This window comes from Rhipicephalus microplus, unplaced genomic scaffold (genome assembly GCF_043290135.1).
Source record: "Rhipicephalus microplus isolate Deutch F79 unplaced genomic scaffold, USDA_Rmic scaffold_15, whole genome shotgun sequence".
Taxonomy (NCBI): Eukaryota; Metazoa; Arthropoda; class Arachnida; order Ixodida; family Ixodidae; genus Rhipicephalus; species Rhipicephalus microplus.
Window position 1 is genome coordinate 17,502,219 of NW_027464588.1, and position 144,179 is coordinate 17,646,397.

Genomic DNA, 144,179 nt, shown 5'->3' on the forward strand with positions numbered 1-144,179 from the left:
TAAGATCTACCCCTGCGCGCATTCCCTCTGCATGCACCATCTTTACCAGGACAGCAGGACAGCGAACAAAGCTCACACCAGTCTTGCCAGTTCTCCTATCATAAAATTGGCGATGAAAATCTGCCTAAACCGTACACGTTTTGGGTCAATAAGAAATGTTACACGTCAGGGGTGGTAACCTGCAGCCCGGCGGCGGAATGCGGCCCGTGGAGCAGTAATATGTGGTCCTCAGCACGACGTCAAAACTTGCTATCTCCTTGTCACAGGCCGAAACCATTATCCACTTCATTTCTAACACGCTTGTTGGGCATGCCCCAGGAAATAAGCTGAGCAGATGAAGCCCTAGCAGTTCTGACATCAAGTGGGATTTTGATAAGTAACCTATCTTTGTAACCGACCCTTCTGAACGGTCGCAGCCAGAACGCCCTTCCTGTGTGCGTTTTTGCTTTCTCCTGAGTGCACGTGCGTTTTTTTTCTCTCCCTCTCTACACCCTCTTTCTTGGCCTTATTTCTCCAACCCCAGTACTGGGTAGCAAACCGGATGCCAATATCTGGTCAATCTCTCGGCCTTCCTTTTCTCTCTCCCTCTCTCTCTCTCTTCCTCTTTGAAACCTTTTGACATGTATCCTTAAAGTTAACATGATATCTGTTCCAGCTTAGATGCATAATTGTCTACTCCCAAAATTTTTCTCTTCAGCAATAAAGCCCCTTCTCTCACACCCCGGACCACACAATGTCACCGTGATTCGACCCGGCCTTACGCCTCAAAACGTTGTTGACTCCTGCTATAAGTTCCGTCGTCGGTGAAGTTCGACTATGCGAGTGGACGCAATGCCATTGGAGGGGGGAGTTCATGCATCATTTTATTAACTTAGAATTGGCCGAATCTTACCTCTGATCAGCATTATTTTTTTACCATGGCCTGTAGCTCCAGCCCGTGTGCTTCTCGGACAGTTAAAACAAGCATCGAGGAACTGAATGATTCCCCCTTCCGGCTGTTCATGCGTGAACTTTAGGCCTTTTGAACGAAAACTAAACAACTTTGAAATAATCCAGGCGCATTTATTTTACTCGTGAGGCTCTATGCCCCCTTAGCACCACCAGGCAATTGTTCACATATCTAAACGTTTTTTGCTCTAAAAGTCTGATTATTAGGCACTGCAATGCTTCTTTCATAGTTTGCTGAAATCATTGTGCTTAAAATGGGAGCTATGCTGCCAGTACACTTTGCATCTGTCTTAAGAACTGGTCTTTAAAAAAGTGTCTTGGCAAGATAAGAGTTACATAATGGTCACGTGATTGCGGAGGAAAATAAACAAGTAGTGGGGATAATTAATTACTTATTGGGGGCATTTGTACTCAGGAAAACTCCGAATACAGATAGGCTCTAAAAGACTTTCTAGAAAAAGCAATTTAAAAAAACTTCCAGTCAAATGCCCGGAAGAGCTGCGAAAGTTCGGCGAGTCTGACTCCTCGATAGCATGCTTTACGTTCCTGAGAATGTCAGGCTGAAGAATAAAACTTAGAACTTATACCAGAACAATTAGATGAAATACGCAATCACTTCAGGGCGATCCACAAGTTTCTACGTCAGTCACGCGTCCAAGGGCTTTGTAGGGAACAAGCGACGCTGCTTCACCGGTAAAGAATTGACTCCGCATACAGGCCGGCTTGGTCATTCAAGACTGTGTGAGGCGTCTCCCCGTTTTGTGTCTTTTGTGGTGACATTGGCGGCATCGAACATTCTATTTGACTGCGCTCGAAGTTTGACAGAGAAAGAACAAAGATGGTACACAACTTGCAGAAAGGTTCTCTCAAGCACAGGACCTATGAAGATGTCATTTTTCCCGGAAGGACCCATGGCGGCGAGGAGGAGTGTGTAATGGATCCTGATGTCGTTCCATCAGACACTGGGCTGAGTGACATTTGGTGATGAACCCCTATAATTCAAGAGATGTTCAGGCGGAACAATTGCCGGTCATTTATGCCAGGCTAACCTCGCCTTTGCAGCATATCACAGCCACCACCTCCTCCATTACATCGTACCGCTACCCGCGAGCACATCAGCCGAGCTCCCTTCAGGCCACAGGATACCCAACCCATGGCCGAAGAGATGGAGGTTGTACAAAACACCTATTTGTCACTACCTCGACACTAAAGACTGGAGTGACGGGTGTAACCTCCAACGCACCCAAAACCGACTAAAGAAGGAAGCGTGTCATACGCCCGAAAGCAACATACACGGAACATTAATGCACCACCTCTATCCAACGAAATATGGATAGATGTGCCCGCACTGCAACGTACCGGATGTCTCGCACTTGCTCTTGGAATCTCAATGTTATGCAAACAGCACAATGCGACCGAAGAGGAGGGTGAACTAAGCACCAAAAACGAATCACGACTACCTAACCGAAACATGTGGAAGGCCAAGCTCGTCCTCGAGGACCCAGAAGACCAGTGACAATTCGTCGCCAGTGCCAAGAGGGCAGTCGAAGCCAGAGGTTTCCGGGACTAGAGGGAACCCGTAGGGTGGCAGGCAACACTGCAGGTTAGTGCAACCATGTACTTCGTTCTGTCGAGCACTAGGCAAGACGTGCGACTGTACATGTTTAACCAGTGCCTGGTGGCCGAACTTCTCTGCCTGCCACAGCAGCGGCAGATGCTCAACTATTTCACCAAGGCTGTGGTGGATTAAGGTAAGCTTCGGGGCATTCGCAGAACCTTATGGGGCTACCCTTCCGGATGAGTAACCAGAAGCAACCGAAAGCCACGTTGGTGTACTCTTCTACCCATTGAGAAAAACGGGTGGGTTCTGCGGTCGGCACTGGGAATCGAGCACGGTACCTCCCGCATTGGTAGTGGACGCTCTAACCATGTAGCCACCGCTGAGGCGAATGACATCGGGCTCGGAACACTGTTTCGGCATTAGATGCTTATTTATCTCTGTCTTTCGGCATCAATGGAAAATGCAAAATCTGACTTCGAGGGATTTTCATTTTTCCGAAAAAATTCAAGCACTTCATCAGAGTTCCGAACCACAAAAGGATCAGTGACATTTAATGCCACACAAATGTCGCTGGAGTAATCCAGAAGTTTCATTGTGCCGCTTAACCTCCTCTGTGACATTGTGACAACTGAACGGTCGGGAACATGGTCTTTATGAATTTTTACCGTGAAAAAAAAAACTCATAGGAGTCTTTGTTAGCAGCAAATACTTTTTTTCAGACAACACAAATTGAACTCTTAGCACTATGCAGCGGTCTCGTGCCAGCAGCAACTTACATATTTATCAAGTTTTGTCCACATTTACATTACATTTACATCTAGTATCATCCCCTATACTTTCCCTGGCATCATTATCTGTTAGTTCTCATTATTAATATGTGTTTGACAGAGAAAGCGAGCCCTTAAATTTACACTTCTTTCTTACGATGCCAGCGCCTGCTTTTTATTCTTGGCTTAGGCAATGTTTGCAGCTTTGAAGTGCTTCGGAATCGCTTCTTTTGCTTTCTCACAGTATATTGACATATATATAACGAGAAATGCACCTTTTTAACGCTTAGCAGCCGGGAAAGCAAATATTTGCAACTGTAAAATTCGTTCCCACGCTCTAATGATGCATAAAAAAACCGTGATGTGCACTTAGCACAAATTTGACAAACTTTGACAGTACTGTGGCCTGGCGACCCTTTACGGAGTAGAAATGTCCAAAGAAATGCAGCAGAATTTGACATTGAGTGTTACCTTTTTTTCTATCACAAAACATGCTGAGTGAGCACTCTTTTTCCTGATGCAGGTGAAGGATCAGGAGAGAAAGAGGGAGAAAGAACTATTTATAGAAGAGCAGAGAGTTTAACCGCGATATGCGAATGGCTGACTCGGCGTGGGGAAGGGAATTGAATGTAGGGAGAGAGAGAAAATCACATAAGGTGTTGAAATAGAATAAAAGATGATAGAAGACGTCCTCGTCGCATGTGGACGCAGCTGTTGTTATCTTTTCAGGCCTCCCTGTGTGTTTCTTTTCTCAACTGCAACAGCAAGAGAAATGTATAAGCATATAATGAGGAGAGAAGGGCCTTATTGATGCCTTTTTTTTGCTGTCAAAACGGTACGTATGCAGACTTTTCGGGATACGACTAAGATAGGAAGTGTGCAAGCTTGGACGATGTATAAGCAGCCTTATTTCTTGCAGCAATGCACCCAAATGCATTGTGACATTCACTTCATGAAGGTAGTTTTTGTTTAAAGCGTCTTATGTAACCATTTTACTCAAAACCGAGTTTCGCTTTACACATTTGAATTTCGCGCGTAAGGAACACTGGTCTGGAGGGCATCATTGCATGAAAGACCGCGGTTTTCCCTTTGGCTTGCGACAAAGTAGACTCACTGCTTTATTTTAGTCATTGTATTACTTTATTGATACGCATTTTTGAATACGGCGTAGTGGGCGAAACAGGTGCTTAGATGACAGTTGATTGAAAGACAGGGCCTTTGAGATTTGTATTTTTATACAGGACAACGCAGAGAACACAGAGTTTCATACAATAATACCTAGAGGGGAATCTGGCGATAGTGTCTACGTGGGCCCCTTCAGCAGCGCTTGTACCCTCGTGGGAGTATAGTGTACTAGAATATTCTAGTACACTATAATGGGACTTATGGGAAGTACACGCTTCGGATCTGCTTCGAGTGGATCACGTTCTTGAATTTCCCGACACTTGTTTGCTGTATGTAAAACAAAGTAATTTGAATGCATGTCTAACCGAAACTCGCTAAATTTTTTCTACACAAACTTTATTGCAAAAGGTTCTTGTGACTAGGTGGCAAAAAGTAAAACCTGGACAAATTTAACCACTACGGTGCGCATTGCTCTGCCATAGCGTTCGAGATTTGGCATCAACAAGTGTAAATAATTATTCTTCAAAACATTTCAAAACGAACACTTTTGTTTTGCCTTCGAAAGTACGTAATAATTATTTATGTAAATAACAGTGCAGTATTAAGTGAGAAACACTTAACGTTTTTTCTGCTGCGATGTCAAGTGGTCTGCCCTCAACGCACCTCTCGTTTTGTTGTGAAGTCGAATCGAAAGAGAGTGCTGGTGCGTCGACTTCATGTCGCCATTGTTTTGCACTTAATTTCAACGACTTTTGACCAGACGCGCTAAAAACAAACGTGAACGCGATGTAATGCCCTGCATTAGCATGGGACGCTACATCTATGCACAGCAGTGAGTAGACGACGCTTCGCTCATACTGTCAATCCAGCGTTGCAGTAAATTGAGAGGCCTAGCAAGTTTCAGCTTCTTTTAACAACAAAGGCGCAGCTTCAGTCAATCGCACCCACACCACTACCAACTCCACACAAAGAACGAAACTGTAACTGTTGAAAAAGATTCGTAGACAGTTTGCTGGCTAGTATGATCCTATTCGAAGCCTGCAAATATTTCCTCTGAGGCACGCAGGAAGGAAAGGTTCCTTTCCTTCCTCCGTGCTCTGAGGGTACACGATTGCAGCGTCAGATTCCTCTCTAGGCATCATTGTATGAAACTATATAGCGGAGAACGCCGTCTCATTAAAAAAAATAGAAAAGAAAGTACAACTGTTGAAGTGTGCACCTTCTATTATAAAAATATTGGTATTGTAGGCACATACACATTGTCACTTTTTTTTAAACTAAGAGAAGTTTTGGTTTTAAAGATGACAGCTAGCGTCAACATAACGTCACGGTAAACAATTATAGAGGGTGACACCTGCGCCTCGTGGGCCACAGCGCGCGCGCGCTGCAAAAACAGAAGTGTGGTCGCCGGAAGTATCGCTGTTTGAACGAAATATGAATCAGCCGCTGGCTTCCGCGGGAGTTACCTCGGTGCCTCAGAAGTGACTAGGTAGCCCACAAACACCTCATTCTCGTTTAGGTGCTTCAGCATTCGATTCCGTTGTTGCGTTGCTCCTTGGGCCAATGAAACCAAAAAGCGAGCGCAAGTGGTAGTGTGTAGGTGTTCTGTGGCGAGCAGTGAGCGACCACTTTTCAGCGGCTACGGTGTAAGGTTTGTCAGCTTTCTTTTCTCTTTTAGTTCATTGTTTTTTCACCAATTGATTAATTGATTGATTGATATGTTGGGTTTGTTCTCCCAAAACCATCATGTGATTATAAGAGACGCCGTAGTGGAGGGCTCTGGAAATTTTGATTACCTGGGCTTTAACGTGCGCCCAAATCTGAGCACACGGGCCTAAAGCATTTCCGCCTCCATCGGCAATGCAGCCGCCGCAGCCGGCATTCGATCCAGTGACCTGCGGTGCTTTTTCACCAATTGGCAAGCGTTTTTCTGCGCGCGAAACCGCTCTCATTAGACATTGTTCGGAGTATAATGACCACAAAATTATCTTTGCCGGCCAAAGCCGAGTACGTACGGCAAAGCCCGTCTTTGCTGTACGTACTCGGCTCTCCAGAGCGGAGAGAGGGGCTAGTTGGGCTAGATCACTTCGTACTTTGCAGAGAGTGCTCTGCAAAGTGCTCTCTGGCACTGAGTCCCTGTCGAACTCGAAGGAGCGACCTCGACAATCTCGTAGCTCACTCGGCCGCTGTACTTAGTAACCTTGCCTGTGCTCATTGGTGCTTGTTTTCTTGGCGTCTGTTGGTGCAGTGACCTGGCTGTACTTGGACCATTTCGGGCTTGCAGCTTACCTTGGTCGCGACTTTATCTGCCAGTGATGCCAAGGACACACCAGGTGATCTGCTTGAAAATTCCAACTTTTCTTGCTTGGTTGTGGTAAGCATCGCCGGTTGGACCTCATGGCAAAATGTTTGCATAATAGTGGATCTCTTTGTTTTCGTTTTACTAACTCATCAGAAATGAAATCAGTATACGATTTCAACTGTGTTACTCATTCGACAGTAGTATGCAAAGCGTCCACCACATTAGGGCACCGAATGTGAGAGCGGAACAAAATTTGCTTTAGGAAATATGGTACGATACGAAGAATTGGTAATGACCATTACGTAAACATGAAATAGGAGGGTTGCACATGAGCGTGGCCCACGAGGTGGCGCCAGCGTCGAAGAGGCAACGTATCCATCTTTGTGGTCTCCCTCCCTGCCGCCGCGGGCAAGCAGTCGCAGAACTTACACTAGTACGTGGGTGTTATATGGTACACTCACGGCTGCGCGCCTGTGCAAGATTCCTGACCTGTGCTCATAATGGTGAACTGTGCCTTATTTGGTTGCTACAATCACTCGAGTAAGATGGCTGGTCATGACAACGCGTCTGATGTCGGCTTTTTTTTTTCACGCCTAAAATGATTATAGACCAATCGAAAAGGTTTGAATGGTTCAGCCACACACTATGCTGCGTGTGCGTTAAACATTTCATTTCATTTCCGGTAAGTGTTCAGAACCTATGCAACATCATAGAGGCTCGATTTTGTGGTGAAACACTTGGGTTTTCGCGACGTGCGCTATGAAGCTTTGTTTACGCAGCAAGAGAGACGAGCGCGCGGACTACGACCGCGATCGCTGCTTATCACCGGTATCATTCAGGTAGGTGTGGCGTGTTACTGATTTCGGAGTGTTAGTAAACAGTCAGTGACGCAGTGCGTTCTCGTTTACCCATGCTTTAAAGAGCCGAGCACATTAACGTGGATCAGTTACAATCGAGACCGTATGTGATTTCTGAGTGCGCAACTGCCCGACGCGCGTGATTGGACCGTGCAGCAAAGAGCATTTTTTATTGCAAGCGGCTTGGGCTCAACCATGAACAAACTATGCCAATTGTATCACCTCACATGCTCTTGCAAATGGTGAAGCCCTTCCACACAAAGAATTCGGGAAACGACACCACCGCGGTGAAAAAAAAAATTTGTCCGAACACTGAGCAAGAGGAACCAGTTTTGTTTCCGTCGACGACGTGGCGGCTGTCTCCGAGGTCTCTAACTCGATGCTGTTGGACCCATCCGCTAGAGACATAGTTGTGGAAGTCCATCAATTTACAGGCTTTAAGCTCGTCCCTTGTTGCAAAGCTTGGGCCGCCAACAAGGTGGTCCTTAATGTCCGTGAGCTTGATGCGGGATTAAGACTTCACATCCCACACAGCTTCATCGCTGCTGAAGTCGAACAGGTCAATATCCGCCGCAAATGTGAACCTTATGTTCGTAGCGAAGTTTCGCCGGACTTCGGAAGTCACGCGCGTAAGCACTCAGTGGAATTTCACCACGTTTGTACCGTACGTAGTGGCACGCACACAACCTCTCACTGCCGCTCGCCGCTTCAAAAAGGGTGTGCTTAGACCACTGACATGGCGGTAGAGGCAAACGCCGCTAGCGCCTCAAGCGGATGACGTCACGTGACACCCTCCTATAGATATGTTCCCATTCAACGTGAACTTGGTTTACAGCGCGACACCAGAAACACGGACACAAGGAAGCAGGCAGGCAAAAGAGAAAGAGACTCCAGAGCCCTCCACTATGCCGTCTCATAATCACATGGTGGTTTTTGGATGTTAAACCCGACATATCAATCAATCTATCGCGAAAGAAATGACAGCATTTTGCACTAACGAGCTCATACCAGTGCCGTCCTGTCTTTTCTTTTTTCTTTTTTCTCTTTTGCTCCTTCCTTGTGTCTGTGTTTTTGATGTTTCACTATAAACCAAGTTCACGATAATTCCCAGCCAAGTGGCCCAACTTTCTGTCTTGCCAAGATATGTCCCTAAATGGACTGATTTTCTGTGGCTGGTCTATCTTTGCTTATATGTTGCTTTGTTGCACTTGGTTCTGTGTACACTTTCTGTGTACTTTTTTCTTAACTATTAGCATTCTTAAATGCATCTTGAGATGCGCAACATTACTGCCTCCACGGTAAATGGTTTCTGCGGAAGCTCACAAGGCCAGAACAGGCTCAATGTAGGCTAAAATGAATTTTCTTAACACCGAAGCTGCTTAAGCCTGCCATAAAAAGCTTTGGACGGCACAAAAAGCTATCAACCTCGTTAACCATTGACTCACCCAAAGATAAATACCGTGGAGGCACGTTTCAACATTGCTGAAGCATCTGTGCGGAGCGCTTAAGCGGTGCATACGAGAAAATAACTAGGGAACTGGAAAGGCAGCGGCCACTGTGTGGAAACATCTCCCACTCCCCCCCGAAGTGACGGAAGCCCTGAGCAAACGACGACATGCCCATAGATTTATGGGAGGTGCGAACACTGTATTTCAGTGAGAGTTTCTGTCCCTGGAGCTAGGGCATCCGTTTTGTGTCTGCGACTCACTGTGGTTTAACTCGCTCAAGCCTCTCTTCGTGGAGAAGCAGCCAACAACACATAGCCTTGAAACTACCTACAAGGAAGCAGATCAAACTTAAAAGTCAGCCAGATTCACTGTTTCAGGCCTTGCATGACTTAGCGGTAGCTTTGCCACTTTTTTACACTTCACACTTTTATTTTTCTGATGGTGGTCATCGTAGCTTCATGCTGCGAGTGGTAGGTCACAATCTTATCCTTTCTGGTTGAAATGTTTCTAAGAACTTTAAACAGAGGAACTTCTGTACTCTGCCACCTGAGCCTTGGTTTAATTGAAAAGACCTGCTTGAGATGGTTTAAATACTGGTGGTGGCTAGTGATCTTCATATAGTCTGCTAGAACATGGTTCTCATGCGACAAACCTTTAGTAATGGCAATGCGAGATGGATTTGTTTAGTATGTGTAGCTTCTACACTTAAAATGTGGACAAATAATGATTTCTTGTAAATACTTACTTCATTCTCTCTGTGGTAGTTTTCTTTGTGATGTACATTAATTTTTTTTCTTTTTGACAGTGGAAAAAAATCTTTGTACTCGGCTGTGATTGGGGACAAGATTCTTAAAGTCAAGTTTAATTATCGTTCAGCCTGAGGATTTCTCGTAGCACCGATATTAGCATGTTCATCCATTAGGCTTGCCTCTCATGACGCCAAATATATGTGATGTATTAATGTAGTTTACTAGCAGCTTTGCAAGTTGAGAGTAAACTTTGCAAGTTGAGAACAAATCAAACACTCTACATCGACGAGCCACCGAGACAACCTTGTGACTTGGCCGCACTTTCACTGCAGTCTGAGAAGCTTAATACATTAAATTTGTTTAAGTCGTTATTGGTGCTAAATTCATAATTGGCCATCGTAAATACTCTGTAGAGTGTGGAAAAAAGGCTTCAAGGAGAGTAGAGCTTCCTATTCACAAGTAGAACAAGAGAGATAGCATGATGAGTCTCTCTTTGCTTAGTTTCCTCATTGGCCTTGGCTTTGCTTCTCATTTTACGCCACAGTTGTTGCTACTAGAAAAGGAACATATGGGTCCTTAACATTGACTGTAAATCATTAAATCGCAAACAAATTTAAGAAATTTCTGTGGGCTTTCGTAGGTACAAGCTAGACTGCTGACCCGAACGTGGCGGGATCGTAGCCTGGCCGCGGCCGCTGCATTTCTGATGGAGGCAAAATTGTTTGAGGCTTGTGTACTTCGATTTAGGTGCAGTTTAAAGAAACATAGGTGGTCGAAATTTGCGGAGCCTTCCACTACGACACCCCTCATAACCGTATAGATTAATATTCTATGCACAGATGCACTTCTAGCTGATTTAAGTGCATTGTCATCAACGACTGCTATAACGAGTGTCTAGCCACTCCGGGTTAGACCAGACACCCTCAGTTCTGAACTGATTCACCACCTTCTGAGGGCACGTTCCTGAACATTATGGACATACCATGCCCTCTCAATTGCTGCAGGCTCCCCAAGGTGCTGCTGCCTCCAGCTCTGCTTCAAAGACGGCCAACTGCCAGCACAGCCTCGCACATCGTGGTCGCCTGGCAAACGAGCCAGTTAATTTGTACGTCGCTTCAGCATGGCCACTGCCGAATGGCTCACCTCATGGCCTGGAAGACTCTGAAAAAGACAGGCTAGGTCACGTAAGTAAACGCAGTTTGCACTAACACCTTCTGTTCAGGTACTACCAGTTGGCTTTGCTTTATGAGGTTTCTCATGTCTGCATCTGCTAGTTGGCAGTGTCGACATGAGGACTTAGTTCATTTCTCTATTCATGAAGTCAAAGTTTTTCCTAAGGGAAACTCTTTAGTTTGTTTTAACTTTCAATGAGTGTGTAAAAAAACTCTCTCAGGCAGTAGAATTACAGTGGCAGAATTCTTGTTTAGATTGGTTGAGAGAATTTGCTACTGGGGGAGTGTTGCAGTATGTGAATGTGCAAAAGCTGCTAACCTACAGAGTAATGCATGAGACCCAGGTTATTGAGGGGTTCTTTTCATGGCAAGTTAGTTAATGTGTGATGTCTGTGATCCTACAAAGCAAATGGGTGTCCAATATGATGATCGTTTGAGAGTGCTTTTTTTATACCGCACAATACGTTTGAATGAACTAGCGGGGGTTTTCCTTTATGCTGTTCAATACTCTGATATTTGTGGTGCATTAAATTTTCTCTGCTCAGAACTAATGTATATTCATTTTATTTGAGGCATCTCTTTATTGTCCACTCTGCTGTATTCTAATAAAATCTGTATCTTGAGTTTTGTATTTATCATTAACCTTTCTTTGTTCAGTGGGCTTTAATACTCGGACGGTGTGCTACTATATTATGGGAATAATGCCCATAAATCTATCTTTTCCTTGCAAAGCAGTTCTCTTTGGTGTAAATGAAACGTTATTTTTAGGCGTGTGCAAATTTTCGAATGCTTCGAATATTCAAACGTATAGTAGAGCATTTGAATTCACTTCGATTCAAATTTAAGTATAGAATGTTTTGAAGTATTCGCCTTGCCGTTGACCTGCCTTACCAGAGAAGTCGCAATTGTATGGAATGAAGAACAGCGAAAATCGTTTGACGAGCTGCGGCAACACCTTCAGAAGCCACCAGTTCTCGCACACTCTGATGATGACGCCCCGACAACAGTGCACACTGACGCTGGCAATGTTGGCTTGGGAGCTGTACTCGTGCAGTGGCAGGATGGCGCTGAACGAGTAATTGCTTTCGCGAGCAGAACTTTTTCACTTGCGGAAGAAAACTATTCCACCACGGAAAAGAGTGACTTGTGGTAGTGTGGGCCGTTATGAAATTCCGCCCATATCTGTATGGCCGTCCTTTTAATGTTGTCAGCAGCCATCACTCCCTCTGCTGGCTGACAAATTTAAAGGACCATTTAGGACGGTTTGCGCGCTGGAGCCTGAAGCTTCAAGAAAATGACATGACGGTGGCCTACAGATCGGGGAAGCGACACTCCGACGCCGATTGCTTTTCTCGTGCGCCATACGAACCTGCAACAGCAGATGATGACGATACAGTCTTTGTCGGGTTGTAAACACTGCTACTATCACACAGCTGCAACGAGACGACCCGGAACAAGGACCCATATTTCGTTTTTTGGAAGGTCACGCTTCAGCTGTATTTAGACTGTTTGCGAGAGGGTTTCGTCGTTTTGCTTGCGCAACGACGTCCTGTATAAAATGAACTTCACGTCACACGAAAACGGCTACTTACTTGCCATGCCAACATCTCTAAGAAGTGAAGTATTACAGGCATGCCACGATGAACCAACATCCGGCCACTTGGGTTACACGCGTGCGCTGTGCTGAGTGAGGCAGAAATACTATTGGCCAAGACTGACGGTGACTGACCGTTCAACACTATGTTCGGACGTTCCTTGATTGCCAGCGCAGAAAAGTCCCGCCCGTGAAACCAGCAGGCCTCCTCCATCCTATTGACGTGCCTGTTACTCCATTCGCTCAAGTCGGAATGGATCTTTTGGGCCCATTTCCCGCCTCATCGGCAGGTCGCAGATGGATTATAGTAGCCACCAACTACCTCACTCGTTACGCCGAAACCAAGCCTCTGGAAAGGGGCACGACAAGTAAAGCAGCCCGATTTTTCATTGAGAATGTGGTGCTGAGGCATGGCGCTCTTTCAGTGGTAATAACTGACAAGGGAACTTCATTCGCAGCCGAACCATTACGGACGGTTTTAAGACTTAGTGGCACATCCCACCGGCGAACAACAGCGTATCATTCGCAAGCGAATGGTCTTACGGAGCGTCTCAACAAGACACTTGCGGATATGCTCTGCATGTACGTCGATGTCGAGCATAAAAACTGGGACGAGATCTGGCCGCATGTCACGTTCGCCTATAATGCGGCTTATCAAGAAACAAGAACGCCATTTCGCCTTCTTCATGGTCGTGAAGTCACCATTATGCTGGATGCTACGCTGCCGCACGAGCGCAAAAAGGTTGAGACGGATGCTGATTATATCACCCAGCTTGCCGAAGAAGCCAGACAACTTGCACGCCTACGTATTAGTCGCCAGCAGGACTACGATTCAAGATGGTACAACTTTCGTCACCGTCTAGTCTCATACAAGCCAAGAGAGAAAGTTTGGATAAGGACTCCTATTCGGCACCGTGGCCTCTCGGAAAAAAAATGTTAAGACGGTACTTTGGGCCCTATAAAGTTCTACGACGTCTCAGTGACGTTAATTATGAGGTTGTTTCTGATACTGCGCACTAATCCTTAAGGCGTCGAAGGTGTGCTCCAGAAGTTGTGCACGTTGTTCGGATTAAAGCCTATTTCTTTGAATGAACTCGTGCGTTTCCAATGAGTACAAACCACTTTGATCATAAAGCATTGGAACTATGCTTTTTTGAATGGGAGGCTAATGTCACGGCTAAAGGCCAGGCAAGAAGACGGAGGACTACGAAGTGATGAGCGTAGACAGCACCCACGGTTGCTCCAAGGAAGACGACGTCGAAGCGGCTGCTTTTTTGATCTGTTAATACAGACCTCGTTTCTCCTGGTTGCACCGTCCTGTATCCTATTATTTTCACGTCGCGACAATATGAACGAATAGATCTATACTTGTCCCCCTTGTAACCACCTGTAATGGTAGTTTCACTGCAATGTAGTAGTGTTAAGCCATGAAATCGCCTTGCTAGAAAAATTTAGCTTTGCCGCGAAGTCCTACTTTAAATTTTCAGGGGCCCTGCAACACTGGTTAAGCATGGCCAGCTGACGCTGCTAATCGGTAGTCGAGGCAACGGAGAACGTGTGAGCTTAATATTATTGCGCAGCACGCGACCTGGAATTCACAAATTCTCAGTCGGATAAAAATTGCTCTCTTATTATTATTTACAATGCTGCTAACCCGAATGATAGGGGCTCTAGCAGGGTGGTACAAAACATATAACAAGGTTTTTTTAACAAATACAACAAATTCAGACAATACAAAATTCAACTGACAATGCAGACAAGCATTTCGTAATACAAAATACATCAGGGTTACAATTGAAGGAGAGCCTGAACTGTATCGCAGTCAACTACCGTTACTACGTCTTTATCGAGTTCATTCCATTCTGTTACAGCTCGGGGAAAAAAGAATATTTAAAAACATTGTTCTTGCATTTAAATGGCACTAATGAGTATGGATGTCGTAGCCTTGTAGAGTAACCGCTGGAAAAAGAAATGTAGTCACACGTTCGGCTCTGTAAATTAAAGGATTGCTCTTTCAGAAATGACGCCACTATGTCAAAAATCACTCGTCACAGCCATTGTACCAGCCATTGGCTGATTTGAGCATGGTTGTTATTGGGGCCGCCTTGGGTAGCCACGTATTCAAAGAAAAAAAAAGAATGCCCAAGGTCACGACACACACCCAACATATTTTCTTTCCCTATGCCATCTCTCGCGGCTTTGCTTCAAGCGCTTTCGTCGAGACAAGAAGGGAGAATGAAGTTGTAGCATGTGGGAAATCGCTAAACTCCGTTCATACTGGACAGGCTCTAGAAGTTTTTGCAGCAGTTGATTCGCGAGGCAATAAGCTTCTTTAGTGAATCCATTCCATGGCTACTTGAAAAGTTGTTGAAAAACCCTTTAAATGAACACATGATCCTCAAATCGATTGAGCATTTTTTTAAGCTTAAAAGCTTGCTTTATTGACTTATAGATTCTAACTGTAATGAATAATGTTATGTATTTTACAGGTTATCACTTGCATCCTACTGAAAGTCAAATCCTGCTACTTCTCTAAGTTGTCTTGACTTCATTTGAACGGGAAAGAAAACAAAGCACTTTTACATAGAGGCCTTATTTATATTAAAAAAATGTGCAGGACAGTTAGGTCATGATAAATATGCCCATTTTTCTTTATACATCGTATATTTTATTTGATTCGAAATTATTCGACCAAAAACCCTATTCGCTTTGAACTTAAAATTCACTGTTCGTACAAGCTTAGTTATTTTTGTTGTAACACCTTCTACGGTGATACTCTTGGGCAAATTGTAGGCTACGAGTGAATGCACGACTCATGCGCTAATGAGTGCAAAGAAAATTAGATGCCTTGTCTCTAGGTCTTAATTGCTACCACCCCAATAATCCTCTGTTAAACAAGGCAACGAGAATCTCTTAGTGGTAGCTAACACTTCAAATAAGGAGGTGTGCATATCATTCTTATTAAAATTATGTACTTTATCCAACTTGTAGCAACACAGACCGAAGTTTTTCTAGACTCCGTTTGTAGTATGGAACGTGGAAACAAAAAAATTTATCTGTGAACGCTCATTTAACTGTGCTAAACGAGTGTACCGATTTATGTGTCGTGATATTAGAGAAAACAAAAATGTGCAATCCATTATTGTAACAGTTTCTTGGCACCGTCATGCAGTCGGACCTGGCCTGTTGAGTCGGACGCGTGCGGCCATCGGAATATTGGCATTTTGTCGCTGCCACTGTTAAGCAAGGTGGCTTACAGCTTGCGCATTGGAACAACCACATTGTCTGAGTGGATGTTGAGACTGATTTCTTCAGTGCTTTTAGCCGCCTAATGGAATTCACCACCTGCCCCGATGACCTGGCCAATAACGAGGGCTTATCATAACTACGTAGCTGAGCCAAAGCCAGTTTTAGTCCAAATTGCAGTTTTTAAATTTAAAATTGAGGTTGTCACGTGCTTGTGTCAGTGATAAAGGCAATACTCGAACTAGTGAATATGGAACTGCATATTTTAAAACCTGTGTCCAGAAAATGAGACGACCTGTGCAATGAAACGATAGTCAAGCATAGTTGTCAGTTTTTGTCCGTAATCTTATTATCGATGGAACATTTCTTCTATCCATGCATGGTCAACTATTGCAGTGTTATCGCTGGAATGTTCGATAATGTATGCATAATTGCTAAACTCTTGTTGCTTGCATACATTGGAACAGCATAAGCAATGAAAGGTTTCAGAATATTTTGGTGTGGCCTGTCCCCATAAGTGGTTAGAAACGTATGCTTTAATAATATAGGAATATCTGTGGTCTAACGTCCCAAAACGACGTTATGATTATGAAGAACAGTGTAGTGGGGGCAAGATGGCAAGATGGGCCAGTTGTATTACGTTCATAATTTAATACAGACCACTAAAGTATGGACGGGCAGAATACTGTACTTGTCAGCCTCTTCTGTCCGTCCGTTTTAGTGCGCTTCAACAAAATTTTCAAATATGAACGTAGTAGGGGCTTTGAAAATTTTGACCAGGTTCTTTAATGTGCTCCTAAAGCCAAGTACATGAGCCTCGCACATTTTTGCATTAATTGATAGTGCGGCCAATACCGCTGGTATTCGGTCCCGCGACCATAGGGTTAACATTCGAGCGTAATCGTCACTACACCACCATAGTGTGCATGTATTGATTTTGTGAAGGAATTTGACTAGGGCAGGAAAATACAGATGCACCTGTGACAATATTGGGCACTGTACATCAGTCAAAAATGCAGTTAAATGTACATACAGTTAAAGGCAGTTAAATGCACATACAGTGAAATGTATGTGCATGACACTTCAGTGAGGTTACTACAGTAATCCCTACAGTGAGGTTACTACAGTAATTTCGAGATAAGCAATATTTCTACTTAAGCAAAACATCGAAAATATTTGCCCAGGTCACTGCAAAAGAAAAGCCAGTGTTGTTGGGAAAAGCCGCACTGCACGAGAGAGCTACTGTAATAAAGGCACAAGAATTCGCAGGGAAAAAGAATTTATCACCGAGGACCAAAAACTGTGTAATTCTCGTCTGTTTCGCGTTCTTGCTCGGTCCGAGAAAGGCGTTTTACAGTTGCTCAACTCATCATATGAGCCGTTGTTCGCCACCACTGCATTCGGCCTTGTCGCGGAGCAAGTGTAGCATGTGTAGCATAACATAGAAGCACTGATGCAGTTTTAGATTTTTTTTCTTGAAGGCAGATTAACATAGACTTGCACCCTACACCAACATGTCAGTCACTGTGCTTTTGCATAGCATTTGTCAACGTGTACTTCAAGTGTTTAATCTTTCTAGTGCAACATGTAGATTTCGAAACATTAATCAGTTTGTCGTGTTAGGAGCAACATCTTTTTTTCAGAATTGGAAGTTGCAGCAAATTGACAGGCAGTGTTTCAACAATGTGTAATTGGTACTGACTGAAAAAAAAGAATGTTCAAAGTGCTCTTGAACAGAAGTTGTATTGCGAGCTCATCTTGATGTCAAACAGAGATCGGGTTTTTGTATCTAGCTCATGAGTGGGACTAAATCTACATTCTACTTTAATCGTGGAGGCGATCTCCAGTCGCTTCTATCATCTGGGTGGGGCCTCTCCGGCCTACCAAAGTTATTTCAAACTGTAATGTAGATTGTTTATGTGCCTGTTTCAATTAAAGTCCTTCCATTGCAAGCTTTGAAACTGGTTTGCATGTTTTGCTCGCAAAATTCCAGAACTTGAGGTAGCAGTGACTTTACTTGGGCTCGTCTCTTTGTAGCTCTGTTTAGCACATTGCTTGTGTGCTAGGCTTTGTTGGAATGTTCACTTGTTGTTATTTGAGTTTTGTTGACAGCGCTTATCTTTGCGAACCGTGAAAATGTTCTAGGCATGTGATTCATAGTGCCATACCTATAAGACCAGGGCACGCTATTATGTAAACATGCCCCGAGTACTCTTGTTGGGCTAGTTGGTAAAAACATGGCTGAAAATAAGGAATGCAAGGCAGAATACGGCTTGGGTTTTACTTGTATAGAGTCGAACCTGCATATATTGAGATCTCGAAGATATTGCAACTCTACTTTCTTTCAGAAGTTCCCTTCAGCACTGTGAAGGCTGCAGGGCCCCCTGCCAATAAGAAAGGCGATCAGCCCCTCTACATGTATTCATCCGCGCTGTGTCGGCTCATTGAATTGTCCTTCCACACTCATTGCATGTAACGTGGGTGGTTTATGAACTTTCAAAAATAAGTAATACTGTCAAACTGGCCATTAATCTTCCACTTCAGGAAGTTTGGCGTCTTAACTATATGATTTGTGGCTCGACGGAAGATCGGTAGACGCTCGTGCCAGCAGATATCTTCCCTTTGTGGCTCTCTGACGCTGTTCGTGGCTCTGGTATGACTGCTCTTCTTTCGACGTGTTCCTTCTAGTCTCTCGCTGCAATGTTTCTTGTCTATCTTTTTTTGTTTCACCGAAAGAGCATCTGACACGCGCTGAATGCTGTGCGAGGTCGCATATCTGATATTTGGCGATGCAGTGTTTTTCGCCTGGCGGCACAGCCCTGGCATCGGCACGTTAGGCTTATCAGATATGGCTACACAAGCAGCATATCTCACTAATAACGACAAAATGTACCTGATGCTTCATCCTCAGAGTAAGATCAAACAAATCTATGGCTCATTTGACCATTTATTTGTTGCTGTCAGTGCGGTGGGCATTTAGCAGGTGCAAGTTCAAATCAAGCGGGCGCTGCCATGTTGAATTGTAACCATAGTTACTGCCAGTAGCTGACACAAAAAATTAGATGTTCAGGAAATAAATGCGACGAAGAAACACATTGCACACACCAAGCAAATGTCACTTTTCGACAACCCTGCCAATTTGAAGGCACTTGTATGAGGGGCTACGTTTTGCTACACAAGCGTGTGGCTTTGTTACACCCCGTAGCTTTGGTAGTGCTCAAACAAAGTGGTGTAACAGAGTATAGTTCAATATATCGTATGATTCAATTTTCAGTGTGCAAGCTTATTTTACCGCACTGCTTTATGTTAATGCAAGAAAGGTAGCTTTACAGCAGTGTGTGAGGACTCTAAGCTCTTATTTTTCAGCGTTCAGTAGTTACATGTGCAGGTTATATATGAAAGCAAGGGTCATGTGCAAAAGTAATACAGCATCTATGTAAATAGCACCACTACCCACATGTGCAGCTATGTGAGCTCTTTCGGCGCCAAAAAGCCATTAGTCTGCCTCGGCCTGAATTTCGGCCTTGTTCTGTTGGCATCGCTGAATGTCACTCTTCGGCTTGCTACAATTTCGCATGTGGCATGTGTTGTCACATAGCATAACATGTGTTTAGTAACTCGGCCCTGCATTTTTTTTCGTGTGCCCTTTCAGTTCTGGGCACAGGTCTTGGAGAAACCTGACACAGCACTTCTCTTGTCACCCAGCCGGCAACGACCACAGGTGGGTTTCTGCTCCTTGTGCCGTTGCTCTAAGGTTTTGGAAACATTTTGCAGTACAGTATCGTCGGGAGAGTGCAACGCTGTTTGCATTATGCTTCCGTGTTTGGGGCTTACGCACCAGTGCCTTGAAGAACTGTTTATTTTTCACAGCAACCAGTTCTAGGTACAATAGAATGAAGTTTATTGGACCACATTTGAGAGTACTCAACGTTGTTGGCCAGGCAATAAAGAGCACGCTGCGTGAAGTCGTCATCGTACTTACTCAATCTCATTGTCGACTCTAATGTAGATCGACCTTTTACAATTACTCTGCATAACACACCCACAAAAGAAAATGGTGAGCGCATTCAATAAAGACATTTATGTACCATGTCGCCGAAGAAAAAGTGAGATTTCAGTTTAGAATGGTGGCTTCATGGCGGCACCTCAGACCTGTACAGACAAGCTAGCTTTAGTGCAATTGGCAGGGATTACCTGTAGAAAAGCTTCTGCGAATCATTGCCTAAAGTACTGCTTGCATGCAAGGAAATGTAATATATTTCACAGGCACGGCCGGAAGATAAACTTAATGTTGTAACCATGCGACAGCGTGCGCGATTTCTTGTTAATTTAGGTTTCGGTTGTAAGTCTACCATGGAAACTAAACAAATTTTGGTTTCGATTGAAGTCAACTGCCCACAATGAATTTCAGATTTAGATAAAATGGGTATATCTACAATGGTATAAATATGGTACTAGATAGGGGAAGAAGAAGAGATGCAGGTAAGGTGGGCATTGGGGCTTTTCGTGCCAATGCAAAGGAGGCAATCAAAAGCGAGCAGCTAAGCTAAAACTGAGCTCTCCACATGGCCGATAACAGAGGCAGCTGGCGCTCCCCTTATCTTGCAGATAACATGAAATGATTGCCAAAACTGGGCAAAATGACTGGCTACTAAATGTGTGTTGTCTCCACACACATGCTCAATATTGGAGGTGACACGACCGAAAGGTAGAGACATTGTGTATAGGCACTTGAGCTGCCTGTGCAGTCTATAAGCACTACGAAATTCTTTCAACAGCAAGTGTTTCACTTTTTGTTTCTGTATACGTTGCTCGGAACGGTGGCTTGACTGTAAAAGGAAAGTTTCGGGTGCCTACACCATAGGTCGGTAAAACAAAAGTGGAACTCACTCACTCGAAATACACATTTTGTGTTTTGCACTCGCTCGGACTCAGGCTCGCCAAAATATTGCGCCCCAATTCGTAGCTTGATCTGTGTCTGAGTGAGTCCAAGTGACTCGACTTATGAGTGAGTTCGCCGACCTATGGTCTACACCACTATGCGCTTCTTCACATCTGTGCCCACAATTTTTCTTTCCTCAGGTGGCTGATGGTGGTAGAGCTGATAAGAAGACAAGCAAGTGCTCGTCAACAAATATTAAAGGTAAGCTGCACACCTCTGTCAAAATATGCCGCTGTGAAGTGCAGGTTGAAAGGGAGTATGGTTTCGCTTAAATACTGTACGAAATTGTAGAAAATAAAGGTGTTAGATAAGGGAAGCAGCATGGAAGGCAACCCCGTGGCAGGCTCGCAAAAAAACAGAGCAACGGGAGAACGTGCAGAAGGCGAACACATAAACCGAGCTCCGGCGAGACTGCACTCCTGTGTTTATTGCAGGTAGTTTTATGGAGGGAAAAGAAGGGCGACTGGCGAGCGAGGCATGGGCAACATGACTGGCATGCCTTCACTGGGTTGGTAGCAGGAAAAGGGCATAGTGGAGGCCTCTCTCTACCCAGTGTCATGGACAGTGTACTTGCATGACACCAGGGGTCTCATGACACAACAAAAGGGATTTTTACAAACTAAAAGTATATCAACTACGATGCCACATGGTTGGGATGAACAAAAGGAAATGCAGTCGGTAAAGATGGCACATTTTGTTGGCCAATGAGAGAAACCAATGCTCAAAGCGCAATGAAAACAGCAGGGATAGACACCAGTCATATGAAATCTAAAAATCCGTCATTTTTTGCTCATCAGTGTAAAACTTTCTGCGTTTTTGCAGAGGAGTGGAAACATTCAGAGACATTCGCAACCTGAGCAGGCCAGTACCTACATGTGTAACAGGTCGTTGCATAAAAATGAAGGGCTTGTGGCTTTACACTCTCAGAAAACATAGTCTTGATGTTTGAAACTGAAAATAGAAGCGAACCTTTCTTGATGGTCTAGTGGCTAAGGCACTCTGCTGTTGACCTGCAGGTCACAGGAACGAATTCCGGCCACGGCCGCCGTATTTTCGATGAAAGCGAAAATGTTTCCAGCCTGTGTGCTTAGATTCAGGTGCACGTTGAGAACCTCTGGTGGTCGAAATTTCTGGAGCCCTTCACTAGGGCTTCTCTCATAATCATGCGGTGGTTTGTTTTGGGACATTAAATTCCTACAAGTGGGCAATAAAAAAAAATCGCCACCATATCCACAAAGTGAGTCACCTTACAGGAGCTTACTCGGTGGTGCAATGGGCGTTTCTTGGCGAGACCATTTCTGTAGGAACGCTTGTTAACGAGCCAGCGCGTGATGGGTACGCTGAAGGCAGCATTGTCGGGCACGTTAACCACCTGTCCCTTTATGCTATACTGGCCGCTTGCTAGAGTCGAATTCCTAACGCTCGTAAATAGCAGATGTGGAGCTATCTGGCGTTTTTCAATGGGGTTGAAAGCAGGCAAGTGTTTTTTTCTTTCCTTCCAGTTCGGAGGCGGCGCGAGTTTGCACGCGACCAGACCAAACACCACTGACACCCTCCTTTTTTCCTCTCTTTAACATTCCTTTCTCTCCTCCACTACTCATCTCCCGTGTGGTGTTGTTGAGGTAACCTCCTGAGAGAGAGACAGTTATGACGCACGCTTTTCTCTTCACTCTTCTTTCTTACAAAGCCACTTTGTGGGGAAGAGTGGGCAGGTTATTGAAAACCGAAGCCTTAGGTGGCAGCTTGCCGTCTAGTGAACATTTTGGAATCACCGGAGAGGCAACCTTAAGCGGCGACCGCAGAAGTGCACACACTGGCAACACTAGTGTACACGCCGGCAGCCGCCGTACATCAAGCCGTGAGCAAAAGGAGCAAGCTCCTAATAAAGCAAAATGTGTCCTCCAATACTCCAACGCCTACAACACTGCTCAAGGGTGGAGGCTACCACAGAAGGGTACCTTTTTTTTGTTGAAATCTCCCAATGAAGTTTCAGGGTAGTCTAATTATAAAGCCGTTTGAATAACCACAAAATTTCATGCATTTAGGTTTACTGGTTCCGAAGTTACAGCCATTTATTAGGGTAGTGCACATAGGTTTTTCAGTCAGGCGCTTGTGAATTTAATCAATGGGCTAGCACCGTGAAATTCACTGTGATGATTTTTGGGTGGATGCATTACACTACGACAGAGACCTTTTTTCAAATTCCTTGCAAAAAAATTTTAGCACAGCAACAAATTTGGTGTTCGCCATTGAGCTTTTATTAATGAAATTTTAATTATCACAACTTACAGATGCGACAAATTTAAAAAGCAGTTCTGTCACTGTTTGGGCTATTTATTAGAGTACATAATAAAACAAATCTGATAGAAATGAGATGAACGGTTGAAGAGATATCGCCAGACAAAACAGCCTCACTGGCCAAAACAAGTCATTTTGAGAAAACGGGCTTTGAAAGTTTCGAACTCGTATTTTGGTCTAAAATTACCCTACAATGTAGCTAGAAATGTTTTTTGGGACTCTTTTCCTTTCCCGCTTTTCCTGCTTGTGTTGCAGCCGTTCCTGAGCCTTTTTCACTAGAAAATGGTCTTTCTCCGCTGCCCATTGATTGCCGGCATAGCGCTGAGGTTTGGTTGCAAAGCAACACGTTCGCTTTCTTCCGCACCTAACTCCTCGCATGTCCAAGAACCTGTTGGCACAGTCGATGACGCCGTTGCACAGTTGACGACGCCGTTGCACTGTTCAAGGCCGTAATCGCTACAGTTAGAGAGCGCAACTCGTCAGGCACACTTGAGCACGAAACCCCAACACCAGCCTCACTTGTGACGAAGGAGCGTTGCGCGGATGGTGTAGCAACGTCGACGTCATGATAAGCATCAATGCAGTCATCGTCTTGAAAAGACGAAGAAGAAGCTGCTCAGCATCTATGCGACTGTCGCCCAGCATTGGCACGTGAACAAGCCTCACCATGCGTACGAACCTCATCGGACGCTTTCTTGAACAGAACGCGTGCAGTCTCAAACTTTGCCCTGCTCACTCTTAGCGACAGAACAACAATCAGCGTCCCGTGAACAAGGTGAAAGATCATCTCATAAAGGCGGTAAAAGATTGAAGAGCACGTGTGAGAACCGAGGGAAATGATGGCAAACGGGACACACAAAGCACGCCCAGAGAACAGTGGTGCTTGCAAGGCCGTGCCGAGCAAGCACCACTGTTCTCTGGGCGTGCTTTGTGTTGCAATTTATCGGTTTTCAAAGAGCGAGCCCCTCTTAAGGCATTCCTTGTGGACAACTTCAGGTCCTGCATGGTTGCACTGAGAGCTTGCACTGCCATCTGACATGCATAGCCGCGTAGTCTGAAGTGCCGAGGCACTCTAGTGCTTTGTGTGGAACTATCGCTGTAGAAGTTTTATGAGCCCACATCTGCATCCAGACACTCGTTGAGCTTCTATTTCTCGTGAAGTCATTGAAGGTGTTAACAACGGCAGTCAGTCGTTCACTGGTTCTTGATGTCCACGTGGGCTAGTTGTCTGGCTTTTCAGGCACGCTGAAGGTACATGGTGATGTCAAGGTTTTCTTCGTCAGTGATGTTGGGTGGTATGACATCGAGCATGATTGTGAGACTATTATCATGAGACATTTTGAAAGGCTCCATCTGGGTGATTTCTTATAGTGCCGTGTTGCAACCAAAAGTTTCACGGGTTGAGAGTGTCCCAATTGCTGTATTCGATGTTGACTTACATTACTACCGTCTTGACAGCTGTCTACAGCAATGCAAAAATTTGTGAGAGTTGGTAGAGCTTTGCCGTCGTTGAGTTTTTCTTTTTAGTCTGTGTGCATTGTTTTAAGACTTCAACCTTTCCTGTGAACCTGCGGCACGTTCTGTACAGGTCTGGCTTTTTTGGTGCAATTAACGCGAATTAAGTGCACTCAATTAGGGTTTCTTCTAGTATTACGTAGGTGGCACGAAAGAAAAAAGTAGCCCTTCATTCTTTTGTAGCACAAAGGTACAAGAAAAGCTGTCCGCATTTTCTCGAATATGCCTATATATTGAACTAGTTATTTCAGAGTGTCGTGCTCTAGCTAGGAGTGGTCAGATGTGCCTTGGACATAGTAGAACAACATAGTTCTCCTCACATAGTTACTGAGGCATCCTTTTTGACACGTCAGCTGGGGCTTGCATGGGGTGGGGAGTCCCATTTGTTTGCAGCTCAAGACGTGGTGACAGCTCTGCTCTTGCAGCTCTTGATTGCTCTGTCTAGTGACAGCATATGTGTCTCTGGCACGTGTTTTGCAGTGGGGATTGTGAGCAGGTTCTGTACGGTTTAAAATCGCTGTTATTGAAAGTTCTGCAGCAGAGGAAAAATTCATACTTGTCCCAGATTTGAACCCGGGACTACCTTTCGAGGACTATCGCTCTTAATATCTGAGCCCGCAAGGAATCTAGTAGATATCGGCCTTAGGGTAAATTAAAAGCCGTTAGCATTGAATGCAGACATTCTGATTTTGCATCCCAGAGTTATGAGTTGACTATTAATTTTTGCTGATGCAATCAGTACCACTGGTCAGCATAGATAACAGCATTTTCACTTTCGCTCGGTAGTGAAGTGTAAATTAGTAGAACAGAACTGCTTCATATTTGCTTCATATGTCCACTGTGTGTACGGAGGGCCAGAAGTTTAGCAGCTAATGGGTGCAATATGAGAATTTTCTTGTAAGCACATTGCCTGTAAGCATCTTGTGGTTTCTGTCAGCTGAGCCTGTTCATGATGGCCATCTGCAGGCCGTGCAGCTGCACTGACAAAAGACCAGTGTCGATCGCCGTTTACACTGGTCCAGCCTAAAAAAATCACCGGCTGCCAGGTTTCACGGTTAGCGCGTCTCGTCAAATCGTCTGTGCGGACAGGTGCCAGCAACGAGTCTGAGCAAGCGCGAGCGCTTCCACAGAGTAAGCAGTTATTGTCGTTGTCCCTAACACGTTGTGGTGGCTTAGTGGTGTAAGCACGACGGTGCCATTTTAACTCTTAAAAGGAACACTTGAATGAAACAGTGAAGTAGTCTGGATTAATAAAATTAGAGGACTCTGTAATGTCACGAGTATTGCGTTCGTAAGTTCATCATTAGGGGAAGAAAGCGAAGTAGAAGTGTCGTATGCAAATTTCTCGCTGAAGCCTCCGCCCGTAACTTCACCAATTTCAAAACGATTAACAGCTATGCAGGACCGAGTGATGGTGTTTGGTGTGGAAATGGCAAGGCGGTTCCTGCACCTTCACTTTCGTTTCATGCTTTTTCTCACTTGCGATGCGTGGCCTCATGATCAAGTGGTGTCTTCAGGAATGTGGAATTGTACTTTACTGATACAGTAAACTCTTTTTAAATGAAACCTGAAGGGACCAGGAAAATGTGTTTCCTTTAAGAGGAGTTTTGTTTATTGAGAGATGAACAAGGTTATAATATTGAAGTACAAAACCAAACATATTACGGGCAGTTGTTTCAATTAAGCAGCAATTTCATTTAAAAGAGTTTCGTGTGAAAAATAGTCTTTCTTTAGTGTCCCTCTAAGCTGGGGTGAAACCTTAAAAATGAGTAAGAAAATTTGGCTGTAATGTAGTAATATAAGCTATGGCTATGAAATTTGCAAGGAATCATAAAGACAGATGCAGCTTGGCACAGAGGCTCAAAATTATTTCATCTGTATTTTTTATTTTTATTTTTTCTACATAGCAAATTTTTAAAAAAATAAGCTATCTGCAGAGCGTTGCAAAGTTGCAACAGTGTAACTTAAACACTGCACAACAAAAGCTTGATTTATGTTTTGCATATCTTATTGCATGAAAACTGCCACTTAGACATGTCATTTTTTTATATACTAAAATTCAAATGCACGTATGCTACAGATTCTAGTTGCATCTATCTAAATGACTCAACACACATTAGAATTTTGTTTGCCTATGCTCTATATAGTTCCTGAAAAAAAGGTACACAAGCCTCTGAAATCTTTTTGAGAGAAATGCAGAGACCACACGAAAATACATGCTCATTTCTCATCAACATTTACAAGCCCAAAACTAAAAGTTATTTTTGAAAAAGTGAGTCCTAAGTGGGATAAATTTTTTGAAAGCTAAAGAAATTTTCCATCAGGTGATGGCAAAGTCAAATTTTTCTACTGAACAAAGTCTCTCTGCACCATCGAGTAGAAGACTGTTTTAGACACAAGTTGCTTTAGTTAGTATGGTATATTTCCGTGAATATGAATTTTCGTGGGCTTATATCGAGCCCAATTGTTATGTATAAGGTGGAACTTCGACTGTATGTCACCCGGTTTGACGACGACCCGCATTTTACATCGAATCTGTTTGGTCCCAGCAAAATTCTCATAGAAGCACTGTAAATAACCCTTGGTTATATAACAGTTTTATGCGGACCCCGCAGTTTTTGATGAATTTCAGATTCCATCCGAAAGAATACTAGAACCAAACGTCGTCCAAACATTCAAGAGTGCAAAACATAAGCTTGTGTTCCCTCTGGCTGGAGTAGTTACCTACAAGCTATAGCCACAAAGAGTAGCTTCAGCTGGCCGAAGAGCTGATATTTTTCTCGTTTTCAATCCGTAGAAACTTGCTTTGCTCGACATACAGCTGATCTCTTTGCTTTGTCGCAGTCACAGGCTCGCGCATGCATAAGGGGGTGACACAGCTGTTTTCACAGTGCAAAATTACTGTCACTTGATGTCCATCTTCGTGATAATAGCAAGAGATCACTAGTTGTATTGTACAAGCCAACAAATTGCAATGCGCACAGCTCAGTCGTGCACGAAGGCATTATACGCGAACTCATGGTCTGTCGCCATTATGTGATAGCGATGACACTGCGACTCTTCTGATGGGAGGCTGTTGACAACACTGTTTCAGTTTCGTTTTCTCGCACTGGCTTATACAAGTTTGATAATACGACGCCTGGATTATACAAGTATTGCATTTTCGCATGGTCCCCCGAAAGTTGTATAATGGTGGTTCCACTGCACCAGACTATTATTTTTAAATGATTCACTAGAATTTCATGGGATCATGTTTTGATAAACTGGCTACTGATAGGTGGTATAGTTTAGCATGTAACGCAAGATCATCTCTTATCTGACAACCACTTGCGATCATGATAGAAACTGATATTGCTAAAAGGGCTAGTATCTTCCAAGTGGTCTCGATCGTCAAAGTGGTCTCTGTGGTTTCTGTTGCTGGTTGTCGAGGTGTATAAATCGGCCAATTCCGCCTAATGCCGAGGCTAAGTTTAAAAAAACATTGCTGAAGAAAAAGGATATGTGCCCAGTCAAAGCACTCGTAACTGTAACACACAGAGTTTACTGCAAATTTTTTGCTGAGTGCATTGCTACAACAAGCTTTATATATCTGACCAAGTTTTTGGAGCAGCTTCGGTCGCCCATCGCTCGGCTACTAATGCCCAAAAATTCACAAGTTGATCATATTCCATGACAAAATTAACAAGTTGAGCAGTAAGGAGGGCGTGCAGCGATTAGAATGGAAAGGTGGGCTAGTTGGTAATTCATAATTGTTCAGCCAACTGGGAGTGTGGGAGGAACACACACACACAAAGCAAAGAGGAGGCACGCAGCATGAACGCTCGTGCTGTGTGCCTCCTCTTTGCTTCGTCTGTGTCTTCCTCCCACGCTCACAGTTCGCTGAACAATTATGAGCAGTGATTAGTTTGAAATTTGCCCTCTTTCAGCTGCGCAAAGTGATGCATTGCCATTGTCAGCTTGAAAAACTCGAACGTGGTAAGGTTCTCACAATGTTCTGGCATCAAGGGTGTAAATTGTAGATATCACACCCTTAGAGTATCCAGATTTATCTGCGATATCTAAACATTCGTCGCTCTCTACAGGTATTCCTGCCAGTCCTTTGTCTTTTTACTGCCGGCAACGAATTACCGACATTCAGGCTAAAGGAATCTCGAGCAAAAAGGGGTCAGAGCTGCCACAGCACATAAAGCCATCTATACCACTGGCAGAGCATAACGACTCAGAGTGGAAGCCAGCACGCCCATTGCCTGTAGATGCACTTCCAACAGGTACGCAGACGTTTTGTTCATGCTTCTTGACATCAATAATGCATGGTAGGTACCCTGTTTATAAGAGACACCTCGTATAAAAGGCGTAAATCGCTGTCTGGAGCATGCCTTATAAAGGTGTTCATCTGTATATTCAAATCATTGCAGCCACATAATGTCTCACTGAAGCACGCCCCACCAGATACGTTTGACAGAAAACAGTTTAAACTTTGTAGTTATACAAAAATAAAAATTAAGTGAAGATGGTATTTCTCACAGCAGCCTGTTTTTGGTCCCCAACTTTCCGGGAGAAAAAATGGTACATACCTGTTCTTTCAATGCAAGACCACTGTTTCTCTGCTGCCGTTACCAAAAAATGCACGGGCCTATTCCTGTGCTTTAAACAATGGTGGGACAAGCAAACCTCTTGGAGCATATGGGGCAGACATGGCACCCCCCCCCTCCTCTGACTCTTTCGTGCGTAGGCGGTTGTACTCTTTCCGAATTTCGTGGTAAAATTTTGTGTTTGTTTTCCTAATGAATATTATTGCATTTGAGTCCCAAGCTCACAGTAAATGATTTAATGATCAAGTACACACATTCTACTTAACCTTGCCCCTTCTGCCCACCATTTCACCAAACACTCAATCCCGCACTCACGTGCTTGGCACTTTTGCAAATGACCGAGAAGACAAACAGGCTGTGCTGTAGGTTTTTTGCCCTTCTTGTCCACAGGCAGTGCTATAAAGTTTCTTATCACTGTCTGCAAACACTTTGAAAGATGATAGTCTTTCTTGGGGACCTTCGACCGAAAAATTTTGGTCTGTCTGTCTGTACATTTGTCTGTTTTGCCCACCTATATTGGTCTGTTTGTCTGTACCTTTGTCTGTTTTGCCCACCAATATTGCTTAAAATTTAGCATTCATAGTTATGCGATTGTCAATTAAAAAGCAATTATTACGCATATCTGAGGCGCCATAACAACACATCGATGTTTTGTATCTGTGCCTTCATACTAGAAGAGGCACACACAAGTAACTATAAGGACTGTAGCGTTTATCGCGCTGCACTGACAGTGCAATGCGATGCTCAAAAAGTTAACTGTTTCCAGCACTTTGCCAAGACCAGGCGGTGGTGGCACCTGCCCGTAACTTTGCGTTCTACACCTTATCACCTCCGAGACCGGCGCGCATTTTTCTCTGCAAGCGCGCACGCCTTCGTTTTCGAAAATAACTGCTAGATGGTGCTCTGGTCTAATATGCCTCTATGCACTCGTTCGCCTCAGCTACACGCTTGAGGCATTCTAACGCAGCGCCTCCAGAATACGATTCACCGATTTTCTTGCGCAGAACATCAAATAAACGTTTTGTTCACTCTCTCCAGACACAAGACTATCGTCTTTCGACGACATTTGCAGTTAACATCCAGATTCGGGACCAATTTTTTTAGTCGTAAGCACCATCTTTGACATTTGACAGGGAAGTAGGTTCTCTCTACACTGCTCGCTCCCCTTCAGTAGAAAAGGTGAGATACCGCAGACGTCTCTGCTCCTCGTGGTTATGAATGTCTGCTCAGTTCAGAATAGGAGTAGCCTTTGCCACGGCAAGACGCACGCTTGTGATTCACACACACGAAACTACTGTGAATCCTCCTCGATGGTGGCTTCCTCCGCGTTGTTCTTGTGCTCTCTTATGACCCATTGCTTCTTGTTAGTGTTGCATATTTAGTTGCCTCATTCGTGTCTCGGACTCCCTGGCGCTTCTCTCGCACCCCTTGTCTTCGACAACCAGCCCGGGCACCTTCGGACGCTGCCCCGTCGCAGTTGTCTTGTGGATGAGGTTTTCGGCTGCTGACCCGCAGGTCACGGGATCGAATCCTGGCTGCGGGAGCTGCATTTTCGAAAATGCTGTATGCCCGTGTGCTGATTTGGGTGCACGTTAAAGAACCCCAGGTGGTTGAAATTTTTAGTCCTCCACTGCTGCCGCTCTCAAAATCATTTGGTCGTTTTTGGACATTAATCCCCACATATGAACAAAATCAACCTTCGGAAGATGCCAGATGTGACACCTAGCTGAAGGCATGTGTCGCGTCTGCCACCTTCCAGATAAGTCACCCTGGCTTGCCCTAGGTAAGTCGCCCTGGCTTGCTTTTTTTCAATTCCACCACTTTGTTTTTCTTCCTCCTGTGCTCTCTCACAAAGGTGCTGTGTTCATTTTGTTTTTCGGCCGGGCCACTTTGGTTGACGCTGCGAGCCTCTTTCTCACTGCTCGTTCCATTCTCTTCCTTCTCCTCCTCTTTCTTACCTCTATCCTTCCCGTTGTCTTCCTTCAAATACGGATCCAAATGTGCAGCTTTCTAGCCGCTGATGTCTGCATTCTGCGTGGTCTCACTTTACTTTTGCCCGACGTTGTTGTCGGCTGTACCTTCCCAGTTTTAAGTGCTGCTGTCGCCTCGTGTATTCTCATCTCCATTCTCTTCAACAACCACCTCTTCACCATCCAGGGACATTACAACCTCATCACCGTGCTGAGACTACTTGACCCAATTTTAGTAGTACTGAAACAACTCGAGCTCTTCACCTACTTGAAGTCATCCCCTTCACTCATTTCCATGCATTTCAGGCCACTCATGTTCGCTACACTCCCATCATCCCCTGACCCTGCCTCATAGCTGATATTCTTCATGTCAGTGGCGTCATGCAGGTTCGAAAACCAAGTTTTGGTAGGCATGGAATCCCTCTTGGCAGTGCTGCTGTATGTAACGTCATCTGACGATGCCTCATCGATTGTGGCCCGCTAGTTAAGACCCCTCTAGCCTCGAGCGATGTGTTGGTCCCTGTGTTGAGCCGTGAATGCCTCTAGCAGTCGTGCACACTCGAGATGTGTCTGTCACAAAAAGATCGCGCTGTGCGCCGGTGTGGGAGCTCCAAGCTCTGCCTGCCCACTGTTTCACAGGCTTTGAGTTCCATTGCGCCTCTCCCACAGGGACGCAACTTTACCATGCCGTCTGCGGTTAGAAGTAGCTTTCACGAAAGCGTACTCTTTTAGGGGCGAAGCTTCTCAAGGCGTGGGTCTGTCCATTCCTTATATGTGTGTATGTATTAGTAAGTAGCCACCGATGGCACATACCCACTCTAGAGCGGGTATGTGCCACAGGGGATGCAAGATGGGAGATGGCGGTACTTAAAGTGTTCACTAAATGGACAGACAGACAAACAGACTAGCAGACGGACGTGCCGACAGGTGGACCCATGAACAGACACAGATGGATGGACGGACTCGCAGACGGATGCATGAATGGATGCACGGATAGTCGCACAGACGAATGGAAGCAAGAACTGACAGCCTGAAGCACGGATGGGCAGATGGACGCTTCGCCCCACTCATCATCATTCACTCCGTGGATATGCTGCGATTTTTTTTGCATAGGAATGGCAGATGCGTCCAGGTGTGACTCGTGTGATAGTGATGACTCAACAGAACATCAACTGTGTTCCTGTGATTGTTTTGCGTGTGAACGCAATGTGCTGCATAAAACGCTGAACAACTTGATGATAGACCTTTTTCCAAAGGGCAGATACTCGGATCATAGCTCTACACGTCACAGGCCAGCAAAGCGAAGCGGGCGTTGCTAGGTTTTTTAATGTCAACTGAAGTAAATGAGCGCTTGTGAGCGTGCAATGGACAGGCGCACATGTACTCGCATGGAAAGCATGGTTCAACAACAAAGGCATGGTTCAACAACATGGAAGAGCTCACCAGCTGGGATGTCTGTGAGATGAAGTTGCGCGAGTTATTCGGTCAATCTGTCGGGAGCTAGCAGGCCGCTAAGAAAGAACTTGGTAACTGTGTCCAGACATCCACGGAGTCTTACCTGGCCTATATTCAAGATGTCTTGACCCTCTGCCGTAAGGCTGATACCACCATGACCGAAGCCGGCAAGGTTGCGCACCTACTCAAGGGCATCGCTGATGAGGCCTTTAGCCTCCTTGTATTTAAATTCAAGACGTCATTAAAGAGTGCCGACGCTTTCAAGAGGCTAAAAGCCGTCGCATTGCCCACCACTTCACCCGTCTTCCTAACATCACTGCAACGTCAACTTGTGAGGACCTCAGTTTTGAGACCCAGCCCAATCCACCCTCTGCTGACATTATGGGGGTCGCTCGACGTGAAATCGAAGCGATGTCACCAGCACCCTTGAGGGTCCCGACGCCGAACGATCCTCAGCCCACCATATCCCTCATACAGAGCGTTGTGCGCCAAGAATTTGCAAACACGGGCCTTCAAACGATTTGTTCTGTGCACCGATCTGATGTCTATCCGCCTATCTTGAACACCCGTCAGCACTACCGGCATCCCGCTCCACGTATCCAAGATCCAAACGCATAGAGGACGCCTGACTACAGGCCAATTTGCTTCCGGTGCGACAAGTGGGACACATTTCGCGTCTTTGCCGAAGCACGTGAACCTCGCCCTCGTGCACAAGCCCAAACTTCACGAACTTCGATGCATTAGCCCGCCCTTCTAGCCAAGAACTACCCTGCCGTGATGACTCTGCCCATTACGACATGACCGCCACGACCAATGCCCAATACAGCCGCTTGCCTTCACCGCGATGTAGATTCTCGCGGTCTCCTCCGCTGCCACCCGCTCCCCATCCCCGTCCTTCGCCGGAGGGTTTCCTTCGTAAAACTAACTGGCGCAGCTCCTGGAGGTGACGCTGCTGCTACGATTTGCCAATTTCTCTGTTGACCCTCCCGACCAAACAGAACTTGATTGATGTAAAAGTGGATGGTTTATCTGTTGAAGCTTTAGGCGACACTGGCATCCAAATTTCTCTTATGAGCTCGCACTTTCGTGACCGCTTAAAGAAAGTCTTGACTCCAGCCCCTTCACGCTGTGTTCGTGTTGCTGACGGCAGTGCAGCTGCCGTCGATGGTGTCTGCACAGCACAGGTTACTATAGCCGGCCATCAAACCTCCGTCCTTTTCACTGTTCTCATCAACTGCACCAATGATGTTATCTTTGGTCTACTTTTTGCCCGCCCATGCGGCCTTCATTGACTGTTCAGCTAGCTCGTTGCAACTTGACCTGCCCTGTACGACTGATACGCTCACTCCGCCCCAAATTCGTCTCTGCTCTCCTGAACATGTCCATTTGTCACCGCAAACAGTTACGTGCATTGCTGTAACAGCGACACCACCTGTACCTGATGGAGGCTACGTGCTCACGCCCATTGCATCCGTCCTTCTGATTCACAGTGTTACTTTTTCGCACACTATTATTCCGTTACTGAAAAAGCGTGCTTGCATTCCTTCGCTGAACTTTGCTCTGTGTCCGCAAGTGCTTCCGTGTCTAATAGCTGTCGCCACGCTGACACCCTCTGAGGATTGCACCATCTCAGCTTTGTACCCCAATAATGTGCATCGCCCCAACTGCACGCAAGTCTGTTCTTCGACATACTCCATCTTCTAATGTGGAAAAAATGATCGCGGTGGACCTTTTGCCGCATCAAACTGACGCGCTCCATCACGTCCTGGAATCGTACTTTGATGCATTAGACTTCTGTGACCGTCCGCTAGGTCAAACCAGCGTTGTGAAGCGCCGCATTAACACCGATGAATCTCAGATGCAAGCACCGATGCATCTCCGGTACATCGATGGCCGTACCGCATTTCTCCTGCGGAGCATCAGGTCATTAAAATGGAAGTCGACAAGATGCTCGCCAAAGACACAGTTGAGCCATCTTCGAGTCAACGGGCTTCCCCTGTTGTTCTTGTAAAGAAGGACAACAGTTGGCGATTCTGTGTCGACTACCGACATCTGAACCGGATCACTAAAAAAGATGCTTACCCGCTACCCCGCATTGACGATGCCCTGGATTGCCTTCATGGCGCTAAGCATTTTTTTTTCATCGACCTTCGCTCGGGGTACTGGCAAATTGCTGTCGACCACATGGACCGCGAGAAGACTGCTTTTGTGACCCCGGGTGGTCTTTACCAGTTTAAGGTCATGCTGTTCAGATTATGCAATGCTCCAGCCACCTTCGAACAAATCATGGACACTGAATGATGGAAACAGTGGTCAATTTGCCTATGTTACCTCGACGACATCATTGTATTTTCCCCGACCTTCGAAACACACCTCGACCGCCTTTTGTCCATTCTTTCCGTTTTTCGTAACACAGGACTGCAACTGAACTCATCGTAGTGCCATTTCGGATGCCAGCAAATAACCATCTTGGGCCATCTTGTCGACTCTGGCGTATGCCCTGATCCTGATAAAGTTCGAGCTGTGCAAAACTTCTCCGTCCTAACCAGCACTAAGGAAGTCCGCAGTACAATTTTGCGGACGTGGCAGGACCTCTTACGGACTTGCTGAAAAAAGATGTTTCACTCTCTTGGGGTGCTGCGCAGGCTTCGGCGTTCTCTAATCTCGTCGCGTTGCTCACAACACCACCCATTCCAGCCAATTTTGACATGTCTGCCCCAACTGAAGTCCGCACTGATGCCAGCGGCCACGGAATCGGTGCCGTTTTGGTCAAGCATCGAACGGGCTGCACCAGCGTTATCGCATATACCAGCCGTCTGCTCTCTGCGGCCGAGCGGAACTACTTGATTACTGAAAGGGAATGCCTTTCCCTAGTTTGGGTGGTTGGCAATATTCGGCCCTACTTACATAGTCGCCGTTTCACCGTCACAACTGATCATTACGGTCTCTGCTGGCTCTCGTCATTAAAGGATCCCACAGGGAGTCTTAGTTGCTGGGCACTACTGCTCCAAAAATACGACTACTCAGTGTCTTACAAATCTGGTCGTTTACACCATGACGCTGACTGCTTGTCCCGTCATTCAGTGGACCCCCCTGAGACTTTAGATGATAGATGAAGGGCCGCCGTGTGTGCTCTCTCTCTCTCTACTTTCAAGAACATGCGTGATGAACAGCGCCGAGATACCATCTTGCGTGACATTATTGAGAAGCGCAACTCTCCGACGCCCCATCAGTTTACTGGACTGTTTGTGCTTAAAGGCACCTTGTACAGCTACAATGTCAACACAAATGAGTGCGAACTGCTCCTCGTGGTGCCTTCCCACCTACGTTCGAGTGTTATTGCCCAGCCCCATGACACCTCCTCTGCCGGTCACCTTGGTCTGTCTGAGACTTACGACCACGTTCATTGCCGATTTTACTAGCCGAGGCTTTATCGCTCTGTCCGCCGCTATTTTGTCGCATGCGACCAGTGCCAACGTCGAAAAAAAATCCCTTACGAGTCCTGCCGGACTCCTCTAGTCTCTTGATCTTCCTATTGACCCCTTCTTTCCTGTTGATATTGACCTTGTGGAGATCTGAGGCACGCCCGCGACCATTTCGCGGGCATTCCGCCGCATGGCCACACCCTCTTCCTCTGGTAACGGCGCGTGGCGATAGATGGCACTACGCGCGGGCGCGGCACGTGGTGCACGCTGAGGGAGCTCTCTCTCTCTCTCCTCCGTGGTCGGCTTTGGGTAAGCACGCATTTCCTTCGTCCGCGTCCCCTTTGGGAATCACCGGACTATAGCCTGCCAGGGGTGGCCTTTGGCACCTCGGCAGGTGAGTTTACTTGAGTGCTAGCTTCAGTACCGTATGCTAAGCCCACAGCAGTGCCTAGTGCTTGAAGTGGTCGTACCACACCGAGCCCCACTTGCCGTAGGCCTACGCGTACGAGGTTTGCCCTAATACTCGCGACCATTGTGAGTGCGCAGCATAGCCGCAAGGGACCTTTTCCCGACCGGCGTGTCAAAGATCGCCATTGCCAGCTGCGACGTGCTCGGGGTTTCCTCTTTTTGTGAACGTCCGCGTGTGGGTGCCTTTGCTCCCCGCGTCCTGGGAGCGGACGTTGTACTCTTGTTCGGGATGCCGCCAAGGGCAATGAAGTATTGTGTATTTATGTATTGGAACATTGTCTGTTTTGCTGCGCCGCGCTAAATGCCTTATTAGTTGAGCGTTAATAAGGCGCTAATAAGGCGTAGTGCAGCTGGGACGCGTCGTCCCAGCTGCACTGACTGACATGGCGGCCAGGTGGCATTGGCTTTCAGGCCACCGAGCAGCAACCCTCGATGAGTTCCGCACGGCCTTCCTGCGCGAATTCTTACCCGCTGACTACGAGAGTAGGATGCGGCGCGAGCTCGAGCTCTGCACACAAGGGCCTAATGAGTCGCTTCAGTAGTACGTACGCGCGATGGAAGACCTTTTTTTTCTATCGCTGAGCCCAGAGCCTCGAACGAGGAGCCCGTCGAACAAGTGATCAGGCAGGCACACCCGACTTTTTTGGCATACCTGCGCAGCAGTCGCTTCCGTGATTTGGAGGAATTTGCCGTCGTGGCAAAGCGCATTCAAGGCGACGTTCTCGCCGCACATGCCTATCGCCCCCAGCCAGCGAGGCCATTGAACCGCGCTGCGCGTGGGGAGGGGCCATGACCCTTCCTCAGAGGCAACAGCCCGCCGGAGCTGCCTTTGCGGCTACCGCTACAGGTGGGCGCACGTGGGAAACAAGCGATCTGGCTTTAGATTCCTACACGTACGAGAGGCGTGCAGCCGGTGCTGCATCGCAACTCGACGCGCGCGAGCAGGGACGAAATTCGACCCAGCGCGTCACCGGTGGTGACGGTCGTCAGAGCGGTTCCTTTGATCACGCGGCGAACCGACCCCTGCAGCTCGAAGCTGCTCCGTCTCGGGAAAGGGACCGCGATGGAGTGCGCTGGTTCTGCTGCCGTCAACGAGGGCACATAGTGAGGGAGTGCTCCGTGTTTGTGCCTCCTGTGAGGCAGGGAAACGTGAGCGTGGGCCGTTCGTGAAGGGACGGGCGGCCGAACTCTCGCTTCTCCCCTCTGCGCACCTGGCAAGCAGTCTTGCTGGAGTGCACGCGCCGTTTATTTCGGTCACCATTGTCGGTCGCAAATTCTCGGCAATGCTGGACACGGGTGCAAGCGCTTCGTTGTTTGGCGCACAGGTGTTGTCCCACTTGCAGAAGCACTCGGTGCGCTTGCGGGAGAGCCGAACGACATTCACCCTCGCGAGAGGCGTGGCCCAGTCGGCGGGCGCCGTGAGGTTGACTGTCAGATGGGGAGGCCGAATGAGACCCAGGCATTTCGTTCATCTTCCAGGGCTCAGTGTTCCTGTAATTCTCGGTCGGGACTTTTCCTAAAAACCGGTATCGTAGTGGACATTGCGAATGGAGGCTATCGCGACGTACCTTTTTCTGAGCTAAAGCGGTTCATCAGCCCACCGGCGCTTTCTGTTGCCTGTGCAGTTAAGCGTCGAAACCGTGTCACGTGCAAACTTCGGGGGCAGGCCCCTGCGCCATGCACTCGTCGGCTCAAAATCTTCATCGGGATCTAGCAGTGTACACAAAGAGGCTCCGCATCCTTTGATCGCCGGTGCGACTCAATTGCATGATACTCAGAAGGCTCGTCTTGCGGCAATGTTATGCGAATACGATGAGCTCTTCACCGATCAACCAGGCTGTACCGATTTGGTGAGCCATTCGATCGAAACTGGCGATGCGCTTCGTTTGAAGTGTAACCCCAGGCCCGTCAGCCAGGCCAAGAGGCAGGTAATTGATGGCTTACTGGACGAGATGCTCTCAGCTGGCATTGTTCGCCGTTCGTCCAGCGCCTGGGCGTCTCCAATTGTGTTGGGGCCTAAGAAAGATCGCAGTCATCGCCTGTGTGTAGACTACCGCCGTCTGAACGGAGTGACTCGTAAGGATGCCTATCCGCTCCCCACGATTAGCTCCATCGTAGGAAACCTCACCACTGCGCGGTATTTTACATTACATGCCTCCAAAGGTTACCTACGGGTTCGGATGGATGAGTGTCACTGGTGCAAGACTGCGTTCACGTCCCACAGAGGGTTATTTGAGTTCACTCGTATGCTCTTTGGTCTTTGAAATGCTCCTGTGACTTTTCAGAGACTCATGGACCACGTCCTCGGGGAAGCAAAGTGGTCTTACTGCATGTGCTATCTCGACGACATCGTGATTTAATCACGAACATTCGAAGAGCACTTTGCCCACATTGCCGATGTGCCCGAAAGGGTGAGAGCTGCCGGGATGACGTTAAATCCCGCAAAGGCCCAGCTAGCGCAAACACGAGTTCAGTTACTTGGCTTCACGCTGAGCGAAGGTTCCATTGAGCCAGGTCGGGAGAAACTTCGAGCAATCCTCGATTTCCTTGCGCCCAAGGACGTACGCGGCCTGCGCCACTTTCTCGAAATGGCCAATTTTTACCAGTCGTTCATTTCGTCCTGTGCCCGAGTGCAGGCGCTTTTGACCAAGCTCTTGGGTAAGTCAGCTGAGTGGCGATGGGGACCTGAGCAACAAGAGGCGTTTTGCCGTCTGTCTAGCGCCATTGCAGAGACGGCGCAGCTCAAGCTTCCCGACCTGACCAGACCATTTGTTCTCCAGACTGACGCAAGCGATCTGGGATTAGGAGCAGTTCTCCTACAGGAATATGATGGTGTGTTGCAGCCGTTGGCCTCTGCCAGCCACTCGTTGATACCCGCGGAAAGTAATTATTCCCTGACCGAGAGGGAGTGTCTCGCCATCGTACTTGCACTGCGGAAGTTTGATGTCTACCTTGATGGGACAAAATTTGTGGTGTAAACAGATCACAGCGCGCTTAGCTGGCTGATGTGGCTCCGTGAGCCTGCAGGCAGGCTAGCGCGCTGGGCTCTCCTAATACAGCATTATGACTTTTCAGTGCAGTATCAGTAGGAAAGCAGTAACGTGGTAGCTGACGCGCTATCTCGTGCCCCAAGGTCCACCAGGAGGCGGGATCCCGGTGCGACAACCGCTAGCGGTGCCCTTGCGCAAGCGAGTGGCGCGGGCAAAACTGCAGCGGAGCCATTGAGTGGAGAAAAGGGTGAGTGAGCCGACGAGCAAACCCTTTCAACGGGTCAGGCAAGCAGCGCGCTGCGAAACGGGCGAGAGGAGGAGCGAAAGGGAAGCGAACCCATGACGGCAATGCGAGCAAAGGCGATGGCTGAAGTCCTTAGTGGGAACGATACCAGGCTTTCCTTTGGGAGAATGGAAATCGCTTTCAGCAGACGAGAGCTACTGAAGGCCCAGCAAGATGATCCGTTTTGTCGCGAGCTGAGCAACGGTCTCGAGGAGACTGAGCGCCGAGACGCTGCTGGTAGTGCGGTGGGCGCAGGGGGACGGGAACCGACGTGTGTCGCTGGGTCCCCCGCGGATACATACTTGCTGAACCATGATGGACTCCTGCTGAAATACATAGCCACCGATGAGGAGTCAGTGGACCCGTTTAAGGTGGTTGTGCCCAAAAGTCGGAGAGGTGCACTGTTGCGAGCCTCTCACGATGAGCCCACGGCCGGTCACCTCAGTGGCTGTAAAGTTCTTGCGAAACTGAGCAAGGTTGTGACTTGGCTTGGCATGAAGCGTGACATTTTTCGCTATTGCCGTTCCTGCCACGTCTGTCAAGCGGTGAAATCAAGGGTTGGCAAGCCGCCCGGCTTAATAAAACAGATTGTCAGTGAGCGTCCGTGGCAAGTAGCCACCTGCGATCTAATGGGGCCGTTCCCCAGGAGTAAGCAGGGGTTCATACATCTGATGGTAGTCGTTGATCATTTTTCCAAATGGGTGGAGTTATTTCCGCTGCGGAAAGTGACAGCGCGAGCGGTGCTAGAGAGGCTACAGGAAGTGTTTTGTAGGTTCGGCTTTCCGAAAAGATTGATCACGGACAACGCGTCGTATTTCATCGCTCGGGTGTTTGGTGATACGTGCCGTTCCCTAGGAATAGATCACTGCACCACTTCGCCCTACCATCCCCAGTCCAATTTGACGGAGCGAACCTATCGTACGCTCAAACCGATGTTGGCGGCCTTTGCCAGAAGTCAAAAGGACTGGGCAGACCATTTGAGTGAACTCGCGTTTGCAATCCGAACCTTTGAGAGTCGCTCTACTGGTTTCTTTCCCGCCTTCCTTAATTTCGGAAGGATGTTGGCAAATTCGGTGACCAGTGTCATGCATTGCCAGCTCAGGGACGAGGAAAAACCGGCAGACTGTTCTGCTTACGCTTCAACACTTCGGGACAGGCTTTGTCGAGCTCTCAGTAGAGCGAGGCAGAATTTGGTGTGGGCCAGGGCTGAGCAAAAGGCACAGTACAACCGAAAACGTCGCCACCTTTCATTTACGGTAGGTGACCTCGTCCTGAAGCGCAACCACGGTCTTAGCGACGCGAGCAAGGGTTTCTCGGCCTTCTCGCTCCAAAGTGGCTTGGTTCATACCGAGTGGAGAAAGCTTGGACTCCACTCGCGTACTTGCTGAAAGACCCGCTTTCAAGAAAACTCGGCCGTTCCCACATCGCAGACCTGAAAGCCTTTGTGCCAGCGCCCAGTGGCTCTTCGCGCAAGCAACGGCGCACACCCGTGTGCGGCGGACCGCATTCAAACACGCACGAGTATAATCTGAGGAAGTGGTCACCTGAGTGATTTTGCGCCGGACGGCGGGCTTATTTCCACAACCGAAGGCCCTGATTTTTACTGTCTAGTCTCAGCTAGCGAACTTCTTTACGGCCAGTACATGCAAGGAAGTCTACTCCGCCCAGTTGCTGCTGCTGATTTTCATTTGAGTGTTCTTGTTTACTTGATGTTTTTTCCGTGTTTTTTTATTCTTCTCGCTGGAGGAGGGGATCGTGAATTGGTGCTTTAGCATGGGGAGTGGGACGAAGGGCACTCTGCGCCTTCTTTTGCGGGGCGCATTTGGACAGACCCGGCTATCGGTGGTGTGTGTGGGTGTGTACGTGTGTGTGGCGACAACAACTTAAGAAGTCACCGACCCCTACACCACCTTGGACTCTGGAGGTGTTCGGAGACCTGCGGTCGTTAGGCAGCCCGGTTGCGCCCTGCTCCCGACCGTCGCTGATAAGCTCTGCTGGCCTTTCTTATCACGGCTCCTGCAAGAGGCCAGCTGTCGCAGACGCTGTGCACGACTTGACCGACGCCACAGGATGCCTCGCAGCCAGTGCATTTGGCGACCATGATTCAAGCAAAAGGGCCGGCTGTCGCAGCGAGGTCCATCCGAACCTCGACCGAGGCGGCGTTTGTCGGACTCGCAGGGCTGTCGTCAACATCAACGAGATGAAGGTGAGCCCGTTCCTCGCATGAGGGCCTCAACCAGAACTCTCGCCTTGCGCTCTCGCATTCACGTAGTCACCCAAGTCAAACTTTACGTGATGCTTCCCCTCCGAGCCGTGGACGCGCTCTTGCATGAGCATCATGAACTCCCGTTACACCTCTTTCGTGGCGCCATTGTATTTCTCAAGTGTATTCTTGTGTTCTTTTTTTTCTTCAGCAGCGGTTGCAGAGCGAGGCTGAGGCTAGCTGTTGCCCATTGCACGACGTCTTTGCATGCATGGGCGATGACTGGCTGCCTTTGCGGACTGGTATATGGTGTGAATTAAGGAGAGGAGGATGTGGGGATCTGAGACGCGCCTGCGACCATTTCGTGGGCATTCCGCCACATGGCCTTTTTGCTTTTCTGCTCTGGTAACGGCGCGTGGCGATAGATGGCACCACGTGCGGGCGCGGCACGTGTTACGTGCGCGTTGAAGAAGCTGTCTCTCCTCCGTGGTCGGCACCGGATAAGCACGTGTTTCCTTCGTCCGCGTTCCCCTTGGGAATCGCCGTACTGTAGCCTGCCTGGGGTGGCCTTTGGCACCTCGGCAGGTGTGTTTACTTAGTACTAGCTTCGGTACCGTACGCTAAGCCCACAGTGGTGCCTAGTGCTTGAATTGGTCGTACCACACCGAGCCGCACTTGCTACAGGCCCACGCGTATGAGGTTTGCCCTAACACTCGCGACCAGGCCTAGTGGCCATCGTGAGAGTGCTCTGCGAAGCCGCAAGGGACCTTTTCCCGACCGGCGTGTGAATGCTCGCCATTGCTAGCTGCGATGTGCTCGCGGTTTCCCCTTATAGTGAAAGCCCACGTGTGGGTGCCTTTGCTCTCCGCGTCCCGGGAGCGGACGTTGTACTGTTGCTCGGGGTGCCGCCAAGGGCAATAAAGTGTCAGTGTATTTCTGTACCCTGTCTGTTTGCCGCGGTGTGCTACACGCGAGTTGGTGACGGAGTCGCAGCCCTGTGGCTCGCTAAGCGTGAACCCGCTGTGATCATCCGCTACGGTGAGTAGCGGGGTCACCATAAGTTTCTAAGGATAAAGCAGACAGAATTATATTGGACTAGCTGAAGAGCAGAGGTTAGTACAACTGTGGACTGGTCCCAAATAAATGCAGCATATTTGTGTTTACTTTCTACTAAAGTTTTGTAAAAAAGTTTTAAAGGGACAGGGGTTAGCATTACTAATGGTTTCGTTAATGTTAACAGACTAGGTAAGAGTACTAGTTACACCCAGGTAGTGATGGGATGGTATGAGCTCGAGAGCGGAGTTGTCAAGCAGATAAGCAGTGGAGAAAGGTGTTCGGGAAATGTTTAAGACTTTCCATTCAGTAGTGTTTAGGGTGTGGCTGTACTAATAGAGTAGCAGTCAAAAGCACTGCATCATGTAGCATACTTCTGGAGGTGAAAAGGACACGTGCGATAGACGGGATGGATCTTGAAATCGAGTGAACTCGGTATGCTCCGTTTCTGATTCCATGTGCAGGGAACCACATGCGTGAAACCTCAGAAGCTCCGACGGCTGGTATAGAGGCAAAAATGCACACGCCGATGAGGTGAGTTTTCAAAGCCATTTTTTACAGTGTGACGGAATACTTTAGCCTTTACAGTGATGTAGAATAAAATATACTTGGTTCTGTGCTGAGAGGGATGAAAACTGGCATAGTATACTGCTGAATGCTTTAATCGGTGGTTCTGAACTCCGAAGTAGTAAACTGCATTAGACCTCTTAGAGGTGTTTATAATATCGTTTGTGTTCGCATGGTTAGTGTGTATGTACACGCACTAACCAATCATGTAAAATCAATGTATCAATGTAAAAAGTCTGTGAGGAGATGGCTGTGAGCTGTGTCATTTGATTAAGCTATTCATGTGTGAACTTTTTCTTTGTAAGAATAAAAAATGAAATTATTGTGAGTCATTTCACTTTGCGAAGCTGGCTTGTCATGCAGCAAGGTGGTTACATGGTGGAGGCCAGACTGGTATGAAAGGCTAGGTTGCGAACGTGCCCATTAAAGTTAAAACCACTGTGACAAGTCTACCATGACACATCAACGATGAATTTGCCGTGGTTATGAATACACTCAAACCTCGATATAATGAACCCGGATATAATGTAATATCGGTTATAACGAAGCAAATGAAAAAAATGTCTTGCAATAAAGTGTTTACAATATATACCTTTATAACGAATTTTCGAATATAGTGAGCTTTTTTATGCAAGAATATAACTTCATTATAATGCTGTTTGAATGTAGGCTTCATTGCAACGCGTAACATATGAAAGCCAGCTTACAAAAATAAAGACTATGCCCATCCTTTTAAAGCGGCCTTCGCCTGTAAACACAAACGCTTACTGGGAAGAAATGGCTTCCGGACAATATTGGCACGTTCCATTTCCCAAGTTTTGTTATCGTTCCAAAACACTACACAATTCTCAGCGCGAACCGCGCCTGCAGTTTTCCGAAAGCTTCCGGACTGTAGTAGATCATTTCGATAAGATCACGCCCACTCTGCGAACTGTACAGATTATTCTGGAACCTACGCCACCGCCAGCGATAACGCTAGAGCATTCGACGGCAAGAGTAGAAATGCCGACGCGCTTCGCCGCTTGTCAGTAGTTGATCGACGGCCGACGTTCTGTTCGCCGCTATCAGTCCAAGACTGCTACTGTAAATGGGCTTTCCGTTTACTGGGCACAGGTTCGCCCAAACCAACAGTTAAATTCCAACAGTCTCCTGTCTTCGGCCACGTCACGATCCCGTGACAATATAACCCCTTCAGCAATGGTGTGTGCAGCTGTACACGTCAACTACGCGAGCACATCGCGCACCGCGTGTTTCCCCCACAGGGGCACCTGCGCAGGTATGCGTTTGGTGTGTAGCGACGCCACGGGCCCGAGCTAACGGGGGTGTTTTCACTCCCTCCCACGCCTAGCCGTGCGTGGCTTTGCCGTGTCCGGGGAAAAGGGGATCCTGGGGGTTGAGCTGACGCTGGGTGATTGGACCTTTAAGGCCCCTCGGCAGAGGCAACACACCTCTTTGGCCCCGGCTTCACGTAGACGGCACCCCTGGGCTGACCCACCCAGGGGAAATCGGTAGTCGCCTTTTCTTGTCTCTGTCTCTCTCTCTCCCCTGATCTTCGTCTTTTTATCTCTTTCAATCTTTCCTGTCATCTCCTCACTCCTGTTTTCTTCCATCCTCCAGGCGGCAAGGGTTAACCTTGGGTAGTTATATTCGGTTATAGCAGCAATGCATGGATGGTGTCTCCAAGTGTTTACTATTCAACCTTGTAGCGTCCCCTTGTTGGGCTCGGTAGTGGGTGGCCACCATTGCCGCCGAACTTTAAACAATCTGTATGGCTAACTTTTCCCCCCCTCTTCCTGATCGCCGCCCGAAAAGGTGGCGCACCGAAGACCCGATCTTCCTTTCAAAACCAAAGCAGTCTTTCCCCAAGTTTCATGTCATACATAGCCAGAAAGAAAACAAAACAGTCCGAACAATCTCGCCCTTTCTTGTCTCAAAAACACTCACAGAAGCGATCGAGCCAGGATATCGTGTAACCAAGTTGGGGAGCGGCGACCTCCTTTTGGAGGTTCGCGACAAGCTGCAATATGACAATTTACCTAAACTTGTAGCATTTGGGTATGTCCCAGTTTCCGTAGATCCCCACAGGTCCTTGAACACAGTCCGTGGTGTCATCTCTGATGACGACCTTCTTGGATTATCAGAGAGTGAATTATTGGAAGGCTGGCAAGACCAGAATGTAGTGAAGGTTCAAAGAATAGTAATACGATGAGACAAAAAAAGAAACACCAACGAAACATATAATTATCACCTTTGGTACTAGCGATTTACCCGATTCAATCGAAACTGGCTACTGCAAGCTTCGAGTCGGGCCCTACATACCAAATTCTCGTAGGTGTTTCAAATGTCAGTGCTTTGGACACGGTTCACAAAGCTGCAGAGGGCGCGTGACTTGCGCTAACTGTAGCTCCAACGAACGCCCATCGGACAATTGTACTGCTGCAGCCCGCTGTGCGAATTGTGAAGGAGACCATTCCGCCTACTCACGAACGTGCCCATCCTGGAAAAAGGAAAAACAAATTCTTCAACTCAAAGTTAAATTCAATCTGTCTTTTCAAGAGGCGCACCAGCGCTCCTCCCTCCATAACAAGCACTCTCCTTCTTTTGCAGATGTGACGCGACAGGGCGCCGTGCAACATCTTTCCGCGTCTGCGAATGTCACACGAAGTGCGACTACAATCCCGGCATCTGCGCCCAAGGCTGGAGTAGCCTGTGCTGCTCCGCCTCCTGCCAAACAGGTTCAGCAGACTTTAGAGTCTGCCGGACCCCGGACCACTGCACCTGCAGTTGCGTCCGAAACTTCTGTGAATGTGCCTGCTCATCAGGCACCATTCGCCACCTCGCAGGAGGTGATGGATACAAGTCCCATTTCTCCGGCGCCTCATACGCCGAAGGATAGGCGCAACTCTTTGGAGCGTGCCCAGAAAGAAAAACGTCGAATTACGGGGCCCCAAAAGGCCTTGTAACCTGAAGTGACACTTCTTGTACACACAGCACCACACATCTTTAAAATGACACATATAATACAGTGGATTGTGAGAGGCCTACTGAGGAACATCGACGATATCCAAGAACTTCTACACAAACGTACACCAAAAGTGCCGTGTGTGCAAGGAACACACTTAAAATCAAGACACACTTTGTTCAAAATTACGTTATCCTTCGAAAAAAAACGAGATGATACTGTCGCCTCGTCCGGTGGTGTTGCCATAATTGTTAATCAAGGAACAGCCTGTACGCGTTTACTCCTTCAGACATCCCTGGAAGCAGTAGCTGTCCGAGCTGTCATCTTCAACAAATTCGTAACATTTTGCAGTATATACATACCACCACACCATCAACTGACTAAACACGAGTTTTAGTCGCTGATAGCAGAACTTCCATTACCGTATCTCGTCCTAGGGGACTTTAATGCTCACAGTAGCTTGTAGGGTGACTCTCGCTGCGATGCGCGAGGTCGCCTCATTTAACAGTTTTTTTTTCTTCCGGTGCGTGCCTTCTGAATCGGAAAGAGCCAACATATTACAACATCGCTAACAATACGTACTCAGCCATAGACCTCAGCATAACATCTCCATCACTCTTGCCTCTACTTAAATGGAAGGTCATTATTAATCCATACGGCAGCGACCATTTTCCTGTCGTTATCTGCACATCAATAACAAATATATGTCCTGCACACATTCCCAAATGACTCACCAACAAAGCCGATTGGGAACAATATCAAAAAATGACTCTCCTAACTTAGACTGACATGGAGGGGTTAAGCGTAGAAGCTGCTGTGAGCTTCCTGACAGCATTTTTGATCGATGCTGCAACGAAATGTATACCAGAAACATGTGGACAGTCAGGCAAACGACGAGTCCCATGGTGGAATAATGAGTGTCGTAATGCGCGAAAGGAGCAGAACAGGGCATGCAGGTTGCTTCGGAATTCACTGACAGCCGAAAATCTTGACAGCTTCAAGAAACTAAAGTCTCAAGGCAGGAGAACGCGTGGGCAGGCCAGAAGAGAAAGCTGGCACCAGTTTTTATCAGGGATAAATTCATATACAGAAGAGGCTAAAGTCTGGAACATGCTTGGTAGGGTAGCAGGAAGACAAGTACACTCCCTCCCACTCGTAAACACACAGGGTGACAGCCTGGAAGATCAGGCGAACTTCCTCGGTGCCCACTACGAGCAGGTGTCTAGCTCATCGCACTATACTCAAGCTTTTCAAAGATATAAAGCAAGGATAGAAAAGCAGAAACTAGAACACAAGTGTACAAACTACGAGGCATACAACCAGCCTTTCAACTTAGCTGAGCTACAAACGTCGCTAAACTCCTGCACTAATTCTGCCCCAGGCTACGATCGTGTAGTGTATGAATTGTTGAAAAACCTGCCGCTCAAACGCGAAAGACATTACTCTCCCTATACAATGCTATCTGGTTTTCTGGCGTCATCCCTGCTTCCTGGAAAGAGGCTATAATTATTCCAATTTCAAAAGAAGGCAAGGACCCCTCCTCAGTTTCAAGTTATAGGCCCATTGCACTTACAAGCTGTCTTTGTAAACTTTTTGAAAAGATCATAAACCGCCGACTTTTACATCTCCTTGAAACACAGTCTGCTCGACCAGTTCCAGTGTGGATTTCGAGAGGGTAGATGCACCACCGACCATGTGGTGCGTATCGAGGCATAGATCCGAGACGCTTTCGCCCACAAACAATACTTCCTCTCTGTGTTCCTCAATATCGAGAAGGCTTACGAAACAACATGGCGTTTTGGCATATTAAGAGACTTGTCTCACCTGGGTGTGCGCGGTAGAATGTTTTTCATAATCGAGAGTTACTTGTCCAATCGAACATTCAGTGTCCGTGTAGGCAGTGTTCTCTCTCAAACATTTGTCCAGGAGACGGGAGTACCGCAAGGTGGTGTACTTAGTTGTACACTTTTTATTATCAAAATGAATTCCTTGCACCTGTCCATCCCCCACAACATGTTCTATGTACATATGTCGACGATGTTCAGCTTGGATTCAAGTCATGCAACTTGGCAATATGTGAGCGGGAAGTTCAGCTGAGTTTAAACAAGGTCTCCAAATGGGCAGATGAAAACGGATTTCGACTTGACCCACAAAAAAGCACGTGTGTCTTGTTCTCCCGAAAGAGAGGCATGCACTCGGAACCTGACATTCGACTGAACGGGCAACGTCTGTCTGTCACAGCCGAGCATAAATTCTTAGGCTTAATTTTGGACAAATTTACCTTCGTACCACACATGAAGTATTTAAAAACAAAATGTTTAAAAGCCATGAATGTTATAAAAGTGTTGTCACGTACTACTTGGGGTAGTGATAGGCAATGTCTCATGAACATGTATAGAAGCCTCATTCGCACCCGCTTAGATTATGGGACCGTTGTTTATCAGTCTGCCACTCAAAGTGCTTTGAAGATGCTGGATCTCGTGCACCATTTGGGCATCTGCCTTTCTACAAGTGCTTTTCGCAACAGCCCCGTGGAAAGCCTTTACGTTGAGTCAAATGAGTGTTCGCTTCATCTGCAGAGAACTTGCATGTCCTTTGTATATTTCCTTAAGGTGAAAGCAGACAAGAAGCACCCCTCATACTCTACTACTAATGATTTGTCGAGCTTCAATCTATTTCAAAACAGGCCTTTAATGAGGCAGCCCTTCTCAGTTCGCCTGAAGCGTCTAGCTGAAGAAACTGGAGTGTCACTTGAACACAGTTTAATGGCTCCTGTAGCATACCCGCCACTGTGGCAGTGGAAGACTATAGACTGCGATGTGTCTTTCCTAGAAATTACTAAACATGCGCCTATTGCTCATATCCGAACATACTTCCTGGAACTTCAACACAAATACACACGTCCTGAGTTCTTCTAAGTCTAGCTCCTCTGTGTCCTACGCTGCTGTCGGGCCATCCTTTTCGGATGCTGGCCCTCTACATCCAGGCACAAGTATCTTCACAGCGCAAGCTTACGCAATATTTGCGGCTGCTAAACACATCAAACAACTACAAATACAAAAAGCAGTAATTTATACGGACTCCCTCAGTGTGCTAACAGCTCTGCACAATTTTAAAAACAAAAAAAAACCCTGTCCTCATCTCGCTTTACTCCACTTTATGCGCACTCTACACACTCAAACAACAACACACTCAAACAACATGAATCTCACGGTGCCAGGGCACCGTGAGATCCAAGGCAACATGATGGCGGATCAGCTTGCTGCATCCGTCCACGAAAGCGCTGTCACTACACCCATATCAATCCCAGCCCTTGATCTTAAGCCGTTTCTCAAACGAAAGCTCAGGAACTACTGGCAAAGCAAGTGGGATCGATACACACAAAACAAACTGCATGTTATTAAGGCACGCCTTGGCCATTGGCCGCCAGTATCAAAATCGCCTCGCACAGAGGTAACACTAACGAGGCTCAGGATAGGACACACATACACGACACACACACATCTTTTGTTCGGTGGTGATCCATCATTGTGTGACAGATGTGGTGAAGCACTAACAGTTCTTCACGTTTTAATCCAGTGCAAACAACTAGGCACTCTAAGAAAACACTTTTCATTACCCTACCGACAACATATACCTTTACTTCCTGCAATGTTCGTCGGTAGGGAACCACTGTTCACTCATGCTAGCTTTTTTTAAGAGATGTTCACTTTTATGATGTCATATACCCAGGCAATGCGTAGCGCGACCTCTTAAGAGAGGTTTTCGCTGCAATGGCTACACAACAAAGCACTTGCCTCGCAGCCCTTGGACACAAGGTTGCTGATGAGGCACTTCGGCTAGTGCCAAATATTTTTACACATTTTTATTATCAAAACCTTTGTCACCCTTTTTTACTATGCATATCACGTTACTGTCACGATTTTAATACTTATGTTTTTACCCGCATTATCGCGAGGAATTTTAAGGCCCCTATACAGCCACGCAACATATCATTGTCCACATCTCTACTCATCGAAATGGCACTTTGGCCATGAATTGGCCCTTGCGCCATAAAGCGCCACACATCAATCAATCAATCAAACCGCGTGTTTCTTCAAACTGCTTAAAACGTAGTGTGTGCATTTGCACAGGCTTTGTTATGGACAGCTAGTTAAATGTCGTTCTTCTGCGTGTTGTCGAACAGGATCACTGTGCCGACGTTTCCATGTCTAGTGATTGTTTGACATGCCTCATTCCGCGACCAATGTACACAGCTGCAAAGCAAACTGAGCGTACGTATATTTTGAGCCTAAAGTTTAGTTCTTCTTGTGCAGCAATGAAACATAGCTAATTGTTTTTTAATTAGATATACAATGATATGCCAACAATGAATAATTACAGAAATGCACACATAACTGCAGGTTACCTCGTTTCCTCTACTAAAATGCGATATAGTGCATTGAAGTTGAGTGTGTCTAGTTGAGACACATTTTCAGTCTATCATAATTGTCGTCTGAAGGGGATCAAGTCGCATGGAAATGGGACGGCACTAGAGTGTTTTTGTTTTACTGTTTGATGTTTTCTTGGGGCACTGTTTGACAAAACAACACTTCGAATACCAATGACGCCATTGCTTTGCAGGAGGGCGAGCCATGGCGGTGGAAGACTCAAGGCATTTGTATAGTTATGCTGTATTCACATTTTGTAAGCGTGGGTGTGCATTCTAGTCGATGGTAGTTGCCAGGGGTTCCTTGTCTGCTTCAAAATGTTTTAATTAGTTTTTCCTTCTGAGCACAAACTTGCTCTCAATGCATATAAGGCTTTACTGTAAAGCAAAATGTGCCCATTAGTGGTGGTGGCAGTGGCTTGATTTCCAACATATGGCTGCGCCAGTGCTTCGAAGTACCTTTCTTGGAAGCCTATATAAAAGCCTTTCACTTCACTTTTTTCACTGAATCTGTGGCAAAATCCTTTCTTCAATGAGCTACACAGTGTGCATTGATGAGTACGTAAGTTTATGGATTTATGCGCATTGTGCCTTGATGAGTACTCAAGTTGATAGAATTATCTGGTCTTCAAATGTGTGATTATTTTGCTCATTTGTGTGATACAGGTCAACGCTATATCAAGCGTAGAGCCAAAGACTCTTCAGGCAGTCATACACACAATGCTTCATCCTCTGTCAGATCCAAAACCGCTGCGGCATCGCAGTAATTGCCAACAAGCCCAGCACGTAGCATAGTCATGCCATCATGTCATTTCTTGCCATGGCAGCTTTTAACGCTAAGCATGAATGCATGGGTCCAATTTCGGGCCACGGAATCTGCACTGCAGTCGAAGTTAAATGCGAAAACAGCCATGTGTTTAAATTTAGGTGTGTATTGAAGGACCAAGAATAGCGAACAGTGATCCGAGATGTCCTGCTATGTCATGCTTCGGAATAGTTTTTTTTTCAAATGGCACCACAGGTTACCACGTGCTTGTGATGGCCCAGTAATGCTAGTGACCACTCTCAAGTGATCCTTATTCGCGTGAGCTAGGATTGGGCTGCACGTTTGGTTAGGTGAACTTCAGCTGTTAAAGCTGGGGATTTCTCCTTGACGTAGCAACTGTGTAGATGCACAGCTCAGTTTTAGTGTGCATTAGCTGTGCCTGGGTGTCATACAGTAAAACATTGGCGATACGAATGTTGCGGTGTCACCAAAAATATTCGAATCATGTGAACTTTGTATCGCCAGACAATATAGAATATGAGCATCAAAAAAAAATCTGGCATACATTTCTATTACTGCGTCTTGGGGCCACAATGCCGCGAACTGCTTTGAATACTTTCCAGTGAAGTTTTTAGGCAGGGAAATGCATGGTACCCTGCATGTAAAAGACACCTCGTGTAAAAGACAAAAATTGCTGTCCATTGCACGTCCCTCATAAAGGGGCTGAACAGTATTTTCTTACCGCGGTGGTGTTGATGTTTTTTTTTGGAAGATGGGCAATGCGAGCACCATGGGAGAGTTTTCAGGTCTGCATGTTCCCAACAGTCGTGCATGTTGACGTTCCGAGGCCTAGCTCTTTTGCAGAGACCGTCTTCTTCATCTTTCCGGCCTCGTCCACCATTCATAGCATGTCTCGATGCTCGAGGGCACGGCCCCCATTTTTATCCGCACGTGGCTGCCACATCGACAGCACAGCATTCCTTGATGTGTAAAAAAAAAGAGTGCGACGTCAATGTTATCTGTAATCTACACATGAAGGCATACGAAAGTGCATTAAGGCTTTCAAAATTGGTGCATGCAATCTTGGAGGCTACGACATGTCACTGAAGGCATATTTACTGAAATGGACGAGAGAGGACTCTGGCACTGCGATTGTTCAACCCCCATGGTAATGATGGATACTACACGAATTTCCTAGGCTTTTTGCTTGCGGGCTTCGAACCCACTTGTGGATTTTATCGGGGTTTCGGTTTTGTTTTGAATGAAAAAAAAATGAAGGGACCCTTGTGGGCTTCTTGAACAGATTTGAATTGGTGAGCCTGAAAAGTCGGAAAGGTGTAGCGCAACAGCTTGACCTTTGCTAAATTTTTTGCGGCAAAGTGGATTGAGGCCACATGAAGCCAAATTGTGCTGAGATAAATTAGATTAGACAAATTTATGGACTACCCATCATTTAAACTCTGACTAAAGCGCCATATGTTACATCTCCCATGCACGCTAGCGCCAGAGTCACCTTTAGTATAATAGGACACTCCGTGACTGAAGGTATATTCTGACGAACTGGCGGTGTGGCACTCTAGCCCGCACTTGGGGTTTCCGCACCCGTGCATTCTTGTTGCGCATTCTGTGACAGCAGGAGCAGCTCCATGTCATACGTATTTCGTAGCGGAGGTTCATATCAAACGCCCCAGGGCGACAATTGGTACACAACCATCCTAGAATACATTGTGGGCTAGTAAACCTCTGCCGGACCAAAAAACAATTCCCATCACCCCAAAATTTGTACAAGCACTGTTCCTACCACCACAGTTTTACCGTACAATGGGTTTTCTGTGGGAGGCCTCAGAATTTAGTTTTGCTTCTTAATGATATGAACTTACTCACCCCTCACCTCTTTGCTTGTCACTGCTACTGTGAACCTTCAGGTCAAAGACCAGCCTGCCTCCAACCGACCGTAAAGGCAGTGACACGAGCCTTTCAAGTAGCTGCTCCTACAGCCCGTTGCCCCCATCTGTAGTGCCAGACTTCAAGACTACTGACTTTGAGCAGTTCCGCAGCCCTTTCAAGGACTGCACCATACACAGGAATCCCAGCAAAGGTCTTGCCATGCGATACGGTAAGTACCTGCTGCATACTTCGATGTCAATGCCTAAGCACAAAAACTGCCAAAAGTTACTCAGAAAAATGTGGTTGCAAAAATTTAAGCATATTTCTGATGACCTTGGAAGCTCTGAGTGGTCTGGTGAGGGACAATCTTGGGGTGACAAAAAATTCAAGTTCGAGTGCTACATATCGAGTTTTAGACAGTGTCAAATTAACGGAAAAATCAAGGTAGCAATAGCCTTCTGTAACTTGAGTGTGCTTTAAGGGAGGATGGGGGATAAAATTTAGAAACTTTCTGAACAAAAAATCGCTTTTAGATTTGAGTTGCTTTGGATTGGTGGTACATTAACGATGCTGAGGATGCTTGGTTGTTTGTGCGGCAGAAGACAATAAAAAAATAATTTTTTCTCGAGATGTTGGCGTGGAGGTCTCTTACAAAGTCACGGCTACAAAGTGGGAAAGATGCCAATTGTGAAAGGAACATGAAAGAGCAAACTGTTTTTTCACGTATTAGCAAAGCACAGTTTTGCTGTCCTGAAAACACTACACTTGCCGCGACATGAGGCCTGTTATGCGAGAAAGTGTGCGAAAAGAAAATGCGGGTGAAGACGCCATAGTGTGAAATTTTAAAAATGGCACTACAAGCTTAATTTTCACTGCTAATAATAATAATGAACTTATGACAGTCAAACTTAAGGCAACACAGTTCTTAGAGTGCAGTTTGTCAATCTAAATGAAGTCATCAAATTTACTCATGTCAAGATTTTTGCATCAACGAGTAGCTATCGACCCCCTAGTAGCGATTTGCGACCGAAAACGCATCTGAGTGATGAATGAGTGTCTCTAATAATAATATATTCACTATCGTAAGTGGTTCAAAATAGGTGGAAAACCTGCCAAATTGTAGTGCTGGCAGCGCTACCTCGCAGCCACGTCGAGGCCGCTGCACAGCCAAGGAGGATTAAAAAAAAATGCTGGAGTGGAAATGATTGCGCAGAAGTGAAGCCGTTCCTCTGGCAAGATGGCGATTAAAAACGAAGCGTTTCCCTCGAACGCCCAACGAGTTTAATGTGGAAACTTTTCTGGGTCACATAAAGCTCCAAGTGCGTCTTACAGTTACTAGTTTTCCTTAGTGAGCCTCTAATTGGAGGCAAAGTTCTTTAAAGATTCAGTCATCCATACTCGTTTCTGTGTGTAATTTCGTCGGGAACAACCATCTTTTATTATAGAACTGACGTAGCATATACATAACATATCAAAACCACTTGATCTTTAAGTAAGCACTATGAGAAAAAAAGCATGTTTCCGCCATCTTGGCAGAGGCAAAAGCTGGCTTCACTTCTGCCGGCAAGGCGTTGCGGGAGCTTCCACTCCAGCAATTTTTTTTTAATCCTCCTTGTGCACAGCTGATGCTGCTTTCACAAAAAATGGGGACGTCACACTGGCGTTTCGTCTGCTAGGAGCGCACGTACAGTCGGTCCAGCAGTGTCACTGAATGCTTAGACATGCCTCTGTCGCCAACATCGTCATCCTCGCCGTCCTCGCGGTCAACATCGCAAGTGATGATGACAGCGACCTGAAATTGGGTATCGCCGTGATTTGCGACGATCCTTGCTTGACAAGCTCCGCGTTAAATGCTATGTATTTATCAGTCTCGGCCATTCTGTCGGAGCTCAGGAACACCAACTACACACCTCATGTCGCGGATGTTTGGCGAGTGAATGGCTGCTTTCAGCTACAGCAGGGCACACGGTAAAAATAGCCTCGGTTGGAGAAAAAGCCTCATACTGCCAGTGAAACCCAACTGGTTCATCAACACACGATTTACCCTGTAGCAACGTGAAGGGAGCAAACGCGGCTGTTCTTCACAGGCGTCTAGCCCCTCTGTCCAACGGCGCATATGAAGTCAACACACTGGCTGCATTGAGGTTCGTGTCTTGGAAAGGCATGGAACGCCATGCACTTTCCGCTTTTTCCGCGCCTCGACTCGGGTTCTCAATACGCAGTGGTTCGCTGACATTCTGGCACGTATTGTCGCTCTGAATGATCGTACTCACACGCAGTGGAGCACAACGCAAATCAGTCAATGTGACACGATGAATCGCACGCATGCTTCAACACAGCAAAGATAGTGACTAGTGAGAATATGGCTGGGAGTCTGCTCCAAACACACTCGGAGATCGTCGACGTCATCATTACTAGCGTATTGTCACTCAGGGTGGTATTTGTGGAACGTATCACACCGAACACGTAGCAGTAGTGTCTATGTCGCAGGGCAGTCTATTTTTCGTTTTTTCTCCTTAGCTTTTCTACGCTGTTTGACCTCGAAGCAAAATAACTTTTATGTGGTGGACGCCATTCAAATTTGGCCAAGAAGACCTGTGCATACCAAGTGATCGAATGATGGGCACATCTGAATCTTGAAATTTGATGTCAGTGCTGCTTTAAGTGAATGTGTCTGCGGGGGAAAACTTGTTTCCAGTGATTTTAATTTATGGGGCACTTTCTGTTCGGGTTGAACCAGAGGACAATCAAATTAAAAGGACAGAAATTTAGCCTCGCTAACGGAAGAGTCACTTGCTCATTGGTAACGAGGCTCGAGTGGTTGGGAGTGTATCAAGTGATTACCCACCGCTGCTTTAATGCCAATTCTGAGGAGCTCCTGGTGTTTTTGTGTGCTGCTTGGCTGATATATTACTCCATAGAGTTCATTGCAATTAGCGGGGAATCTCTTTTGTGACCAACACTTCTAGTGAGCAACATTCACACCTCGAAAACTGCGAAAAATTGAAGATGATTGGATGTGATTGTCACCGAGTAGCAGCCCTGACTACGCAGCAGGTCACTTCGATTTTTTATTTTTTTGATAATCGACAAAGAATGTTGTAAAATCATCGAACTCTTGCTTCACAGTTCAAAGTACGTTAGGAAAACTATGATTTCCTAATTGTTTTGCCAATAGCTGCATACATACAAAGTTCGATTCTATACAAACTTTACAGGATCAAGGTAGGGTACTTTTCTGATCACAAAGTACTTTCAAACACATTAAAAAACTTAGATGTCTGACATCCAGTAACAAGGAACAAAAATCTTCACTCTTTGGATTACACCTTTACAAAAATGTCATAAGAGGCGTGTGACTCTCCTTAGCCTGTACTACAAATCGCTTGAAATGGACATAGTTAAAAAAGTTGGATATTTTTATTATTTTTCAAATGACAGTTCTCCTAAGCTGATATACCTGATCAATCACTATAACAGCTGTTTTTTTTTCTAATAATGCTAGGTTGTTAAAATTCAGAGGTAATCTATCTCTGCAATTTTCATGAATGTTTGTAAAGCAGTTCAATAATTGACTTCAGCTCTGCAGAGCCCGTTAATTATGTACTCAAACCTTATTACAACAAAGTGTCATGCTACACAAAAAGTAAGTTTGTGATATATGAAAATTCGTTATGAAGGTGCATTCTTTACACTCTTTATATTGCAAGTTTACTCTTAATTATTTTCATCATAACTGATACTTCATGATGCCAGTGTTCGAGTTTTGAGTGTAGTTGACCTCTATCGACTTTCCATTGGTGACAGAGCCATATTGCTAAGACTTTAAGGCAGTCTTTATTAAAGACTATCGATAACTGGGTATGAAACGAGACTCCTTTGTGGTCTTCATTCCTCCATTCAGATGACAGCTCTTCAGAGCTCGATTCTCCGGTAAACGCTACGATCGACGTCAAGAAAACGGTGGCCTTCCCGATCCCCGACACGCCAGCACGTTACAGTGAGGAATCCCTTATAAGGACCTCGTAGTGTCAGTTTTTCATGTGCTGTTCTTTCTGGCTGTTGCAAATCAAGGCGTGAGCATGGCCAGGCGATTAAATTTATTTTTGGGACACGAAGTTCTTGATAATAAAAAAAAGCCACAAGAAATAAGGGCGAGGTGCAAGTGTTAGTCTCGATAATGCCAGTACTTGAGAGCGATAAAACTGTCCTGTGCGATCAAGACATTCTTCAAAACAGTACCGCTCTGATGTCTCCTGTGTAACTCCGCCAAAAAATAGTTTTGGACTGAAAACATAAAGTTGACTGACTCCTGGTTTGACTTGTGTGGTTTTACTCTGGCACAACTATACGAGCAACGAGCAGTGTATACTTTTTCATATTATGGCGTTTCACAGACAAAGCCATAACGGTTTAGGACATCTTACTGCTTTTATTCATGTCGCTATAGTTATCTCTCATGGAAATAAATGTATAGGCATGCATCATGTGCAGGTATGTTGTTAGTTTTCTGCCATGACTGCGGATAATCTCAGTAATGTTCAGCACTATTGCAAAAGTGTAAAAACTGTGATTGGCTCCGAACCTTTCGAATGAGATTTTTAATTTAGGTACAAGAGTATTAACAAAGGAGAGAGCCACTGTGAAGGGAACTCGGATGACCTACACAGCATTTTCTTCAACCACATCATGTTCAACACCATAAAGTCAGTACCCCCCTCCCCCCTAATTGAGCTGTTTTCACGTCAAGTTTTTCCTCCACACCCTCAAACTCTTGCGATAGCCTACGAATTTTGAATAAATTTAATGCACATTATTTCGAATGACAAAAAATGCGGGTATAATGAGCACTATAGGTGTTGCTAGCAGGTGGCACGGTGGGGCTGGAGCTTTTCCAGTGGTGCAGCTGTTACCCAGTCTCGGTGTCTTGTGGCGAAAGCTATTGACCCGAGGGCATTTTATGACTAGACTGCTTCAGTAGTTTCATTCCTAGCAGGCAGTGTTGCTTCGCTTCAGCAGCAGTTAGCAACTTTGATTGTAAGAGCGCAGGTTAAGCGGTGTTGTGCACACACCTTTTCGACGGGCGTAGCAAGTGGCTAGTATACCCTTTTACATGCTGTACTCTGCCATTTATGTACTTCATGTTGAGATGATGCACCACAAAAACTTCTTTGTGCCCTGGTGCAGCCGTGTTCCCTTAAACGATTGCTTTGTGGAAATAAAACAATCAATTCAAAATAAGTTCACTGCCAAGTCTTAATTCTTATAACGTCATGATTTGTTGCGACCGCATTCATTGGTTCACCCTTGTGGTGAAACTTTTTTTTTTATTGGCGGGTTTTCATCAGAGGTGTTGTTTATATGCAAGAAAAATATAGCAGTTACTTAACTAGGTTATACTATGTTCACTTGCAGCTGGCACACCTGAACCGAGTGGCAGCACTGAGGTGTTCACACTTCCCGTCAATGTGAACATGAGGCGGAAGCGTGCAACAAGGAATGTGTCTCCTCTTGTTCTACCGGAATCATTGCCGGAACACCTTACGGAGTATGTCTAAAATTTTTTGCTTCGGTATCCAATGATTATATATATATATATATATATATATATATATATATATATATATATATATATATATACATATATATATATATATAGGAAAGAAGTGTATACTTAAGGGCTCGTTTTTCAGTGTTTTACACAATTTTAATGACATATATAACAGACAATAATGCCAAGGAAAGTATAGGGAAAGATATTAGACCGAATTTTAATGTAAATGTGAAGAAAAGTGGGTGAAAAAAAAAAAAATATATATATATATATATATATATATATATATATATATATATATATATATATAAGACGCTGGCAGCGCGTCTTACCTATACCCAGTAACAATGCCAGAATTACCCGCTCGTTTCCGGCGGCTTTCCGTCGCTCCTTTCTAGTTCCTCTCCTTCTTCTGCTTCTTGTTGTCTGTTGCTACCTCGTTCTCCCGTTTGTCTCTGTTTTTTTTGGAAGGTCTTCAAACTGTGAGGGTGACCGTCTGCTACGGGAACTTGTACCATTTCACTCAGAACCTCCGAAGAAGGCTGGTCCGCCAGCCGAAACTGTTAGGAATAAATAAATATTTTATTGTTTTGTTTTCTATACTGCACGATTCTCGAAGTCTGTAACATTTCTTACGGTAGCGCGAAGAAACTCTGATTATCTATTTCATCTATTTTATACTCATGGCTACTGCAAGTGCTGCAAGGAAACGGTTAACATGGGAGTTCCCCCACCATCCCTCAACGACAGCCATCATCGGTGACTCTCAAGCAAAGTAGCTCTACAACCATTTTGACCCCCGTCGAACAAACGCGCCCGTCTTCGTGACTCAATCTGGACTGTTTATGCTGGAAGCACTCTCACTGCTGGACTTTATTCCACGCACAGTGACCACTCAGGTGTTACACGTGGGTACGAATGACATAGCCTCCTTCCAGCCACTGTAGTGTTTCAAAAATACAAGGACATGGTGAGCCGAATCGTGGAGCAGCGGCCGGAGATTAAAAAAGATCTTCACCACATTGGTGCTACCGAGGGCCCCAGACCGCAGGCGCGCGTGCCTCAACCGGCCCTTCGTACGGTTCAACAGAGAAGCGGGCCACTTTAACCACCTCCTTCGATTGCACTGTCGGCGAAGCGGGACAGTCTTCTACATCGATCACGCCTTGGAATGGCTTCCGCCTGGCCGGATTCTGGCGGCCGATGGTATACACCCAAGTTTTGATGGTGTTGCCCTCATCGCCAGCCACCTGAGATCGCTGCTTCTGCGAAATATGGTGAGGTCGCCGTCAACCTGGCTTGACCATGCACCATTAGGTCTGCCGGGCCCACCGAGAGAACATTGTCATTCCCAGATTGAGAACCCCAGCATCCGCGAAGCAAGCGGAATCCCGTGCCGACGATCATCACCACGAGCGCCGAGGGGTGCTCCTCATAGATCAAGACGCAAAAGCCCCTACAACACGACTCGGGGCCACCCAAAGGCTTCCGGTGACAGTGCTTCTCCCCCATGCAGGGACTGACTCAACAACCCGTCAGGTACGGCCCGCTCCAGCACATGTTGGTCTCGTGATTTCATGGCTTTAAGAAAGAATATTGATAAGCGCGTGAGGTTTGAAATGCATGCTTCAAACCTTAAAACATATATTTCATCGGGATTCGCACCAAAGGGTCTCACTGTTCAACTGCAACCCGCAATGAATAACTTCAACAAAAATGAGCAGCGGCAGTGGAGCAATATCTTAAAAGATGCATCTATTAGGCTTACACAGGTCGTAATACAACACAGTACACGTAAGGCCGCCGAACTTAAAGAGGAAGAAAAGGCGCGACTGAAACAGTCAAGCTTGACGCAGTCAGAAACAGAAGAGCTGGCCAAATACGAAGGAAAAAAAGAGATTGACAATTCAGGGCAAGAAGGACAAGAAATTGAGGCGAGACGGTGCGTGCCCGACTTTAAAATACACTCCGCCAGCAATCCTCCCACAACGTATACAGATCAACCTGTTACCTCTCGTCAATCTCCACGAAAGAGCACCGATGTGACCAATGTGGTTAACCTTTCCAGCAAATCTTTGACACCTGCGCAAACAAAGCTGCTATCGGAAGGTCTAACCTTCTGCCCCGCCTCTGGCAAAATTGACGAGTTTAAACTTTACCAAGCTTTGGACAACTTTGCCAGAACCATGCGTCTAAAAGCATATTTTCATGATCGAAGCAGCACGCAACAAAAACAATTTTCAGATAAATCTTGGACTCCAGGTGAACAACGAGACAAATATCTAGACATGTACATTTCAGCCGTCCAAGGTGATATAATCGGGGAATATGAAAAGCACCGACCCATTCGCAACAATCTGTCCAAAGAGGAGCGGGAGGCTTTGCGCAGTTTAAGTGACAGCCAGAGCATCGTTATTAAACCAGCTGATAAGGGTGGTGCTGTGGTTGTACTCGACAGGACTGACTACATCAAAGAAGGGCTTCGCCAACTGGCAGATAAAAATTTCTATAAACAACTCCCTTGTGATCCGACAGAGGAGTATGAAAGTACTATTAAGGCCTCACTAATATCATTACTTAAAAGTGGTAAGATAACCTACCCTATGCTTAAAATGATGTCACCTGGCGAACCGTCTCCCGGGCGTTTCTATTTACTACCCGAAATTCACAAGATTACGGTAACAATCGCGGCCGACCCGTAGTTTCCAGCAATGGTACTGCTACTGAAAAAATTTCTAGTTTCATTGACTCTCTGATTAGGCACATCCCACAATCATTCCCATCATACATCAAAGATACCAGCCACTTCCTTTGAGAAGTCTCAAAATTTGTGGTACCTCTAGAGTGCTATTTGTTCACCATGGATGTCTCATCACTGTACGCAAACATTCCCCACACTGAAGGAATCGCCGCCACAGTCGACGCCTATGGAAAAAGTAAATCGAGGAGTGAATTCGACGAAAGCGCTTTAGTGGTGCTCCTAAATCTTGTACTTAAACATAATAACTTTGAATTTGACCGAAAACATTCTCTGCAAGTAAACGGAACTGCCACGGGAACCAAAATTGCCCCAAATTACGCTAATATTTCCATGGCCTCTTTGGAGATTCCTTTCCTCGAAAATTCTCCATTCAAACCTATATTTTACAGACACTTCCTCGATGATATATTCTTCGTGTGGGCCGATAGTGAACATAATCTTTCCAAATTAATTTCCGGTTTCAACTCCCTGCATCCTTCGATAACATTCACGCACATGTATTCGCAGAAGAGTGTTCACTTTCTGGATGTCACTGTATCACTCAGTGGCACCACCATATCTACTTCTCTGTATAAAAAACCAACTGACCGCCAACGGTATCTGCGTTTCCATAGCAGTCGCCCCCATCACTGCGAAACAGGTGTTCCTTACTCTCAAGCCCACAGATACAGAATTCGCTCTGAAATCACTCAATTTGACACCCACGCACAGGAATTGAGAGCAGCCTTCTTGCGTCAAAAGTACCCCGAAAAAATAATTGACAATGCAATTGAGCGCGCTCGCTCTTTGGACTGAGAATCAACAATGGGAGAAAAAGGCGAGATCAAAGATGATATACCTTCAGATGATATAACTTCAAAGATGATATAACTTAATCCTCAAATACTGTGCCGCCGCCCCTCGGGTGAATTCGATACTAACCCGCCACTTCGACATACCTAAACAGAGTAGTCGCCTCTCTGCCGTTTTTCAGACTCCGCCCAAGGTGGTTTACCGAAGAAATAAAAACTTGAGACTTACTGGTCAGGGCGAAAACACACAAATCCGACCACCATCAGGGCTGTAGACCGTGCGGGAAACCTCGCTGCAGGGTGTGCACACACATGGTGACCACAGATACGACCGAAGCCTCCTGTTCAGACTATGTGTACAAAAATAAAGGCGACCTTAATTTTGACTCAGCCAATGTGGTATACAAAATTCGCTGTGAGGTGTGCAAGCAGGAATATATTGGACACACGGAAACCGCGTTCCGTTTGCGTTTCAACAACCACAGGGCACACGTAAAGGGCCTCCCCAATTTGCCGTTCTCCAAACATATCAATCTTCCTGGTCACTCTTTCGAATGCGTAAGTGGCGTCCTCCTACAATCCGGCTTCCATAACACACGGCAGTGCGAACAGCGGGAGTCATACTTCATAAAGAAATTCAGATCACTTACCCACGGATTCATGAGAGCCCTGGGCGACTGACGTGTCTCCGCAACGTTTCGTGAAACACTGAAATTGAATTACTCAAATAATTTATTTATACATACGTGAAGTCGCACACGTAAGTTGGTCAATATAGCGCGTGAAACTAAACGAATTCGATGTTACGTGAACCAAACGGCGTATGTCAGTACTATTAGACTTTATTTTCATTTCTGAGTACTTTTTTGGTATTATTTATTTTTATTTTTTTGTTTACGTTTTTGTTTGTTCATCCTTTACAAGAATACCCATTCATTTATTTTCAGTATGACTGGTTGTACAGTTTTCTGTAAGAGAGGGCAAGTGGAGGGAGGGGGAGAGGGCACATTAGCTTTCCAACGTGGCCATTATTTTCCGAAAGCTGGAGCGGGTCGTATGCTTCTTGTTTGTGTGTGTGTGTGTGTGTGTGTGTGTGTGTGTGTGTGTGTGTGTGTGTGTGTGTGTGTGTGTGTGTGTGTGTGTGTGTGTGTGTGTGTGTGTGGCCCGATGCCGCGGGCCAGCTGCCGAACCACGTGAACTTAAACTCTATCCATGTGTGGAATGCGAGTAAGCGGCAACATGCTCCACATTTTTTCGTTTTTCTTGGTCGCCTCTGCTGGCGGCGCGTCTTACTTATACCCAGTAACAATGCCAGAATTACCAGCTCGTTTCCGGCGGCTCTCCGTCGCTCCTTTCTAGTTCCTCTTCTTCTTCTGCTTCTTGTTGTCTGTTGCTACCTCATTCGCCCGTTTGTCTCTTTTTTTTTGGAGGGTCTTCAAACTGTGAGGGTGACCCTCTGCTACAGGAACTTGTACCATTTCACTCAGATCCTCCGAAGAAGGCTGGTCCACCAGCCGAAACTGTTAGGAATAAATAAATATTTTATTGTTTTGTTTCCTATGCTGCACTATTCTCGAACTTTATAACTTTTATTACGGTAGCCGGAAGAAACTCTGATCATCTATTTCATCTATATATATGTATATATATATGCAGGCACGGTGGTTGAGTGGCCGTAGCGTTGCATATAGTCTAGTAGATCCTCCGTGAGCGGTCACAACTTGGTTTATTTCGACGTTTCGGCCTAGAGTCTGGCCTTCATCAGGAATAAAGATACAGTTTGTCGGTGCTCAGCTATATACCATCTCAAATCAGAGGGCAAGAAAAGAGGGAAAAAAGGAAAGAAAAGAAAAAGAAGAAAAGAAAAGAAAAAAAGAAAAAAGAGAAAAATATTATACGCTGGACGCCCCTCGGGTGCCCCCCTTCCACTTTTCCCTCCACTTCCCCCCCCATACCTCTCCCCCTCTCCCCTTCACCTTTCTGATGTCAGCGGTCTGTGTATGTTTCCGTTCACTAGCGCATTCCTCCCGATCAGACGGCCCCTCCTGGCACTGGCGGTTCGGTGTGGGGCAAAAAAAGAGCTTTTCAGGAAGTCCTAAGCCTTTAACTACTCGGGGTCCCGTAAACAATTCGTCGTAGAAGGACGGGGGCCGCGTATTGTGGCAGAGGCTGGTCAGCGGTCATTTTAGGAAGTTCTAAGCCTTTAACTACTCCGCGCCCTGTCAACATTTCGTCGTAAAAATAGGGGTGCCCCGTATTGCGGTAGGCTGTGCAAGCGCGTGCAATGCGAATTCCTGGCCCGCTTCTAAATTACGCGTGTCGTGGGGGGCCTCCCGGCTGTGCACATGGTTGCTGTTGGGCATGTCGTGCATGGCACAATTGATTGGGTAGTAAAATAAAACAGAAAACAGACGACAGCTGCACTTAGGAATAGTTACACTTCGAATTGTTTTAGGTTGTCCAGTGCCCTTCGCAGCTGCAGTGCCGTGAACTCAGTTACTATTTTCATTGTTGCCGTTATTGTTTTCTAATGCACTGGACAACCTAAAACAATTCGAAGTGTAACTATTCCTAAGTGCAGCTGTCGTCTGTTTTCTGTTTTATTTTACTACCCAATCAATTGTGCCATGCACGACATGCTCAACAGCAACCATGTGCACAGCCGGGAGGCCCCCCACGACACGCGTAATTTAGAAGCGGGCCAGGAATTCGCATTGCACGCGCTTGCACAGCCTACCGCAATACGGGGCACCCCTATTTTTACGACGAAATGTTGACAGGGCGCGGAGTAGTTAAAGGCTTAGAACTTCCTAAAATGCCCGCTGACCAGCCTTTGCCACAATACGCGGCCCCCGTCCTTCTACGACGAATTGTTTACGGGACCCCGAGTAGTTAAAGGCTTAGGACTTCCAGAAAGCTCTTTTTTTGCCCCACACCGAACCGCCAGTGCCAGGAGGGGCCGTCTGATCGGGAGGAATGCGCTAGTGAACGGAAACATACACAGACCGCTGACATCAGAAAGGTGAAGGGGAGAGGAGGGAGAGGTATGGGGGGGAAGTGGAGGGAAAAGTGGAAGGGGGGCACCCGAGGGGCGTCCAGTGTATATTATTTTTCTCTTTTTTCTTTTTTTCTTTTCTTTTCTTCTTTTTCTTTTCTTTCCTTTTTTTCCCTCTTTCCTTGCCCTCTGATTTGAGATTGTATAAAGCTGAGCACGGACAAACTGTATCTTTATTCCTGATGAAGGCCAGACTCTAGGCCGAAACGTCGAAATAAACCACGTTGTGACCGCTCACGGAGGATCTACTAGACTATGTATATATATATATATATATATATATATATATATGATGTGTGTGTGTGTGTGTTATATGAATATTGCGTGCGTTAGTAAGTTTTAGTTGGTTAGGGAAGTTTTTTTCTGTGACAGCCGAGAAAATGACTAGTTGCAAAATGAGTGTGCAATGCCTTTGCATGCTATGAAGTATTTCGAGAGCTTGAGGGGATTTGAGAGTGCAGTTGCAAACATTCTAAAATCCAAATGGTTAGCACGCGTACACACACACACACTTTGTTCAACATTTGAGAGAAGAGATGTAGTTAAGACATTATTCTGTAAAGATAAACTGCTTTATTGTGGCTGGGACAAGACGTCAGAGCATAAGTGGACAGGATGAACACAGATCGATTTGGAAAGCAAGAGAAGACAGTTACCTGTTTGTAGCAGGAAGCCACAAGGAAATCCCTGTGTCCATATGCTTCGAGTTGTCGATGAATTAGTTCTCACGGTGCCAATTGCTAGCTTCCTGGAAGAGCGATCGCCCCGTAAAGGCGTTGGTCCCGAGTGCGAATCTCGCACCAGGACGAAGTTTTTAGGAACTAAAAAACTTTTCTTTCTGACAAATCCTTACGGATTTTCTTATAGCTTCATGCTGCAAATGGGTGATTGTCTTTTTCCCCTTTTTTAATCCCTCCGCCACCTTGCGGGTTTCTGCAGAACTCATCTGTAACGGACTGATTTATTGAAATCACACCAACTTGCCTCCTGTAACAGTGCACGTGCTCATTAAGTCATGACCTCGTGCTGACAGAATGCTCCGTGAAGGCCCCCTGTGTACTTTTAAAACCAGCAGGTGTTCAGTGTACAAATAGCTTCTTAGAAATAGGACTCAAACGACTATGTACCTGCCGCTCTCTCTGCTGGCTTTCTAGAAAATGGTAAGGTCGCGAGCGGTGATGCGGCGGGGACATTCGACGGTGTACATGAAAGGGATCGCATGTGCACGAGAGAGATCCAGTGCGAGATTAGCCTTTCCTCGATGAGATTCAGCCTCGGCAATTATTGCGGTTTTGACGAGTAGCAGAATCCGTTTGTTACTCCAAAAGCCGGCACGTTGCCGAGCATGTATCTCTTGAACGTCCCGCGCAATTCAAACTCGGCGTGGTCGTCGGCACTGGGAAATGCTTTTTTGAACACTCGGACTGCGTGTTCTGTTTGTGTTTTGCCTCATTGCAAGAAGCCATCGATTCGAGACAGATTGTTCTTGAATCGAAGTATATCGCGTACACGGCCACTGTGTCCGGAAGTGCACTCGATAAAGTTTCGTTCGTAACTGCAGTCAGCACCGATGTTGAGGTGCTGTGGCCCATTTTGTTATTTTACAGTATGTTGACGTGCTCGGTGTGCCTGCATTCTTGGATAATGGCCTGCATCTCTTTTGTCTGAAACAAGCGTGTCACAATCTGCGCACGTTTGCACAGGTCTTGAGCCCGATGACAAAGGCTTTTTTGTGCGATTTCGGGGAAGTGCCCTGCAGACTTGCGCTTTTTTCGCGTACAATGGCATTAGAGCACTGAAGTTCACGTAAAGAGAGTGTCTGCTGCGCATGGTGGTGGGAACCATTGAATAAGTGAGTGCATGCGCCATCTGACGCTACGCCCGCGCAGCAGCTGTTTTACTTGGCACGCTTGCCTGGTCTTAAGAGCTTCGCTTGGTGGTGACGTTGAAGTGCTGGGTTAAGGGGCTTCGTGCCTAAAAATGATCAAGCTCTTTCTTTGCATAAAACACTCCTTTCTTCCCTGCAGAATGGGAGTGGTGTGTGTGGCCGAACGACCTATGTGTGGCAGACCGGGTTATCTATTAAGCATTTAATAGAGCATTCCAGCTCACTAGGAGGTGAGTGGGAAGCACCTGCTGTTTAATTGTAGGACATGTGCCAAAAAGTAGAAGTCAGTTTTAATGTGATAACTTTGGAGTGCTCATTTTGCAAAAATCGGGACATCGGAGTCATTTGTTGAGAGTGAAAAATAACTTTATCCGTGACCGAAAGAATAAGATGCAAATAAAATAAATATTTCAGGGTCCAAGTGGCGAGCTATGCTGTCTGCATGGCAAGCAAGTGTCACACTACCGCAGAGTCGCAATATTTGTCAGAATAGCCTCGGAAAAAAAAGCACTATATCAGTGTCATGTAGTGGAAAGAGCTTACGCTTCATATATTGCGTGGCAGAAGCATACAGTCTCGCCAGGCATCAAAATATGTGAATTTAGCAAAAAGTGGGTGCTCTAAAAGGCCACCCATTATAAGGTCCTCGCACATATTTAACCATAATCAGCAGCAGAACCATCAACAAACTGAACAGCTGGGTAGGTTCGCGTGTTGCCCTACGCACACGTAGTGGGCCCTCCGCTGATTCACAAAGTAAATATGGCCTAGGGGCACTTAACAGTGGGGCTTGTAACAGGCATTCATCGATGCTTTGAAACGACCAATGTTACACACACAGCCATTTGGGAAAGGGAAGGAGGTCTCGGATTTCTCGTTACAATTCACTGTCGCTCCACCTAAACCATTCTGACACTCTGGGCTTGACATATTCTGTGTTCAGAAGACTACTTAAAAAGAGTGGCATGTCTGCTGTGCTTGCTATTCTCTTTCTGGATCGATCTGTGTCAATACACTAGCAAATAGTTATGTTTCATCTCGTTTTACATCACAGTATCGTAGTTCGTTGGCGTAAAACCACAAGTAATAACTGAATGGTGGCAGAAATCCATCCTTATTTGTGGTGTGGTGTACATTGGTGTGCAAGAGTCTTCTTCAAGTTTCACTTTGCAGTCCACACTTTCGTTTTTCTCGTTGCAGGAGATTAGAACAGGAGCCTGAAAGTGACAAAGGTGATGAATCGAACGACAAAGATGATGAATCAGGCGAGTCTGACTATGGCGAGGACACGGGGGGCGCCACAGAAATCCCCAGTGCTCGAGCACCGGCAGTGCCGCTTTTCCCAAGCCCGGACTTGGCAGCCTACAGGCGCATCATCCACGAGGAGATGGCCAGGTGTTACGGTGCACACATAGTGTCACCAGTCTCAACAGCCGATTCTCCGGCAAGCACGGGTGAGCATACTAGTAAATATAGACTGTGATGGACACTGGGGAACAATTTAACCTCCACTATAACGGAATTGTCTGTATAACAAACTACAGAAGGCTTTCAGTATACGGGAAATCTGTTGAATGGAACTGCTGCTTATTAAATGAAACTGCCTCCGGTATCATTGTTCTCGTACTTGAATTCTACACGCTTTTTTGTCGCTTGGTAAATGGAACTCTTGTTAAACGGAATATCCTGGTACCTTTAGGTCTGTTTGATAAGCTTCCTGTAACATGCTGCCCATATGAAAGACTGTTTTCGAGTAGTGGAGTTCGCAGGCCTTGCTGCCAGAGGAATACATAGAACAGTGTTTTTTTTTCAGCTGCACTATAGCAAGCATATGCACAACTGAAAAGGAAAGCAACTGCGCATTTTGCTATAGAAGTTTAACTCGGTGAGGGTCAAATTTTTTGTGACATAGCCTCCAAAGATGTTTATTTTTTTATTCCTGAACTAAATTTTTGGGCTATTCTATCTTTTAAAATAATTCTCATTGTTTTGAGGGACCATAGAGCATCAAGCAAAATCCTAAAAAAGAAACTCGTATGATTTTTTTAGAACTACCGTAATTACTCGAATCTAACACGCACCTTTTTTTCCAATTAAGCGAGTTCATAAATCGCATGCACGTTAGAATCGAGTACGAAAAAAAAATGAATACGGTCATGCTATTGCCATCGACATTTCCAAAATGGCCGCCCCCTTCGTGCGTTGGCATGGCGCGTCGGCCATTTCTGCCTATGTGTTTCCCATGTGCAGCACTTCGTACGTGTGCTGAGAAGTTCGTCATCTTGTAGTGCATTAGCATCCACGGCATGGAAGGGCCGACTCCAAAAACTCGAGTGCACTACGATGCCGCTTTTAAAAGAAACGTCATTGCGGGTGCAGAAACGGACGGAAATCGGGCCGCATCGCGGTCGTTCGGAGTTCCCGGAACGTACGTGCGGGACTGGCGGAAACAAAAGCAGAAGATTGTCGACAGCAAAGCATCACGCAAAGGCTCCAGTGGACCACTGCAGGGTCGGTTTCCGCAAATTGAAAAACTGCTCGGCGAGTATGTGCTTGAGCAGCGAGCTGCACAGTGGCCCGTGACAACAGAACTGCTCCAAGTGCGGGCTATGCAATTAGCCTTAGAAAAAGGACCAACGCGGAGCTAGTTTAAAGTGAGCGGGTGCTGGCTAACTAACTTTATGAAGAGGAAAGGCTTTTACCTCCGAACGTGAACGGGCATATGCGAAAAGTTTTGCGGAGGAGTACGATGAAAAGCTTCACAGTTTTCAGAGGTTCGTCCTAAACTTGCAGCACAACAACGGCTACCTGCTTGGGCAAATCGGGAATGTCGATCAGACGCCTCTTTACTTCGACATGCCTGGCACCACAATCGTCGAGAAGAAGAGACGAAGGAAGTTCGCGTGCTGACATCGGTCCACGGTAAAACTACAGTGACGGCAATGCTCTGTTACACGTCAGATGGGCACAAGCTTGCCCCGTACCTCATATTTAAATGGAAGACGCTCCCGAAAGGAGTTGTTTTTTCGAGTGGTGTGATCGTTCGGGCCAGCGAGAAAAATGGGTGCGCTTTGCAATTGATGTCCTACTTTTTTTTTCGTTGTGCAAATCGGGTGCGCGTTACAATCGAGGGCACGGTAGAATCTAGTAAGTACGGTAAGTTACTTTCGATAAACATAGCTTGCAAACATACAAAAATAGGCACACCAGAGTACTATTTTGCTGGACTCGCAAGCAGCAAATAAACTGGCGCACACTTTAATAGCGTAAGTGAAGTGAGTAAAAGTGCGGAAAAAAATCCTTATGGTCGTGCACCTATAAAAAAAAAGGAGAACAAGTGAAAAAGGTAAAATAATTATTCGTCTTAATGGCAAAAAGAGAAAGTTAGCATTTCAGAGTCACCAAAACAGGAAACGCAACCAGGGCGGCATTGTTTGTGTAATGTAGCGCCTCATAAAAACAGATGTAATTGTGCTCTGGGGAGCAATAAAGGAGAAAGTAACAAGCGGTCACTCTTTAAGAGATTATAAACCACACAGCCATCAGTTTTGCGGGCGCAAGAAGCGAAAAGCACCCGAACGATGAAACCAAACCAGCTGCACTGCTAGAGGCACGCTCGGATGCGCAAGCAAAAGTCGATGCAATGCCATACACTTACGGCGTAAACCCTGAAAGAATAAATGTATTAGTTGCAGAACTTGCTACTCTCCTCATTAGCCGTCAAGACAGCTCTTAGTCATGAAACGTTAGTTCGGAGGCTCTAGTGGGAAAAAAATAGAAGCCAGTGTGCTGTGTGATGTCGGTGCGTGTTAAGAAACATCATATGGTCAAAATTTTTGAAGCCCTTTACAACGACATGTCTCGTAACCATGTCGTGGTTTTCGGACGTAAAACCACAGGTATACTTTATTGCTGGCCCCAGTGACATTGAAACATCTTTGGTGTTCCTGCTCCCAAGCTCGTGTGATCTGCTCACAAGTTCTTGTGATATTTTGTATATTACTGTCACTGATCCTGTTTATAAGGAGGCAATCGCCAGACAGGTACCAAGGGCCAACAAACCGGCCCCTTCTACATGCACTACAAAAGCACAGACAATTTAGGGTAGGCTCTTTTTGTGCAGCAACGAATGATAATTGTTGTCCAAAGACATTCAGAGCAGTTAGTTCCTAACGCAAAGTATAATCTGGCTTAAGGCTGCAAGCATCACACGAACCTACACACTTGGTTATCAAAAACAGTTACTCGTAACTCGCAGTGTAACTCGGATGGTGTTTAAAACAACGGAAACAAACTGATCGCTCTACATATGCAATCTCCTGCATTGAAGAACACTGTTTTGACCATTTGCATAATGTATCCAGCCCACAATTCTTGAGACGTATCTCGAATGTTTCTCTTTCACGAAACATTCTCACAAACTCCAGCGCTGATAGTCGTTGTTCTCTTCCGCTATCGGCCTGTTGGCAACGCTTCTCAATTTTTCACTGTTTTCTCAGAGTCATCATTCTATTCTTTCAGATCAATTGACCACCCCACCAGGATCGCTTGATCAACATAACTTCTTCATTGGTGTCGCTATCCTGCTCACCTACTCCCTCCGCCACCGCTCGCTTTTATCCTCTCGCTTCTGGATTTGCAAATACACTCAAACCTGGATACAATGAAATATCGGTTATAGCGAAGTAAATGAAGGATATTCTTGCAATAGAAATAGTGCTAAGAATGTACCTTTATAACAAATTTTAGGTTATAACTAACCTGTTTTCAAGTAAGATGCCTCTTTGTTATAATGAGGTTGGAGTGTATTTTCCGTGATTTGTCTGTACGTAGCACAGCCAAAGCGAAGGAAAGGGCAAGATTTTACAACGAAAGGTGTTACAAGATCACAACAAGGGTAGCGTGCGCCGGCACCGCTTGTGTCCATAACCACTAATGTGCTGAAGAAGGAAAAACACTCTTTAAATTAAAAGACAAGGACATAATAGAATTCGAACCAGGGTACCCTGCGTGCCAGCCCAGTATTCTACCACAGAGCCACGCTGCTGCTTGGAACTTTGTTGCAAACTAGCTTTAGGCAGGCTTGATGTCGGGAAAGGAATGGCGTTAATATGAATAATAAAGTGCTTCAGAACCAGGTGTCGCACAATGTGAATTGCGTAACAAGTGAGATGTCGGTTGCTTCAACCCATTACTCAAGCTTCAGGCATAATTCTTTATCATAGTCAGTCACAGCATCAGAAAATTGAACAAAATTTTTCGCAAGTTCGTAGAGGGTACCACTCTTCTTCGATGAAACATAAGAATCTTTGTTTTCTTTTTTTTGAATATACTGTCTTCATTTTACAACTTTTTTCCCCTTTTTTTGTTGTAAGCATTAGTGCAGTTATAGCCCACATAAGACTATATGTTCTCTTGGCCGATCCCCCAGAGTAGGTATCAGCCATGGATTCTAGGCTACAAACAAATTCCTGACCACTTTTTCACAGTGGGTATGAGCTGCAAGAGAAAGTGAACAAGAATGCCGGCCTACTACACACTTTATAGGGTGGTGGGTATTCTGTAAGTGGTTTTGCAGCAGCTACTCAAGGATTGTTTATAAAAGGCTCTAAATGGCCACTCCTCGAGCTTTCGGTGTGACTGTGCTGCGCATTTCGCACAGGCCTGGTGTTTTTTTTTTTCTCGCTGGTTTCATTTATTATCGCAAAGCTCGGCTTTGTATCGGGCTTCCTTTCACAGTGCTTCGAGACTTTGCCCGCGGTTTGATCAGAGACTGCTTTTGGTCACCTGCCGTTACGAGGGGCAGAGAAGGCGTACTCATGGCATCCTTTGATGGTTATTTTTTTAATGTGTCACGATGAACCGATGAACCGTCAGCGCCTGGAATTCACTCGGCCGTCTGAAGTCGGCAATGCGTGCCTAATTGAGCACCCGTTTGTAAGTTTCCAGTTGACAGATCGCATAGTTTGGTCATGTATGGTGGAAGGTCTCGGCTGCGAAAAGCATCCAGACTCCTGGACATGAAAGCCTCATCCTTTGGCATGACTTGCGATGATTTGCCGCTCCAGCCATTACTGAACAGTGCTGCACCAGCCATTACAAAACTCCAAACTTGCGTCGTGCTGTGCAGTACTTGCTTCTTCGGCGCAGAGAATGGCAGCCTTCTTGAGCACTGTTGTGAACAAGTGCAGTTTTTTGAGGCGAGGATGGCACTCATGATGGTCAAGCTCGACTGTTCAGAACATCGGTAGCACACAACAGCTGCATGAAAACATGCGAGAGCCAGTGGCGCTTCCGACAATTATTACCAGTACCCCTCAAACAAATGGCCACTGCCTATTAGTACAGTGGCTCTTCAATCAACGGTTGCATTAATTACGACATCTGTGATCGTCATTTATCAATCTCATGGTGTCTGTATGAACTCAGTGGCATGTAAAAATTTATTGAGACATTTTAAAAGAGCTGCAGAACAGAATCCAATGAGTAACCAGAAAGCAAATTTTATGTTAAAAGCACACTGCAGTATCCAATGGCGCGTTTTACTGGTAGATCCAGAGCAGGTTTTCTTGCTTCGTTGCGACTCTGGATTTTGCAGGTAGATTTGGAGTGGGTTCGCTCTTTTTAATGGCAGTTTCAGAGCAACTCGCCCGGAGGCGGTCTTGCTCTCGCTGCTCCCCCGCCAAGTTAGATTTGGGCGGAAGTTCGAGGAGCAGCGTACGTCACTTCCGCCATTGTGCATGGGCTGAGCATTGCAAAATGGCTGCGTTCACTGCTGTGAAGCAACTGCGGTCTAGCGATAAGCACGCCCAGCAGCAGCAAGCGCACAGCCACAGAGATCTCCGTGTGCTCTTTTACATTTTTCAGTGCAGCACAAGAAAACGATACCCCTGCTTTCCGTGAACAGTGTGGTCGAAATGCATGCTCTGCAGAGGCGATAAGTTTGCCATGGAAACATAGAAAGCTGAAAAGGGAATCATTACCAGAACTGGTTTAGTGACCTGTACGTAAACAACTTGCGAAACGACCTACGCAGTGCATTCACATATTTCACTGGCAGATTCGGCTTGGTGCAATCCAAGGGCTCGCTCCAGAACTTCTGTGGCTATTCCAGGTCTCCTAGTGAAAAACGCTTTTAAGTTTGTGATTAGTCTTGCTGGCGTTCGATGTTTAGAGTTCCAAAAATTGACTCTGCCTCTTCTTATGTAAAGTTTAAATCTCGTAAGTCAACAACATGCAGTCGCATAAACGTGGTAAATACAGTTTATTTGAGACTTCACTTCAAGTTTCAACTGTATGGGCCCTTTTCATATTTTAATGCTTGCCAGCTGGATTGGGCTCAAATGGCCAAATGTCGTTAAGTTACAGTTCAACATAATGGCTATGCAGACGCTGCTTGTGCAGTGAGAAGATTTTTTGTTTTTTTTTGTCTGCCATTTTTTCTAAATACATTTTCACAGTGCCTCTGGCAAATAACAGCTGCACTGTTGTCCCCTTTTTTACTACTCTTTTCAGTGTCAGGAGTGTCGACTGGAGGCCACGTTGCCTCATCTCCAGCTGTGGAGACTAGCCCTGCGTCCTCGCCGTCGACACTGGCCACTGCCTTCGCGGGATTGTCGGCACAGCCAAGGCTGAGCCCGATTCTGAAGTTGTCGTCGCAACAAAAGGGCTGCCTGAGTACTGTCTTGGAGTGCACGGAGACAAGCGACAAAGGGAGTGGGACAACTGCACTCGTGAGTCGTGTTTTTTGTGTGCCACAGTTGTATCCTTTTTGATGATCTCTTTTGAAATAGTCTGCATGCATCAAGTGCTTATCAAAAGTAGTTGCTCAGAGGAGCCCGACAGCCTGCCAAACACGCAGTACCAGTGCGTCTTTACAGCTTTTATACACATCCTAGCATGATGGCGAACCCGAGCACTTTCTTTGCAGCCTGTTCATTGGTAGGCGTCTAGCAATGTCCACAATACACTAGTATTGCAATGTCCACAATAGTCGTAGTATTGGACTTGCGGTAGAATGCAAGTGATGACCTGATATATATGTTATGTTTTATTAAAACTTCCTGTACTTTGAGTGCATCAGTTGGTATAAGAAGCTCTTACGCTTGGAAAATGATGAATCGACGCCAAAGCAATATGTTCATTTATCGTTAAAGTGGGGCTTTGCGGCAGTGTGGATTTTTTCTGGATAAGTGTTTCACGGCTTAGCCTTCTTTTTTTATTGCAGAAGAACCATCTTTTCAGGGAGTTACATGCAGTCAATACTAAGGCTGGGCAGAGATGCCCGAAAAAGTGTTCCGGAATACAGATATTGAAATACACAGTGTGGAAGCCTAAAATACAGATACTGAGATACATTTGTAATTGACGTAATGGGATATTTCAGAGATAGTTTTGCAAAAACTGAAATACTTTTCTCTATGTCGGGGATAGTCATACTTCGTACAGAGATTAGTCATGTGCAGCAGAGTATTTTAAATGCGCAGTGCATTGAAACTTGCTATTATTTTTACTCATTATTTTATCACCGTAGTCAGAGTTCCGTTAACGCATTACGAAGAGGCCTACACTGCACATAATTGTTAAGAATGATATGTTTACAGATATCAGTTGCAATAAAGAACTACGTATGCTGTATGAAAGCAAGTCAAATGCATTGTACACCAAAATCCAGATACTTGGTGGCAACACTATTAGCTATGCTAAAAGTAGCATAGTTCAAGCGAAGGGCTGGAACCATTAACAAACGAATCGAGGAAAGCTATGCTTTTATTTAACACAAGTCTGTTTAGTTTACACATTTGGCGCGTCAATTTCACTTCAGCAGTAGTAGCTTCTCAGATAGGCCGTGATCTAGACATCGTCAATTCGGCCTCAACACAAGACTCACAAACGAGAAGTCACTCTACTGCTGCAGAGGAGCACAAACTTGTGTTATAGTGGATACAATTCACATCGATACTCTGACCACAGTAAGCGTGGTGCGTCAGCAAACAGTGCCCAAAATGCAGAGCCAGTGTCGTCAGAGTAGGACCGCCACCTTAACGTATTTTGCCCGTTAGAGTTTTGAAATTGTAACGCGTACATTACTGAGTTACCTAAAAAAGCAATGTACTACCATTAATGCCGTTACTTGTCTACGGCTAATCCTGCACGAATACAGCGGTCAACATGTGTCTCTAACTAAAAAAAGAAATTAAGGCTCGTGAATTCCTTGCTGCCACTGTAATGTCGGGGCTTACTACTCAGTAGACTAGCAGTTCAGGCTAGTTGGTTCTCATTTTTGCTAAAGTGGGCCAGCGCAAAGCAAGTGAGAAACACATAAACAATGAAGACGAGCACTTACTTCCAGTTGAAGGTTTAGTATTTTCTAGAAACACAGAAAAAGCAGAAAGAAGAACGAACAAAACAAGGAATGTAAAAAGAAATGCAAAAAGACCTTCTTCCGATCGCCGTGTGGCTACCTCGGCGTCTTCCGGGAATGCTTTGGAGAAAGAAGTATTGTTGATGGCACCTGGCACCACACACCAAATTTTTTGGGTGGTTTTGTGGCTTCCCCGATAAGCTCTTTCAATTGGCATGAGGGAACACATTTTAAAAATGACACTGGTGGTTGGCGCTCATTGTGCAGTATACAATGCTGCTCATAATGAAAATACCGCTGCTGGAATTCGAAATCACAGTATAACAGTGTTGGGAAGCTCAAGCAGGCATTCAAACACATTCCAGTTCTGCCTGAAGGTGCACAATGAGATGCAGGTAGCAAAGCGACTAGCTCACTTTTAGGAATGTAGGAGTCTGTCTCACCCTCAGCAGAAATCTAGATATGGTGAGTGCATATCTCGCCACGGACTGCCAAGGTCACAGCAGAAAAAAGATATTTTCCCATTGTAAACATGTCCTGGATAGTATCGAGATAAGGACAATACATCCTAAAGTATTTTGCTACTGAGATACAAATACATTTTTTAAAAGTATCTCGATACAGTAACACAGATACTCAAAAGTATCTCTGAAACACTATCCCTATACTGCCCAGCTCTGGTTAATACATACACTTGGGTAGGTGCTTTCAAGGCTTAGAACCTTTATCTTGCAGTAAAACAACTTTTACAGGAGGTTACATGTGGACCAATATTATATAGATGTAGTCATTAACTTCTAATATGTCGCAATTTCCAATTGATGCAAATTGGAATTAGGAATATTTGCACAAGCCTTCACATGGAAGGTTAGAGATTTATATCTGAAAATGGACAGTTTTTTCTTCCTCTTTTCTTTTTTGCTCTTTCAGGGGGCTCATCCAGAAGAGTCTCTGATAACGAATGCCAGGCAGCCGTCATTGATTGATGGGAATTTCAGCTGTATATCACCATCGGTGGCATTTGGCCATGAAGAGCTGGTAAGTTGCATTGTTTTGTGAGTACTACTTGAAACTGTGCGCTCTTACCAGGTTGAAATTACACTTGCGCTAATTTGTTGAACTTACCCATAAATGTCCTCGGGCTGCAGTTGAAACGCAGTGCACACTGCTTCTGCTTTTTTTTTGCCCTCGTCTTTTTGCACAGAGTGCAGTGCTAGGTCAGTGAATGGTGAGGTGCAGACGCAAGTGTTTCGCGGTGTTCAGGAGTGCAACACCTGCGCCAATTTGATTCAATTGCCTTTTTTTGCGCTGAGCTGAATCAAAACCATGAAATTCGCCGGAATTGTGCCACACTGCACCAAAATGCCCGACCAGCCTTGAAACTTTCTCAGTTGCGCTACTTTCAGCGAGATGTGGAGGCCACGTTGGCCATCTATAGTTTGCGTCGTCAATCAACCCAGAGATCCAGGTGCACACACTCCAACCTTAAATTGGTTTACTAAGATAGGGGAGTGCCCGGAATGACTATAGCACTAATGCACAGAAAGTGCAGGCCAAACAGAGTCAATCTGCATGCGGAACTTCGGTTGGTAGTCTGTGATTTGTCATTGCTTTAAGAGATGCGTGCGGCTTTGCTGAGGTAGTAGAGGGGCAGAATTCCCGCTTCCCACTCAAAAGACCCAGGAGCTGTAGGTAGTAGATTTGTATTCTTAGCGTCACTTGTACTGCTATGTTGGTTTTCTTTTTTGAGCTTCAGTTGCTACATATTTCTACCGAAAATTCCATGAAATATGAATTTAAAAAAATGTTTGACAGCAAGTGTCACTGCATGGAATTCGGGAAAAACTTCATATTTCGTGTAACTTTTCGTAGCAATGCATAGCAACTGAAGCTAGATTTAGAAAGAAAAAAAGCAAGCCAATACAGCTGTACAAGTTACACAAACAAAAAAAATCGACCGTCTACTGCTGCGATTCGAACTTGCATCTTTCGAGTGGGAAGTGTGGGCAACTACCCCTGGACCATTTTGCTGAAAACCACAGTAGATAATTTTCAAAAGCGAAACCTCAAAGTATGTCGCTTTATCGCACTACTCATGTAAAGTATGTACTACGTAGATAGACTCTCCCGGTACAGCGGTCTAGCAGTGAGCACCTCATCCAAACTTTATTGTTAGCAGCAATTTCGTAATGCTTTTCTAACTTTTGCTCACAAATCTTGTGTAAAAATTGAATATTTAATATAAAGACAATATCCGAGCTTCAGAGAGTCAAACGGGCTTCACTGTAATCACCGTGAAACCCGCTTGTATTCTAGGGAACTTGGCCACACACTAAAACGCTGGATAACTGGCAGGCATTAAAGCAACTATTTCGCAATGAGCTGTGCTGATTTTACTGCTTGAGCAGGATATAAACGCATGCATTCATCGTTTAATACCCCTGTCACACGGGCACTTAAAGGTCTTTTAAGTAAGCGGTCTTTTTCCGGAAAGGAGTTCCTGACAGCTGACACACGGCACAGAGCGAACTCCTTTTCAAAAGCGGTCTTTTTCGTAAACGGCGTTCGTCGATCTCTTTTACGGCTCCGAATGAGTAGCCTCGAAATCAGTGGGCGCCAGCACTTTTCGAGTGGTGGGAAAAAAAGAGCGAATGCTTATTTTTCTGTCACCAAAACTCTTTGTAAAAACAAATTTCATATCCTGCAGAAGGTGTAATGAACTCTTTTAATGGTTATTCGCTTTTCTACTCTCGTAAGCAGCTACAACGCGTCGGCAATATCACGTGGTGACGCTCGGTCTTGCGCTGCTTTATCCTCTCCTTGGCGGCTTTTGCAGCGTCTGCCTCGCTTTCCAGAGCGAGAAGCACGCCGTGAGGCTTGCGATCCTCGCTTTTTCTCCCGTACGGTCGCCCGTAACGTGTCGAGAGCAGTCGAGAGCAGCGAAAAACAAATACGGTAAATGAAAGCACCGTGGTGCCAGACGGACATGTGCACGTCGCTAGTTATGGGAATGCTTCCTTATCTAGTGCAAAAAACTTTCACATTGGTGTTTCTTCATCTCTTATTCTTAAATTTATTTGAAGAAACGAGCAGTGCAACAAGTCTTTAATTTGTACATCGTGATACATCGTTTAATTTTCATTGCTTCTCTTTTAACTGCTAGCGCCACGCTTTCGCTAGCGTCTTCGAACGAAAACACTAAAAGGAGATCGTTGCTGCCGTGTGTCTGCGCCGCAAACACCTCTTTGTTAAGAGTCTTCCAACTTCGTAAAAGACCGCTTACTTAAAAGACTTTTTGCGCGCCTGTGTGACACAGGTATAAGAGTGTGCAACTTTTCAGAACAGTCTGAAAAATCGCACGTAGGCTGTTGATTCACAATGCAGAAATTCTTATAGTAAAATTCCTGTGCAAATCAAAATGTTTGGAAGTTTGAATGTTCACATATTTCTAGTTTCACGTTAGTGACAACATTCAAATGTTCTAACTGGTTTTGTGCGACAAGTCCTAACTCTTTCCTTACTGCACGAAAATGGTTGCTTTTCATAAGTCTCGGGGAATTGTTTTTACCAGTTATAAAAGTGCTCCAGCATGCATTGCAGCATACCAAACTTCGCACAGTGAAATGCTGTTTTCGAAAAATATATGTTGTAGAACAACAAAATACTTTAGAATGAATAAAAATGTGAGAAGTGTGTAATTTTTGGTCATTACATGGTAAATAGTGCAAAAAAAAAACACTATGTATGCAAAAATATTCAAAACAAAGGAAATTCTGAATATAGGTTTTGTAGATAAAATGGCCCAGGAAAAATAGTCAATGTTGTACAATATGTTTCTCTTCACATAAACAAAGAAAACCAGAACCAAGGGTTTGCTCCATCGCTCACTCGTGCAATGCAGTGAAATATTGCATGGTTTTTTTGAGACACAAGTGCACTCGTACACTTTTCTCTGTAAATTTTCGTTGTCTTGTGATAAGAGTCTCCAGGTGTTCCAATATATAGATGGATACCCGTGATGTGAATAATCCCTCTGTAAATGAGGTGTCCAATGAACTTCATCATTTCATCGAGCGTCACCTCTCTTCATGAGCCACCTTACTCCGCATAGGTTGGCGTTTCAATATATGCTTCCAAGCATATTTATTTACATTTTCGCGCATATTGTGCTAAAAAAAAGACAATATCGCACGCAGTTTTAAAACTTTTCACACTGCTTCATAGTCGGGGCCAAGATGTGCTCCGGGGGCCTTCTTGTCATTAGGAAAAGCTCTGCAGCCAGCGCCAGCACGCTGCCCTCCAGCAAAAGGTGGACCACACACGTAACCAGAGTAGCTATAAGATTGCGCACAAAGCTCAGAAGCTCTACGCAGTTGCCGCAGAGGAGACAACTTGAGGATGTAAACAAAAAATCGATGAACGGCTGCGGATGTCTCATGCTGATGCAATATATCGTGATCATAAAACTTGAAGCTGAGGTGCTGTTATCCTTGAACTCTAAGGTCGTCCTGACTCAATTCAGGTGGGGTTGCTAGACAGTTTCAAACAGCGCATGTGTTTTGTAGCGCGGGTGCGCACCCATGCGCGTGTCGTCATGACAACATTATAGGAACTCCTAGTGACACTAGATGCAACCCTGTGTCTAATATAACGATCCAAGCAAAGCTGAAGCTGCTGGAAACTGTCGGAGAAGGCCACCAGGACACTTTAAACATGCGGCAGACCTTCGTAACAATTTTTTGTAGAACAAATTTTCTCTGACTTCCAAGAACAGCTCTCTATTGAATATCTGACATATATTTCTGGCAATATTACTGCTTAACATAGTCAAGTTGAGAAGCTGACACTTTAATTCAAAATTTGGCTCGCAAAGGTTCTTTTCATTACAGAACTTCTATGTTACTGAAGCCAACCTTTTTAGAGCTAGGTAAGTTGCAAAACTAAGCCATGTTGCATGGCGCCGCCACTGCCAGAGACAAACATGACGCTGCTATCGCATCCGGATTCACTCGCAGCATGCTCGCTCGTGTCACTCCCATACTAACCTCCGTCCGCTGTGGATGTTGCAGTGCGTTGCTACCATGGAGGCTTCTTTCTGTGTGAACAGTCTTGTGCTTCAGCGTGCCCTGTTCTGCTTTGTATTTTTGGCGTGTTTTCATCATGCCCACACGTTGCGTTCCCGGTTGTACAAGTGGCTACAGGAAATGAGACATGTACCATAACATTTTTTTGTGCCCCGTGTGTTCCTGAGCAGCGAAAGGCATGGAACCACGCTGTTTCTCGTGTGGATAAGAAGCTGTGCAGCACATCAGGTGTGTGTGATATGCACGTCCATTAGGAGGACATCCTGGAGACTTTCACTCACGTCATCAATGGTAGAAAGGTACAAATCGTCAGAGGAAAGTGGGACCTTGTCAAAGGATGCGTTCCACAGATATTCCCGAATTTGCCCGCTTACCTTTCAAATACTCCCAGCAAAGAAGCAAAAGCGGCCTGATAGAAGTGGGGTACTTTCCAGAATATCATCGGCGAAAAAGAATGGACTCTCTTCGATCACTGAACTCGAAGACAGTGAAATCCAAGTCCCGACATGCCTTCAACGACTGGCGTCAGTTCGCTTCAAGACATAGAAAACGTCTGTCCGCTTTGTGCTGGTGGAACGTTGTTGAAAATGGTAAGACAAGACGTTTCGTGGTGTTTATAGTGTTCAAAGAAGAAAAACGAGCGCCATTTGAGGAGAAATGCGTAGTCCTCGCAGAAGACATGACAGCCACTATTATCAGCCGTCGCCATCGCTTAGCCAAGTCGGCTGGCTATGCAGATACCATCAACCGTTTGGCCGAACTTCTGGAGGACATAAAAAATCTGAAAGTGTGTTTATGCTGTCCTAGTGCGTCAGCAAGCAGCCTCGTGAGTAATGACTATGAAGTGCTCACGAGGCTGCCAATGTGCATTCCCTGCTTGAAGCTTTGACTTCAACTGTGTTAACAAGTTTCATTAGAAGAAATAAAGAAGTTGCAGCGGGAGACATGCTCAAGAAAAGGGTCGTACGCGCACATTTTCGACAGTCTAAGTTGCTAAAGAATGTGACTGACATAAAGAAAGAAAAAAATTAGCAGATCCCACTTACAGTGGGAATCGATGATAAGCGAAGCATGAATGAGAAATGTTGATGTGTCACTTTAAAATCAGCACAACGGTATGAGGTGGGGGTAAATGATGCCGTACATGACTTCGGTGTCATGATTATCATGTTTGGATTTGTCGTTTACTTTTGTCATATATTCAAGTCACGTGATACTACATTTAATAAATGTGGAGCGCATCATGAAGGGCTCAATATACTCCAATGTACCGTTGATGCACGCGCACGCTGCACACAGCGACGGTACCTTAGCAAAACGCGAGCACTCTATAGTCTAACGCCTAGCGCGACCAGCGTCCGTCAGCGTGGCCCAATGGCAACCTGCGCGAAATGCGATATGCTGCATTTCGCACCAAAGGCATAGAGTAACATTACTCTATGCCGATGTGTTACCCAGACAACACTGCATCTCCCTGCGGCACGCACCTGCGAGTATATGACAAGACCAGGGCCTGGCGTAGGAACGCTGGGGTGACGTAACGTAATCAACGCCAGCGAAATAATTGGGGCCTTGACTGTGGCATATAGTCATGTTCTCACATGGCAGGCATCTTATGATTAGTATGTTTGCACCAGTCACATTTTCCTCATTCATTGGCGTCACGTAACACCAAATTTGGCATATGTGAAGCTAGCGAAACGGCCGTGAGCGCATCATGAGTGTGGCATGTAGTACGCGACCCGCATGTCGTGATCATCATGTTTGGATTTCTCATTTACCTATGTCGTCCACTCGCGTCGTGTATTACCGAGTTTGGTACATGTGAAGCTAGCGAAACGGCCACCAGCGTATCATGAGCAAGGAATGTAGTCATGTTGTTACATAACACGCATCTCATGACTGTCATGTTTGCACTAGTCGGATACCTTCGTCATTCACTCACGTATTGTAATACCAAATTTAGTATATGTGATGCTAGCGAAATGGCCGTAAGCGCATCATGAGCCTGGCATGTAGTCATGTCGTTACATGACAGACATCATCATCATCATCAGCCCGACTACGTCCACTGCAGGACAAAGGTCCATGTTCTGCTAGTAAACCAATTCTGTGCTTGCTGCTGCCAATTTATACCCGCAAACTTCTTAATCTCATCTGCCTACCTAACCTTCTGTCTCCCCCTAACCCGCTTGCCTTCTCTGGGAATCCAGTTGGTTATCCTTAATGACCAGCGGTTATCCTGTCTACGTGCTACATGCCCGGCCCATGTCCATTTCTTCTTCTTGATTTCAGCTATGATATCCTTAACCCCCGTTTGTTCCCTAATTCACTCTGCTCTCTTCTTGTCTCTTAAGGTTACATCTACCATTTTCGTTTCCATTGCTAGCTGCGTTGTCCTCAATATAAGCTGAACCCTCTTTGTAAGTCTCCAGGTTTCTGCTCCGTGGCTAAGTACAGGCAAGATACAGCTGTTATATACCTTCCTCTTGAGGGATAGTGGCAATCTACCTGTCATAATTCGAGAGTGTTTGCCAAATGTGCTCAACCCAATTCTTATTCTTCTAGTTACTTCAGTCTCGTGGTTAGGCTCCGCGGTTATTACCTGCCCTAAGTAGACATAGTCTTTTACAACTTGAAGTTCACTATTACCTATCTCGAAGCGCTGCTCTTTTCCGAGGTTGTTGTACATTACTTTCGTTTTCTGCAGATTAATTTTAAGACCCACCTTTCTGCTCTCCTTGTCTACTCCGTAATCATGAGTTACAATTCGTCCCCTGAATTACTCAGCAATGCAATGTCATCGGCAAAGCGCAGGTTACTAAAGTACTTTCCATTAACTCTTATCCCTAACTGTTCCCATTCTAGGCTTCTAAAAACCTCCTGTAAGCATGCGGTAAATAGCATTGGAGAGATTGTGTCCCCCTGCCTTACACCCTTCTTGATTGGTATTTTGTTGCTTTCTTTACGAAGCACTATGGTAGCAGTTGATCCCCTGTAGATTTCTTCCAGGATATTTATATATGCTTCATCGACACCGTGATTTTGCAGTGTCTGCATGACGGCTGATATTTCTACTGAATCAAACGCCTTCTCGTAATCTATGAAGGCTATGTATAGTGGTTGGTTATATTCTGACCATTTCTCTAATACCTGATTGATAGTATGAATGTGGTCGATTGGTGAGTAGCCTGTTCGAAATCCTGTTTGTTCCTTTGGTTGATTGAATTCTAATGTTTTCTTTACTCTGTTAGCAATTACCTTTGTAAATAGCTTGTATACTACAGAGAGCAAGCTGATCGGCCTGTAATTCTTCAAGTCCTTGTCATCGCCTTTATTATGTATTAAGATGATGTTAGCGTTCTTCCAAAACTCTGGCACTCTTCCTCTCAGGAGACATCTCGTAAACAGGGTGGCTAGTTTTTCTAACACAATCTGTCCTCCATCTTTCAGCAGATCTGATGTTACCTGATTCACACCAGCAGCTTTTCCTCTTTGCATGCTTTCCAAAGCTTTTCTAACTTCTATCATTACTGGTGGGGTGTTATCTGGGTTACTGCTAGTTCTTATAGTATTAAAGTCGTGGTTGTCCCGGCTGCTGAACAGGTCTCTGTAAAACTCCTCCGCTATTTTAACTATCTTATCCATATTGGTAGTTATTTTGCCTTCTTTGTCCCTTAGTGCATACATCCGACTTTTGCCTATCCCCAGTTTCCTCTTCAATGCTTTGACACTTCCTCAGTTTTTCAGAGCGTGTTCAATTCTCTCCATGTTATACCTTCTTACATCGCATACCTTACGTCTATTAATCAACTTCGAAAGCTCTGCCAGTTCTATTTTGTCTGTTGTATTTGAGACTTTCATGATTTGATGCTTCTTAATGAGATTCTTCGTTTCCTGGGAAAACTTGCCAGTGTCCTGTCTAACTACCCTGCCTCCAACTTCCACTGCACACTCTGTAATGATACTCGTAAGATTATCATTCATTGTAACTACGCTAAGGTTGGTTTCCTTACTAGGAGCCGAGTGGCTGTTCTAAAGCGAGACTCTGAATTTCTGTACTTTCCCTCTCGGTGCTAGCTCATTGATTGGTTCATGCGTAACATTTTCTGCCCTTCCTTCCTCAAGTCTAGGCGAATTCGAGACCGTAGCATTCTATGGTCACTGCATCGTACCTTGCCAACCACTTCCACATCCTGCATGATGCCCGGGTGTGCACTCATTATAAAGTCTATTTCGTTCTTATTTTCGCCAATAGGGCTCCTCCATGTCCACTTGCAGTTTCCTCTTTTTCGGTAGAAGGTATTCAAAATCCATAAATTATTGCGTTCTGTGAATTCTACTAGTAGCTCTCCTCTGGCGTTTCTAGTACCGATACCATAATCTCCTACTGCCTGGTCTCCAGCCTGCTTCTTCCCTACCTTTGCATTAAAGTCTCCCATCAGTGTAGTATACTGTGTTTTTACCTTACTCATTGCCGATTCCACGTCTTCATAGAAGCTTTCAACTGAAGCGTCATCATGACTGGATGTAGGCGCGTAAGCCTGTACCACCTTCATCTTGTATCTTTTATTCAGTTTAATTACGATACCTACCACCCTTTCATTAGTGCTATAGTATTCTTCTATGTTGCCAGCTATGTTTCTGTCAATTAGGAACCCCACTCCCAGTTCTCTTCTGTCAGCCAAGCCCCTATAGCAAAGGACGTGCCCATTGCGTAGCACAGTATAGGCTCATCTGTCCTCCTAACCTCACTAAGCCCTATTATGTCCCATTTAATGCCCTCTAGCTCCTCGAATAGTACAGCTAGACTTCCCTCACTAGATAAGGTTGTAGCGCTAAGCGTTGCCAAGTTCAGGTTCCAATGGCGGCCTGTCCGGATCCAGAGATTCTTAGCACCCTCTGCCGCGTTGCAGATCTGACCGCCGCCGTGGTCAGTAGCTTCACAGCTGCTGGGGACTGAGGCCGTGGTTTATTTCACGTGTGCATGTCGGAGGTAGTAGCCTGATACTGCACCAGGGTGGCCAATGCTTCTCTGGTGAGGGGGTGCGTTCCCGGTGGTGTTTTGCCGGTGAGGCCGCACCCCAGGCCTCTTAATGCAGTTCCATCACCACGCGGATTTTTTTTTATTCGACTGGGAACTGCGCGGCACCGGGATTTGAACCACGGACCATTTGCATGCGAGGCGGATGCTCTAACCACTACGCCATCGCCATCATATACATGTCATGATTTTCATGGTAGGGTCTGTCGCTTGTATTCGCCATGCAATCATGTCATACCATAGTAGTTTTGCAACATGCCTTGTGAACAAAACTACCGCAAGAGCTGCAGGACCATGCAATGTAAATCATGACATCGATGACGTACATGTCATGATTTTCATGTTATGACTAGTCAATTATGTCCTTCATACAGTCATGTTATGCCATACCAAGTTTGGTATCGATACCATTATTGAAAAGGCCAAGAGAGCTAAAAAGTCATAGGCGGCTAAATAGATGGGTGGGTGGGTGGATGGGTGCGTGGGTGGGTGGGTGGCACACAGGGACGATGCACACAGAAGTATAAGAAGTATCACGCTATAAGAAGTATCGCGCTATAAGATGTATCACGCTGGCTCTGATAGTGTAAAAAGAAACGTAATTCATACAACGAACGTTTCAGCACACATTAGACGAACGTTTTGGTCGTTGGACCGGCCATCCCTAGACGAAGGCCGGTCCCACGGCCGAAACGTTCGTCTAATGTGTGCTGAAACGTTCTTTGTGTGGATTACGCTTCTTTTTATATATATTTATATATACACACACATATATCGTTACGAGTATTGAAAGAGCGAGAGAGAAAAAAAGGTAGGGCGCTCTCGAGCGATGGTGATTCGGCAGTGACGGTTGAGCGCTGGCATTTTCAGTCTAAATAAACCCACCACATCCGTAACACCTTTGGTGGAGGTGCTGGGTCCTGCACCCCGCAGCAGAAGTTCTTCGAAGGAGCAGACAGTTAGCTGTCCTACTCCCGGACAACATCAGTATGAATTACGACACAGCAATCCCGTTGACGTACTACGCTGCTGCATCCACCAGTGCCACCAACATGGCTCAAGGTGGCCGTAGACCTTGAAGACCAGACTACTGGGCACTTGAACCACGGATATTCTCAGGTAAAACTGACGAAGACTTGGATGCTTGGCAAAAACTCTACGACAGAGTGAGCTGCTACTACGGATGGGGCGCGCCGGCGAAGCTTGTGAACGTAGTATTCTTCCTTGCTGGGACTGCTTTGCTTTTGTTTGAGAACCATGAACATGTCCTCACCACTTGGAATATATTTGTTGAGGAACTGAAGGCCTGCTTTGGGGACACGAGTTCTATGAAAAATAAGGCTCAGCAAACGCTGTAACGTAGGGCTCAGTTGCCCGGTGAAACGTGCACAACCTACATTGCAGAGGTATGGAAGCTTTGCGGGATGGTCAACGCAAATATGTCTGACGAAGGCAAAGTCGGTCATTTGTTAAAAGGCATCACCGAGGACATGTACAATTTTCTCATAACGAAAGAAAACTTGAACACTCCTATTTTCAAGCAGCAGTGTCGCGCTTTCGAGGCGTTGAAGAGCCGGAGAGTTTTACCCTAGTTCAGGCACTTGGACAATGTTCCCACTGTTGCAAGTATGGACGTTGCTGCCTGCGAAGACATTCCCTTCCTCGTACGTTGGGTAGTTCGCGAAGAGCTCGTACGGCTTCGAACAGGTGATGCTCACCACCAATGCTCGTTCGCCGCGTGCCCCGAGCCACCTTCCTACTAGATGCGAGAGCGCCACGTCGAAAACCATTCGCGCACAGAAACTGCAGATTTCGCCCTGCAGCTTCCATTTTCCCCGACAGGTCACGGCCACCACCGGATGTCATCACCTCGACGTGCCGTTGCAGACCTCCGAACGTCGTCAACCAGGCCTCTACCAGAAGACTACTATGCGTCATCACGAAATGTTTCTACAGAGCATGTTGAAATATATATGAAGCATCGTTTATCGTGGGCAGTTCAGAAAGCCATAATTATAATGTATTTGCCTTATGCTGCTAAATATAGTGCAGTATTAAGTTTCTGCGGCAGCACAACAGTAAATCCCAATATTATACTGTTAGCAAAGCTCTTTAAGGATGGCCGCCACGGCATCTTGCCACGACGACTACGCGTTTTCGTATGCTAGCGGGAGCTTGTTGCGCCGCCAGCGCCACCAAAACGGAAGCTGTCCTTGCGCCGTGTGACGGGTAGTCTGACTTGGGTAGTTTGACTCTTAGAACTTGCCTGGTTGTAGAAACGTTGACTGTAGCATAATCACGAGGAGCACGCACTTCCATCAAGTTCCCCAGCCTAGTGCACTTTTTTAACAATACACGCGCATTGGTTCGTGCAAAGGTCTGTCAAAAATCACTACGTTGCCAAAACAGGAATTCTAATTGATTCTGAAAGTTAAGTGGCTGGACTAACTACTAGAAAGCGCTGGGTGCATGAGAAACAAATTTTACATGCCGAAATCGATGACCCAAAAGTGTCGATCACTAGTGATAGATTTGAATAGGCGTGGTAACGAAACAGTTGAGTAATATTCATACAAACCTAGCTAGGCCACACTTTTTGTGTGTTAAAACTTTAAAAAGCATTCCTTATATTACCTCAGAATACAGAAGACTTCTGATTGTTAAATACAGTCGAACCCCCTTATAGGAGACACTGATACAAGAGACAAATGGGTATAAGAGACACCAGTGTGCCTACAGTTGAAACCTGCCTTCGACGTCAATGGGCACGTTTTTTTCTTGTCGTCTGCAAGGGTTTTGAAGTTTTAAGGTCAATAACTTCTGTCACCTTGCTCCAACTTCTGTATTTCTTGTTGTGTTCATCTCTGTATTCGGCACAACACACAGCCCAGTGCTTCAGAATGCAGGCAGAACAAGGAACAGTGCAGAGCCCCTTTAAATCCAGAGTGATGTTGATAATAGAGGTGTTCAAGTTATTTACTGATGACTCTTTGTACTATATCTAGATGTTTAGCAGTACTCTTATCTCCTTGGCTTTTCTCTCGCAGGATCGACAGTCCGAACAGCCGCTTTCAGACTCTCTGCTTTCGTTCATGAAACACGAGCGAAGCATTCTGCAGGCTTCCTTGGACGAGGGTGCCGTCTTTCCCAATAGCTGAGCAAGACAACTGTCGAGTCTGAAGGCAGTCTCTGTGTCTTCACTTTTGACAATCGACACTGTTTTTGACAACCTTTTTAAATAGTGCGAACCATTTTACTTTGACCAGCCAACAAAAGGCAGCAGGAGAGGGCCGGCAACAACTCTGGCAATGTGAAAACCTATTAACCTGCTCTTTCAGTTGGCAGAGGTTGTCAGTTTTAGTGCTCTTTTTTTCCTTTATACAAGAGCTGCTGCATGCATGTAGGCTCGTACTTATGACCGTGCAGTAAATTATTGCACCGAAATTTTTTATTGTGGACAAATGGGCTGGCACAATGTATATACTACTCTTTGTCAACTCTGTTTTCATTGTATAGAGTTTCACGCTGTATAGATCTAGTTTTGTCATCCTGGTACCCTGGGAGGCGTCAAACATGACCAGCTTGATGTGTTTTTAAAATTTTGGTACATTAACGAGGCTGTCAGACTTCTTATCAATCCTTCAGATGTTGCATGTAAAAACAACCTGTTTATAGTCAAATGTGTGCATAATTTCGAGGCTTTCAACATTTCATTGCTACGAAAATATTATTTATATGTCTTGTAACAATAAATATTAAATATATTATATTTATTGTCCGGTCCTGCTGTTTTAGATAAATATAAGAAATTGTAAGCTAGGAATGCAATGCCTATTCTTTTTCAGCTTCTGTGTTCATTTTGAGAATGAGAAATTTTACTTCAGACGCTGCTTGTCAGAAATAGTAGGGCCTTCAGCAAAGCCTTTACATTGTAACTGGAACACTGCAAAATGGTGTTTAATGATGCATATATGTGTTCTTAGCCATTTGTCAACATACCTAGCAAGAACAAGTGTACATAATTTTGTATGAAGTGTCTCAAAGAGCTAAGCCACCACAACTGAACTGTTTAACTATAAATGAATAAATGATAAAGTTGTCTACATTATTGCTATACAAAAAAGGGGGAAAAGGACCACCGGCCACAAGCTAAGCTACAAAACTAGCTTGATTGTGCTTGAGGCCCAACTGATTACACTGATATGGTATACATGGCTAGAAAACTGCACCTAACAAGCAAAATTAATTACTTCATGCTTCACAATAAAAACTAATTTTTTAAGTTGGAACTCGAATGAAATACTCAACCGGTACAATATACATTTAAAAAGCATACGAACTGCACATTACACAATATGTGTTATTTATTTGTTGGTGTGTGTAACAGTCATGTTCAGTGTGTCACCGTCCATAAAGTAATGGCATCCAGAGGGATGCACACAGACGCACTTCACTTTAACTATTTACTTTCAATAAAACATGAAAATGAAATACACATGAAAAGGTACTGACAACAATGTTATAACTGTAGTGGCTGCTTCGAATTCAACATTGCTAATTAGGAGTCCAAATAGTAACCTAACTTCGCTGCACGTTAAAAAACATAGTCTGAATATAGTACTTTTCTTGGTGGAAGTTCGGGTCCGCAGTAGCAATTGACACCAGGCCCTAGAGCGTAGCCGATGTGGGTTCTGTCCAGGAGTCCGTGCACATCTCGCCTTCGCCCGAACCAAGTCTCGACTGCCTTGAGCTCTAGGTCAGCTTCGTCGAAATATCGCGGCTTCTCTCGAGATTTTTTCGGGGTCAATTGCAAGAGAGGAGCCTTTGTTCCTGCTGCGCCGGGGTGCGTGGTGTTTACACTGAACTTTGCCTGGCGCCGGGACTGCAGGGCCCACGTAGGGGGTGACTTCATGTTTTCTGGTGTGCGATATGGGACGCCCACTCCAAGTTTGCACTGTCTGGTGATGTATTTACTGGGCATATTTACACTTGAGTTCGATTATTCAACGAAAGCCTTTTGTATATGCATGCCAGTGACATTGTGTAGATTGAAACCTGGATATAACAAAGCCAGATATAAAGAAATATTGGTTATAACGAAGTAAACGAAAGTCTTGCAATAGTCGGGAATATACCTTTATAACGAATTTTTCGATATAACGAACCTATTTTCGTGTGAGATCGAACTTTGCTGTTATGAGGTTTGAGTTCAGTTCTCAGTACAATGATGTTCGTTTTATGTTGTTAAACTAGCTAATAATTAACTGACTTCTCCGCATGCCATGATGCCAGGTATGCTGTGTGAGCGCAGGTTGATTGATATGTGAGGTTTAGCATCCCGAAACCAGCATATGTATATTGCCACCTACTTGTAGTAGTGGCTCGTATGCCAAAGCAAAGGCTCACGCCACAAAAGAGAAAGAAGTGTGCGTGAGGGCCCCGCTCTAGCAAACAAGCCCAACCAACAACTCCACCTCACAAATGAGGCACCATCTGTTTCATGGCCGATCCCCCGTGGTGGGTTGCGCCAGGACTTCAAGGAACAACCAACCAAGCTCAACCGACGCGCTTGGTTAGAGCAGTGTTGCGCAGACGTCGGTAAACCGTCGGTTGGTCGACTTCGAGCGCGTGGCTGCTTTGAACGAATGGATTGACGCGGCCAAACTATGGCGTGTGTACTTCTATTTGGAGGAGGGAGCACGTACCTGGTACATGAATCATGAGGAACAGATGACATCGTGGCCCGAATTCCGCCACAGCCGAAGTGCTGATCGCAACGAACGAGCGGAGCGAGCGCTCCAGGCCCGCATCCAGATGCCCAATGAAACTGTCATGACCTATGTGGAAGATATGACGCGCCTGCTCCGACGGGCTGATCCGAGTATGACAGAGGAAAAGAAGTTGCGTCACCTGATGCGGGGAGTTAAGGAGCAGCTTTTCGCTGGCCTTGTACGGAGCCCCCCCAAACACGGTCGCCGAGTTTTTGTCGGAAGCCGTCACGATAAAAAAGATGCTTCAGCATCGATCCACCCTGTATGAGCGGCAAGTGAACACGTCCACTGCTCAAGTCCTCACGACTATTGGGAGCAACACCGAGTGTCTGCGCGACCTCCGCTCTATAGTACGCGAGGAGCTGCAAAAGGCTGCCGCACCACCACTACCTACGGTGAGTTCCATTGCAAGCATCGTCAAGGACGAGCTGCATCGTGCCCTTCGTGACCCTGTGAGTCTGGATAACGCCACACCCGCCCCGGCTGACTACCACCGTGCGACCTATGCGGAAGCCTTGAAGCGCCCAGCTTCCTCTTCCCCGCTGTTTGTTCAGGCACCTCCTACGGTTTCACTTCAGTCGGCGCAGCCTCTACGGTACCACGAGAACACACTCACGCCCCCACCCGAGTTTTTGATAGAGTTTGAACCCCGTATTGTTCCTAATCGGCAGTGTTGCCGGTAACACGAACAATAGTATCAAACTGCACTCTAATATGAAAATGGAGGTTAGATTGTGCTCACGTAGGCACCCATTTAAAAAAAAGAGACATTTGTAGGCACCTATAAGCGTTTTGGCACGAACGCCATAAGTAGGCATATATAGGCACCTAACAACACTATAAAAGCTTTCCTTGACCTCTCATTTCTGCTCATAAAAGCTTAGAATTCTGCTCATTCGCTTAGAATTTGATCGCTTGTCGTGACAAGTGGGCTAATTTTTATATGTGGTATCTCCTCTTCGAATTCGATTTAAAATCATTGGAATCGAATCGCTATACATTTTGAACTTAAAATTCATTACTCGCAGAAGCCTAGATACAGGAGGTGGTTGAATATCTAAAGGAATACAATAGCGGATGTCCAAAAGAGTGGTAACGCAGGTAGTATACTTAACAATGAACTATCGACTGTGTATGTTCTCTCACTTGACAAATCAAAAGCTAGTGACCGATAGGAAGTCTCATATGTCTAAGTCTTTAGTATATGCTGTTTTAAAAATTGCCACCATACGCACTAAGTGAGGCATATTAGAGGCGCTTGCTCGGCGATGATCGGGTAATGCTCAAATATTTTGTACACACTCCTCTACAATCATAAGAACACCAACAAATAAAGACGTGACAAGTTTGCTGGTGTCCGGTCCCTTGCACTGCGTCCTGCCCCTTGCGCAGTGCAATTGACAGGACGCAGGGTATCGAGTAAATTAGTGCTTGGTGGCGCTCTGTTCCCTGTTTTTACAGCGAAAGCTGTTATAAGATCACAACTCGGACTTGTTGGCAAACTTGCCTTAGGCAGGCTTGATGTCAGGAATTCAATCGCGGTAATACGACTTGTAAAACGTTTTAAAACAGCGAAAGAACAAGCTTGCAGTCGTCGCGTAATGCGAACAGCGTAACGGGTGGGTTGTTTAATGCTCCAACACATTACAAAAGCTTGTTTTTGTTCATCTATTAGCTGTTTCACATACCCACTTCAGGCATAATTCATCATTGTTGTCAGCCACTGCATAAGCTATTGGCACGAAATTCTTCGCAATAGTTTAGTGGACACCATGCTTCTCAGAAGAATGACAAAAAATAGTATAGCGAATGTCGGCCAACCACCCTAAAATATCTTATTAAGGCCGTAGTGGGCATCAAGCAAGTTTGTTTTCAGCACTCACCCAATGAGTGTTTAGAAAAGGCTCTGAAAGGCCGCTCTGCTTTCACTGTGACTGTGCGGCACCTTCCGCGCAGGCCCAGCAGCTTTTCTTGTGAATGTGTTGTTTAGCATGCTAAAAAGTTATGAACGAACGCCGACTTGAGGCCAACAACAACAATAAAAAAGGCCATCCCGCCGAAGGTAACCCTGATGGGGTGCGAAGCAGCAGCGTTCCGCACGAGTTGTACGGCGCTAATGCGGTTGCTGTGGTGAGCACTGCGAGTTTTGTTTGAAGCCATGGCTGGCATAGGTCTTGTAGGTGACACGTACAGACATATTTCAACGCGTACGTTAGGCGCGCGTCAGGTTTATTGCTCGTGAACCGACAATTTGGGGGTGTAGTGAGCATTGGTCGCTGCATGTGTTATGGGCGAACAGATGTGGCAAGCAAGAGAGTGACGTCAGCGAGGGGAGCGTGACGCCAACGCGTAGCAGTGCTCTGACCTACTTGGCACCGCACCAACACCTGCGGTGCATTGTACGGAGGGACAGCGTTACACAGGCTAGTCAGAGTTGCTTCACTGTGGATGCTGTCGCAACAGCGAAGTTCTCACCTTAAAACTACCACTGGTGCTCGCGACGAGTGACCTAATTCTTCCTCGGACGTACGAGACGTCTCGCCCATCCTTGGAAAAGAAGTGGTGGACATCAACCCCCGCGGCTGCCTAGGGTTTCCACCGCGCCTCTGGCGCCAAGTGTGGCCTTGCATTAGTTCGGGCCGTTCCGGCCGACGCCACTTAGAAATACCGCTTCGTCCGTCATTGAGACAGTTGCGCCATCTACGTGTGTGTCTAGAAAAGTTTGTCCTTCGTGCTTATGCACAATGCGGTGCCTCCTTCTTACCATTTAAGCCGATGAGAATATCCACTACCCCCAACGCGATGCAACAGGTTTGCACATGCACCCCTCCACCCCCACCTCGGAAAGACTTAATCCTGCCGACGCCCTGTTATCATTACACGTAACTGTAATTCATCCTTTGTCGAAAGCCTACTCATGTTTGTGATTTTCAGTTCCAGTTCATTTTGTTTATTTTTTTAGTCTTCTTTGGTCGCCTATTTTAATCGTAATAAAATGAGCCATCTATCAATAAACACATTGTGCTTACATTGAAGTTACCTATGTCTAATTATCATTATCAGTGGATACCTTGGTACGTTCCAAGCGTTTGCCGACTTGAGGCCACATCAACGGCTACAGAGGTCCCCATTCTTTGCTTGTCAAAAACTATGCAGAAATCGCACAACAGCGAAAACCACTCGAATTTTCTTTTCTTGCGATTAACGAAAACTTGGCACGTTGTGAAGATATATTTGTTACAAATTTATTGTAATGGCAAAGGAACTCTTGAATTCATTGTGTGATAACATAACATTTTTTGCTGGGTATTTTAATTCACAACACAAGAAATACGGGAGGGACGGTTACGGAGATATACACCATAGGGGGTGTAAAAGCGCGTAATCATGAGCTGTGCATGCACATTTTGACGCAGTCGTCCTTCGTTCGGAATTGGTTATCGCCAGTAGGGCAGCGGTGGTGTGCGAGGACGGCTCCCGATGCCTTGACGCAGCGGAAGGTGCCGCTTCCCGCAGTGGGAACTCCGATAGCGAAGTACGGAAACCTAGCATTTGGAATAAGGCAAAAAGAGACATCATATGCGCCACGAAACTTTCGTCATGATTCATGACACTAATGCGTTAGTTATAATATTTCTTATAATAGGTACATTACATTGCCATCGAACGTAAGCCAAGACTTGGTCATTGTTATCTATTTCCGGGCTTGTGTTGAATTTACTGTGGGCTTTGCGCAAACTGCAAACATCTTGACACAGGGCAACTCTTCAATGCGAACGCGTAAGCAACACTATAGCCTCACGTTGGCTAGCGCCAGATATGCGAAAATTTGATTTCACAAGTTCTAGTTCACCACAGCTGCTGAAAAATACGCCGGCATTATAACAGTGGGTAAGTGATTTATCTCTTAGGAAAAGCAAAAGAATTGTACTTCGTGTGGGGCTGTGAGGAACTTTAACACGGGGAGGTCTCTTATGCATTCTTTTGACTCTCGGTCCAAAGCCATCGTTTGTTTTCCCAGTGGATGTATTGATACTGTGATATGCTGCCTTAAGAAAGCCTTCTGAAGCTCGCTCGGTTTTGCGCAGCCTCCGTATTTGGCTCACCTTTGGCCAAGCGATAACGTCATGCCGAACGTCATAGTGACGTCATCACGTTGTTACTTATGCATCACTCGTGTTGCAGCCGATGGTCAATTATTGTATTTGACGAGGTATACCTAAGGCTTTCACCTCCAAGGACTTCACGTTATTTCCACATATTGCAACTTTCCTCCAGAGCAATTCGCCTTTGTACGGGCTTTCAAACGCGGAAACATGAAGTTGGCCTCGTAGTAAATAGCTTCCTTTTCGTTTTGAGCAGGTCTCCTTTAAGTCGCTGGCCTCTGAGGACAACCACACGTTAGAATGGTAACAACGTGCGTTGAAATTAAAATGTAATTACACCCTTGTTGCATATATGCGGTAACTTAATTGAATACACTTTGAGCGAGTGTACTTCGCCACGAGTGTCATTAGCACGCTGTCACACGAAAAACTAGTGTCACTCACTGCAAAGTACACAATGCCGGCAAGGGTGTTTGCCAACGTCCCTTCGCTGTGACGGACTGTTTAGCTTCGGTAGCAGTGGCTTGCACATAAATACGCTAGGGTATAAAGAGGCGCTCATGGTATTTAAACATCTGTTGCCGTTATTATGAATACTGCTGTGTGATGAAAGAAGTCATATCAGAACTAAAACCTCGCTACCCTTGTGATCGAGCAGCTTCCTGTCACGTCTGCTTGGAGAATATGCACATACTTTGTATATGCAATGGCTGCGTCCACGGCGTTGTTTGCTTCCGTGCACATGCTTAGGTGAGTCGTTCTCTAGTAGTTTGCGATGGCGTGTGCCATTGGGGTCACTTCCACGAAGACAACATGGTCCGGCGCTGAGGGACGGCAGCAAAAATTAATTTGTGTTGCGCAACTCTCCGATGACTGCTACTGCTATCGTTTCCAAAGTACACTTCACTTTCTCGTGTAGCTGCACACCTCCAAAGCGGTGCTCTGAGCGTAAGGGGACTTGCACACAGTGCACTTGAGTTGCCACGTGTGGCAGTGGTATTACATTCAGAGTAATCATCCACTCAATGTTAACGGCTTATGTCTACATTTAAACAAATAAGCAGTGTATAGGTTACTTGAAGAACCGTGACAAGATGATTACTCTTTTTGCGTGCTCACAAAGCAGTCCGCTGCCAGCGTTGAAGGTACTGTCGGCTGCGTAACAGTGCACCGTCTGATATGGCTCGATAATTGACTGGAGGTCCTGTTGTCGCGCTCGGCGGCGTGAAGTAGCTTTTGCAGACTTTGAGGCTCTGAAGGTGTGAGACGCCCGATGAGCAGATGCTTGACTGTTATGTACGTATTCTCTGCAAGTGGACCGAGGAGTGGATTGCGTACTTCGTTGACTATTTTCGGTAATAGGCTAGCAACCGCTTGGTGATATTTTGCTAAGACAGCATTAATTTGACAAGCACCGAATCGCGACTTCACCTTCAGGAACCAAAGATGCGGCTCTACTGTCCAAAACGACGGGAGCTTGGTGTCGATGGCGGAAATGGCTGGTGCGTCAGTTGATCTCTGCATGACGTCGATATGTTGAAATGGCGGTAAGCCTCGTCCGGTACCCTACGGTTGGGACACGAGTACGCGCGGCAAAGAAATACAACTGCACGGTGAGGATCCCCACTTTCCAGTGACTTCTTTATTTTTTTTTCTGTTCACTCTCGCAGTTCTTTTCTTGCTCTCGAGGTGAGGGAGCCGAGTAGGAGAAGGGAGAATCGGTTATGAGAGGAGAACTGCCGCTTTTTTTTGCCTCGGACTGTTGGCAGCCACCACAATCCCTTTAACAATCATTCTTTAACACGCTGAGCATAGAATCAACGTTTAACTTCAGAAAAGGAAGATATAAAAACAAATGCGAAACTCGATACCACCTGTGAACTGCTCACGATTGCGGCAATTAAAGCAAGCACCGCCGCTGGTGACACCTACCGAAGTTGGTGAGCAGTGCATGGCTCCCTGACCGGTGGTATGCAGCGGTGTCTCAGGTGGTGTTGTTGCTGGTCGCCAGCTCCCTCGCAGAGTTGGGCGCATTCATGTCTACTGGTAAACGCCTCTCCACCATCAGCGTCCGTCAGCGAAGGGCAAGCACCCAGCGGGAAATTCCACGGTTGGCATCGGGAGCCGTCGTAGTACCACCACTTGTGGCGCACGTCACGCCTGCGACGAGAGGACACGTACATAAAATCTGTGGTTCGCGGGTGTCAATGCAAGAAATTAACCGAACTCTAGGAAGATATAGGCTTTGTTAATAGAGAGGTGTGCTTGCACGCGTATACAATAACGCCCCGCTACAGTGGTCTAGTGACGAAGGCACTCAGCTGCTGACCCTAAGGTCGTGGGATCGAATCCCGGCCGCGGCGGCCGCACTTTCGATGAAGGCAAAATTGCTTAGATTTTTGTGCACGTTAAGAACCCCAGGTGGTTGAAATTTTTGAAGCCCTCCACTACGGCTTTTACTGTAACCGTATGGTGGTTTTGGGACATTAAAGTCCAACAATTATTATTACTAATTATTTTTAATAATTGAAAATACTTCAAAGACTCTAACAAGTGCGATGAGGGCACGCTATCACGTTCTTCTTGTTGAAGCGACTAGTCTGAGGCTCCTCTTCAGAAATTCAGTCGACCTTACTTTCCTGCGACTGCGAATTTCCATCAAAATATTGATAACCATTGGTTAGAATAAGAAAGTGAATCATAGGTGGGATATTGTTAAACGTGGTTTCGCTGTAGGACGAAAGGGGTCGCGCTGAGCGCAGCTTGGTAGGCTGATGATTTGCAAGATGACGCAATGATAATGAAGCGTGGCAGTTAGGGCTAGTTGGTAAGTCATCACGACTGTTACAGTACGAGCTCAGAACGAAGACGAAGGGACAGGAAGTTGAGCGCTGAAAAATCATTGATTATCCACGGAGTGAATGATGATGAGTGGGGCGAAGCGTCCGTCTATCCATCCATCCGTTCGTCCATGCATGCGTCTGATCGCGTTTGAGAATGCAGACGGCGCGCGGGTAGCACCGACGAGACGCGCGCCAAGGAAGCCGAGCGCAAGCTTCTTCAACGCGCCCGCCACTCTGCTTCGTCAATGCCTCAACAACTATCCGCTACGTACGGCGACGATTCAGAGACTGAGAGAGGCACTCGTTCCCCGCGCACACAGGCAAAGCGCGCGCTGCATCGTTTTGGAGAGTAGCGCTACAGTGTCATCTAGAATATCCTCACTCAACTTCAGTATGTACTTCTATGGGACATCGCCGTCTATTACACTGTTCGAGAGATACTGCCTTCTTTTCTTTCTCGTCTCTTCTCGCGGTTACGCGTGACAAGGTTAGACTAAGAGGAGCTTCGCCCCTCAAAAAAGTTACGGTGCGCCATACAGTTTCGCTTGGCTGTACTAGAGGGAAACTGTATTGTCTCCTTGTCATTATGTCGTCGTTCTGAGCTCGTGCTATAACAAACGTCATGACCTAGCAACTAACCTAAACCGTCACGCTTCTATGCAATAATCATTCTGCATTGATCTCAGATAGATCATGAAAATTTCAAACTGTTCCGGTTGTGAAATAACACTAAATCATGCGAAGCTTATCAAAGTACGGGTTCACCTTCTGGTTTTATTGCGGTACTTCAGTGTACAGTGTGTCCCAGGAAAAGTTTGCTCTAATAGATTTCTGTGCCATTCTACGGAAAGCATGAAGACACTTAAGAACAACCACCAAAGGGCAGACAAGTGCGATATACCGTTTGTGGAGAAGTATCAACTTGAAAAAGGCTTTTTCGCGCAGTTATAGACAGGGACGATAGAAGACGAAAATACAGGACGTCCGTCGTCTCACAACTGAGGCATCAACACCACCGTGTTGAATATTATGTGATCCGATCAGCATTTTTCTTTGTTTTAACACACTTTACTTCTTTAAAGCTATTGTTGTTTCTACTTACAAATACATAAACAATGCCAGATCAATTGCATGACGTCTGGGTTGAAGTCGCCTTTTTTTTCTCTTTTTCTCGCTGATCTATACTTTCTTCATTGTCACCGTACTTACTAATCTTCTCCGTTTATTTACAAAACTCACGTATTTCTTTAAAGTCCCTTTGTACTCAGTGTACTACAACGATCGAAGCAAAAACGTAGAATCTTGGGAGGCCTTATCATGCAGCCACGACGTCGAAGAACAACGTGAAGTCATCGACCTCGCCTTGACCACCGCCGTATACCAAGGCGTTCCGGCCGACGGCTAGGGGAATGAACGGGATAAGAGGCCAAAGCTTCCACCTCCATCATTGTCGATGTGTGCAAATAATTATTATTTCTCTCTCTCTCTCACTCAGTGTACGAGAACGGGTTGACTTCTGTCAGTTATTGCTTCTTTATTTGTCACTTTTATTTTAGTCCAGGCTTGACGAATGCCGTAATTATCTGAGGCTACCAGACGTGTCATGTATGCTTGAACTGCATACCTGGTGCACATTGAGAAAGTGGCTGGATGAAAGCACTTTTCAGCCGGCACTGCGCTCTGGACGCAGTTCTTCCGGCAGCTGGCGTGCGAGACGAACTTGTTGCGGCTGTGGTTGCAGACGACGGTGCTGTCGGTGGGTGTCATGACGCACGCGTTCACAGCCGGCTGGTAGTAGTACTTGTCGCGCACTTTCACGCAGTACTTGTGCAAAGCGACGTAACAGCCGTGCTTTGGGGGCTGCTGCGGAAGAAAAGAAGAGATTGGTGGGAGTCCAAACTATACGCGCTACAGTGCGTCAGCGCGTGGCAGGCCGCCTTGTTATCCGCGCGCTTTTCCTGCAGGCAGAGGGCGCGCAAGTACACGTAGTTGCGTGTCCTTTCCATTCATACGAATGCGACGCGACGCCGAGTGTGCACACCACGCGATGGCGCGTTGTAAGGCGTATGCATGGCTTGAAGTTTCGCCTGTACGGGGCTCTGAACCATACATCTTTAGTTTTTTAGGGGTAAAGCCCCTAAATCTAGATGTACGGTTTGTTCTGACTTTGCGTTGTGACCTCGTGAATATATTCGTTGTGACTTCGCATTTTTGAACGCGCGAGAAAGTCCCGCCTTTTTTCTTGCACCTCAAACGCTAAGCGGCGTCTTCGTCTACATGAAACGCTGATGGTGTGCCCCCGTCACTTTCCATAGTGTGGCGCACGGAGGAAGGAAAGGTGAGGAGAGGCCCTGACGTCACTCGTTGTGAAGCCGCGATGAAGCCGGAAGTCGGCCATATTTACTAGGCAAATTCTCCTCTCTTGTTTACATATGAATGCGAAGCAGAAGGCGCGACTCCCTCTCCGGCTCGGAAAGCACGTGGGCTGCGCAGCGCGTGTGTCGTGACGATCCGAAACTAATGGAACGGGGCTCATCACTCTGAGCCAGCGGGACACCTTCAGCGAAGTCGCTTCGTCCGAGTAATAACAGGGAGTAACAGCTCGCTGACAACAAAGCAACTACGAGAGAACGCGCGCTAGATGCACTGACAACGGCGAGTGCTTTCACGTCATTAATTCAGCAACTGTACAGACAACACGATCGGTCGTACGCCTTCTACGGTCGCATTCCGCCACGCCGCCGACGCAGCGTCCTGCCACTGGGTCCGTGTTCCGCGTGAAACTCACCGGCGTCAGCATTCTGCGACCGTGGTGACTTTGAGCACGGTGCTAGTGACAGTTGAACGTGGTTGCTGTTACGTTGAGATTATATACAATGCTGTTGGAGAGTGTACCAAGCGGAACAGAAAAGGTGTTTTAATACGTACATGCAAGTTGTTACTGTACACACATAACACGAAACTGCGTATGTGCACATGGTCCTCACGGCGTCTTGCTGGGCTCAACAGCGTCGTCCGTTGTCACAAGCAGGACCACTGCTCAACCGTCACTGACCTGCAAGGCGTTCCTCGTCATTCAGCTTCGTCATGGTGCCCAACGCAATTTTGCTGAACACTAACTGCTTCACCCGCGTCATCCGCCGCACGACACATGAATATGCACTTGTTCTACGCACTGTTGAAACCCCGTGATGGACAAAGGGATTTGTAAACGTTGCTAAGAGTAATGTAACAGCCAGGAGAACACTGCGTAACCAATAACGCGGTGCAGAGCACAGATATTGTCGGCCACGGCTCAGCACGAGACCTGGGGAGGCACACATTCCACCGCCAGCCGCGGCCGCTCACTGCTAGACCAGCTCCACTGCGCAACACGTAACCATAGCAACGCCGCCATTGTGCCTAGTGAATATAGCCGCCTTGATGTCATTTCCGCCACATTTTTTACGCCCTGCGCCGGCTGGGCATGCCCTCTCCTTACCTTTCCTTCCTCCGTGGGGTGGCGAGACGTGCGCCAAAACGGACTACTTCGCATAGTATTACATGCGTAGAAGCTCCGCCTCCGTAGCTTTCCCTTCAGTGCCAAGAAAAGTTGTCGCCGGGTATAGCAGTAGTAGCAGTAGCAGTAGTAGTAGTAGTAGTAGTAGCAGTAGTAGTAGTAGTAGAAGTAGTAAAAGTAGTAGTAGTAGTAGTAGTAGTAGTAAAAGTAGTAGTAGTAGTAGTAGTAGTAAAAGTAGTAGTAGTAGTAGTAGTAGTAGTAGTATTAGCAAGTAGCCACGTCTCGTTTTGTCGTAGGAATGTCCGCTGGATGGTGGTACTTCTATATGATAAAAAGATGCGAGGTGGCGGTACCTGGAAAGTTAACTAGGTGAACGGATGGGCACACAGATGCAAGCACAGACGAACGGACAGACAGACAGATGTACGGACACACAGACGGCCGGTCGGACACATGCACGGATGAACGGATGGATGCACACACTGGCGGAATCAAGAACGAACGGACTGACGAACGCTTCGCCCAACTCATCAGCATTCATTCGCTGGATATACTGTGATTTTTTTTATTAATGCACAACAGGGAGAACTATATCGCTCGTGCCTGTGGCAGCTGCAACATAATACGCTTCAGACAGCGTGGAAATGATGGACAGTACAGGGAATTGCCTACGCTTCCTTCTTTATAGGCGCCGTACACTGATCATAGGGAGCTGCGTGGCCCGCACTAGCCCATCCTGTTGTGACTGGCACTAGAGCTGACGAGGGAGTGGCGCTCTTTAGATCCTAAAACAAGTAACCGACCGACCGGCTGCCTATGACCGCCAGGCATTGTCCCTCCTAGCCGGAGGGTGAGACGTCGTGTCGCCACGACGCCGTAAGCCGTTCGAGAGAGGACAACAAATACAGCATCTTCATTAGAAGAGACCACGGCGGCTGCCGCAAATCGCCCTGCTAATTAAGCGAGCAGCTCGGCGGACCCTTTGATGTATGATGTCATGAGCTTGGGACCCCTTGACCAGCGGCACACACACGACGAGGAAGAGCCCCGCTGGCGCCACCTTAGACTGCAGAGTCACGCCTCAACATTGGACGTTCACGTGGGCTCTGCATGCTCGTCCCCCTCGCCAGTTGAGTGTGATTTGTGATTGGACAGTACCATTTGCACGTGTTCCTTGATCTAGGGATCTGGGGAGCACATACCCTTTATAATGAGCCACCCGGCTCATTCGAATGAGCGCCATGTAGAGGAATGCCAGATTTGAAAGCTTGCCATGTAAGAAAGGGCTCTTCATTTACGAGAGCTCACCTTGTATATAATGTAAATAAATCCTCAAGTCTCTCTTCTTCCTGCCTCGACAACTTCATCCCGGACCTCCGGTGCATGCAAACCCAGGTCACAACAATCCCAAGTTCGCTGACGTTGACTCCTACGGGCGTGCGAAAACAAACGCGCGCATGCATCCTTCATGTATCCGTGCTACAATCCGTTCTATCATACATGGAGAGAGACGCCCGAATCGCTTTCTATTTTGACTGACCCCGTATCATTATTGCGTGTTTTTTCCGCTAGTCATTGCATTCTGGTGCTGCAGTGACACTGAGAACTCTACTGCACGGTGCCTACGCTCCTTGTGGCATTGGGCGGCCTGCAGCCGATTTGTTGCAAGACGAAGTTCCGTGAAAGTTTAGCAGTCCCACTTCACCACCTTCGGTCATTCAGCTGGACAACTTCAAATCAGTGAAGTTCACGTGAAGGATATAATTTAGTTATTTTATTTGATTTATAAATCAGAACACAACGATAAATAAAGTCACGAGTGCATTCAAAGCCATAAGCACGAAGCCTAGGTAAATCTATAGGTGCATCTCATCATTCTTACAGTGGTTTTCAAGCCCGCTGACATGAAGACGCTCGCGAGTAGCAGGAATGTCAGCCCGACTATGATGCGTCAAAACTTGCTTAGTCCAAGAACGATATAACAGGTGGGACAGAGATGTCCTTGCTGTTTTGTACGCCAAGGAAATTAATAATGTTTATATGCAATGAGGAAAGCTTATCGATTTTTTTCGCATATTTCTCTCAATATTATGTCGCTTGATGCTGGCCAAGAAGCGATAAATTTAGTTTACTGTTAGCACTTTTCGCGTTAGCCTTCTTTGTGTGACGTTCATTTTACTCGCGTTCATTTTACTCGAAAGAGGTTTATTCGTACTTACCTCAGTATCCGTTTTCGCAGCAGCCTCTTTCGTTCTTTCAGCAGATCCAATAGTCGTTGCTGCCGGCGCTTCTACCGCCCCGTCGGTGGTTTCAGACACCCCGTCATCAGCGTACCTTGGTCCGTGGTGGTGCTGGTCTGATTTCGGCGTCGATGACGCGAGTGTGGCTTCGATGCGGTCACCGTACCGCGACGCGTCGAAGCCGTTCCACGGCGACCGGCAATGGTCTTTTCGCGTACTCTTACATCCGGGAGAGGACTCCTCGATGAGGCAGGATCGAAGCCATCATACTCACCTACCCTGTAGTCGTTGTGGGCCAGAATATTCGCACTAATGTCTTTGCTCATTATGAAGAGGCCGATGGCGCCAATCAAGAACGTCGCGACGAGCGCCGTGCCCACGAGGGCAACCTGGAGTAGTTGTGGATTTACACGTTGCCCGTTAAGTATACATACGCTAACAGCGTTAAAAAAGAAAAAAGAAACGCCTGCGAGGTCTATACAAATAACAAAATTTTAATTGTGAAGTACAATGAAAACAGTTTTTTAGCACATTAATTATCAGAAGGGTAAGGAAGAGGTCGTAGTAACGGTGTAAGAAGCCCCAATTCGCCTCTATCTCTCAAAAAAAGGAAATAGCAAATGGTCCTTGATTGCATTGTGAATTTGTGCTGTTTGTTATGAACTTGTCATTATAAACAAAATTTGTAACTCTAACGCCAGAGCCATCACCTCACCATCATCTTTCCTATTATATAATCTGCAGTGTAACGTGAAGCACAGCACAGTTCCAAGTGCTAAAATTAAGGTTAACCAACTTGGGAGACGTGTATTTACTATATGTCTTGCACATAATTTCCGCCGAACTAAACTGTACAACTTTGCGAGTATTAGAATGTGGTAGTTTCGTCCCTTGTTTCATCAATTACTCGAAAAAACACGTCATGTGTGCATAAAAATTTACTCAGAGGGCACCTTGAGTACGTATGCTTCTTAAAAGCTTATTTATGCACCCTATAGTCAAACTAGCTCATATTGAGCACTGGTTAGCCGAATTATACTTTCTATGGAATTATTTGTAAACACCACATTTATTTCACGTCCGTGCACTAGTATGGCTGCATAAAAGAAAAATGGCTGGGACGCTTCATACATCGAATATTGGCTAGCATGAAACGCCATGCACGAGAAGTATATAGGTTTTCCACCAACGAAGCTTTATGCCAGTGATCGGTGTGTTCAGTGAGTAAACAGTAATTTTTTTCTTTAACAGTGTTATTTGCATGAAGACAATATTTTCTCGCGTATAATGCACCCCTGGCTTTAAGTCGTACCCCTAAAAACTAACACCGCAGGAAAAATAAATAAATAACTCAAGTGCTGCCGTGAAGCCGCCTTTCTTGCATTATTGTGAGGCGGCGCCGGGAAGCAAACATGCTTGTCCATATTCGCATGCGATAAGATTTTAAATAGGTTTATACTGAATTATACAATACATCACACTGCTTCCCTGTTCCTGTTTTTTGCGATTCCATTATTGGCAGGTTCAAGTGTAAAATCCATTTTTTACGCCGAGTTTATAGGATGGCGGAGCTTACTGAGTGACTCTATACGTTGTACCAAGCTAGCATCAGTGAATCCTTGCGTGTATTGTGTTATGATATAGGCGACACGGCACACTGTATGCTTCAGCCGATCACGTATTTAGTCGGCGTAAGCTTCGCATAGTGCTTCGCGGCAAAACGTGGCGACACTTTTTTTCCTGCGTAGAAAAGCCAATTCAATTGAAAACGTGTCATATCGCTATGTCTGCTCACCTTTGGCGCACACGACACCCCCTCGTGCTGGGTGGCTACATCGAAGTCTGTGGTGTAGTAAGCTCGTGACAGTAAGTGCGCGGCAGTTCCTTGAAGAGCCGACGCACTGTACCCGCCAACAGCAGCAGCGTCGCCACGCATGACGCCGATCCTCTGCGGGAGCCGGCCGGGGATGATCCGAGAGTGGCCGCTGCTTGGGCTGAATCGATGGCGCCACAAGGATGCGAACTGGGACTGTGAGCTACGCGATGAAAAGGCTCGCGCTCGGTGCTTGTCTACCGCTCCCTTGGCAAGACTCATGTTGTGAAGCTGTAGCCTTCCTGACGTGGCCATATCACGGAACGGAAGCTCGTGTGCGAACCCTTTGGAGAGACAGTTGCGTTCTTCTTGTTTTCTTTGTTTTGTCTCCTAAGAGAAATGGGCTGATGTCCAGTAGGGGGATTGACCACACTATCTTATATAAAGAGAAATTAAACGCTGTAGAATAGCAACAAAAAATTAGAGGACGAAATCACTGAAAATAAAAAAACAACAGAAAGGTGAAAGACAGAAACGGTAGGAAACTATGGTGGAAAGATTCCAGAATACGTAAATGCAAAATAGCCTTTCTGACACGACCTTTACGACATGTGCCTAAGTGCTATTCTAATGCTGATACTTGTAGCTATAAAGGCGATTGCACATTGTCTCGAGTCTTGTATATATTACATAAATGTGTTCTAAGTTCTACAGACTCTCTTTTTCAAAACGATTGCACAGGCAGCTAATATATGGACAGAGTAATGAAAATTCAAGAAATAAAACTAATTCCTGACGCATTCATAGATTACAGATAACTAAATTTTGGTTCGCCAATCTTTTAAGGATGTGCATCCGCAGTGGTCTAGTGACTAAGGCACCCGGCTGCTGAGCCGCAGGTCGCGGGATCGATACCCGGCTGCGGTGGCTGCATTTTTGACGGATACGAAAATGCTGTAGGCTCGTGTGCTCAGATTTGGTTGCACGTTAAAATACCCCTGGTGGTCAAAATTTCTGGAGCCATCCACTATGGCGTCTCTCATAATCAATCATATGGCAGTTTTGAGACGTTAAATCCCACACATTAATAATAATCTTTTAAGGATTGCTGCATAAATGACACTCATATGCTTCATACGATATTCCATTTATGTTTGAAGAGTGGCTCGTATGTCACTAGTGTGGTCTCTTTTCTTGATGACCTTGCGTAAACTGGTTTGCCAAATCATACATAGCTCATATTGGCCACTATGTTTTTTTTCATGAGTGCCTTTTGTTCCAATTCTTATCGAGAAATTCTCAGTGATCCAAGAAGATAATCAAAGGTCTACGTCAGAGTGAGAAAAAAATGCATATATATTTCGGCGGACGATTTTTCTTCCTCTTCTGGAGTGAGTGATGTCAGAATTGTGCTAGTGGTTTTACTTAATTGAGAATATTTTCTCAACTCTCTGGTGGATCTAATTAACAAGCTCATAGTGCAAAAAAAACACGAAAGAAGGACAAGTGGAACATGCGCTTGTCCTTCTTTCGTGTTTTTTTTGCACCATAAGCTAGGTAAAAATGAACCAACTCGCCCAATAAGTCACTCTGGTGGAATTAATATTCTCTTGGGCTTTCTCGTAGTTCTATATCACATATCGTAATTGGAGATTTTGTGTGAAACGTCTCCTCTTAATTTTCCTTCCAACTGCGCATTCCACCGTAGCTTATAAACTTCACTGTTTCAGCACGAGGCCGTCCTGAGGCCCAAAGAAGTGGAAGTTAGCAGCAAGCGCCCACGCGAACGCATGACCCGCTTTGCGTTCACAGTTCGGGGACTCTTCTCAGAAATGGCGTCAGGCCCTCGTCAAAGCCCGAAGACCACTGACGAGTGCTGCGCAGAAGGGACTCCACAGCGAGAACCAGAAAGCGCTGCGCCACGCAGATCGCACCAGTGGTTTTCTGGGGGCCCTTTTCAGCAGGGAGTTTGCTTTTCCGCCAGTGGAAATAGTGAGACGGTCTCGCAGGTGGCCTCATCGTCTTCAACGCAAGGCCTTCCAAGGCACGATACAGCGGCGGCGCAAGTAGAATTCGGAAGAGTATCGCACCCAAGCAGCCGGCAATGGAGCGTCATCAGCAGCTTCCACGACGTGCACAGATTGTCGCCGGTGTATTCGAGCGAAGAAGACCGCTGCAGCCCGCACAGCATGAGCCGCCTCTTCTCGCAGTGCACGTTTGGTTACGAGTTCAACCAGGCGTCGCTGTCACACCGCGTCAGCTCCATAGCCGAAGACCGGCAGAGCTGCGCTGATGTGGGTCCCTGCCAACGGTACGCGCTGATGATGTTCTTGGTTGCGGTGCTGGTGGCCTGCATCACTGCGGTCGTGGTGGACATGCGATGAACCACGCTCTCCCGCAACCATTGGGCGCAGCTCTTGGTAGACCCGAACCTTCCCATGGTTGTATCGCCAGTCGAGGGCAACGCGTCGGTGCAGAGAACCACATACCTCTTGCGGACTACAGTGGCCACAGGTGAGTCGTCATCCAGTGCTAAGGAAAGAGCGGTCCTCTACGAATAGATGACCTTGGGCGGTCTAGACGATAATGTAACGGTTCCATCTGACGTGCAAGAAGAAACCACCGCACTGATCATGAAAGTCACGCAACCACCATCAAGTGAGGAAAATACAACCAGAGCAATGAATAGTACCGTAGCACCGACTCAAACTTCTGCGTCTCTGCCATGGCAGCCCTTGAACACGAAGCGTCGCAGCTCGCAACGTCCCACGGCATTATCACGGGAAGAAGGTGTCTATTCTAGGCGGAACATCTTGTCGGCACCGATACGCAGACCGGTAAGTTTACTGCAACGCTGCCCACCTTCACAGCCGCGTCCTTTATTATTGATGTTCAATAAACTAAAACGACCAATCGCCTAGAAAAATAAAAGCCACAGAAACGTCGAGACAGCCAAAGTCAGAGGGTCTATGGTCAGTCGTCTATGGTCCGTCAGTGTCTTTCGACAGGGCTGGTTGCTGAGTGGAATACTTTGTCTTGTAGCAGGCGTAGAATGATAATGCATGCGATTACTTACAGGAGCTATTATATAATTGGTTATAGTTTACCGAAATACAAAACGACGTGCAACCAAGGTAGATGAAGTCGATGGAACAGGAAAGGTTGAAACACGCTTTATTTAATAGGGGTTACGCCATGTTTTTTCAATGGTTCTTGTATTTCAGTGACCATGTACTAACTAGTACACCAAGACGCATTACATGAATTCTAGGCGAGACATTCGTACTTGTAGAAAGTGATGGTTAAGGGACGCCTGTGTGCTTTCGTGCACCGCAAGCGGTTACAGTGCTCGGCTACGGACCCGAATGTTGCAGGTTTGATCCAGGCTAAGATGGTGGCATTTGATGGAGACAAAGTAGTAATAGTTGGTGTACTGTGCGATGTTGGTGCACGTTAAAGAGCTCCAGATCAATGGTCGAACCCTAAATTGTGTCGATTGTTGTGTTGCATTAGGTGTTCCCAATAAACTTTGTTTGTGGATGCTTCGTAAACATCGGTCTCATTCCAGCAGGAGCGAAAAGAATACTCGAACAAAAAAAAAACGTTGTCTTGTACCTTTCGCAGACAAAGCACAAGTGCGGCCTGGCCTTCTACACGTATTGTTTGACGTTCCTGCACGAGGCCTACTACCGCCACACGACGCGTTCGTGTGTGCGCACTCTGGTGGACGACGTGCACGTCTGCAATCACTCACCGAACAGGTTCACCTCGCGCAGTGAGTGCGAGAAGAAATGTGTCCACACCCACGTGACATCAGATGCCTGCTTCGAGACGACCCTATTCTCCTGGTGTAACAGGTGCGTGCCTTAGTACAAAATTACCAAAGAGAGCCGATAACCCACCACTGCCAGTTAACAAACAACTTGGTGGATTCTTTTTGGCCTCATCTAGCGTTACATGCACAATTTGCGATGAAGGAAATTAGTCGCGAAAGCGGAAACAAAAAAAATGATATGGTTGTTATGAATTCTATAGCATTCAAGCTGCACACAGCGAAGTGGTGTATAACACCGTTCGATGTCAGGATCATTCGTACTTACCTCTACATCGTTGCAGAAGACGTGTTTTAGACATGTATTATTCAAAATACTTTTTTGATTGATTGATTGGTAACGTCTCAAAACCACCATATGATTATGTGAGATACTGTAGTAGAGGGCTCCGGATATTTCGACCACCTGGGGTTCTTAACGTGCACCCAAACCTGACCACACGGGCCTACATCATCTCCGCCTCCATCGGAAATGCAGCCGCCGCAGCCGGGATTCGATCCCGTGACCTGTGGGTCAGCAGCCGAGTACCTTTGGCACTAGACCACTGCGGCGGGGCTAAAATTACTTCTTTGGGAAGGTGTACTGGATAATTGGGTGTTTAAAAGAGGCACTTCACTGTACAGGTGCTAAAATGTTACTGAATTTGAAATTAAGACTGCCAACATAAAATAAAGAAATCACAAGGATGGGCTCTGATTGTCTACTGACTATTTAATGCAAGTAATCAAGGAGAACTTTCTTCCTACGAGTCGGTAAGGTTGAATTGCTCCATCCTCCTCTGTTTTCGATACGAATGACTTAGAACACGAAATATAAACATCTGCTCCATGATTTCAATTATCGTACTCCGTCTTGCATTCTTTGCCTTTGTTTTTCTCATGGGCCTGATTGTCATTTTTCTGTTATAGCTTCGTGCGCTGCTTGTATGGCCCCTCCTGCAAAGGCTTCATGATGATCTTTTGAATTGGTGAATAAATAGAAGAAATTAGGATGGAACATGGTACAGCTCTAGACACGGATGGAACATGAATGATTGCTTGTCCTATAAGTAGATGACGGCTGCGCTTTCGAGCGCTTTTGTGCATTATTAGATGGTTGGATGACAGCCGGCCCGAGGAAAACAAAGGACAGCCTTCTCGCACATGCATATATTTTGTGCTAAATATTATGTGCTGTGTTCACCTGTCTTCACAAGTTCACAAGTTGGCACCTTCTTTGCTTCTGTGCATATTTTTTCTTTCGAATAGACAAGATGTCAAGTCCAGTTGGTGGGTTTTCGATGGTCAGCGATGTCGGCCGTGGGACTTTCCCAAGGGCCGTTGCCCAAGCTCTGAAGACAGCGACATCTTCGGAAGCCTGGACGAATGTGCGGATCGCTGCTCATCGCCCCAGCTTCTGGGTGATAGCGATCGCCAGGGAAAGTGTAGGGGACCCGGAGACGGAGTCACGTGTGACTCCAATGTTCTGCGGTTCCCGTTCTTTGCCGACGTGTCACCCGGCGCTGACGGTCACGTGCGATGCGTCCGCGCGTCGGCGGCGACTCTGCTGACGCACCGCTGCCTCATCGGCTCCAACCGGTTCTCCTCTGACGAAGCCTGCAAGCGAGCGTGTGTGGACGGCGCTACGCTGCGGCGTAGACTGAAAGAAGAGGATGTATAATGAAGGGCTTTTCATCTTACTTGGACCCATTGTTTTGCCTACACATCTGAGTTACACTTCTTCTAATAACTATTCATTTTGTATGAAGTGATAATCTGTTACTTACTAGCAGAAGAAATACTGCCTATAAACAAAAGGGACAGTTGCTAGAAAGAGGCTAGCGCCTCTCTCTTTAACAGGTGTCTATTTTTGTGCCACCAGTGATAATGACACAACGACTACCTAGCCGAAGTAATCACTGTTAGGTAATGATATCGCATTCCTGGATAGCTTTCTCAACCCGTTAATAGTTTCGAACGAGCCCAGCTCGTCCTTGCCAGACTGTGCCCGAACCTTTTGGGATGAGTGGCTCGTCCACTTGAAATATCTCTCTACGAACATTTTGGATGAGGCTCGGTCGTTGCTTAGTTCATGGTTGCAATGGTGGAGTAAAGTAGCAAATTGATGATGATGGTATGTGGGGTTTAGCGTCTCAAAACCACCATATGATTATGAGAGACGTGTAGGGGATCCGGGAATTCAGACCACCTGGGGTTCTTTACGTGCACCAAAATCTGAGCACACGGGCCTACAACGTTTCCGCCTCCATCGGAAATGCAGCCGCCGCCACCGGGATTTTATCCCGCGACTTGTGGGTCAGCAGCCGAGTACCTTATTCACTAGACCACCGTGACGGGGCAAGTAGCAAATTGGGCTACTTGGTACAAACTCAGCAGCCCCCCCCCCCAAAAAAAAAAGACGAAAACCTTAGTAAGTAGGTGGTACAAGTGCTGTCGAAAAAGTTAATGAATAAACTTTATTTTAAATCCGGTAAATTCGTTCGTGCGAGATGGGCGAAGAGAGGATTAACTTCTCTAGTTTGCCTCTTCGTCGAATATGACGGTGGTGCCTCAGAAGACCACTTGAAGTTCTTGGACCTAGGCGGCATCTTAGGCTTGCCGGACGGCCCTAAAGTCCCTGGATATATTTGGGAAAGCATCGCCATTCTTTTAACCAAGCCGCCGCGGCGCGCACCCTCCTCTTCCGCCTCTCGCCTCTCAGGTCACCACAAACATCGTACGTGTTATCAGAGTTACATAGCATTCTTGATAGGAAAGTGACGCGAGGCGTGATATAGGGCCAGTGGCCGCACCGTGAACGTTGTAGAGAGGATAAAAAAAGCCTTATGAACACTTGGGAGAGGAGGGCTGGACACTTTGGAGAGGATATGGAGGAGAGTGATTGTCTCAGAGTTTGTGCCTGCCTGACATGCGTCGCGCGCGATGGGAGCGGCGGCAGCGATGTTAGCTTCTCCGGCACACCCCCAAAGAATGTGCCGCGATGTGGCGCTTTCCCCGCTCACTTTACAAACGTCCGTCGGGCCTGAATAACACAGGCGTAGGATCGCAGGGCTGGGGTACGTAATTGTTTGCAATTATCTCGGAGTTGCGGCCTGTCTTCAAATTTTTGTGTGGTGGTGGGTATTTGCGTCTGTTTCGTCTGTATAGTTGTGTAATGTCGTTGAATGGTGTCAGGCGATCACGCCACGACCACTCCGGTTGTTTCTCTTGTGTTGATATTGTCAACGCCGCGCTCTCGGAGGTGGAGACGGCCACCGAATCGGCCACGGTTCGGTGGCCGATTTGGTGGCCGACAGCATACGAGAGACTGGTCCCCTTAAGCGATTCGCACTTAACACACTTTAGCATGGTGCGACTTCTGGTCTTCTCCTGAGGACTTCGGCACGTGGTTAGGTGGCGTGTGCAGCAATGCATCGTGACCCCTGAACATGAAATCATGCAACTCCATTCGTTCTTCAACAGCAAGGTTTAGACCACTAAAGCAACTGCTATACTCTGAGATGCTATACTCTGAGATGAGCAGAGTATGGCATGAGATTTGCTCTAGCTAACGTGGTGAACGTATCAAGTGTATCACGTAGTAACGTGGTGCAGTCGCACAGTCTGGTTTATCCTGTCTAAACATGTGTCAAATGCGTTGGGCGCTCACGTTAGTTCAAATGGGTGTACAATGTGAAATAAAAAAAAACATTTGTAACATACACAGCGTTGCCTGATGTTATAAGGAATATATTCATGGGTGTTTAGGAAAGCATAATAATAAACTCCAAAATAAGTCTGCCATAAAAAGTGTTGCTCGTGCCTTATTCAATGTTAGTTTTATGTTTCTTTGTTTTCTTTCACGGCGCACAAATTTCTCAACACTGTTAATCAAAGTTCTGTTGTGACTGGGGCAGCAAGTGCCCAATGAATTGCGTCACTGTAGCTAAGACAAATTTCTAGTAAGAAAATTGTGCTTCCTTTCTAGGTTACATTGAGAACTTGTGAAGGATCACGAAAGTGCATGTCACAGGATGAAAAGCTCCTCACAACAAATGATGAAGGTGAAGTTTAGTCAACTCCTTGGTTGAATTTTTCGTGGAAGCATGATGACGTTAAAAAGCACCCATCTATACGTCTTGCACTTGCACGACTTCAGGATGACTACCGGTATTGTGAAATAAAACATTATCTGCTCATTTGCAAAGATTTCGGCCAATTGTGTAGGCTGTAACTGTTCGTGACAAAGGTCCTTTTTACCTTGGCAAAGCGGACGGCGCATTATAAAACTCGACGTCCTCGCTATCCAGAGTATCGAAATTTGTTCGGAGAGATTCTACTAAAAAAAAGTCAGTTTTGCATTATGGAGATCGAATTCGGTCATCTTAAGTGTCGTAATAAAATATGTTAGACTGGTTGGTTCATGCTAAGGTTAGCGTAATGACGCAACCCTTCGTGAAGAAAAAAACACAATAAGAACAGTTGTTTGAGTTTATCGTCCCTAAACCACTATATGAATGTGAGAGATGCCGTAGTGGAGGGCCCCGGAATATTCGACTTTCTGGAGTTCTTCAACGCCGAACTAAATCAAAGCACGCGGGCCTAAATTAAGCATTTTAGCTTTAATCGAAAATGTGACCACCGTGGCTGGGATTCGATCCTACGACCTGCTGGTAAAACATAAGGCAGGAGAGCAAGCATTATGCGTCGACAAAAACGCAATTTATTCAAAGCGTGGATTTACGTAAATTCATGTGCATGATTAAAATACTACAATTTTTAAGGAAGTGCTGCAGGCTATCAAGAGAGCACGCAGTGTGACGGCTATTCTTGAAGTTTTTGAAGAGTAGAGAGCTCGCTTGCGACTGGTGACACGTGATGCTGGTATTTGCGTGTGCGTGGTGTGGAGCTCAGCGCCGTACATGGCGTCGCCGTGACGCGTACGGAGCTGAGCTGAGCAATGGGATCGCGTCACGGCGTCACTGGGACGCGTTCCTATTGGTTGCCCGCGTAGCGCAATGAACCATGACCCACTACGTGAAAACATCTCATCCCTTACAGAGCCAGCGCTATCCCCAACATTGTGGTCACGAGGAATGCAAGACACCATCCCACAAATCTGTACACAACTGAACGAAAAACCACGCTATATCAATCCCGTGGTGAGGCACTGCATGACGTGCTCTCTTCCCCATGACCGCAAAGCACATGTGAAGGCTAGACGATGGGTGAGAGCAGGAAAGGGTTAATTGAGAGGGCGGTGAATGGCTGAATCGGGCGCATCTGGCTGACATTGATAAAATTGAGGAGGCGCTACACTTGGAAGCGCATGACCACAGATAGATGGCCTTCGCTTGCGGTCTACAGACATATACAGAGGAGTTTCAGTGCCTCCGTGTTGATGCATACGAAAACGGCAGAATTAGAGCATCCGTTGTTTCATTGTATAATAATTCACATCACACTCGGTAACGAGGAAGCGGATAAAGTGGCCAGAGGGTTAGTGAACGGGGTCGCGCTTTCATTGGAATCGGGCTACCCGATAGGAGAGGCAGTGACCTCCTATAACAAACTTACGAATATGTATAAAGATGACAGGAAATTATATCCCATACCACACAGCAACCTCACAAGTGCGCAGACCACTATCCTCCCCCGAATTCAAACGAACAGCCTTAGCACTCCTCACCGCTTAGCGATATTCACAGGTGGAGAGGTTGACTCAACATGCGAAAATTGCGACAAAAATCCCATAGCAAACCAAAGTCAAATCCTCTGGGGATGCGAGGGCCTTCCCCCACCCAGAGAATTTCGGCCAGCTCCCTCAGAAACGACACGGGAGGCCTTAATACGGTTCCCCGACAAAAAACTGCTGAAAATAGTGATTGCGTGGGCACAAGAGGTCGCCGCAGACAACCGGCCAGCTCGAAACCCATGAAACTTCTTTTAATAAAGTTGTATCCTCCCGCTCCTCTACAGCTCAAGGTGATGGTGCCCACATGTCTAAGAAAAAGTAGTCTATACGAAAGTCTAGACATACAGAACAAGTTTATTTAAAAATAAAAAAACCGCGGTCCGGGCCTTCTAAAAAAATGGCAGCATATCCACGGAGTGAATGATGGAGAGTGGGGCGAAGCATTCGTCCGTCCATGCGTCCGTCTGTGTGACTGTCCATGTGTCTGTTCGTGCGCCCATCCATGAGTACGTTCATGCATCCGCCCCTGCGTCCGTTCATGCGTCCATCCATGCATCTGTCTGTGTGTCCGTTCGTCCATCTATTCAACACTCCAAGTCCCACCATCTCGCATCTTTCCATCATATATTCTCCATATAGAAGCACCGCCATTCAGTGGACATTCCAAGGACTAAACGAGAGGTGGCACACGCACACTTTCTTACGGCTTGCGCTTCGGGTCTACTTCCCACCTTCAACCACCTTGAGTTCATGGTATATACTAGTTCACTGTATTCATGGCACTGTGGCCTAATGCTCGCTAAACCTTTCTAAAACCAAGGAGGTTATACGCCCAGCGAGTATAACGTAGCAACCTTTTCCCGTGAGATAGTGTTCAATGTACATACCAGTGTCTGCTAATGTGAAATGAGAGACAAGAGGATTCAGCTTTTAGTTTCTTACGGCTCGCGCTTCGCATCTGCTTCCCCCCTTTAACCACCTCGAATTCATTCATGGTATATACTAGTTCATTGTATTCATGGCACTGCGGCTCAACGCTCGCTAAACCTTTCTAAAACTAAGGAGGTTACACCCAGCGAGTATAATGTAGCAACCCTTTCTTGTCCGATAGTGCTCAATGTACATGCCAATCGCTGCTAATGGGGATCGCAGCGTGCGCGTTGACTGAAAGCCGAATGCTCCTGTCTCTCGTTCCCCATTAGCAGCCATTGGCATGTACATTGAGCACTATTTTTTATTTTTAAACAACGCACAGAAGAAATCTCTCACCGGCACCACCTTGGAGGTCAAATGTTATACCTATTTCGGGTATGTGCCACTGATGGTTACGTTCTATGAGGGACGCACAAGCCATGCCATAAGGAGCTTCACCCTTAAAAGCCTATCCATCAGACAGACCTAGAAGTTGCAAATGCTGGAGCAATGTCTTCATGATGTCCGGTGAGGAGTCCACCAACCACTCCTCCAGGGTCGCAGGCCTTAGGTTTATAGGTATGAGCTTGAGGCTCTCGGCCAAGGCTGCGCGACCACCAGGACCATCCCACAGAACGTGAGCATTATCCGGGAAGCCACCACATGTCATGCAAGCAGATGATCTGTCTTTTCCTTGTATGTAGTGTTGAATGTGTTGTGTCATTAAAGAGTGAGTTTGGGCACGCCTTACCAGGGATGCCTCGCGTCTCGTCATGAAATGAGGAGGATCGGGATAAACCCTGCGATTGTTGCACATCTCATCCAATCGTTCGCGCCTCTCTAAACGTGCCATAGCAAATATTTCGGTGCGTTCAGTGAATCCTGCCACCACAGAAGAGGGCCTGGGAGATTCACGCAGGACATGGCGTGTGCCACTTCATTCCCTCTGATCCCCGAGTGACCAGGTATCCACTGTATAGAAACATGTAACGAAGAGTGATCAGCTAAGTGCTTCGTAAGTTTGTTGTATTGCGCGTCTGGAAAGTCACCTGTCGTGAGGGCTCGACAGGCAGCTTGGCTATCTGTGCGTATCAGTAAATTACGGGCATTTGGATTGGGCATGGTAACTGCTTCTACTATGGCCGAGATTTCTGCAATGCATTACGTACTAATGTTGTAATAGAAGCCCCATGACAGTGGTAGTTCATCGGAAGCTATTCCCGTTCGAAAGCCCTCGCTGGTATGAGACGGAGATGCATCCATGTACAAGATCCACTCTCCTGTGGTTTCTCGGAGAAGTTGTACTCGTGATTTACGTCGTCCTGTTTGGTTATCTCGATCCATGTGCCGCGGAACTGGTCGAGCGTTGCCCAAGGGGGCCGGGTTGCTTCAAGTGCGACAGGTGCAGATATGTCGTAGCCTAATTCACGAAGGAGGGCGTATCCTTGTGCAGAATGTTTGAGGTGCGTGAATTGTACTTCACGGTGAATTTGGGCCAACTCGTCGAGTTTTGGTAAGATCGCAGTTCCTTGAACCCTATCAGACTTTGCATGAGGAGGGGTACCCAGTATCGTGCAAGAAATTTGACGAAGCAGGGTCTCGAGCTTCGATTTTTGGGTCTTGGTGATGTAAATATATGGATATTGATACATGACGCGGGGAATTGCTAAAGCTAGGGTCAGGCGCTTGAGTTGGTGTTCTTTGATGCCCCTCAACTTTCGCGTTGTGCGTTTCAAAAGACGGTGTACTTGCTGCAACTGTTGTACCGTATGTCGGAGCCACTCCTTTGACTTGCCGTCATCTTGCAACCAGAAGCCTAGCACTTTGATGCAGGGCTTCCTGGGAATAGGGTTATTTTGTATAGAGAGTGTAATGAGGGGCCGGTCTTCCTGAGCGTTTGGAAGCTTCCCATTTGTTACGACGATAAACTCAGATTTGGCACTGGAAAGAGTGAGTCCTCTTTCTTCAAGGTATCGAGAAGTCGTGTCAATGGCCGATTGCAGCGTGTGTTATATTTCTGATGGGGAACCCCTTCCAGCCCAAAGGGTGATGTCATTCACATATTGTCGCAGCACAACGCGAACAAAGCACAAGTACGCCTTGAGGCAGCGAAAGCAGCGTGTTCTCAACAGCTGAGCCGCAAGATCTTCTTTTTCGTTCTCGCGTCAAGCCAGAGTCCCACTACCTGGTGTCCGCTAAATCCACCCATCATCGTTTTCGTCCACGTGTAGACACGTGTCATTTGCCTCCCTCTCAAAGAGCATCGACCTGTGCGAAGTCAATAATGCAGTTTTTGTTAAAAGATAAGTCTCACGCAATCACTCGCTGACGTAAGGCTTCATGCGCACGACGTGAACGAGTTCAGGATGGTGCTGGCGACGCTTGGTGCTACACGAATTGTCAGGAACAACTTCGTAAGTGACATCACTCAGTTGTCGCAGCACTCGGTATGGCCCAAAGTATCTTCTTAAGAGCTTTTCTGATAGTCCTCAATTCCGTACGGGTGTCCAAACCCATACTTTGTCGCCAGTTTGATAGACAACTGCTCTGCGGTGAGCATTGTAGCGGCCTGCATCGTACTTTTGCTGCTGGCGGATCCGTAAACGTGCCAGTTGTCTGGCTTCCTTCGCGCGTTCCTTAAACGTGTTGGCATCTGGGTCGATGTCATCACTTTCTTGCGGTAGCATCGCCTCTAACATAGTTCGTACTTCTCGTCCATGAACGAGGCTGAACGGGGTCATGCGGATCGTTTCTTGCTTGGCCGTGTTGTACGCAAACGTTATGTATGGCAAGATTTCTTCCCAATTTTTGTGTTCAATGTCTACGTACATCGAAAGCATGTCTTCAATGGTTTTGTTCGGACGCTCCGTCAGCCCGTTTGTTTGTGGGTGGTAGGCAGTGGTCTTACGATGCGTTGTTCCACTCAGCATCAGGACGTGATCCAAAAGAGCTGCCGTAAATGCGGTTCCTCTGTCTGTGATCACGACAGTTGGTGCACCATGCCTCAGTACAATATTTTCGATGAAAAATCTTGCCACCTCCGCCGCTGTACCTCTCTGGATAGCCTTTGTTTCGGCATAACGGGTCAGACAATCCGTCGCGACGATAACCCAGCAGTTCTATGCAGTAGAAATAGGAAGTGGGCCCAAAATGTCCACGCCTATCTGGTAGAATGGAGCTGTTGGGACCTGCACGAGTTGCAGGAGGCCAGCTGGTTTAGTCGGTGGTGACTTGCGTCGCTGGCAGTCGAGACAGGTACGAACTTGGTGCTTCACGGCTGTCTGAACGGCTCCCCGTGGGAGTGTGGAGCATCAGGCGGGGTCGCGGGCCAGCACCTCCACCAGTGTCGCAGTACAACGCGAACAAAGCCCAAGTATGCCTTGAGACAGCGAAAGCAGCGTGTTGCTTGCTTGCTTGCTTGTTCCTTTCTTTGTGGCTCTCACCCACTAAGGGGGATTGGCCAAGAAGCGTGTGGGTAATGCAAGTCAATACCTTCAGATTTTCTAGACTAGGGTAATATGATTACTTTATTTTGACTGTGAAATTAATTTCTCAACAGCTGAGCCACAAGATCTTCTTTTTCGTTCTCGCGTCAAGCCAGAGTTCACTACCTGGTGTCCGCTAAATCCCCCCATCATCGTTTTTGTCCACATGTAGACACGTGTCAATATATTGCTATTTTTCAATCCTGGCGCCACCCACAGTTTGCGTGCAGTGATCATATGTCTGGTGTTGGCTTACTTCAGCATACGAGTGCGTTTCAGTTGCGAGCATAATCATGCCTGCAACACGCATAGAGTTTCCTAATATACACTAGAAGGAACTCTGGCGCTAGTGTTTATTGGAGCTGCAACGCACGGCGCCTCAGCGAGCATGGGAACGATGGGTAGTACGCACATTTGTCTAATCTTCGTACTTCGTGACTGCTTTTGGCTCCGTGTGTGTTCGTGTGCCTTGAAGCTGTTTTCTTACGAAACAGAAATGAACAAATGTTCAGCGCTGGCACTTAACCACCTTATTTTTTTAGACTTACCTTTCCAAATCAGGTCACAAAGTTCAAAAGGGTTGAATCTTTCAAACAAAACCGAAACACAGCAATAAACGAAGCCGCAAGTATGATTCGACGCCCGCAAATACGAAGACTATAGCAAATATGTGTACTACCCATCATTCCCATGGTATCTGAACGATCGCACCACCAGAGTCCCCTCTAGTTAATTTTGGGAAACTCTATGGCAACACACACCCCGGATCCCTCTTCATTGCGTGTAGTGGCACCTTTAGGGGTAAATTACCGAACACAGGACAAGATCTTAAGTCGTAATTTGTAAGGGTCAACCTGTCCCCAACCCCGAGCACACACTCGAGATTTTTTACACCATCGTTTATCACCAGGGGGGCGAGAATACAAATGTTTTTGGGGTAGAGAAAAAGGGGAGGGGGCACGCGCTGGCCCGGTGCGCCACCCCGTAACTACGCCTCTGTTTACCACCCCTAAATAAAAACGAGTGAAAACAAGTTCCAGCGGATATGAAGGCTTGAAGAGTCGTTGAGCAAAGAATGGCACTGCACCCACAGCTTGACCCAAGCAGTCTTTATTATATGCAGCAAATCTTTATTTTTAGCAGAAGTGTTGAGACATAGACGCTCATAAATAAGTAAAGAAAACAACTGCGGTACTGACAAAGGCGTGTTGTCTAAACGCGGGCTCTAGCAACAAACCTTATTTGGCGACTACGAATCAGATTTTTATAGAGGCAACTTGAAGGCCGTGCTGCAGGAACCATGGGTGTTCTCTCGGCTTTATTATCAGCTTATCGCTGCACGCATGAACATCCAGCAGATGGAGCCGTAAACAAAGAGTTGGAACTGGAATCACCACTAGAAGACATCGCTTAAAACTTCAGCTGTGTCACATGCCTGGATGCAAGGCGGTATTTTTATTTTTGTGTATCTGCATATCATGCGGCTACAATGCACGTCAAAACTGCTGCGTGCCTTCAGAAGCAGCCGAGAATGTTGGCATAGATGAGTGCGGGTGCTGCAGTTGAGCTATGGATTGGTGAATCATATCCAGGGCAAGGCCGATTTGCGAACCTGAAGACCCTCCCCACGATGGCTGCTGTTGCTGTCTAACTGTGTGCTGCTGTCGCTGTACGGGTTGCTGCTGCTGCTGCTGCTGCACCATGAGTCGAGGGTGGTGCCTGCGAGTTTTCATGGAGGTGGGAAGTTATTCTAGGTCTGTTTTTTTTACCTCGACAGCGTCAGAGAGCTCATTTCGCAGATACGTCGTCGTTGGCGTCATTGGTGGTGAGCGAAAAATTATCTTGTGCGCGACTGAAAAATAAAAAAAATGCAAATTAAATGGAATAAATTAAACATTACGAGTCTGAGGAACATGTAGATTGAACCCTAGCTACCATCAAGGCACGAGATATGTTGAAAGTGTTTAAAAAAATGAACATGAATTTCGTCCAGTTAAAAGGAGTTGACGCATCGTATATATTTTGTGGAAGAAGCGCAAAATCACGCCAGCCATTAAAAGTTGTGAATTGAGCAAATCGTGGGTGCTTTAAAGGCCGGCACATTACAAAGCGCTTAGACACAGTTAATCATCAACATCAGAGCGATAAACAAAGTGAAGGATTCACGTGTTGCCCTACGGACGCGTAGGCATTCAGCGATACCTTTAAACGGTCGATTTTCCGCTCACAGTCATTCGTTTTCTTATGGCATGTTTAAGGCTTGCACTGAGAACCGAAGAAGGTTGGCAGTTAAGAAGGCAATGTACACGTGGCCTATGAACCTATTGCGATATGCTTTTCAAGGTGGAGGTCAACCGTCCTGTGCGTTTTTTTTTCGACAATCAATGCATAGTAAGGTGTGTCTGTGCACATCCTTGGAAAGTATGAAGATTAAGGTTGATCCTCGTACCACTTTGGGATGATTTATTTAGCGCATAACAGGCACACTAAACGCGTGAGCGACGATATTACCACTCGTGATCTTTATAAATACTGTTGCTAATGGTTGAATCTTATTCTTTTGTATAAAAGTGAACGAATGTTTTAATTTTATTAGGTGAATTGTTTCCAGCTACTTAGAAGCAGCTTTATCACAACGGTTTAAACATAGATAAAGACAACTATATAAAGCCGCCTAACCAGCACTCCCGTCGTACCAACCACAATAAGTGCATTAGACCATTTATGTCACGCTGTGACACTTTTAAATATTCATTCTTCCCGTCAGCAGTGGAAGAGTGGAACAAATTGCCACGTGAATGCGTTAATCATTCCTCTGTAGATTCATTTGTTCGGAATCTAGAAAGCCTGTTTTATGAAGACTAAAAGCAACTTTTGTTTTTTTATGTTTGTGAGCGCTTCCGAACACACTGATCACAGTAGCCCCTGCTGATACCTCGATGTTTTGTGACCTGTCCATGATTTTGTACAATTGCTTTCATCGTACAAGTTTTATTTTCACCATCATCTTGTGATTCTGTTTCTTCCGCTATGTGCGATATTGCTTGGTTTGTACGCGACTGTGTATATTTGCTCGCCCACCCTGTATGAGCCTGAGAAAGGCTTACAGTATTAAATAAATAAATAAAATAAATAAAAATAACACCCCTAGCCTCAACATATTTTTATCTGACCTAACTCGATACGATCAAGTGTCGTCCACCACCCATATTGCGTGGTTGATTGCTAATAATACCACATTTCTATAGCCAGTTTTAAGATTTTCTGAGCAGCTGTCTAACTAGAAGCGAAATTTTCTTCTTTTTTCTTCGAACAAGTGGAGGTAATAAAAAGCACAAGAGGGGACTACCGATTTGAATGCATCATCATCTTATGTATATTCATTTACCCTGTCTTGTGCCAGTGCATTCCGGGGCATGCTTTAAGGGTTCTAAACTTTGTGACAACGCCTAATCATCCGCCACACTTCCAGGCACACCATTTTTTTTCAGTTTCATTCTGCATACGATATCCAGCCTTATCTTCTCGAGCTCCTTTGCTTCTCCCCATGTAATTTTTCCAAGTTCAATTTCAAGGTTAGGAAAGCAGAAAATGCGTACAAACCACTCTCCGGGTGAAAATATAGAGAGTATGATGTAAAAAAAAAGCTGACCAGCCAACCGCACGCCCGCCACGGGGTGGTTGGTTTGATCCGCGGGTTTCGGCCTCCTGAAGTGACGTTGGCGTTCCCGGCAAGATGGGGCCACCTCGAAGGCCCGAGTACGGGCCGCGCAACGCTTTGCAGGGCTGCGCACCAGTACCCGTGCAGCAAACCTGCGTCGAGTAGGCATAGGGGAGGGAGGTAATCGCACGGGAGACCGCGAGTTCGCACGGCTGGAAGGGTCCGCCCATATCCTGGTGCTGCGTGGCCTGGGCCGTCACCGGTGAGCCCAGCGTTGCTTCCGCAGCGCTGGAAGCGGCAGCTTCAGTGAACCTCCGACGGGACCCTGAAAGAGGTTAGCATGCGTCACTCGTTGCTTGGCGCATCCAAATCCAATACCCCAAGCCACATGCTCATTTAGCCCTGCAGTGGAGTTCGGCACGGTGGTTCACTGGTCGCGGTACTCAGCTGATCACCCGAAGGATTCGGATTTGGTTTCAGGCGTGGCATTCGTGTTTAGGTGTTGGCGAAATGGTGTGCCACGTTGGGGCAGCAGTACACCAGATGGTCGAAATTTCAGGAGCTTTGCGCCATGGTGTCCCTTGCAATGGCATCGTGGTTTTGGTACATAAACCCCCAGATATTACTATGCTAGTGCTACCCTGTGGTGCAGAACGCGTTTGTTCAGAATCCGTATGCGCAACCAATTGGTCTCGTGACATACCAGCTTGTTCGGCCGTTTTAAACGAGCATAACGTGAACTATACAGAGATCATCCGCGGTGGTCTAGTGGCTAAGATACTCGGCTGCTGACCCGCAGGTCGCGGGATTGAATCCCGGCTGCGGCGCCTGCATTTTCGATGGAGGTGAAAATGCTGCAGGCCCGTGTGCTCAATTTGGGTGCACGTTAAAGAACATCAGGTGGTCGAAATTTCCGAAGCCTTCACTATGAAATCTTTTTTATACATATGGTGATTTTGGGAGGTGGAACCGCACATATAAATCGTGAACTATACAGATGCCTTAACGTCATCTTGCTGTAAAGCTGGCACTGTGAAAAGCTGCTGCATCTCGATTGGCTTATCTCCAGTAGCGCAGTGGAAGCTGCGATTTGTATGGCAAATATCATGCGCTGACGTCGAGCACATAAGCGCTGTTTTAGTCGGACATCTGCCTGCCTTTTGCAGCAGTTAAGATTTCCGGACCTGCGAAGGAACATGACCAATAAGCTTTGGTGTGGTCAAGTAATCCATGCGCTGGCACCATGATTTTGCGGTACAGTGTAGCAGTGTGAGAGGGTCGATGTCTACGTTCATATGACGCAATCACAGTTCACAAAGCAACAATTTTATTTGAAACATGGCGTGAACGTATTATTCTGAATTGATGCGTTTCTTAAGCATAATTCAAATTTTAAGCGCTAAATTGGGACAAGTATGAGAAGACAAACGACACCAGAACTTGTGTCACTCCCTCGTTTGTCCTTATATGATTTTGTGCTTTAGATTGTACTGATGCATATGTATCAACCTGGTAGTCTTTCAGTCTTCCGTCTTAACACTACAGAAGTTTTATTGTCATCTTGGTGATATAGTGACTTCAGAAATGCAGGTGATCGAAAACGCTTCTGCGAGTGCTCAGTACGAGTTTCAGGCTGCTATTCGCGAGTCCAACTGAGAGCTCGCCACCTAGCGGCCATGTCTGTGAACGGCGCTACCTGGGAAAACCGTTAAAGGAGATGTGACCACGTTGCGCATGTTGAGACGCGGCCGCATAGTTTCTGTCTTTCTGCCATGCCGAACGTGCGAGCCTGAAAAAGTAGAAAGCGCTGTTCAGAGACCATTGTAGTTTTTCGCAATGCGTGGCATCGTGAGGAAAAGATGGCAACGTATCGTTCTGTCTCTTCCTTACGCCTGCAGACACGCACGACGGGCCCCGCCGCGGTGGTCTAGTGGCTAAGGTACTCGGCTAGTGACCCGCACGTCGCGGGTTCAAATCCCGGCTTCGGCGGCTGCATTTCCGATGAAGGCGGAAATGTTGTAGGCCCGTGTACTCAGATTTGGGTGCACGTTAAAGAACCCCAGGTGGTCAAAATTTCCGGAGCCCTCCACTACGGCGTCTCTCATAATCATATGGTGGTTTTGGGACGTTAAACCCCACAAATCTAATCACGCACGACGGAGAACGGTGCAAACCGGAAAGTTGAGCATTGGGAAGAAGGTGATGGCCACTACAGTAGTTTGTTCTAATTACTGCGCTTGCGATGAGTTACTGCAATGATTACTGCGCCTGCTCGGTGAGTGAACCATTATTTAGCTTGTGTGAATTTTTATCAATATCCGGCCTTCTCTAAGCGCGGAGTCGTTTATATAAGCAAACGCTTTAGGAAATTTTTTGCGTTACACGTGTGACTGTATTTTTCTCATATGCTTATTTTCTGTGCAAGCTGTAGTGGTACCCATTCTCAAATCAAGCTGCTGTAGTCGTTCCTCCTCATTTTTTTTATTTGGCATATGCGCACACACAAACGCGTGCACAATGGTCACGCGTGCGTGTAGCATGCATGTATGTTCGTGCGTATATACGGTATGTCCGTCACGGTGCATTCGTAGCGTGCGTAGTGGGCAAGCATATACCTGTTTTCAATATCATCTACTGCCAACACGAACAACGGAGTGTCCGGAAGCACACTAACTTAATCATTAGAAACCTGATAACATGGATCGGCGAATGTACAATCGAAGGTACGATTTGCCTTACATCAAGACACACCAGCACAGTAATTGTTCCTCTATGTAAGAGCACGAACGGGCGCTGCACTCACCCACGCGCCGCTCAGCGCTCACGAGACGCTGCTTTTCTCTAATCAGGTGAACTGAAAGCGTACTCAGCTTTTGATGGCAAAACAAAACTCATTCGGATACATGAAATCGGCAGCAAAGGTCGCAGCGTAGTTAGCTAAAAAACTGATAAGGCCTTGCCTATAGCAGTGCAACAACGCAGCGCAAAAAGATTGTGGTGCCTTTCGGAGAGACCCGTCAACATGAGCAGTGGCCGTCTTCAACCTCGGGCTCGCTAAATAGGTTGTTCAATTTGAAGTAAATATGTTTGCGTTCACCAAAAAGACTGGGTGTTCCCACTCATAACACAATTATTTCCGCTCTTTCACCAATGAAATTCTTTATGCCGACGAGATTGAGGCGGTTTGCTTTCGCCTTCCATGAAGCAACGCGATCTGACTCCACAATAAAGAAACTTCAGCACAGCGCCAAGCGAAACCATAGTGAAAGTGCCACGTTGACCCTGTTAGGCGCATCCATCTTTGCTTATTCGAACAGCATTGCCTGCACGCAGAGCGTTTTCTGGAGTTGTGAAAAGGCAGCAATTGGGTTTACATGATGTTGATTCCATCGATATGTAACAGTCCCGCCAACATATATGGCAGGAGGCGTGTCGTGGAGACGTTCTGTCAGGTTAAGCGGTCCTCAGCAGGACAATTCTTGGAACGTGACATTCCAGCCACGTTCTTTTTTCAAATACCTCATGGTAACTATTTGTTGATTTTGTTTCCACCCAAAAACCACGATATGATTATGAGCGACAGGGTAATGGAGGGCTCCAGAAATTTTAGACATCTGGAGATCTTCGACGCGCACCTAAACATAAGCACACGAGCCATCTCGCGTTTCAACTCAGTCAAAACTCAGCCGTTACGATTGCGACTCTACCCCCGCTCTGTTGTCGTGTCAGCAGTCGAACACAATAACCACCAAAGTACCAAGGCGAGTTCTGACAACTTCGCAAGAATGATTAGCACGTGGAATACAAATTAATTACAAATAGATAAGCCACACAACAGCTTGCGCAGCCATTGTCTCACCTGCAATTCGCTGTTGGCGACTGGCCATATTCGGCATCGCGGTTCCGGTCGGTGCCCTCCTGGTGGCAGTGGCGGTGTTCCTCTGCTGCTCGGGCTGCTCGGCGAAGGGCGCCACATGTAAACCTTTGGACGCAAATCGCTTGAAGTATGTTAAGAAAGGCATTATGCTGTATGATGGCACCATAAATGATACGAATGTAAGAATTTGCGACCTGTAGCGCTCACGTTATCACCATCGTGGTTGCAATTGTCGTTGTAATCTTGTGTCCATTTATGGACGGACATCACACTCGGTGACTTGGATCGATTGTGATGTCGGTTTAGACGTGCAGCTGCAAATTCCCTAACCATATCAATGCGCCTCTAGTTTCCTCTCAGTTCTGCGGTCTCCCAATGAAAGTTTCTTACCTTAAAACCATTTATGAAACACTAATGAGTAAACAGTTACACAGGGTGTGTCATGAAATGTGCGCAACGTACTCCGAAAATCAGAAAAATGCGACAATTTATTGCTGGCTTCAAAATTGCTATTATTTTCTTACAGCGGTATGCATCTCTATAGATTGGAGACATTATTTGCATTAGCAAAAGTGATATTACAGCAAAAGTGAATATTACAGCATATATACAAAACCTAGTTTTCGTTCCTACTCCAACGTGAAGTTACGACGCAGAGTGAGCTTCTAGTGACGCAAGCGGTCAAGAAATCGTCACTTACCCACGGTCGCATCGCTCGGCGACGCACAAGATGACGTCATCGCAACTCGCTGTACGAGCGCTTTTGATCACCAGAATTGGTACTGTAGTTTGACGTAACGCTAGTGTCGATGTGATAGTGGAGAAGGTTGGGGACCTTGTCGTCTCTCATATTTTGTCGATGTCAGTAAGTGCGCCAAGCAAAAATTGACTTCAATGTCAAAATAAAATGTTATCAGCAATCTATGAGCTTCACGCTCGGAGTCGTCTTGATATGCTGGAGATTTGTATGACGACGTAAACTTGGCTAATAAAATTGGTGCCTTATTCATTTAAAATCCAAAGTGCATTTACTGCCGGGAGTGATCGCCCGACGGAGCTTTACAATTATGTGATATATCGAATAATGTGATTTTATTGTAACGAGGATCAGGCCAGCATGAACAACAGCGAAACGGAATAAGATAGCTCGCCTGCATCATGTAGAAGAACTGAATCGGACCAGGTCTGGCTGCTACTTCCAGCCTGGGGAGTTGCATCTGTGGACATGGCAAGGCGAAGTGGGGTCCGACCACTGCAGGAACCATGGCCGCGGGCAGCAGAAAGGGCAGTGGTGGAGCCAGGACTGGAGGCGCGGCAGCCGCAATAACTGGCCAGCACAGCACCGCTGCATCGTGGAAGACTTAGTTCCATTCGCTTGCTTCTACCCCAACGCAGCATAAATGACTGCTACTGGCACGCAGTAGACGCCTCCTGTGTTCAAATGAACACACGAGGTGCACCTTTAGCCACGTTCATCAATAATATCACCCGACACGTCGCATATTCCGTGTGCGAGTGCAAGCCCACAAAGGCTGAAAACGGGCGCAGCTCAAGCAGACATGAAACACGCCGACGAACTTAGTCGGTAGTTATACCGTGAACGCATGCTTGGGGGGGAGAGGGCTGCATTGGGGCACTGCGGTTTTACCAGTTGACTATTTCGGTGATTTCCTATAACAGTGCACATCAGTGAATTGCGACCGGTAAATCAAAAAAAGGGTACACGGAAGACTTCGCAGTGAACTCTGCATGCTCAAGGCTGCTTCAAAAGAAAGTAAAAAAATACTGAGTTTAAGCGTACTTGAGGCAGGGTATGTATATGTGAGAAAATGTGTTTACAAGTTTGAAAAAATTGTGATTCGTTAGTTTGCCCCACCCATCTGTGTCTGCTTCTTGAAAGACGTCATTCGCAACGATGTATGCTTGATATGTGGAACGGTTTTTCATTTTGAACGCCATATTATTCCTTTCCTATTTTTCGACAGTAATTGGCGCATCTTTTGTAATGCGACTTCGCCACGAAAACTTAGCGGAATCTGGCTAATTGCAATTGTTAATATTTTACAACACTTTCTTCACGTGAAAGAAAGAAACAAAGAAAGAAAAAGAGAAAGCAAGCAAGCAAAAAATAAATAAAAAAAACAAAAAAAACTACAGAAAGAAAAAAAAAGAAAAAGTAGGGCTTAGCCAGAGATGGCTCCAAAATGACAAACCTTATATTTGGCATGGGAAAAGAGGGCATGTATGAATAAAATTGAGCGAAGGGCAATAAAGCTAGACGGTACAGTCATCACGGTAGTCTCATAATATCATTGTGTACTCACGCGCTGTGGCTACTCCGACTGTCATGTAAGCTGCAGCGGCTTGGGCTGTCTGGTCGAAGAACCATCCCATCGTTTAGGTGCTTGCATCGAAAAACTGTGGCAGTCCAGGGCCGTTCACTTGGGGATGAGATGAAAAGACGCGGGAAAATTATATTACAGCTCGTGTTTTTAATGTAAAAATATATTGCCAACACAAGTAGACATGGCTGGGTTTTCAATGTTAGACATAGTTTGTAGGCCCAAATGGCAGAAAGCAATACAATCAACTCGTATGTGTGTTCTGTCACATTTTATTCGGTCATACACGTTCCGCATTAAAGCCTACATATGTCGCACCAACAAGGTTGCAAATCAACTCTTACTAGCTGAACTTTATTGCCGAATACCTCAAGATGTGTCAATTACTGTAATGTTTAAACAACGTTCCACGTCGAGAAAATAAGATCGAATTCCTTACCTTCGTCTACATCACCAACAAGATCTTCACAAAAGCAATACAACGTTAAGATATTCTACGCTGTGCTACCACACCCAATTGGGAACCTACAGCAAATGGTTGTGAATACTTACGCACAGCAGTGCCGTCTCTGCTGAGGGCTGCCAGCGAGCTCAGCTGGTTTAGTGGGTAAGTGGTTGGCGGCTCACAAATGGTGACAGTACCAACCCTACGCAGTGGCGGTGGTGGAGCTCTGCGTAATCGCTGAATATGACCATGGTATCAATAATCATTCAATAAGTAAATCAATCATTCAATCAATCAACCAGTTAAGCAATCAATCAATCAATCAATTGATATGTACTCAGACAGTTTGTCAAACTAGGGACAGCTGTGTGCACAAACGTGTGCAGGGTTCCTCAATGAGGGAGGGGGGGAGGACGTTTTACCGCCGTTCCATCACATCATCGCCCCCCCCCCTTTTGCTTCCTTGTTTCTTTATTAATTTTGACGAAAATATGCTTCGCAATACATGCAAAAATCTAAATGAAGCGAGTCCACCGTAGTGGAGTAGTCGTTTAGGAGCTCGGCTGCCGACCAGTAGGTCACGGGTAGATCCCAGTCGTAGGGGTCACATTTTCATGCAGGTGAAATGGTAGAGGCCAGTGTACTGTGCCATTTCAGTGCACATGGCAAATAACACCGGATGACCGAAACATCCACAGCCCTCCCTTCCGGCGTCTCTCGTAATTATGTATCGTGGTCTTGGGACCTTAAACGCCATATTTGATTATTCTTCAGACGTTTATTAGCCGGTAGTCAGCGATAACGCTGACTACCGGCTGGAGAGAGTCAAAACAGGGTACGGACTCTCACACGAGCGGCGCCCTTCTTGGAGATCACCCACTAAAAGGTCCTCGAGAGTGAAACACGTTACTAAGTTTCTAAAGATCGCTACGTTATTTGAATGAAAGGAAGACATGATTCCCGCAAAGGCCTGTATTTGATCCCCGGTTCACGGGGGATAAAAATTGAAACAGCTCTGAGTAAGCAACGTCAGTGGTTCCCGACCACCATTAACGTACAAAGAAGATTTATTGTTAAAACATGCATTTTCATACCTTGCACAAGAGCGACGACAGGGACGATAGAGTAAAGTTAAGGGACCAATTTGGCGCTCTCTTCTGTGGTTAAGCTCCTCCCCTCTCTCCCTGACCATTTTCGTCAACTCTTTTATACGCAATCTTATGGTCAGGAACAGATATAGAAACGGCAACAGTAGATGCTGGTTGTTGACGCATGCACCACATACGTTTTCACGGTGTGTTTTTAAGTTCACATTGATACGAAGTGTGCACGAAAGCGCAGGCCTGTGCAAGCGCTGCTAAGCATTGCTGCAATCTGGCTTCTCCGCAATGTGAAAATAACTAAGGCAAAGCCATCTTGATGTGGTCTTCAGTCGTCTCAACGCTAAAAATTGTTCGCAATACTAGTTTCCAGCCAATCTGGACGCTGGGCATATCACCACCAAATCTGGTTCACAAGTTGCGAAGAACATTTAGGAACGGAAAACTTTGCTAATTTGACTAAACACTTTCAGATTTACACGCTGTGTCACCTTACCCGAATGCAATAGAAATGATTGAAAACGGTTCATTCAGTTTTTTCTGGTTAGGTAGATTGCTTGCATCTTGGAACCGAAGGTGCAACTTTAATTATTCACTCTAGTGACGCGCTGCAAGGCCTATGCTGAGTGGCATGCTGATTGATTTGTCTCATTCTTCCTCTACTGCTCCTGCTTCTGCAAGAACAACAACAAGAACAACAACAACAACAACAACAACAACATTTATTTCCCACTGTTTCTAAAAATTGTGACAATTTTGACCTAATTAGGCTACCGTGTTTCAACTCGTATTACTGTCATAAGCCAATGTTGCTTACTGTTAGCTAGGGTAGATTTTTAGTAGTTATCCGCTGGTGCGACAGCAATGTTGATTTTACGGTATGGATCTCGTTCCGGTCAATGGTGTTATCATTAGCGATCATACATCGCGCGAAGGCGGCGCTGTTCCGACTGCATGTCCTCTTGCTTCTTCCTTCGCTTTTAAAACACCGCTTCTTAATTTGAGGTTAATGCGGCAGCATAAAATTGTAGTGGTGTTCCCACGTCTGTATATGTCTAATGCCTTAATACACGCACTCACGCAGTATGGCAGTGCAACTGGTCTAGCCGATGCGGTGGATGGTGCGGCAGCCGTCGACCTGCCAGTTGGCGTTGTCCGACTGTCGGCCTGAGTGCTGGCCAGGGTATCAGTGGTTGCCCACTGCCTGAGCTGGAGTGGCAGCGGGGGAGGTGACTGTGGAGGCCACGGTAGATTCTGCAATACAGGAGTACTTGGACCCAGGGATGCAGACACACTCTGTGCTTTCAGCTCCTGGTCTTCCGAAGGCTCCTGTTTCACTTTGCTGACAATCGCCTTGGATATGCGCGCCTGCTCCTTGCGTCGGAATGCCTAGCGTGGGTTGTAGACGTAGCCTGCACATCGGCGAACCCACTGTAGCGTGGTATACGCCATTCGAGCGATCCAGGTCACCTAAGTGGTATGATTTTGAAACGAGACTGCATGCACGAGCATTGAGAGTATGCCTAAGGATTAGCACAGCGCCGAAGCTCCTCAGATCAGCGTTACGAAATGCGTGTAATGGTCAGTGATGCGACACGGCCTTAAAAGCTTGTTCACACCTGCGACCATTTGCGAAGTGCAACAGCTTGGGCTAGTTGGTATGGCATGACGATAGTTATAGCGCGAGAACAAAACAACGACACAGAGACAAAAAGTGTCCTTCGTGTCCTTCTTGTCTCTGTGTCGTGTCCTTCGTGTATCTGTGTCGTTGTATTGTTGTAGCGCTATAACTATCGTCATACCATTTGTGAGTGGCAACAAAAAGCTGTTCAAGGCCATCATTGTTCACGCCCGATTGCGACCTGTACGCATCGTCATCACACAGAGTTCATGACTTCTCGCGTATAGCTTTCCTACCTCCATGTAGCTCGCTCTGCCAGTGTCCCGCAAAGTTAGCTCACGTAATGTTCACGTAATGGCAGCCTGATCAGATACCATTGAACCATTGACAAAAACCTGTGATGGGTTTCTTTTTTTTCGCTAATATAATTCCAGAACTTCTTTGGATCATTCCTTATGAAGTTTGCAAGTGACGTATTGAAGTTGTATTCCTTCGAGGTGTGTACGGCATGTGCAAGCTTATCTAGAGCGTCAGCTATAACTTTGGGGTCAGCATGCTTTTTTTTTATTCTTTTAACTTTAGCTTGAGATGAATGATGCTTCTCGTCATCCAGGGCGTATGTTTATGCACCTTTTTACGTTTAGACGGTATAAATTTTTTGATACAGTAGAAGCATGTGCGTTTAAATTGGTCCCAAAATCTACAAACATCAGTAGCTACAAAATCTATCAGACAGGTTTCTAGGTGCTCGATAATGCAAGCATCATTGGCATGTGTATAGTCTTTCACACAATGAAAGGACAAGTTGGCAGTTTCCGAAAGTGGTACCAGAGGGATAGAAACTCACACAAGGTAGTGATCAGACAGCTCTTGCTCAATTATTAAGGTATGTGTACTGAAATCACGAAGAATAAATACCAGATCTAAGATAGATCTAGCAGTACCCTGATAATGCGTTGGTTCATGAACCAATTGTACCAAATTATGTGCGAGCATGATGTCAAACACTGCGTTTTCATTGCTGATATTGGCTGTAAAGGTTTCAAAACGCTCCCAAACTACTCCGAGGAGATTGAAATCACCAATCAAAAGAACTTTATTCCCATGGTATTTACACATGTGTTCCTTTAGTTTTCATAGGTATTCAAGAGATGAGTCCGGCGGTCTATATATTGCACATACGATGAATGAGTGGCCCCACAAAGTTACTTTAATACAGATACATTCAAGCTGCGGTACATCATCCAACAAGACAGCATCAAACTTTTGTGGGATCAGGACGGCCACATCACCTCCCCTTGATTACCTGTCCTTACGAAAAGCCGTATAGGAAGGTGAAAAAATCTCGCCATCATTCACCTGTTCATGTAACCACGTCTCAGTTATAACCGTAATGTGAGGAGTGTACTGCAGTAATAGGATTTCGAGGGGATCGGTTGTATTCATAACACTGCGGGCATTCAAATTAAGTAGACGAAGTTGCTTGTGCGCATGCACATTACGTCAAGTTTTAGACTGTTGGGGTGCGGTGTTGTAGCCGGTCATTTTTACCCGCTTATATTTCACCTCATCCCAAAAATACATATCCTTGTCGATCTTTAGTTTATCGTGTATAAGGTTGATTCTTTTCCCTTGTTCTATCTCGGCCTTTGCGCTGTGCCAGAGCAGACTGTGTTTTTTTAGCGTTGATTTTGAGTAATCATTCTTAACAAAGATATCTGAGCACTTCAGTTTGCTTGCGTTTTTCATTATCTCTTTCTTTTTTGTAAAGTCTTGCAGATACACTATTACAGGCCGCTTTCCTACGTGCTTTTCCAGTCGATGAATACGCCCTACAGATTCAGATTTAACCTGAAGTTTTTCTTGAGAGAGACCCTTCACGACCTTTTCCTTTAGTTCCTCTACTGATTCTTCTGAGGTCTCAGGTACTCCATGAATAATTACATTTGAACGTCTGCTGTGGTCTTCAAGGTCTCTTAGCTTTTTAGTTTGAAAAGACATTGCGTGTTCAAATGATTTCAATGTGACATGCAATTGATGGGTGTTTTCATGTTGTGCTAAGCGCTCAGTCGCTATATTTTCGACAGTGCACCTAAAGTCAAGCATCTGTTCTCTCAGCTCAGAAAATAGTGTTTTAATTTCAAGTAGTCCCTTTCGCATTTCTGTCTGACCGTCAAGTAGCTGCTCGTACAGTTCCTTCTGGGTGGGCCCAGGGTGTTCCTCGACATCACCGCAAATTAGTAGTTTGCAAACGACAAAACAGTCATACGCCATTAAAAAACAACGCCGTGGGCATGGCAGAACCACTAAGCCTCGACAATCACTACGTATTGAATTAGAACGGGGACTAACCTGCACCAAGTAGAGAAGCGTTCCGTTTAGCGACATGGCAGCTTTGGGTTGACCGTGCCCTTACACTAGTATATCCGCAATACTCGGTCATCGAAGCCAACTGAAGGCAAACTGAGTCATTTCAAGCAGTCGTTTGCTGTGAACGAAGTCTACCTTTCAACAACTACGCCTAATCATCACTTCGAAGCGGGCGCCCGTAAGCGCCACCATGTTTACGTACACTACGTACAGCATGCTAACACGGTAACGTTAAATGTAAAAAATAACGCGCGTACGGTAAGCGGCACGAGCAACGTACATATCTGTGCATGCACACTTTGATCCCGCTATCAAGATAAGCCCGCTATCCGCTAAGCTTGGTATACAATAACTGTTCACTATTCATGCTACGACCAGCGGGCCATATTCGTCAAACCACCTTACTTTTTCATACCAATTCTGGGCCACCCCAAGCTGAGCACCCAGACGTAGGCGGCTGATAGACAGATGCGTAGATAGACGCCAAGAGTGCCCGCAGTACGGAAATGAATCATTTGCATTCAAAATATACCAGGATATTTGATTCGGAGGATTGCTGCTGCTACGGCCGCCTTGCGCCGATAAGATTCTTTAGCGGCCGCGCTTAGAGAACGCCACAATTTACCCAGTCGGGTGCTCACACGCTGGTTGTCCTCCTGCGTCGAAAACAAGCACAATGTTTTTATCGGGTTTCACGTGACAAAAGGACGTGATAATGAGACGAAAAAAACATAAAACACATCTAAAGAAGCCATCAGGTTGTAAAGATATGGTGAGCAAGTGTATGTACGGGAGCTTCATACGAGCTCAAGAATTGCCGCGAGTTTCTTCAATAAAGTTCAACCTAATATTCGAGTATTTCACTTTTCCTGTATACCTACAAGTCTAATATACGAAGCTTCTTCCCCATTCTCCATGAGGTCGCATATAATGACGACGCTTACAGGAGCCTACCTAAATACTCTTCAGTGAAAATGAAGTAGATTGTCCTCTTAGGGTTTAACTCCCCAAGTATGAGAAATTTTTGTGTAACCAATGTTGCCAAAATAGTACTTTGGAATTCGTGGCATCATGCGTGGAAGTTTTGGGCATTCGTGGCATCATGCGTGGAAATTTGAAAACAAAACGTTGACCTTGATTTTATACACTATTAGTGAAGTTATGATGATAAAATATTGATGTTAGCGTTCTAACAGTACAATTTAGAGATTTCAATCAATTCAGTGTTTCTCTTCAGTGTACCTTTAAGCTCTATCATTGTCCTACAAAAAACTGCAAAAAATTATGAAAGCGAGTACAGTGCCCAAGCCCTGAAAAGTGATATCAATGGTTTTAGCATAGCGACTTCATTCTACGGCAACGCCGGAACTCACATTTTTGCCTCGCTGAAAACGCGGCATGCGTTTCCAGAACCCGTTGCAGCACTACAAACGTGGCTTCCAAAGGTAACGTTTCTGTGATTTAAGCGTTTGCGGCGAATGCCCCGCCACGGTGGTCTAGTGGCTAAGGTACTCGGCTGCAGACCCGCAGGTCGCGGGTTCGATTCCCGGCGGCGGCGGCTGCATTTCCGATGGAGGCGGAAATGTTTTAGGCCCGTGTGCTCAGATTTGGGTGCACGTTAAAGAACCCCAGGTGGTCGAAATTTCCGGAGCCCTCCACTACGGCGTCTCTCATAATCATATGGTGGTTTTGGGACGTTAAACCCCACAAATCAATCAATCAGCGTTTGCGGCGAAATTACGGCGACATGACGTGAATCGAATATGGTGGTAACGGAAAGTAAGTACATTGCTTAGTGCTAAATTAGGTGTTCCGATCCACGAGTACTGCATTAAACTATATAGGAGGTGTTACGCCTACAAAGCAAATGCTAAATGAATAAAAAAAGTTGCCGTTGTCTTGTATGTGACAGCGCCACGTGTTGTTGATAAGAGCGGCCTGCTAAGCTGCACTTTTATGTTGTGACCCGACGGCAATCAGTATAAATCTGGCATGTCTAGGCTATCTCCCCACTCACCCTTTTCACTTCTTTTCTACCGTCGTACTTACGGCACGATATATCAGCAAAGTGTTTTTTACTGTTTTACCTTCATCTCAAGGCTTTGGACGTAAGAGCCGTGAACGTTGGAGCTCTGTGCAGCTATTACCCTCGTAGTCGGCAACTAGACCAATCAGCATTGCTAAGAAGTGAAGTATAACAGCAATAAAAATTAAGCGAACAGTTGGAGAAACTCAAAGTTTACAAGGAATGGCTCGATTACTGTCGAAATAATTCTAACTCCCAAATGAACCTCGCAAGTGCTCTAAGCTAAACGCTCACACTATGTGAGTGTTTTTTGTTATGTAAAGAAAACTTTTTGTGGAAACCTTTTGATGCAGAAAGAAAACGCTTCAACAAGTAGAGAGGAAACTGCGCGTACGTTAGGGTTCTCAGCAGCCACCGATCGCCTGTTCTTTATTGCGAACAGCATGAATGCGTTCGGGGGCCGCGGGATGCGCCTTCGCAGTTGATAGCCATGCTGCTCTCCACTGCTCATTGACGGACCTGCCACGCTGAGGTCGGGCAGCTACGTAAAAGAAATACGTAAGAAAAGTATGCGTGTTCATCCGCAAACTTAAGCTACACAGGGACAGAAATAAAGAAGGAACAAGACAAGCGAACATGGATTCATACCAACTAGCCCGATTTACAGGCATCCGGCAATGCAGTTTACGAGATCTGATGGTTGCGCCATAACACACAGCCTAGCGAGTAGGCACAGCAAAACAGAGTCTTCCACTGCGTAGCCTAGCGAGCAGACGCAGCGAAACCAAACATGCACGTGCATATCATGTTCTTTTTAGTTGTGAGCAACTGGGTCATGCTTGATTATGTAAGCGCCCAGGAAGCGTTCTTTGAAAACGTGTCAAAAAAGGCACTGACACTTCAGCGTGTCACTGGGTTCAGCGAGCATACCATTTTCTTGGTATCCTTGGCGGTCGGTACCAACAATGCTGAGGTGGCCCAAAGAGCTTCGTCGCGCCCTCTGGTTCACTGTCGGGTGCCTATATCACCTGTTTATGAATCAAAGGGGTCTTGAAAAGATCGCTCCTTAAATTACTAAGGGAAAACCGCCGCAACCTCACCTATTAGGTAGGTGACGTTTTGAGTGAAGTCAGCGTAAGAAGATTAGACATGTATGAATAATTTTCGTGGCAAAGCGTTCATGCTCGATAGGCTTATCGAGGCTTTGTCTTGCTAAGCGTCCATGCGGGTCTACTCTTCTCAGGCATACATCACCTAAAGCCGAAATCGTACGCTTTGCGAGTGCTCAATCTAAGCGGAACAAGACGTGGCCGGCTACAAAGGTCATTACCATCTCACGCGCGTCCAATCGCAACCTTCGCGGCCTAACGAAATTTCCACAAGGTTCCTTCAAACTTTTCTGTACCTCATCCGGTGCAGTTGTCGCTTCCGTTGCTACAGTTGCTGCCGCTGCTGGTCTCGGGGAAAACGAGTGACCCTCCACAACAGCTGAGACAGTGGCTGACGACGATTCCTGACCATCGCCGGCAGCACCGTCCACGGAGTCCAAACTGTCTACAAAGCCTCCGTCGTCGAATGGTGAGCTGGCCACCGACGAGTCGTCGTCCTCTTCTTCCACCAACAAGGCTGCAGAGACATGGTAAGAGCTTCGCACACCCGCCGTGCCACGAACTTCTAAGGCATGCCTTTCTTTTCAGTTTGCACAATTTTACTGTTGAAGTGAGTGTAGATGAATTTAATTAATTAATAATGGTAGGAACTCCAAGTCAATTTTCAACTGGTTCGAAGGGGAGCTTGGCGCCCACGAGGATGACAGAAATCAAGTCTCCTTTTCCCTTTTTCAAAAATCACGCATTCATTCTCCCCTTCTTTCATTCCCCCTCACCCTGAATATCTCTCCCACAGTTTTGCTATGGTATACATTTCTATACCATGCATGAGCATGCTGTACTAAGAGCTGCTTGGCTCATATCCACCGAGTTTTCAGTTTACGCTACGTGAAGAAACCGTGAGCCGTTAAGATAGCTCCACTGGCTGCACCCCTGCTCCAAATAATCCCATGTCGTAATGGCGGGATTTTAAGCCCCCCACAGAGGCCTCCGCAGTGCTCTCGACCAATCATAGTTGACAACATGGTGAATTTGATAATATGGCGTAATGAAGTGGTAGTTAGGATAGAACCTCCGGCCGATCACACACTAGCTACATCACAAGAACTTTAAAGAAAAAGTCGAAGAACGCTTTGTGAACTCCAAAGTGCGTTCAGCGAAAGCTTGCGCTCGTTCAGACGGGGTTGGTCAGAATTGGACGTGATGCGCGCGTCTTCTTCAATGAGTGGGCACGCTGGGCACGACGCTACGTAATAGGGTATGTTCAAATGTTCACAATGACGACTCAATAGACAGCTAACTTGTCAGGGGCCATCTTATGTTTCATTCCAATTCTAAAGTAGCGGGCAATGAAAAGGCATCGTTGACAAAAACGATGCAGGGTACTTTGCTGTCCAAACAAGATGGAGGCTAAGCGAAGTGCTTAGACAGCTTGGATCTTGTTGGTATGGTCGTTTGAACACAAGCAGACGCGTTTCAAGAAGTTCGATGGGAATAGAATTCAATTTTTTGTAGATATAAAACGAAATAAGGCAAAAGAAATAATAGTTACATTTCTTTATCTTAGCTTTCTCCAACGTGAAGTAGCGTAGCGTCACGTAGACGGCACAAGAAAGTGCTAAATTTTTGCAAAAAAACATGGGCTCTTCTATGGTGTCAGCGTAGATTGTATATTTGATGCTGTTTAGAATCGGAAAACATACATAATAATTGGCTCCATTTCCATATTTTTACTGCATATTTCATCGAATGCCAATAGCCTTTGCATCTGGAGAGAGCTAATAAAACATTTATTCGATGTTCTGTGCGAGAAAATCGGTGAATGGCATTCTGGAGGTGCTACGTCAAAGTGCCTCAATGCACGCAGTGGGTAAGTGCCGCCATCGTATCGTCTTAGCAAAAATAGATTCTACTAAAATGTTAGCACATTCTAGCGAGGCGCAGGAAACACCACTTTTTTCGTGCTAAGCGTTGCATTAATAGCTTATATTAATAAACGCAAGGATCCTTAGAATTACTTATTTACGTCTTTTATACTATAAAGAAACACGTCACAGTATCCTGACGTGTTCATGTTTTGCCTCAAATATGCGCAAAACATGATTCATAATCGATACTACGCGCCAGTAGGAACTCTTAAACCATTGCAATATTGAGGGGGGGGGGCTGAAGGTATGGTTGGATTTCGGAATAAAAGGCAAACAATAGAAGTAAAAACGACTACCTGTTTCGAGTGACAAACAAACCGATCAGAATTTTTGCGTCGAAGTACCCAATGAAAGGCTATCGTCTTTAAAAGGGTCCCCAAACACTTTTCGCGACCTCATAGCTTGACATGTTTTTAAAGCTGGTTGCGTGCACTGAAGGCTTAAGAGATAAGTGCTGCAAGAACGGCAGCGATAGGGGCACGCTTTTATTTTTTTATTTTCTTCAAACAACGGCGCCTAGAGCGTCCCCGACGCGTTTTCTTCAGAACCATGGCGTTAGGCGCATTCATGAACAAGCTTTGCAGTTTTCAAGCAGGAAATTCGAAGAGCTTCATTCTCTTCCTCTTTGAGGGAAAAATCATGCTAAACAAATAGTTGGCCCCATAGCTGCATGTTTCTGCAAATCTCGTTGAAAGGCGATAGTCTTGCGTGTGAAGAGAGTGAACAACACATTTATTTGATGTTCTGCGCAAGAAAATCCGTGAGTGGTGTTCTCGAGGCGCTGCGTTAGAGTGCCTCGAGCGTGCAGAGGAGACGAACGAGCGCATCAAGTCACGTCACACGTGAGACATGAACGCCATCTGGCAGTTTTCTTAGACAACAAAGCGCGTGGCAGGGTAGGTGCCACCATAACTTCGTCTTAACAAAGCGTTCAAACACTTCCCGTTCCGTGCAAGCGTTGAATGGTCAGCGCAGCGTGAAAAGCGCTATGGTTCCTAAAACTACTTATGTATGCCTTTTCTAGTAAAAGATGCACATGCAGAATATCTATGTGTTGTTACGGTGCCCCAGACATGCGAAATGTTTGCTTTTTAATTGATAATTGCACAAGCATGAACGCTCAAGCTTGAGCAACACTGGTGGGCGCTGCAGATGGGGTCGGCCGTTTAAAGTACCTGATGCCAATAAAAGTAGACAAACAGACAAATGTACAGACAGACCAAATGTTTTTCTGCGTCGAAGATCCTGAAGAAAGACTATCGTCTTTAAAAAAGAAATCCAATAGTGGTCCCTATTTTGATGCAATGCCTTGAATTTAACGTTACATTCATCTAATGATGTGGCGGCAACCTTCCGGCGTCATTTCCGCTCGCCATAGTTCTAGCAAGCGCCACTACGAGTTATGCAGTCAGCACCTATGTTTTCGAGCGTTAAAGGGCCCTTTTAATAGCAAAACATGAGCCGTTGACGCAGCAGGCATTTTTAGACGCTCCCCGGCGGCCACGGGGTGGCCAAGGGAGTATGAGTGAGAGAGACACGTGTGCATGGGAGCCATTTGGTCTCATTCGATCGTTGATTCGACTGACTCGAACGCTTTAACGATACGCTGTGTCATAAAGTGATGGCTGAGTGTGTGAGAGGCATAAAGTGATGGCTGAGTGTGTGAGAGGGGAAGAGACCACAGCTGAAACCGTGCCAGGGAACGTATGGAGGGATGTATGGACGCACAGACGTGAGCACGAGACATCGAAGGCTATGACATAAAAAAATTTAGAAAGGAAGCTGTCACAACGCCTTACCGACAAAGGTGAAGCCAGTGATTGCCCCCCCCCCCCTTTTCCACATAAAAAATGGCCTGTTCTGGTGATTCCTTTGTGAATAAGTGACGTTGATCTGTTATTATATTTGGTAGGTTAGTTGTAAACTAAAAATCTCGGTGGAAGTAACAAATCGAGATGGGTACTGGTGACTTAATCTTCAATAGGATTTCAGAAGGTTGACGCTATCTAAGAAAACGGTTCACACCGTGACTCACGTTGAGCAATGCCTGCCCGAAGAAAGTTGCCGTAACGTTCGGCACTCAGTTGAAGCCTGCAATAGGCGAGCATACGACGCATGCGCAACGCTAACGCAAAGCTTTCCGTTGGCCTCTCTAACTAAATAGGCAGGCTTGCGAGGCAGAATCCAACTCTTTCTTCACCGAATGGTATCGCTTCACCGTGCCCCTACTGAGATTGAGGTCACACCCGCCATCTTGTAGGAGGCATGGCTTTACCCTAAATGAATAATTTGCGCTTCATTGCCCACTTTGTCGAACGACATGGAGCCCCGTCCAGTTGTGTTCGCCAACTTACGTTTGTTCAGTTCAGCCATTGGGCTACGGGCTTCTCGGCGGGTCGCACGGCAGGCC

At 46.1% G+C, this 144,179-nt stretch overlaps 1 protein-coding gene and 1 long non-coding RNA gene across 2 annotated transcripts; one reads left to right on the forward strand and one right to left on the reverse strand.

The window, feature by feature from the left end:
- Positions 1 to 5,756: 5,756 nt before the first annotated feature.
- On the forward strand, positions 5,757 to 91,232 carry LOC142784605 (uncharacterized). The gene is made up of 14 exons (XM_075883027.1): positions 5,757 to 6,052; positions 6,650 to 6,734; positions 10,762 to 10,941; positions 19,422 to 19,490; positions 20,852 to 20,912; positions 28,607 to 28,792; positions 43,428 to 43,497; positions 53,613 to 53,803; positions 57,479 to 57,574; positions 58,990 to 59,122; positions 68,824 to 69,077; positions 75,139 to 75,356; positions 77,918 to 78,025; positions 90,163 to 91,232. Exons 2-14 carry the CDS (start codon positions 6,717 to 6,719, stop codon positions 90,271 to 90,273), a joined length of 1,695 nt encoding a protein of 564 aa, XP_075739142.1. The 5' UTR covers positions 5,757 to 6,052; positions 6,650 to 6,716; the 3' UTR covers positions 90,274 to 91,232.
- Positions 91,233 to 129,651: 38,419 nt separating this feature from the next.
- On the reverse strand, positions 129,652 to 140,466 carry LOC142784690 (uncharacterized). Its single transcript, XR_012888729.1, has 5 exons — positions 140,138 to 140,466; positions 133,796 to 134,127; positions 131,723 to 131,852; positions 131,153 to 131,269; positions 129,652 to 130,173 (listed from the first exon to the last, which is right to left on the reverse strand). It is a non-coding gene; the product is annotated as an uncharacterized LOC142784690 (long non-coding RNA).
- Positions 140,467 to 144,179: the final 3,713 nt, after the last annotated feature.

Excerpts from the sequence above, each read along its gene's own strand:
- LOC142784605 (XM_075883027.1), top strand. Across the intron at positions 19,491-20,851 it reads CCAGCCGGCAACGACCACAG|GTGGCTGATGGTGGTAGAGC; the intron begins GTGGGTTTCTGC and ends TTCTTTCCTCAG. Across the intron at positions 43,498-53,612 it reads AAAATGCACACGCCGATGAG|GTCAAAGACCAGCCTGCCTC; the intron begins GTGAGTTTTCAA and ends GTGAACCTTCAG.